General features: G+C 38.2%; 4 protein-coding genes across 7 annotated transcripts; 1 reads left to right on the forward strand and 3 right to left on the reverse strand.

Moving 5' to 3' along the window:
- Window positions 1–8,636: 8,636 nt before the first annotated feature.
- On the reverse strand, window positions 8,637–54,334 carry RAD54B (RAD54 homolog B). Of its 3 annotated transcripts, none has more exons than XM_026690832.2 (15): window positions 54,253–54,334; window positions 52,112–52,245; window positions 50,811–50,985; window positions 24,674–24,856; window positions 22,074–22,346; window positions 20,446–20,608; window positions 18,340–18,565; window positions 16,543–16,750; window positions 15,343–15,482; window positions 14,258–14,548; window positions 13,498–13,670; window positions 11,846–12,107; window positions 11,320–11,386; window positions 10,976–11,176; window positions 8,637–9,331 (listed from the first exon to the last, which is right to left on the reverse strand). In XM_026690832.2, the coding sequence occupies exons 2-15, from the start codon at window positions 52,235–52,237 to the stop codon at window positions 9,150–9,152; spliced, it is 2,670 nt and encodes an 889-aa protein (XP_026546617.2). In that variant the 5' UTR covers window positions 52,238–52,245; window positions 54,253–54,334; the 3' UTR covers window positions 8,637–9,149. The 3 variants fall into 3 exon arrangements, with proteins under 3 accessions (XP_026546617.2, XP_087818134.1, XP_087818135.1); XM_087962008.1 differs by having other exon boundaries at window positions 10,976–11,167; window positions 54,253–54,324; XM_087962009.1 differs by lacking the exon at window positions 50,811–50,985 and having other exon boundaries at window positions 54,253–54,323.
- FSBP (fibrinogen silencer binding protein) lies at window positions 40,130–45,888 on the reverse strand. The gene is made up of 2 exons (XM_026690842.2): window positions 44,840–45,888; window positions 40,130–41,039 (listed from the first exon to the last, which is right to left on the reverse strand). The coding sequence occupies exons 1-2, from the start codon at window positions 45,208–45,210 to the stop codon at window positions 40,511–40,513; spliced, it is 900 nt and encodes a 299-aa protein (XP_026546627.1). The 5' UTR covers window positions 45,211–45,888; the 3' UTR covers window positions 40,130–40,510.
- Window positions 54,335–55,186: 852 nt separating the features above from the next.
- LOC113428286 (E3 ubiquitin-protein ligase NRDP1-like) lies at window positions 55,187–66,339 on the forward strand. Its single transcript, XM_026690849.2, has 6 exons — window positions 55,187–55,285; window positions 60,705–60,929; window positions 61,860–61,999; window positions 62,568–62,730; window positions 63,115–63,235; window positions 64,357–66,339. The coding sequence occupies exons 2-6, from the start codon at window positions 60,724–60,726 to the stop codon at window positions 64,588–64,590; spliced, it is 864 nt and encodes a 287-aa protein (XP_026546634.1). The 5' UTR covers window positions 55,187–55,285; window positions 60,705–60,723; the 3' UTR covers window positions 64,591–66,339.
- A 3,980-nt stretch (window positions 66,340–70,319) lies between these two features.
- Window positions 70,320–106,459, reverse strand: VIRMA (vir like m6A methyltransferase associated). Of its 2 annotated transcripts, none has more exons than XM_087962015.1 (24): window positions 104,167–106,459; window positions 99,698–99,813; window positions 98,511–98,597; window positions 98,072–98,120; window positions 96,991–97,159; window positions 96,543–96,665; window positions 95,778–96,089; window positions 93,048–94,197; window positions 90,778–91,269; window positions 89,412–89,566; window positions 87,280–87,362; window positions 86,258–86,351; window positions 85,449–85,993; window positions 84,695–84,930; window positions 83,604–83,856; window positions 78,895–79,112; window positions 77,844–77,976; window positions 76,463–76,615; window positions 75,480–75,640; window positions 74,951–75,047; window positions 73,916–74,082; window positions 72,271–72,602; window positions 71,682–71,825; window positions 70,320–70,659 (listed from the first exon to the last, which is right to left on the reverse strand). In XM_087962015.1, exons 6-24 carry the CDS (start codon window positions 96,553–96,555, stop codon window positions 70,502–70,504), a joined length of 4,896 nt encoding a protein of 1,631 aa, XP_087818141.1. In that variant the 5' UTR covers window positions 96,556–96,665; window positions 96,991–97,159; window positions 98,072–98,120; window positions 98,511–98,597; window positions 99,698–99,813; window positions 104,167–106,459; the 3' UTR covers window positions 70,320–70,501. The 2 variants fall into 2 exon arrangements, with proteins under 2 accessions (XP_087818141.1, XP_026546597.1); XM_026690812.2 differs by lacking the exon at window positions 104,167–106,459 and adding an exon at window positions 103,635–103,769.
- Between the last annotated feature and the right edge of the window lie 2,630 nt (window positions 106,460–109,089).

Consider the following 109,089-nt stretch of genomic DNA (forward strand, 5'->3'; position numbering starts at 1 on the left):
TGAATTATCTTCTCTTGTTTTTAGCATGGCCAAAGCTATCATTAGGAATTGAGGCAATCACATCAAAGTGCAAATGTTATCACTCCATTCAAACTGCCTACTTGTTTTCCTTCATCTTTTATTTCAAATGTAACTATTCTCTCTGATTGTTTAGCACTCAAGGCGGGGAAAGCCAAGTGCACAAAAGGAGGCCAAAGTATTTTGACAGCAGCAATTCACCTTCCTTTTCTGGAAGTGTCTGGGGAACTCCAGCTACAGATTTACTGTAGTCTGCAGAATAGGCTCACACTGGCTGCTATCTTGACAGAATGTTTGTTTCAATAATCCCACAAACTGTAAATATTAGACAGTTGCCATTGCTGGATAGAAAAACAAGATGAAACATGACCTAGTTTAAAATTCAAATACTCCTTTTGAATCAGTAATAAGTTTTCAGGAAGATTTTTGTGATCCTGACCAGGCAAGTCATAAAACACGAACTCCGTTGTGGTCATTATCCATGAATAACTCAGCCATCTTATTTGTATCTCAGAGCTTTATTGTAGGAAGTTCCATTCAGAGGTATATTGAACAATGGACCTGAAAGTATGTCTAATTCAGTTTCAAATGGAGATCTCTCAACTTTTAAATGTTTTTATCCATTTTGATTCTGAATGAGCCATTATTCTTTGACAGAAAAGTAAAAGTATAAAAGATATCGCTGTATCACTGAATTATTAAGAAGAAACCTCTGGGTCAGACTAAAAGATTATAGTCTGCAGTTTTCTCAGTTAAGCACCCTTCAAAAGGGTTATGCAACAATTGTCAGCCAACTGCACTTTGGGGAAACAATTGAAGAAAATGAGTTTTGCTCAGTTTCCTGCTTTCATCATGGTCAGATATTTTAGGCAAGCCCTCAGTGAGAAATACAGAGCAAGACCTGACTTCTATTGCAGAACTTGACTTTCCAAGATAAGTGGCTGCTGAGCATGGATTTTCTATAAAATTAGCAGTCTTCCAAGAGGCAACTTCTAATTGATCAAGTTTGATCACAAACAATCTAAGCAGGGTTAGATCTGATGAGAACTTTGATGGGAGGTTGCTAGGAAGTCCCAAGTTATCAGGAGTGGAACTCAATTTGTGGGAATCCTAGGAGTCTTGATAAATAATCAATAGTAGAACTGACTTCCAAGAATTTAGATAGAGAACCTCAATCTTTCCTCTTTTTTTTTCAAATAACTGTATTAATACAATTAATAAATACAAACTACAAAAATGCAAATTCTCATCAAATTCTTGCTGCATGGTTGAAAAAACATTTAAAATCAAATTTACGCCCATTATTTTTTAAGGTGAACAATTAATTTCCCCAAAGGGCCAGATGAGAAACTGGGAACTATTGTAGAAGGCTACTAGCCTAACTTTGGGGCTACATATGGCCCAGATTCAAAGTTCCCACAGTTGCTCTCCTGCAGTCACATGACTGAACATCAGGCACTCAGCAACTGGGCTGACAGCTGTTTACATGTTCTGCAGTCACATAACCATGTTTTACAATGTTTTTGCAAAACCACCATTTACTTCTTGTTTTGAGAAAAAGACTGCCATATTCACTTAGCGAGTGCCACAAAAAAGATTGCTTTAGATCACAAAAAAGGTCATTTTGGGGGGCAGATTAATGGACAGCCTGCATTGCAATTATAAGTCAAGGACTGCCTGTACTTCCCAGTCTAGCCTAGATTTTCTGAGGATTTCCCATTCACATGCTAACCAGCATTTTAAGAGCAACGAAAGTTAGATAACTCTGATTGCGATGTAAAACTTTCTTGTAGGTGATTAGTTTTTATATGACTCCACATATACCAGCATACTCATATTTGTTTTCATTGTCTCTGGGTAACTAAAGGCAGCTCCAGTTTTTTCTTAACAGCAAGAAGGATTTCGGCGTGGAATTCCCCATGTAATTATAGTAGATACCAAGCACAGAGCACTATTACCTAATGCATAAAATATGAATAGCATTACTTAGCCAAGAGGAGCTATTCTCTTTGTTAGCATTCAAAAGGTCACATGAGTGTACATGTGAATCATTCAAACTAGTGTATATTTGAGTATCCAATAGGATATTCACATTAATTTTGAGTTCCTGAGTTTCCAAGAGTTGAAAGGAATGTTGATTCATTAGAATCAGGAAAGCAATATGCATCCACAGAGTTGCATATATTGCCTTGGAAATTACCTCTTTTTTATTATTATTATTATTACCTCTGGCTATAACTGGGAAAGGGTCAACCTGAATTCTTGCTCTTTTGAGGTATGTAACACACTAATCTGAAGTCAACATTCTAAACTAGGTTTAAAAGAATGAGTAAGGAAATCCCACCTCTTCCAATGTGCCTAACTCAGCTGATGCTGGTTGTTCATTCCTGAATTAGGTGCTCTTCCATACAAGTTCTTAGGAACACTTAATCTAGTACAGACAACTTAGTTGGCTACAAAAAGACAGATGGCTATGGTAATTAGCTGCCTCCTGATAGCAGGAGAATTAGCTTTGGTTACTAAACAATAAATTCCCTTGTTTCCAAATGCGGGGCTTAGGTGGCGGCCGCGGAGTGGGGTTTTAAAACACTTCCGGGGGGGGGGGGGGGGGGGGGGGACGTCATTTTCCAATATGGGGGGGGGGGGGGGGGGGGGGGGGTTTTTTGGGGGGGTTTTTTTTTGGGGTGGTTGGGGGGGGGGGGGCAGGGGGGGGGTCTTTTTTGCTTTTTTACCAAAAAGATGGGGGCCAGCGAGGAGCTGTAACTTGCTTTAGGTCCCGGGGGGGTTGGGGACCCCGCCTTAGTATTTTTCTTGCATTTTTTGACCACTTGCAACAAGTAAACCAATTAAACAAGTAAAATTGACCAATTAAACAAGTAAAATTGCTTTTGATTAGGGGTCATAACTGGCAAATGAATGGAACAGGAGATATATGCAATGTAGATATATACATAGTCTTCCTTCCACTGATCAGCAAGCATAGGTTTTTTAAACAAGCTAACTCCTAATGTTCAAAGTTTCATTTTCTTGTCCTGCATAGAAACTGCTAAAAGAAATCATGTTATATCCGTTATTGCTAAGCGATGATGATGATGTTATCCATTCAGTCATGCACAACACCTGGTGATTCTGTGGACCAGTCTCCCCACCTCTTCCAATCTTGCACTACTTCTTTGAGTTGTTTTATACTCTGGCTAGTGTCAGCTTTGATGGTGTCAAGTCAACATGTTTTTTGGCAGCCTGGTTTTCCTTTACTGTTAACTCTTCCAAACATAATTGCTTTCTCCAGTGAATTCTCCCACATGACATGGCCAAAATAAGTGATACATACAGTCATTTTGCGATTGGCTAAGCATTGCTTGGTGTGTGTGTGTGTGTGTGTGCGCGCACACACACACACACACACAAAAGGCAGCCTGAAGGATAAATGCTCTAGAAATAATGTTAAGTTGAAGGTAAGATAGAGTCCTATAAAGCTGGGAGGAAAGAAGGGACCACTACAAATCAATTTGTTCAAGAAAATTTAAGAGGCACAAGTTCATAAAAAGAGTGTAAAGATTTCTACTTTTAGAATCATAGAATAACAGAGTTGGAAGGGACCTTGGAGGTCTTCTAGTCCAACCCCCTGCTTAGGCAGGAAACCAGACAAATGGTTATCCGACATCTTTTTTAAAACTTCCAGTGCTGGAACATTCACAACTTCTGGAGGCAAGCTGATCCACTGATTAATTGTTCTGTCAGGAAATTTCTCCTTAGTTCTAGGTTGCTTCTGTCCTTGATTAGTTTCCACCCGTTGCTTCTTGTCCTGCCCTCAGGTGCTTTGGAGAATAGCTTGACTCCCTCTTCTTTGTGGCAGCCCCTGAGATATTGGAACACTGCTATCACGTCACCCCATAGTCCTTCTTTTCGTTAGACTAGACATACCCAGTTCCTGCAACCGTTTTTCATGTTTTAGCCTCCAGTCCCCTAATCATCTTTGTTGCTCTTCTCTGCACTCTTTCTAGAGTCTCAACATCTTTTTTACATTGTGGCGACCAAAACTGAATGCAGTATTCCAAGTGTGGCCTTACCAAGGCATTATAACGCAGTATTAACACTTCTTTATGTAAGGGACCCTCAAATGTCAGGCAGCACTCTTAAACCAGACCGCTGTGTTATATAACACATATGGGGAGGCATGTGAGTTTAGGCATAACAGTAAATACAAATATGAATCTGCATAGTATGCCAAGTCCCCAAGTTAAGGAAAATAGAACATTAAAGTGTGAATTCCCTGTTTGTTACACACATACACACACTTTTCTCCTGGAATCTCCTATACCAGGGATCTTCAAACTTGACAGCTTTAAGACTTGTGGACTTCAACCCCAAGAATCCCTCCTCCAGTCATGTTAGCTCAGGAATTCTGGGAGTTGAAGTCCACAAGTCTTAAACTTGCCAAGTTTGAAGGCCTTTGCCCTATATGCTATAGAATTTAGTCCACCACAAACCCAAATAAGCCCATGGTTAAGCGAGATATCAAATGACTATGACCTCTAGTTTTACTGTCACCTTCTCCATTGACTCTGCTAGCCACAAGCCAATTGCAAAGCACACAAACAACAATCTTGTGATTTCAGCATGCTGCAATGATTGTGAACAACTGCCAATTGCAACATGCCCATGTTGATCATATGATTGTGGGGATGCTGGGATGGGTGAAAGTGCAAAGAACAGGCTATAAAATAACTTTTTCTAGTGCTGTCTCGGCTTCACTAAATGTGGAGATTGGTAAGCAAGGTCTACTTGTACTGCATTCACTGATTTTTTTTCTCAGTTTATTCTAATCTGCATGGTGTTTGTCCTTTATTTTGTTTTCCTAAAGAACAGCCCTTTGAGACAGGATGAGAGTGGCTGGCTCAAATTAACCCATCAGCTCCAGGCTCAAATAAAACCTGAACCTGTTTTCTTCAACACCACATTGGCTTTCCTTTCTTTCTATGCTGCTTTCTCTTGTTCTTTCTCTTCCCAAAAACGGTTTGTTTGTTTTTTGTAAATGGCCAGCAATCCTGGTTATTTCAGGATCAGGAGTTGGATTGAAACAAAGATTAAATTCAAAATGGCAGGTTGTCAATTTTCAGCAATTGTGGCTGCAAAAATCATTAAAAAAAAACAATCCATAACCTACCTATAGCCTCCAGGTGTGAAGGGTGGGATTGGGAAGAGAAACAAAATTGACTTGTTACATGCGGTCTCTTAGCTAATTTAATTTTTAAATAGCAGAGAATAGAGACATTTAGAACTTGGCTTCTTTAATCCACAAACTTGTAAAGTATACGCTCTGCTGCTGCCATCTGCAGGTCACTTTAGGGGAAAGGATTACATTTTTTCAGACTTTTTGACAGGGTAATCTTATAAATTTGTATTACAACAGAGGTGGTATTCAGCAGGTTCTGACCAGTTCTGGAGAACTGGTAGCAGAAATTTTTAGTTCGGGAAACCGGCAAATACCACCTCTGACTGGAGATTTTACAGTATCCTTCCCCTGCCACGCCCACCAAGCCACACCCAAAGAACCAGTAGTAAAAAAAATTTGAATCCCACCACTGATTACAACCATGTATGAGTGTGAGAAAAGTTACTTTTTCTAAAGTTCCTCTAGAAGAAAAGCGGTTAGTCTATGGTTGCAAAAATAAACAGGAATCATTTTATCAGATGAATAGGACTAAACTGATGTCTTGGAAAAATGAGGTTTTAAAAGCATGCTTGAGCCAGCAGTTGTTGAATTCACAGGCTCATATACAGTACAGCAAAAGGATTTGGGCATTCTCAGGTTTCAACAAACACAATAGATTTTTAATTTCTTACAATGTTAATTGATGAGGTGCTTGTCAACTGTAATATTTCAATTGGACTCATTGAGTCCAATTTACCAATTGGGTTTAGATGGGTAACTATAGAAATTAAATAAATAATAACCAACCAATCAACCTGGATTGGAAACATCCTGGATTTGCCCCAATTTTAAACAGTTAGCCATTTCTTGCATCTGATTAAGGGAGCTGTAGTTCACTAAAGTATATGTTTTTAATTTTAAAAATGTGTGTTTTTTTTCTGAATAAGAGAAACAGAGACAAATGAATAGTTTGAATTATGGAAATATTTCATTCCCTAAAATCTAGGTGCAGTCAGTTATGAACGTGGTGAAATGTTTCACCAGGACATTGCCACAATGGATAAAAAATATTATCATAGCAGCTGGAAACCATCAATGCTGGCTGACTAGTGTTGGAAACTGATGAGATGCATCGGACATTGAGTATAAAGGAAAATCCGCAGCAAGACTTCTGGCCATGCTGAACTCATGCAACATGTCAAAAGCATTATGCATTAGTTATTAAGTTAATTTCATGTTTTTCAAGATTCCTGTGTGATACAGTCATTGTGAAATTATATTTGTGTTCAGTTTGAAGGAGTCTATCATAATCATAAAAAAAAATAACCAAGCAAAAAAAAAATTGGAATTTTTTTTGCTGACCAATGTTTCCAATAGGGTCCAATTTTCAAAGTTTTATCTTACTAATTTTTTCCACAGGAAAGGTTCTTAAAATTCCAAAATCTTATTTCGAATTTATCTGGAACTTTAGTTCATTTGTAACTTTTGAAACTAAACATTTTAATCAACCTTTTTCTGCTTATTAAAAAAAAAGAGTAAGCCCTCAAACGTGTTAAGACTTATTTTGCTAAGGCTTGAAGGAAACTCACCCAGTATGGTAAAACCTCAGTACAAAGATTCCTAACAGCCGAATAGCAGTTAACAAGCAATTTCCCATAGTGACTAGAAAAGAAAGTATGCAAATTTAGTATCCTGGGCAAACTGATCAAGAGTGGATGAGATTTAGATGCATATTACAAATATTTTACCTGTTATTTGTTACTCTTGTGTTTTTTACATAACAAAATATGCTACAAGGGAATAATGTGATATACTCACACGCCTGTTTTCAGGAGGACATACTCTCAAGTAAGCCTATGAAAGATTATAAAGTAATCCAAGAATACAGTCTCTGATGTAAATATCTATTTCCCACACCCAAAACTATGGTCTGTTTGCCCAGAGTTTAATAAATAAATGACAATTAACTGGATCCACCCAACAAATTAAACTGTAATTATTTTTATTGTATGCCTCCCAGAGTCAGATCTGTGAGCTGGGTGGCGACAGACATTTGATTAAATAAATAAAATAATGCATGGATATAGAAAACAGTTGGATTCACCAAACAAACCACATTATGTTTTAGCTGACTGCATGAACTCCAATCCAAGTTTTTATTAGCTGAATGGTACATTTGAACGAATTAAATCTCTTAGTTTTAAATAGAATACTTTGAAGCAAGTGTACTTTTATGGCATGATTGATTAAGCCACAAACAATATTCATTATATTCATTATATTTTATTGCACATAGTCTACTTGCAGTCACCACTGGCTTATATAACTTAATCCAATTAAGAAGGTTAGATAAACTGGAGAAGCACTGTTTGTACAAACTGGTCAAGTATCACTTGAAAGACTATTTGTTCTTTTTAATATTATTAGTAGCATAAACACAGTTTGAATATGTAGCTAAAAGCATTGAGTTGGGAAAAGTATGACTGTCCACTGTTGTCCTGCTTTATGAAACTGCTCATAGAAAAATAGCCACCTGATCATGACTGCCTGAAAATAGATCTCCCAGCTGCAATATTCTAAGCTAGGATTGAGAATAATAAAGAGATTTCCCAGAAAATCTCCACAAGGACTTCAACAACTTTTGATTTACATTCCCAAGTGACTGTAGAAAACATTTGAGGATGGAAAATATTTGTGGATATCTTGCTGATGTAAATTGCCTGAAATTTTGAAAGTTTTGCATCCTATAAATAAGCCTGTTATGATAGCTACCATTGCAGCAACCTTTGGACAGAAATAAATACTTAAAGGGAAATCCCCACATTCTTAACAAATACAGAAGTGGACCTGTGCAGGAGGCCTTTCAGAGTAGATTTGTAACCTTCCCCTTACCTAATCATACTTTGCCAATCTCCACATATTCAGTTGTTTGAACAGATTTATTTTATCAAGGATAAAATAAGGATATTAAATAGAAAAACAGAACGTCATAAATCAGAGAGAACTAGCATTTTGGGAGATGTCCAAGAACCTTCAAACAATCCTTTCCTGTAAACGCCACCCAGCCCTGCATTTTGACGGTTTCAGCATAGATTGAACGGAGTCACTGTATTTAAAAAGGTAACATTGTAAAGTCAAAGCCATAGAGCAGAAATGCTTGAATGTGTAAATCGCTTTTCAAAAGAGGTTAGCTTTCTGCAGGCCAAACATCTGTTATTTTTAACTGAGCAACAGCCTTCTTCCTAATGAATTTAACAGAAGCAGAACTGAGAAGCTAAGATCAAGAAATGAAATATATAGCTTCAACTGTGTCTAGAGGCCATGACTAAGCATTGGGCAATTAAACCAATGGATGGAAATGACGCATTATTCATTCTAGAAAAAATGCTAATGAAGGAATAAATAAAGAGAAAAACCATGCCACTAATTATGTACATCAAACAAGTTATTCATGGAACACATATGACAGGAAAACATTTCTTTATTATCTGATGAAATCTCAGTTGCTAAAGGGACACAGGCAAATATGTTTCTTCCCCGAGGAAGAAAATCCTGCTTTCCCACTATTTAGAAATTGTAATTATCTCATAACTATATAATGCAATATATCTTCTTTGACACACTAATTCTGAGAACAAATCCAGGCTTATTTATCAATGGAGAGAAATAACCACAATTAGGAGAAAGCCGTGTCTCTGTTTGTTCTTATCATCAGTTGAAGAAAACATCTTGGATGGGTTAGACTGAAGTATACTATATTGTGAAATTGTTAGAGTGATGTGACACTGTGAGAAAAAGGGGTAGCAAAGAAATCCCCCCGCCAGTTTATTTTAAGGATTAAAAGAATAATACAGTGTCAACCTTGATATATGCTCTTTATCCTCAGTAATCCTATTATTAATAATAGTGCTGCTGCTGCTGTTAAAAATGATAATACCCTAATGAATACAAGCTCACTGCAACTAAGAACTTGCTCTCAACTTGTTATATTTTGGAAAATGAATGTAAGGTTGTCTTTTATCCTGTCAAGGAAGGGATCAGGGAGATTTTCGTGATCCACACAAAAGTGTTTCCATTGCATCAGCTGTGACATAGTCAGAGACTTTTTGACTTTCACACCACTTTGGCTCCTCTGGTCATCTTGGATCACAGGACAACCTAAGAAAAATAACAGGAAGAAATCATAAGCTGATGAGTAATATTCAACAATACTTGAACATTCTGAAATAAAGATGTTTATGGCTATAAAAATACCTTGATTTGAACTCCAGGTACTCCAGATAACAGAGTTGGAAGAAACCTTGGAAGTCTTCCAGTCCAACCACCTGCTCAGGCAGGAAACCCTATACCTGTGATGGTGAACCTGTGACACACAGAGCTGCGAGCTGCAGGCATACTTACCTCATTGCGCATGTGCGCGCCTCATAGCTGATTTTCAGCTGGTTTGAGGCCTTTTTCGGCCTCCCAAAGGCTTGAGGAAGGCTTCTGCAGGCTTCTGCAAGCTTTGTATGCTGAAAACTAGCCGCATTTTGTCACTTCCGGTATTTTCAGAAAAACAGGAAGTGATGAAACGGGGCTAGTTTTGGGCCTACAAAGCTTGCAGAAGCCTGCAGAAGCCTTCCTCAAACCTTTGGGAGGCCAAAAATGGCCTCAAACTGGCTGAAAATCAGCTGTGAGGGGCAGTGAAGGTAAGGGGGGGTGGGGGGGGTTGGGGGGATTGTGCGCATATGCGTAGGGGGCGTGGAAGAGCACACATTGCCTTGTGGGTACTGGCACGCGAGCGCCAGCGCGCACACAATTTTTGGCACAGGAGCCCAAAAAGGTTAGCCACCACTGCCCTATACCATCTCAGACAAGTGACTGTCCAGTCTTCTTAAAAAATTCCAGTGTTGGAGCACCCATAATTTCTGGAGGCATTTCCACTGATGCCTGAGACAAACAGCAAACTACGGCTAAGAAGCGACCCTGCTGGATTAGTCTCCTCTAACCTGACATACTGTTTCCCAGAGTAGTTAACAAAAGATAACCATCCTCTTCCTCTCCCATTTTATCTCCCTGCAACTGTATCAACTGACCACTGTAGTGTATCTAGTAGATAGACATCAGACAGTTCTGATCGATTATTTTTCACAGCTTTGTTAATCCCCCTTTGAAACAGAGAGTTCTCACTGTTTTCCAGCTCTAAAACTCAAGATTGCATGATGAATAACAGTGGCAACATTTTCTATATTTGGGGGGCTCAGTAATCATTAAGATAGACATTGGCACCTGAAAACTGGTTTTGAAAGTGCAGTTGCTGGCTGTAACATGGCTACTGACTCTTATTTTGTCTTGACAACTGGCTGCCATTATGTTTGGTACAACAAATTCATCATTTTCCAAACTACAATATGAAGAAATATTTTCTTTTGCCTGACCTGAATCTGTACCTGTAATTATAACCAAGTTAAATATTTGCACAGAATGACATAGGTTTCAATTCTCCATAAAAGAAACAACACATTTAACATCATAAAATTGCTCACCAAATCCACTAATGTTAGCTTCTGCACCAGGGTTGCCTGCAAGGAGGGTGGGAGGTCAAAAATGGCAAGGGGGCAGCCACAACCATGCAATCAAAGTTCCCCCCCTTTTTTTATATGCATCGCAGCTTTGACTGCAGAGTTGTGGCCATCATCAGCAAACTTTTTTTGACCCTTCTGAAAGCAATCATTTTGCAATTTAAAAGGGGGGAGGGGGTACAGTTAACAATAAAACTATCCCATATATGAAATAAGGCAGGAGCCACTCAGAAAAGTTCACCTTGATTATCTTTCTTTCCCATGCAGTTACACTCCAGCAAATCATGGGTCACACAATTGGAATCTTCATGCAATGTAAAGAGGTTTCTAAGTTCTTCAACAGAAAAACGGATATGCTCAGATGCCTTAGAAAAGTCTACAACTGCTCCAGAGAGAGCTTGCTTGCTGATTTGTCTTTGATAGATTTTCTCCTCTATTGTGCCTGCATTAAAGAAAGCAGACATTCATTCACTCCCTGAAAATAATGACCAGAGATAGGTAAGAAGCCAACATTCAAGAACAGTCAAAACTATTGATACTAGCCAATGGGATGGGGGGGAGCATTACAACTATGATATTGCAGACCTGTAGTGAGTAGTCTGTAAATATGAACTGTGTGCCTCTGTCCATCTCTCCACACTCTGGCCATTGCCTACAAGAGAAAATGAGTCAATATAAATGATGGATAAGACCTTCCAGTTAATATGCTTGGCAATGTTATTTAACTATGCTGCTTATTTAATTTTGTTTCTAAAAATGGGGCTACAACCATGCTCCTGTTTTACTATGAGTGAGTTCATGAGGAAACAAATAAAAAAAAATTGCAATTTTTTGACTGACTAATTATATGGCATCAGGTCAATGTTGAACCACGCAGATGGTCTTCCATGACAATGTGTCAAAAACATTGACAAAAGTTTGACTGACTAAACAAAACGTTGAGCATCCTGTATGCAATTTTTTCTAAGAAGGCAACCCTTGCCATTTCACTCACATTGGCTTTTAATAAATAGTCACTTATTTAAACGGATTTAAATCATTAAAAGGACTTCAGTTAGTTCTGATTGATGCTAATAGCTCTGCAGTTCCAATATTAAAGAATGTAACAAACCTGAATATCAGTTGCTGGATTCCAGTCAATATCATACAGGATTAAATGAGATGCTCCAACAAGGTTCAAACCTACACCACCAGCCTTTGAACTTAATAGAAAGATGAAGGCTGGGCAAAATTTACTATTGAAACTGTCAACAATCTGTTGTCTCTGGGAGACAGGGGTGCTGCCATCAAGTCTAGTATAGGGATATCCACGTTGTTGGCATACTTCTTGTAATATATTTAACGTCTGTGTATAATTAGATACCACAACGACTCTGTAAGCATGGAATATAGAAAACTGGTTATTATAAATTCCATCTATGTTGATGGAACAAAATTATTCTAATACTAGTTTTGTTTGCATCTTATAATACAATAAACAAAATTTTCAGTTCTCTGATAGGAACTACCAAGTGAATTATGGGCTTTAATTTATAGTGTACATGTCAATTATTATCAAAGAGATTGTACTAAGAGGAAAATGTACCATGTACATTTTGCATACTTGCTATTTATTCATATGAAGGACTTCAAGCAGAGAAGATATCAGTAAACCAAGAATGCAATATAGAATGGTGCAATATAGCAATAGTGTCTTAGTTAAATGATAGGCTAAGGTTATTAGAAGGCCAGTGGGAAATCATATATTTGGGCAGAAATCAAGTCCCACCACAAGGAAATAGGCAGAGTCCTGAAAAGATAACACAGTTATAACACAAGTCTGTTGTGGTAATCATGAAGCAGGGAGGACATTTCTGCTTTTGTTTCTATAAGGAAGAGTATATGTTCCACCAGGAAGCATATGTGAAACCAACCTTTATTTGATCTTATATGAGATTAGGCCAGAAAAAAGAAATTGTGTTTTAGAGAAAGAATTTGTTGGGAAATGCCATGGATAGTTATTAAAAGGAAGCTAGCTTATATTTAGATATGGAATGGCACATTTTCAGCTACCTCTCACTGATCCACCTACAATGTTTGTTGAAGTTATTAAGCACAGACAAACATAATACCGGTATGTTTGTATTTCATATCTCTATGCTTGGTTTATTATTAATGAATTGTCGATGGCTATATTTTAGACTCTGCTTCTCTGCCATCAGCTCTCCAACATCAAAATAGCATGTTATCAAGAATGTAGGAAAATATTAGCAAGAAAATATTGGATTTTCTCCTGGGATGGATTTAGAATAAATGTATAAACCATCGACAAGCAACAATCAGATAAAAATGTAGAGAATTTGAAACTAATGAAAAAAGTTCATTCATGTTCCCTGAACAAAAATCTAAAAAGAGATATGAGAATTTACTTCAGTCTTCTGAAGAGATCAGAGTTAAATGGAAGAGCAATGACTACCAAGTTCCATAGCACTAGCTAATACAATAGCTAAGAAATAAATTAGAAGCCATGATGTTTCTTGTCTATGGAGATTCTCAGTCATCCAGGTCATGGTTGTCTCAAAGGTGCTTTTTCAAGAGGCAACTGGACTTACTGGTTTTTCTTTGAAGACATTTAGCTTCTCATCCAAGAAGCTTTTTCGGCTCTGAAAGAAAAAGTTCTTGAAAAAGCACCTTTGGGACATTGTCTCTTGTTTAGAAAAAAGAACTAAACTATAAGATTCAAACACACTCAAACTGTACTTTCGATTTAAATAACCTTCCTACCTTTCTGAAGGTCCACGTTCATGAATTGCTGCCAGCATCTGCGTTAGCACCTTCAACTTTCCTGAATCACTCTCAGAGAAATTTGTCTGAGCACTTTCTTGAGAAAAAACATCATGTAAACCACCATAAAGATTTGTTTGATCTTGGTTCTCACGAGACTCAGATTCTTTCTTCTATGGAGAAGACAATTTTGGAAAAGTATTTGACTGTTTTAGTGACATTCCAACTAAAGCCATATCCACACTTTCTGCTTGTTCCCATTGTCATGACAACTACCCACTATTTCCTGAATGCAAAAGTGGACAACACTGTCCTCCACCTGCACTGAAACTATTGCAAATGTGTCTCCTGACTGTTTGGAAATTTCACTTCTAAAGTTGGCTTTTCCATTCTGATGCATCTTAAGCCCGTCCAAACAGTCACCATCTTTCATTCAAATCCAATGATATCCCCAGCTTTGATCAATTTTAGATTATGGATTTTTAATGCTGTAAGTCATCTAGAGTTGCTATGTATGAACTGGGCAGCCATATACATTTGTTTAATAAATAAAATCTTTGATTACTGTATTGATTGAAAACCATGTATGACGTTTTCATGAATCCGTTATTGTCTCCCAAGTCCTTCTGGAAGGAGCTGGTTAGAGAAAGCAATGCACATTTTCAATCAAATCAAAATCTGTAATGATTGCGGATTTAAATGCCCAGCAAACAATTCTAAGAATCTAGAAACATATTGAAACATAATTCAATATGCACACCTGTATTGCTTTCAAGAGAAGGTAGGGATGGTTACAAAGTTTTTTCAAAGCCCCAATGCATATTAAATGTGGGCTATTCTCCAAACTTCCTTGTAGGCAAGATCTCACAATCTGAGAGTTCAAAAGAGTTCTATAAAGAGCAAGCTGCAACACTGTTGGACGACAGAAAAGTATGCTCTCCTTTTTGGGGGGCAGGAATTTGTTGATGACCTCTTGGGTTCTTCTTAGAATGAAGAGTCCTGTTAGATGCATCAGCTCTGCTGCCCTTTTCTCACCTAATTCAATGTCTTCCTAGAAAATAAAATAGAATATCAAATTAGTTCATGGGAATAAATTTCCTGCCATGGCCTTCTATTCATTTTTGTTTACATAAAAAGGTCTCTTCCTTCACAAAAGCTTCCTTAGTCTAGAACCCTGACCATGACCCTCCTCAATGAATCCCAATGAATTAAATAAAGATTTTATGCCTAGAATATTTGGAATAGGATTGCAGTCTAAATTTACTCTTCTTAAATTTTATATTTCCCTTGCTTCTCAGATTTGCTTTAAACAATTTTGAAATAAACTCATAAATGTCTTAATCTGATTTATTTTAAAATTTTAACCTGATTTCCTAAGCAACCAAGGCAGCTTAGAACAATAAAACTAAACACAAAATAAAAAAAACTTGATAATAAAATCTATACAGTTATTAAAATTAATATAATTAAAGCCAATTAACACCTTAAATAAGCTTAGTGAAATAAATATTTTTGCCATTTTCCAATATACTGAGAGGGTAAGGTTAAACACTTTTCCTTGGAAAGGACACTTCATAACTTGGAAGTGATAGATTAAAAGGTTCAGTTCCCTGTACTACATGATAAGATTTTGTTAGCAGAGAACTTTCTCTTCCTGTTTCTAGTATATCTTCAATAGTTACTCTTTGGGACAGTAGTTATACAATACATAAATTTAAATATAAGGTATGTATTGCCACTCATAACAATACATTACTTATCCCTCCAATAATAAAGAAACCTTATGTCTCTAAATTTTATGCAATCAGTAAAAAGTCACAAATTCCAACTGTTGTGATAACAGACCTCAGCTGCTGAAGGTTCTCGTGATCTAAGAATAGGCTCCTCATATACCTTTCTGTATGCAGATAAAGGACCAAGTATTCCAGGATTTACATATTCTATTAAAGCATAAAACTCTTGAAGATCATTTTGTACTGGAGTACCTTGGGCGACAAAATGTAATTTGGTAAATAATACAAGAGAGCCAATTTTGTGTAGTGGTTATGACACCAGATTAGAAACTGGGAGGTTGTGGATGCTAGTCCGGCCTTAGGCACAAAACCAGCTAGGGCCATTCATACTGTTTCAACCCTAAGAAGCAGGGAAGGGCAAACCACTTTGGGATTCTTGCTAAAGGGACTACTCCAGGCAGTCTCCAAGTGTCAAGACTGACTTGAAGACACAAATACACACACACACACACACACACACACACACACACACACACACCCTTCCCTAATTAGATTTTTATTCACTTTTTTAACACGCCCATATAAGGGAACAACAAATTTAATTTTTTTTTATTGTAGGTTGAACAATGTTGAATTTATATTTTACCAAAAAGAAATAAAGGGAGATTGGTATACATCTATTTTAGCTCTCATCAGCTAGCCATACCCTTTCTGGGATTCAAACCCGTGTTACTTGCATATTAGGTAGATGTATTAACCTCTAAGCCATGGGCTGTCCTAGCTTTGTAGGCTATACCAGGGGAAAGATTAAGTGTTTTTTTTCCCAGTGAAACTGATCTATCAGGGCAAATTGGTCTACCCAAATATGGGACAGAGCATACTGCTTCCGCAAATAGCCTGGGTTCAAATCCCAGAAAGGGTATGGCTAGCTGATGAGAGCTAAATAGCTTGAAATAGATCTATACTATTATTTCGTTGTCGGTAAAATATAAATTCAACACAACAAGTAGTTCGTCATGAAAGCAACTGCCTGCGAAGGCTCCTGAATTGGGGCTGAAAGGTAAAAGTGGAAACGATATGTTCAGTCCCATATTTGGGTAGACCTGATGGACCAGTTTCACTGGAAAAAAAAACACTGTAGGTTGAACAATATTTTCAATGATACTTACTGAAATACTCACCTCAACCTTATATTCATATACCCAAGAATACAACCCATTTTCAGATATACTCCTGAGAAGGTTTTGCTTTCTACCTATATTTTTTTTGTATTCCCCAAAAGCTTGTGGTGAGTGAATAATGATATGCATACCAGTAAGAATAATTCTTCTTTCGCAGGAGAGGCTGAGAAGAGCAGCGGTTGTCTTAATAGAACTGTTTTTCAAACGATGTCCTTCATCACAGATGACAAGGCTGAATTCTGTCTTCTGAATTTGGTCCACAGACCGTAGCAACATCTCATAACTAAGGATCAGGACTGAATAAAGGGGGGAATTGATGAATTCTTCCACTTTGTGATCCTGAACAATGTAAAGAGAATTGAAAGTTATGTGGGAATGGTAAAGCTGGAATTATAAATAAAAGTGAATCTATGTCTAAGTGTATGTCTTACTTATATAACTACATGTATTTAATTATTCTGAATTAATTTATGAACAGTCATTGACACTAAGGGGGGATGACTAACTTAGTTTAAATTACGCACAATTATTTTTCTCCTGTATGCTTCCAATTATTAATTTTTAATCCAATATCCAACTGAGAGACACCATTAATTTTCCTGGTTTCCTGTTCACTTTCCAACCAATGTTAACCACCTTCTAATAACAATTGGACATTTTAGTACATATAATATGTCTATGCCACTGCTTTCAGGAAGAAATGAAAGAGGGAAAATGTCTATACTGAAAGGCTACTTTTTAATCATAAGTACTGAAAATAAACAGTTGAGTTGCAAGCCTGCAGCATCCATTCATTTGACTGCAACTTCATACAATGAGTTTAAGGTCTTAACCACAGTTTGTTATGGCTACTCATATGTTAAGTTTTTAGGTTGACAAACTGTATTAAGCCCAAATAAGTAAGATACATTCTAGCTCAGTGCTTCATGTGAGCCCAGAAACTGGATGAAGAGAAGGAATGTGAAGTTACATTTAGATTAAATTGTTCCACAGAGTGAAATAAGAAAAAAAGATGCTCATGTCAATGAAATTAAATCAAAAGAGTTCTATAAATGAGGGTGAACTTCATCTAAACATTTGGGAGTATCTAACATAATTATTCCCAGTTTTCCCAGTTGCAATGTATGACTGTGAAAGTTGGACCATAAGGAAGGGTGAGGGCCAAAGAATTGAGGCCTTCGACTCCTGCGAGTCCCTTGGACTGCAAGGTGATCAAACCGATCAATTCTAGAGGAGATCAACCCTGACTTCTCTTTAGAAGCCCAGATCCTGAAGATGAAACTCAAATACCCTGTTTCCCCAACAATACGGCCTCCCCCAATAGGAAGTCCCAGCATGTTTTATAGGCATGAAATGAAATTAAGCCCCCCCCCCAAATTAAGGCCTATATTAAAACATGCGAAATGGGGAGGAAATGGCGGGGGGCTTGCCGTTAGGAAGTACTTTTGTTGCACACCCGGATATGATGCTGCCTGCATTGACCCCAATACAAAGTGCCCCACCAATGCCGAGGTCAACATCCAAGCCGTCGCTGCCCGCCCCCCCCGAAGATGCAGGGGGGGGGGGAATTAAGTCACCCCTGAAAAGACGGCCTAGCCATTTTTTCGGGGCTCAAAAAAAAATAAGACCCAGCCTTATTATATGAGAAACACGGTACTTTGGTCACCTAATGAGAAGGAAGGACTCACTGGAGAAGAGCCTAATGCTGTGAAAAATTGAGGGCAAAAGAAGAAGGGATGACAGAGAATGAGGTGGATGGATGGAGTCATTGAAGCAGTAGGCATGAGCTTAAATGGAATTCAGAGGATGGTAGAGGACAGGAATACCTGGAGGACCATTGTCCATGGGGTAACAAAGGGTCAGACACAATTCACGACTAACAACAACAACATAATTACTAGGGATAGGAGTGTAATTCTTTGGTTCACCTGATCAACTAAGAACACTTTGATTCTCTCATTTCCCAACCATTTCTGAAATTCCTTTCCCCAGTTCTTCACCAGACTTCCAGGAGTTACTATCAAGGCTCGTTTTATTACAGGCTTGCATCCATAAGGCCCTTGGCGCAGGAGTGTCCAGATGAGTGAAATACACTGCAGTGTTTTTCCTAAACCCATTTCGTCTGCAAGGATGGCGCCAAACCTATTGCTCACTCTAAGACACAGACAGCAAGGAAAAAGAAAGTGATTACTGTATAAAGTAATTTCAAGAAAGCCTTTGCCATTTTAATGGAACATTTTAGGCATCCTTATTGTTTGGCAATGTAGCAAAAAAAGTATTTATGGATTAGTCTTTTCATTTAATTGATTTAGTTTTATTTATTCCAACATGTCCATACAAAATAATATGGTGAACAATATTGCTAATTATTTCTCTGAAGGGAGAATTTTCCAGGGAAGAAGCAGTTGCATTATTCATAAATAGATCCTTCCTTCAACAAAAGGTCTCAATATAATTCAACAAAAGATCTGCCTGTGCTTCACTGAATTGTTGCTTGTATTCTCTGATTTCTAAAGATTTATTTGAAGTAGACTTCAAAACCATCCATTTCTGTAATATTTTTAAAGCTTTTGTAATATGCAGGGATGGAGGTGGGAGAGACAATTATCTCTGTCAAAATCACAGGTTTAAAAATATTATAATTATAGAATTTGGAGCTTTCAACCAAACTAGGCAACAAGTAATTTTTCTCCAGCCTAGATCTTCTTAATTTCTACCCAAGAGAGCGAAAAAGCCCTTGTGGAAAAGCTTTAGCAAGGCTGCATGAATAAGATGGGTTTTTTTTAAAAAAAAATACTTCTTCAAGTCAAGACCAACTTCTGGTAACCATATGGACAAGATCTCACAGTTTTGTTGGCAACAATGAGGAAACAATTTGCCACTGCCTTCTCCTACAAGGTTGTTTGGCTCTTCCCGTTACAACTCACACATTTCCTGTTAGTGTGTCATTCTAATATTAACCATGTCTAAGCTCACTTAGCTTGTTTTAGGTCAGCCAAAGTTAGCTAAGCATGACTCCTTGGCTCCACCTTGTCTATGTGACTTAATCATTCAGAGGGTATTTTAATTTTAAAAAATAGTACATTTGGATGCTGTAAAACAAAATATCAGTTTCCAAGATCATTTTTATATCCAACAATGATAGTGTTCCCCATGGCTGCCATGTTGTAAATTGTTCCAGTACTCATTTTGTGACATTACCCACAAGATTATGTGGAAATGCCAAATGTGACCACCTGCTCAGAAAGATGACTTATCAGCTGTTGAAAGAGGCAAAATCTTGTGTTTTTGATAAGTCAAGCAGACCAAAGCTGACAGGTACACGTTGAAGCAATGTTTTCCCTTCATTGTATTTAACTGTATTGTTTATCTTTGTTTTTGTTATTGAGTTTTCTTGTTTGGGAAGGACAATGTGAAGATTGTATATAACCCGAGAAACCACAATAGCTCTTATAAATATGCTATAGGTATCTCTCTCTCTCTCTCTCTCTCTCTCTCTCTCCTCCCCCAACCCTTTCTTTCTCTTTCTTGCTTTTGCATTTTCCATGGTTGATATCCTGCATAATTTTTTGAGGAATAAGGAACATCTAGAACATATTTTGTACAAATGCTGTTTTCCAGCATTATGGATGGATGGATGGATGGATGGATGGATGGATGGATGGATGGAAGGAAGGAAGGAAGGAAGGAAGGAAGGAAGGAAGGAAGGAAGGAAGGAAGGAAGGAAGGAAGGAAAGTTTTTTTCTCACACTTCCATCATTGCTAGAAGTTTGTTCTTTTTGTAACTGTCGCCACCTCTGCCTAGCTTCCCCATAGTCATCTCCCTGGATCTCTAAAGGCTAAAACTCTATCAATAGGATCTTCACAGAAATGTTGCTGAAAATCGTACCTAGATGGACATATCTTTCTCTCCTCAGCTTTAGCACTTGAGATTTTTACAATATTCCAATGGCAAATGCATCAACTTTTCCCAAAATGTACCAACATTCTGAAAGACTGAGAAATTGAGAACCAAGAAAACATCATCTTCTTACCTCATTCCCATCACACATTCATAAAGAAATAGAATTCCTTCTCGCTGATGTGGGCGAAGATGGCTTGTTATGTAAGGGTCTACAACCACATCCACAACAGGCAAATGTGACTTGTTAAACAAGCGCTGGTGACTTGGGCCCGGATATGGCATAACTAAGGAATCTTAAATTTCAAACATAGGTGGTATCAGTGCAAAAGGATTAGTTTAAAGCAAAAGCAACCAGTTTTCTAAGTGAAAGACCAAAAATAACTATTTGCCAAATTCAAACCAAAACATGCAAATAATCCTACCCTTTTAATCCTCAAATTGACATAGTTAATACACAATTATCAGTCTCATATAAACAGCCTTATCTAAGATGTTTAATATTAAACAAAGAGGAAAAACTTTGATATTTGTTCAAAAAATTAATAAAATCAACAAAATGACACTTTGCTTCACTGGGTTATATTTCAACCTTACTTAATTTCCCAAATAATCCAACTTTTAGGAATGTATCAAAACATTTTGAGTCCCGTTTTAGGCATGAAAGTCAGCTGGGTGACTTTGGGCTGGATACTTTCTCTCAGCCAATTCACCTCACAGGGTTATTGTGTGGAAAATAGGAGGGAGAAGAAGAATTAGATATGTAGTTACTTAATACAGTAAAAAAGGCAAGATAAAAATCAAATAAATAAATAAACTTGAAATAGGCTACTAAGACCTGATTTTAAATGGGTAGAAGTTTGAGTAAAGTTGGAAAAATAAAGAAATCTTTCTGGTTGTTCTGACCATAGAAAGGTCATTCTTAGGTTGAAACAGGATGTCCCCAAATGTCCCTATATTTATATTGACTCTTCCATTCAGTTAAAAGAAATATCGCAGATACACAGATATCTTACATATGTAGGTTGAAGACCCTGAAAGTGTTGTTGTTCCAAGATCCATTATACTGAATAAATAGTTCAACAAACTACTGTACTCTGGCCTGGGTTCTCAAATGTTTGCTTTGATCCCATCTTCCAGTAGCTAAACATGCTACTTTAAAATAATTATGGGGTAATCTTAGGCCTTATAGCATGATCTGAGAAACAACCTAAAACAAAACTGAGTTCATAACTGACTAAGAATAATACTTGTTTGAAGAAGGAACTGTATTTTCCATCATTCTTGATCACTGGCATAGTGTCTGGAATTTATATCTGGAGAATAATAAGTTGCCTACTCATGAGCAATTGGCAAGTTTCTTAACTTTGCTGCAAATGAGATGGCAATATCTCCAATCTATCAGGGGAGGAATATCCTCTATTTGTTCAGTTTACATATGATTTCTGTTTTCAGATACATTATTTTTCACTCCATCTAGATGTCACCATATCCACAGTGCTTAGTTTTGTTTTATACTGAGATTCTGAGAATGAGAGAAAAAAGTTCGATTTTGGTTATCCAATTCACCTATTTAATTAATTTGGCCTTCCCCAAGTTAATTTCCTCTTTATATGTTGAGACAATGACTGGAGTGAATTCCAATATAAGTGCGACAGTTAGAGGGAGTCTGAATTTGATTTGGATTACTAATTCACTTTCTTTAGAAGGGGATAGAACAGAGATAGACAGATTAACATAAACTCAAAAAGAAATTCTTACTTGGAGCGAACGGATCATGACGTGGTTTACAGTTAGACCAATTTTCTTTAGTATTGGCTTTGGAAACATTTTTGAAAGGGTTACAAAACCATCTTGCAGAAGCAACTGGGGAATTCCAAATTTCTTCTGTGGCCTCCAGACCAGACAGAAAACACTTGCCACTTTTAAAGTCCTCTTCCAATATCACACCCATCACTTCAATTTCTTTGCTTCCAATCATCAGACTTTGACCTTCAGTGAGATTGTCTAAGACTTTGAACTGATATCCAGTGCCTAAAAGAAATTATAAAGGTTATGTAGAGGTATACGGATATAAATAAATAAAGAATACATTTGGTCAAGTGAATCTTACCGTTTTAAGAAAAAAGACATTATGGCCATACTGTGCAAGAAATAAAGCCAATTCTTTTGACTAAAAAGCTGAATACTGATATTTGACACATTGTCTTTAAAGAAAAAATATATTAAACAGCTCTATACGTTTTTGAAAAACATCAAGAACATCCTCAACATAGCTTCTTTATTTTTATGGTGCAGTATCACTTTAAAAGAAGGTAAACGTTAGCTCCATTTGATGCCAAAACACCCACTGTTCCAAAATACAGACTGCATGCTAGAAGCTTTCCAGAGACCTGATACTCATGAAGGCTGGGGGAAAAAAAACAATTTCTAACCCAAAATTCACAAACACATTCCTGAAAATATCTTACACCCTCATTTACTTCACTAAATGAATTCCTAACTTATCCAATCCTATTAGGCATTGGGAACAAAAAAGCTTGATTAACAAGTTAATGAGTAATGCATGAAAGCTAGCCCTTGTTGCTAAGCAATATAGTGCAGAAAATGGTTGATTTCTCTCATATTTATAATTGTGTTAGCAGCACCAATTATTATTTTTCTGAAAACAAAGAACTCTATAATACTTTAGAGACAAACACATTTATGTAAATAGTTGTGGGGTCTGGATCATTGTTTTTTATTGCATAAGCATATAAGTTTTGATTGAAATGTCAGAGATTGTCCTTTATTTGGTAATGATTTGCTACCGAAAAATACTTTGTACAGCTGCCTCCCACTCACCACCCTCCTAGAATAATAATGCTATTCAGCTATAATTGATTTGGATACTGTTGACTCCTAGTAAGTTGGTCTGAGAGAGTGACTGGCCCAAGGTCAACCAAATGGCTTTCATGGCTAAGGTGGAACTAGAACAAATAGTCTCTGGCTTTCTAGCCTGATGCTTTAACAACTAGACCAAACTGGCTCTGCGCGCATGCACACACAGACACACAAAAGGTGTCAACTAAGAATTGAACTTACTACATCTGATAAAGTGGAATAGATAAAAGATTATATCAAAAGACTGGTGCTATAAAGAAATGGCTTCAAGGTATGCCTTCTTGCATATTTTTCTGTACTTCATTGTGGAGGAGGTAAATCATTAAAAAAATGTTTAACTATATAAATCATTTGCAGTTGCACTGAACACATGCAGTCTAGTTTTTCCTTCCTCTGAACTGGGATTAACTTGCAAATATATAAATGTAGGGAAGTGTGTTGTGGATATGCAGATATTAAATTCCATTATTTATCAGAAACATTCTTAAAAGGGTAGTAGTAAGAAAAATATAACTAGAGTGAAACAGAGTTTGCATATGCAAGGAAGAGAGAAAGACAAGTGACAGAGTAATATTCCGAATATGGAATAACATTCTGAATATGGGAATTTTCAGGGAATGTCTAGTAGTAGGGCAATATTTTGGACTTGATTCAGAAGACGTGTTTCAGGAGTGGTGGTTCATAATAATACTTTCCAAACATTCCTTTTATTGGGAGATTTCCATTTATTCTTCCTTTTGAGAGGATAATAAATATACTCTATTCATACACAAGGAATTTCAGAGTACACTAAGAGCATTTTTCATTCACTGCTATTTAAACCTGTCAGCTGAATTTGCCATTTCAATCCCTAAGCTTGAATTCCAACCCATTTATGCAAAGATCTAATCACTGCAATTTTTCCTCTCCTTTGACCATTCCAACTCCATTCTGGCAATTGCCAAATGTGTTGCAATACTATTTCCACAACCCCAGCTAGACAATAGCTATAATAGTTGAAAATGATAATAATTGAGGTTGAAGTCTAACACTTCTAGAGCAGGGGTGTCAAACTGGTGGCCCACAGGCCAGATGCAGGTCACGTCCACGCTAGCTCCTCGAATGGGAAAACATCACGAAATGTCACTTGATGGCAACATGACATTCCAGGTTTGACACCAGTGCTCTAGTCTAGAAGATACAAATCTGGCCTCACTCACAAGTTAGCCATGACAAAACTATCTCTGAACACACAAGTTTCAATTAGCTGACATGGCTATGTAATATTCCTTCATAAATTCACAAAATCTTAAGCACTGGGAGGACCATTTAGACCTCTGGATTCCTGGGCTTTTCACCTCCTTTTATATAACCCTACCTTCCTTCAAGGTGTGGCCTCCAGTCATCAAATTTAGTATCCTTTTCTTCCTTTGGTAAAAGTTACATAACAATATTTCTTCCAACAAACACCTGAATAATTATTTCCATTTCACTCTTACCTCTTCCAATGTTTTTGCCTTCCATATCCTTGAGCATCACAGACTTTCCTTTCACTATAAGAACAGCATCACCTTCCCACTTCTTGTGCTTTTTCTTTGAGGCTTTGCACCACACAACACTGAAATATTTGGCAAGGCAGACGGGCTCCTCTGGGTGTCCTGCTTTTTCTATTGCTGCTGGATCTGTAAGAATGAAGACACACAGGAGGTCTCTGAATTGCAGGGTGCACCCAGGTATGCAAACTCGTGTGGCTTGTGTGTGAGCCTGATGATGGCAGAGAAGATTCTGCTGAAATGTGTGTGAGCCTGATGATGGCAGATGAGATTCTGCTGAAACGTCGCTACAACTTTAAAAGCACAACTATAAAGACATGGGAAAATACCCGAACAAAGCTGAATACCATATATATAAATACCCGTGACAACATAAGAAAACAAACAAATACACACACAAACACACACACACACACACACACAAACCTATTTCTGTACATACATGTAAGAGCTGGGAGAGGAGAAAGAGATAGCCAATGTATGTATAGCAGAATGCCTATATAGAGCACTGTCTGGATTGTACTTCAAAACATTTGAAGAGTACTGTACTATGTTGTGAGCTCCTGCCAAAAGCAAGGTGCTTTGACAGAGAGGCAAAAGATACTTCTGAATGGAAAGGTACATAATGGCAGAGAAAAGGATCAGCTTTGTCAGGGACAAAGACCAGGCAATGTGCTCCCAAAATGTGACCTTGTGTGCAGTGCAGTCTACTCAAAATATTCCAATGTTTGTTTATTTAAATATTTGTTTTACTGTAGTACTCAACCTGATAAGCAGATCACAAAAACATTGGTTCCTGCCATCTACTCATGAGGAGCCACTGTCAGGAGTATATGTAGGCAATCTCATGATCTCTCCTTTCTCCGGAGAGGTTTTGCCAGCACAAATTCCACATCCAGCTGTTGATGTCAGCCATAAAGTTGCCTCTGTTTCTTCAGGGATATCTTTAGTTCACCATGTCCTCAAAGGTTGTCATCAAGAATTGTTAGGTATAACATTGATACCAAATATGGTTTGGGTGAATAAATATATAAAACTTAGATATCATGGTTTAAGTGCTTATCACTTTAAGCACAATGCAGCAGGCAATTAGCCGATTAAGGGTGCGGTTAGAAGTTACAATATAAGGAAGCATTAGAAGCTGGAAAGGTTACTGTCTGTCTGTAACTGTGTGCTGCTGCGACTAACTGAGATTACTGACTGTGAGTGCCTGTGACTGAACTGTTATTGTTTGCTACTGTTTGCTGATTACTGCGTAATTCTACTGAATATCCAGCGTTTGTTTCTCTGGAGAGTGAAACCGGAGGAGGAGAAGATATCTTTATCGGCTGATAAAGATATTGCAAGGACTCTTAACTTGGACTATACTAGTGAGTCTTACTGGATGGAAATACTGTGAATGAATTAATGGACTGAATGACAATGCTTAAACTCTAACTGGATTAAAAACTATTTAAACTACAAACAGTGTTTGTGTTCAGTGTGTGTATACTCTGGGGCCCTTCCGCTCTCCTTTGGTTGCCTGGCTTGACTACTGCTGCAATACTCTTCTAGGGTTAATTCCCAAACCCTAACATTGGTTATGGGCCCAGCAGCATAGTCTAACTAACCAGGATATAGCAGAGAGAGTTGGTGTGAGTTGCACATTACTGTAAAAACAAACTGTTTTAATTAGTTTAAAATAGTTAAAATATCTGAAGAGTAATGGCACAAGTAAATTTGTCACAACTGTCCATGATATCCAGGCTGGATGGAACAAACTATGTTTCATGGTCAATGAAATGTAGTTTACTTCTACGCAGAGAAGGTTTGTGGGACATTATAGCAAACCCACCAGATGTGAGTAGCTGGGATCCTGCTAATGATGATGATAACGAAAAGTTACAAGACTTTAAACTGAAGAATGAGCAGGCTTTATGCATCATAGGACTGACTCTCTGTGATCAGCAGCTTGTCCATATTCGTGGAGAAGAAAATGCTGCAAACTGCTGGGAGAACCTCAAGAAGATTTATGTTCGGGACAGTGTAGGAGCACATATAAATCTTACACGGAAGCTTTTTCAACGCATCTTCAGAGGAATGGAGATATGTTAGTTCATTTAAACTGTATGAAGAGCATTTTTCAAGATTTGCAAGAAAAAGAGCTTATATTTAATGAACTGCAACAAGTCTACATAATATTATCTTCATTAGATCAAAGCTATGATGACTATGTGACTTCGTTAGAGGTATTGCCAAAAGAAAGCCTCTCATTAACCGAGATTACAGGCAGGCTATTAGAAGAAGCCAGAAGAAGGCGTGAGCGTGACGAGCTGAGAGAAGATAAGAAAGAAGAGAAATTATCTTCAAAGCTTGAAAGAAACCAGCAAAGCAAAGTAAAGCACCTGGAAGGAGAGAATTTATCTTCAACGGCATACACAATTAAAAAGTGTTTTAATTGTGGAGGCAGAGGACATTTGGCAAGATTCTGCAAAAAGAGAAAAAGCCAGAATGTAAAAAGCCAAAGAAAGCATTTGAACTAGCCACGTTTAGCAACTCTGATGTGAAGAATAATCTATGGGTGGTTGACAGTGGCGCATCCCACTGCATCACAAGAGATAAGACAAAATTTATAAAAATGTCTACAAGTTCTCAACATATATCACTTGCCAATGGCTGGAACCTGAAAGCGAAAGGTCAAGGTTTTGCACGTTGTCCGTACATAAACCAGGATATAAAAATGTTGTATGTACCGCAACTAAAGTTTAATTTGCTTTCAGTAAGGGTATTAGATAAATTAGGTTATGTAATTACTTTTAAAGATAATAATTGCATAATTGAAAAAGATAACAAAAGGGTAACTGCAGCTTTAAATGGAACATTATATGTCTTAGATAATAGTAAGAAAGGGAGGTACAAACTGTATTTAATAATATAAAGCCTCATGAAGAATGTATCCATTTATTGCATAGGCGTTTGGGGCATGTAAATTTTAAAATGCTAAAACGTACAGTTGAGTTATCTGAAGGAATAAGGTTAAAACCTTGTGATAAATATTTGCGTTGTAATGTTTGCTGTGAAGATAAGAGCAAGGTATTGCCTGCAAATAGGCTAAATGGTTTCAAAACAAAAGAACCTTTAGAAGTAGTATTTGCAGACATCATAGGTCCAAAGAAACCCAGTATGGGGGTGCTAGATATATACTGAGCATTATGGACCATTATTCTAGATATGGGTTTTGCTATTTAATGAAAAGCAAAACTGAAACATATCAACATTTTTTCAATTGGCTTAGGTTTGCTGAAAGAAAGTCTAAACGACAATTAATAACCCTGGTGACAGATAATGGTACGGAATTTATTAATAACAAATTCCAGAACAGACTTAAGGTAGCTGGAATAGAGCATAAGAAGTCTGCTCCATACAGGCCAGAACATAATGCTTTTATTGAAAGAAGAGGCCAAACACTACAGGCAATGGTTAGAACAATGTTAAATGATTCTGGGTTACCTGATTCTTTGTGGGGGAGGCTACAATGTGTGCTAATAACATATTGAACAACGTTGTTAATACAACAAACAGGTGAAATACCATTTACCAGATGGCATGGCAGGAAACCTGATCTAAGTTACCTGCACACATTTGGTGCACCAGCATGGGTGCATATTCCTGCACAACTCAGAAAAAAAGGGCAACATAGAGCTAAAAGATTTTTCTTCGTTGGTTATCAGGCAAACCATAGGGCATATAGATTTTGGGAGAAAGGCACATCTAAAGTGTTATGTAGTGATAGTGCCCAATTTCTAGAACATGAAGGATGGGAGAAATTAGAACAGGATGCCAATAAAGATGTAATTATTGAATCCTATAGAAATCCCATTAGTTATCCCTGTAATTTTAAAAATAAAGTAAAGAGACAAATACAGGATGAAATAGTGCCCATAAAGGAAGAAACAGATTCAATAGCTGAACAGGATGAGAAAGATGAACAGGTAGTAGTTCAACAAAGTCCTCCTGTAAGCCCTGTAATTCCCAGAAGAACTACACGTGTATCTAGACCGCCTGATAGGTACCAGGCTAACACAGTGTGCCAGATTAATGAAGTTCCTAATTCTGTAGAAGAAATTAAAAAGTATCCTAATAAGGAAAAAGAAAAATGGTATGCAGCAATGAATAAGGAACTGAATTCATTAAGTGATATGAAGGTGTATGAAAATGCCAAATTACCTGTAGGAAAGAAATCCATTGGCTGCAAATGGATATTTAAAGTAAAAATAGATAAAGATGGTAATTTAATCCATAAGGCAAGGTTAGTAGCCCAAGGTTTTAGGCAGAATGCTAATGACTACGATGAGGTGTTTGCACCTAGTCTTAAGGCAGCAACCTTGAGAGCAGCTTTAGTGTGGGCAGCTAGTAAAAACTATATAGTTAACCATCTAGATGTGGAAACTGCTTACTTGCACGCCCCATTAAAACATATTATTTATATGAAAAAACCTGTTGGTATTAAAAGTGAAAATAAGGATAATAATGATTGTTGGTTGTTAAAAGAAAAGCCTCTATGGTCTAAAACAATCAGGCTATGAATGGAACCAGTATATTGTAAAGGAACTAGACAATATAGGATTTAAAGCTGGTTTAGCCGATCCATGTCTGTTTAAAAGGGAGACAAATGGGAAAGTATCATTATTATTACTATTCACAGATGACATTGCATTGATAACTGAAACTAATGATGAAGCAAATAAAATAATAACATCATTAGGAAAGAGAATAAAGATCAAGCAATTAGGGGAGATAAAGAAGTATCTCGGTTTGAATATAAAGAAAACACGGAAAGGTTTTAAGATATCTCAGGAAGATAAGATAAGCAAATTGCTAAAAGATTACAAGATGGAGCTTTGTAAGCCGGCTAAGACTCCAATGAGTCAGGAGTTTAGCAACACTGATGTACAAAGCCCTGAGTTTGATAAGGTGATTTATCAATCTTTAATTGGTAGTTTGAGTTATATTAGTAATTGGTCTAGACCAGATATTTCGTACTGCGTGAATCAGTTGGCTAGATTCAATTCTGCACCATGTGAAAGACACTGGATTGCAGCTAAGAGGATATTAAGATATCTTAAAAAGACAATGAATTATTCATTGTATTTAGAACCAAAGGGTGATTTAATTCTGAGTGCTTATGCAGATGCTAGTTTTGCATCAGAAAGAGACACTAGAAAGTCGACTTCAGGAACAGCCATAATGCTGGGTAAGACATTAATAGGCTGGAAGTCAATAAGACAACAGCATATACGTTTGTCTACTATGGAGGCAGAATTCTCCTGTTTATCATTGTTATGTACAGAATTAATAATGTATAAACAAATGTTAATTGATATAGGTATAACTGTAGATTATCCTATAATTATACATGTAGATAATCAGGCAGCAATTCAAATGGCCACAAATATTGGAGTAAAAACAAGGAGCAAGCATACAGATCTAAGATACCTAAACGTGAGACAATCTGTAAGAAGTAAGATGATTCAGCTAGAGTACTGTATGTCGGAGGACAATTTAGCTGATAATTTTACTAAAGCCCAAGGTGCCAGTAAGCACCAGGAGAGTTGTGAAAATATGGGATAAGATTGTAAAGGTATTATATATTTATTTCACCCAAAAGGGGAGTATGTTAGGTATAACATTGATACCAAATATGGTTTGGGTGAATAAATATATAAAACTTAGATATCATGGTTTAAGTGCTTATCACTTTAAGCACAATGCAGCAGGCAATTAGCCGATTAAGGGTGCGGTTAGAAGTTACAATATAAGGAAGCATTAGAAGCTGGAAAGGTTACTGTCTGCCTGTAACTGTGTGCTGCTGCGACTAACTGAGATTACTGACTGTGAGTGCCTGTGACTGAACTGTTATTGTTTGCTACTGTTTGCTGATTACTGCGTAATTCTACTGAATATCCAGCGTTTGTTTCTCTGGAGAGTGAAACCGGAGGAGGAGAAGATATCTTTATCGGCTGATAAAGATATTGCAAGGACTCTTAACTTGGACTATACTAGTGAGTCTTACTGGATGGAAATACTGTGAATGAATTAATGGACTGAATGACAATGCTTAAACTCTAACTGGATTAAAAACTATTTAAACTACAAACAGTGTTTGTGTTCAGTGTGTGTATACTCTGGGGCCCTTCCGCTCTCCTTTGGTTGCCTGGCTTGACTACTGCTGCAATACTCTTCTAGGGGTTAATTCCCAAACCCTAACAAGAATGACATTTTTTTTCCCCTGATGTCTTTATTTTTCAGCTCCAATTTCCATTAAAGCCTTTCTAATCAAGTTCCCCATAGGACATTTTCCTGTGAAGTACGGTATATCCTTCTTGTGCCAGCAAACCAAATCTCTTTCATCAACACTGTATGATAGCCAATTATTCATATTCATATTTTCAATCCATTTATATGGAGTAGAAGGAATAGCAATCCCACATTAACCCAAAGGTGGGATTGTTATTTATTGTTTAATATCCATGGCGATATCATTGCAAACTGTTTTTATAGCATTTTTCCCAAAATGGGAAAAAGGAATTAGCACAAAGGAACAACTAGGAATGACCTTGATAAGTCTTGAAAAGTATTCAATCACACCCCCAATCCTTATTTTTGTCAAAGATTTTTTTTTTATGATTGTATGCCTTATGATGAATTGCTTCCTTCTTTCCATGATCTAACAAAACTTCATTATATTTCACTGTTCTAATCCTTTGTTTGCCCCCAGCTGAAAAATAGGCTGGATTTTTCGTAGGCAGGAACAGAAAAATGCCACAAGCATTGCAGGTCACAGCTGCAAACTTCTATCCATCTATCTTCATTTTTTTTAATGTTCCACCAGTAATTTTTTAAATTGTTTATTTTTCCCTTCTCAGGCTTTCAGCTAAAACTATCAATTTAAAAGGAAAGATGGCTAGAAAAATCTCACTTAAACTCCCAAGCTAAATTGCACTGAAAAACTCCTATTTGTTCTTACTGCTTGCCACAATGCTGCCCAGGCTTTTCATGAAACATGGGCAGCAAAGTCATTGGTATGTTTGTCTGGTTATCACGATCCTATGTTATAATTTATAATTTAGTATGGGTTTTTGGTTTGTTTTATTGTATCTCTCTTTGGGATTTAATAGGAAGGCTAGAAAATCTATATTAAATAATCCTCCAGTTTGACTCTTTGCACCAGACAGCAGATTTTTTTTTTCTTCTGAACATTTCAAAAAGAAGTTGAACTGACAGCTGCAACTTAGGAACAAGCCTTGTGTATAACCTATTATCATAAAATGGACACTATAATTTGATTTCTTGCTTATCAGCTTTCCTTTCACAGTCTTAAGCACAGATAAGTTCCCAAAGCAATTCATGGGGATTTTGGCAGGCAATGAGAATCACGCTGCTGAGTTAAACCCTGTATGTATTTTTCAGGCATTTTCTGAACATTATATATACATTGTTATGAGAATAAGAAAAGACAAACATGGGAGGCAAACAAAAATTGCAGAGGCAGCTCAAGCTGGATTTTCCTTTTCTTTTCAAGCAACTGCTCATTTAAGAAGGAGCCTAATAATGTAGATTTTTAATTGCTATCTTCACTGTTTATTGTGATTCTATTACTGCATTTTATAACAAATGGTAAACCACCTTAGAAAGATCTGTACTACATGTGTAATGACAAGGCATAAAATAGCTTTCTTTTGTTTTTATAATTCAGATGTGTGTTTTTCCAAATCCAAAGAAATGACTAAAAGTTTAACTTAGTTGCACCACAACACAATTCATAAATAGGCTGTCAACAGTAATCAGGAAAAACCACTATTATGAATAATTATTAGTATTTAATTTTAGCGTGCTGCTGGCAACCTGTTTTACATCAAGCTCATTGCCCAAATTGATTTATCATTTATAGCAAATACATTTTCTTGTTCATCACAAAGAAAATAATTTCTAGGAGACGCCCCAAAACACACACCACACCAGACATCTCTGCTATAGATCTAAAACAGGCAATGCAACAATAAGCTATTTAGATTACTGAAATATGGTTGCTTAAAATTCATGAGCGTTAGAAAGATTTGACCCTTGTTATGCATTACACAGGAATGATTATTTTTAGACAGGCTGATGACATTCTTGAAAGGAAAAGATGTAATCCTTTCAAGCCATGTTATATAAACCCAATTTACATAAATGCAATCTATTCAATAATTCAAGCAGGACAAAAACACGAGAGATCAAATTTAATAGGGACTATGTAACTCTAGTTATACGTATTAAATACATACATGTATTATGTCCCAGCAGAGAGACTTATGATCATGATTACTTCAGTGCATTTTAACAGAGGCATCTCTGTTGAGGTAATTCCCCGTTAGGAGAATGAGCACATACAGGGAGACGTATTTGAGAGTAGTGTTTGAATAATACACACACAGCACACAGATACACTGTACAGTAAATGTAGGTTTTTACTTCCAGAAAGGTTTAAGCAAAGTCCAAAATAGGCAGTCCAAAGTCATTCACAGGTAAAATCAGTCAGTTTTCAATCCAGGGATAATCCAATAACAAAGTCCAGTGTCAAAAACAGTTCAGTATCAGACTTTCATCAAATCCAAGAATATCAGTCAATTAGAAGAATGGAGGAATGGCAACTCTCTCCAACCAGAAGTAACAGAGAGACTGAGACTAAGACTAAGACAACCCAGGTTTCTGGCTCCATCTTATGGCCCTTTGAGAAAACACACCCAACTACAGTTTTGCATTTTCTTAAAGAAAAAGTATTAAAATGTTTATCCTGGTTTATATATTTTCAACCCAAATAGCTGTTAGGTGACTTATATTCCGAACAATCTCCAAAGTAAATGAAACAGTATATATACAAATGTTACTTAACTATTTAACATGCAACTTGCTTAAATATCATGCGTTAAAGTAAGGTTATTATTTATTTACTACACCTATAGATGGTATAACTCCATCCCACAACTGGAAAAGTCCATCCCACTGCTGTCCACATGAATTCATTCTTTTGATTTTAATTGCAGAAATAGTTCAATAATTTGAAGGGAAGCCTGGAGAGAGACACATAGATATTGGAGTTTTCTTTTCTGACAAAAATTGCTATGGGCTGTTGTGATGTGATGTTAGCTTGGTTAAAAAGGGGGGGAGGGGCATTTTGATAGAGGGCTGAAATGTATGAAATGATTTTCCAGAGGTATTGTAAAGAATTTTTCTTCTGGCTTTCTGAAATGAGTAACAGCTATTTCACATTAGGAAAGCTGTGGATAGTCACTGACATTGGGAGTTATGAGACGAGTTATTAGATAAGTCAAACTCTGGGCTAGCAGCAGTTTATGACATTTTAAACTTTGATATTCTTATGTTATATACTGTAGATTCATGAACAGCTACAGTTGGGCATGAGTGCAAGGGGGGCAAAACACAAATATTTCAAATTTATATATGTGTGTACCCTAAAGGATTTAAGAGTTTGTAAGAGAACAAGGCTATACTTGCATACAGGTTTTGTTTATGCTTCCAACTGAAACAAAACTGACCGTTCTAAAATGTTTAAAATCTGTATAGCAGCTTTTCACAAAACCAGAAAAACTAAGTGTTCTAAACTTTCCAGATTGGGTGATGATAATTCCCACCAATCCAATGGACTGCCCCCTAGGTTGACCAAGGGTGATAGGAATTGCAGCCCACTAGAACTGGAAGATCAAATAGGGGGAAAGATGACCTATAATAGCTTGGTACTTTTTCCATTCCTTTTTAACATCTACATGAGATCACTGTATGGGATCATCCACTGCCATGGGATGAAGTACCATCAGTACATTGATGATATTCAAGTCTATAATTCCATCACAGGTGACACAATGATAATGTCAGTTTTCTCAGGGTGCCTGGAGACTGTGGGAATCTGGATGGTGGATGGCTGAGCCCTGGTAAAACCAAGTGACTTTGAGTCGTGGAGCTCTAAGTTCTGGGACTTTAACAACTTTAATTTTAGATGGGGTTGCACTACCCAAACAGACCTGATACACAACCTGGGGTGTTTTCCTGGACTCACAACTCTTGCTTGATGAGTAGGTGGCAGTCATGGTTAGGAGAGCATTTGTGCAACTTCATGTTATGCATCAGTTGAGCCTTTCCTGGGTCGGGAGTCCCTATGCTCAGTCAGTCAAACCCTGGTCATCTCACAGTTGGACTTTTGCAATATGGTCTACATGGGGCTATCCTTGTAGAGTATCCAGAACTTCAGCTGGTGCAGAATGCAGCTGCTCAAAGAGTTCTTGGGACCCCTAGGGTGACCCACATTATGCTGCTGTTCTGCAAACAGCACTAAGTGCTAAATTGCTTCCAGATACAATTCAAGATGTTGGTTATCATTTTTAAAACCGTTCATGGCACTGGTTTAGAGTATCCGAGGAACTGGCTCATCCCTGGCCTTGGTCCAGGATATCTGAGGAACTGGCTCATCTCAATGGGGACTACCCCACCCTATCCACGCTGGCAGAAAAAGCAAGCTGTGGACCTCCCATTTAGTTTATCGATTTTGAATTGATTTTTCAATGTATAGATTTTATTAAGCTTTTATATAATATTTTATTTAGATGATTATAAGCTTCCCAGCGTCACCTCAATGAGATGGGTGGCATACAAGTTTATAAATATATACATGCATACTGTAGATGCAAATATACATACATACATACATACATACATACATACATACATACATACATACATACATACATGTTTTAACCAGTCCTTTTCCCTGAGGCTCATGTGCATCTTCAGAGCAGACATTTGAGGCTGGATGCTCATTTGGAAAGTTGTGAATATTGTATGCCTGTTCTCGCAACATGGCAGCTCTAGGAGGAACAGCTAGATACCAGCAACCAGTTGCCAAAAGACAATGTGATGAGTTGTATACCTTTGAATAAATGTGCCAGTTATGAAAGAGGAACAGGTCAACCAATGTTGAAGATGATCCTCAGCTATGAAAGCTCAGAAGGTGACTTTGGGTTAGTTGCCTCCTCAGCTGAATCTGCCTTACACTTTGTTTTGCTTACAGCAAAACGGAGGGAGGATTGTTGTGTTTGAGGCCCTACAGAAAAGTCACAGTGTAAGTCTCATGAATAGTAGATGGATGGATGAAAATATTTTATCTCTTCTTTCAGGTTAAAAATCTGGGGAGGAACTCTGGGGGGTCACAGGTATTTTGCCGGGATGGGAAGAAGGCCCAAGGCCTATTGGGGCACAATAGGACAGTATGGAAGGGAAATGGGTGGGGGGGAACATCTCTGCAGTCAGATGTAAGCCCTGCTGATTGACAAGCGCCCAAACTTCATTCACGTGACTTTAAGGGTACTGCAGCGGCCATAACTTTGAGCACAGGGTGTAAGTCCCTTTGTTCAGTACTGTTGTAATTTCAAACAGTCACTTAAGGAACGTTAGTAAGTCAAGAACTACCTGTACTCAACCAAACAGAAAATCAATTATCTCTACCAAATATTCTGTTACTTTGTGGCAACAACATCATGTATTAGCAACAAAATGGCTGAGAGAAAAACAGCAGAGGCCTTCTACCAGTTGTAAGAAACTATAAGATAACTCAGTCTAGTCCAGTGTTTCTCAACCATGACAACTTTAAGATGTGTGAACTTCAAAGCAATCCCCTAAAATAATCATTCAGGCTTCCTGTAAACTGGTTATAGTCCAGATGTACTGGACTATAAATTCCCATAATTCTTAGGCAGTAGTATTCTAATACTGGATATTGGAAGTATCCAACATGAGAAAGGGAGATATTGGCTAGAGTAGGATACAATACGTCATCATGGACTGCCCATCACATACAATATAATTCTGTCTTTCTTAAATGCCTCAGTCATTTTAACTTTCAAATGCATGCCAAGAAGTAGTTTATGTAATACAGCTGTGATGACCCATAGTCTCTCAAAATAACCCAAAACCCAAAACATATATTAAAGTCCGGTAAGGCCTTCAACTTAACTTCAGTGTTTAATTAGGCACAGTTTAAAGTCACAAAAGTAAATGAGGCAAACAGAAAACCAAAACAAACCGCATTGATGAGAGTTCCAAAGCAAGCCAAGATAAGTAACCATAAACTCCAGGAAAATAACCGAGAAAAGTCCATGGGAAGAACGCCAGCAAAGATAAACCTCTTTCAAGGTGAACACTAAATTGACTCCTGCAAATTCTAACTGAGCAGTTGCAAACTTATATACATAGCTCCCACCTGCGAGCCACGAGGAGGATCATGGTAATCTCCTCTTGAGTAGACCTCGCTTTTCCCTGATCCTCTCCTCCCTGCGTGACCTAGGATGGATGGGGGATGGGCCTAGATCCTCCTCTGACTACTCAGCTGGCCTCTGCCCTTCCCCAGCCTCCTCCACCACCTCTGGAGCCACACTCCCACTCCCTGTTGGCTGTTCCTCCTCTTCCTCAGAGTCAGTCTCCACCAAGGGCATGACAACAGCTGTACTGTGCAGCAGGCTGCAAAAAACATGAGAAGCATGAGTGTGGCAGCTGTTTGTAACATTTTTAAACAACTATGTCCATAACAATTCTGGGGAAAGAAGCAGCTGCTTTAAGATACTGTAGGCAGATGCTACATCCTCAATCAGAAGCAATTTTTGAAGATAAAATTCAAATACATTCATAATCAAGTACATACACATTCAGTAACACACTTGTATCATGTTTTATTAAACATTTTTTAATTCTTAGTCAGTTCTCTGAGTTTCATTACCTACATCACTAGAACAGCAACAACCAGGGACAAATAGGAAGTATCACCAAATATTGTACAGGGTAAAGAATAATTAAGATTAAAAGGCTGAAAAATGCAGAACAATATTAATGGAAATTAAAAAATAATGCTATGGAAGTGGTACCTTCAACAGAATGAATCAATGTGACAAACAGAAAATAAAAGTAATATAAATATTTAGGATGAATTAAAGTGAGAAAATATCGGAAGCATCAATTTAGGGATCAGTGAAGGAATGAAAATGGTATATTGAAGGGTAGAATTGAAATTAGTGATAGAAATGTTAGCGCTCAAGAAAAAAACGTATGAAAAGGAAAGTATAGATCCTGTAACATTGTGATTCAGTTGATACAATTGGAGAATATAAAGTATGGAAGTAAGAAAAATGTGATATTCCCTGGACGGTTTAGTGTATTTATAGATAAATCTACTATATAAAAAAAACTAGATAATCCATTATCCATTCAATTTCAGAGATATTCCCTTAAAAAAAGAAACAGAATGACCAGAGAGGCAATACAGCAGTAGGAGTGACTTCAGACTTTCTGCTGGCTTCCCCATTGACTTTCCTTGTAGGAAGCTGTCAGGGAGCATTGGAAATGGCAATTACATGGCCATAGCCTAGTGGTCTCCAACCTTTCCTGCTTGGTGGCCCAGCACAGGGGGCAGGGAGGAGGTAGAGGATGGTTCTGTGTGAATGGCAGGTGTGTGCGCAAGCACTTGCCGCTCATGTAAGTGGAGCTTTGCGCATGAGCGCAAGCACCTAGTTTAAAACAGGCCGCAGCCTGGGGTTTCAGAACCCCTGTTGTAGATGACCACTGTGGTGCAACAGTACTGAAGCAGCCACAACCTTTGCCTAATTTCAATTCAACAGGAGTCATGGATCCCAGATTTTGGGTGCATTCTGTAAGATAGTCCATTTGAGTTACATTAATTCAAATATAGTTGCCTTATGATGTACTGTTTGGCCCAATTGAAGGCTAGAAACAATCCAACAAGGTTTTAGCGATATAGTTTTGTGGCGAACTGATTGGAAAGATAAATATAGCTGAAGTTTTTATGGAAGTGATGTTGTGTTAGCTATGTGATATGCCATGAAAGTTATATGGATTGTATGATGCAATGAGTACTTTGGATCTGAAATTTAACATTGCAAAGATTAAGCTAGCTTAGCTTAGAGAAATAGAAATGGAATGAATACTTACTATCTATAAGTGGAAAAAATTGATCTAATGAGTACTATGTGGAACATTTGTCAAAGGAAGCAAAAATGACTAGTTATAAAAGTATGCTTCTAACTCCTTTGTTACATGAAAAAGAGAGTTGGGTATGTCAGGAGAAACAGAAAGATTGAATTCAGTAGGCAAGGGGGAAGTAAATGGAGAAAAACAATTGCTACAATGTGAATTGAGAAAGAACATCAATACTATTCTGATGGCTGGTCACACACAGAGAATGAATTAAGGTCAAATTGTGGAAAAAATGCATGAAGGAAGAGTGAACGAATTGAAAGAGTAAGAATGAGAAAGCCATTAGAGGGAATCAATGAGATCTTCAGTAAGACAAGGACAAGAAATTCAAGAAACAAAGGCAAGGTGTAAGCAATGGATGAGCATGGGAAAAACAAAGGAAGTTTTCAAATACCAAGAGATAAGGAGAGGAACAGTGAACAGAGCTGGAATAATATTTACTTTTCTTTTGCTTGTTCATTGCATTTAATTTCTTTGTTGTTTACTATTCCTTTTCTCCACTTTGCATTATGTTGTTTACCATAGAAGGGAATAGCATGAGTGTGTGTCTGCGTGTGTGTGTGCAATATGATTTCATTGCAAGTAGCCAAAACAATAAAATTAATCTGAAAGAAAACTACTAATATCATCAAGCCTGGGGAAAAATCAGTTTTGCTGATGATTTCAGAAAGAAAGGCGGTTTCGAACAAAAGAAAGCAATGGACAATAATGATTAAATATGCTAAGTGAGTACAGAATTGTAATTATCTGTTGGGTTGAAAAATGGTAAGCTGTGTGCAACAAAATGGAAAAGATGGAGTTCTGGATGAATCGATTACCGACTTAAAAAAAATTAATGGAATACTCTATTTTATCCCTGGAGTGTCATTATAGACATAGATAGATAGATAGATAGATAGATAGATAGATAGATAGATAGATAGATAGATAGATAGATAGATAGATAGATAAAGATAAGATATAAATCAACCCTGAAAATACTGAGTGCTGTCTAGATATAAAAAGATTAATATAACATTCTTTAACTTGCCCCTCTGGACTCCCATGATTCTTAACTAGACTGCAGAATGTTTGATAAAAACAAGAAGAAAGTGTCAAAGGTATTGTTTTTATTCTGAACTGTTTACTGACTTCAGAATACTCTAAAATATTGTAGAATATATAAAATATACTCTAAAATATTGTAGAATTGTATTTCAACAGTTCAGTTCAATATGAAAATGCACACTACTGTAAATGTTCCTATCCATTCTTTTCCTGATAGCATAAAGCCATACTAAAATACTAGTTACCATTGTCTTATAAAAGAAGGAAAAATGAGCAGTCTTTTTCTCCACTTTGCATATATTTATTTACCCACAAATAAATATTTTAAACGGATATTTAAAAATTGTTCCCAGGAAAAAATGAAATAAAAAATTAAACATAATTTTTTACAATAGCTTCATAAATCAACATTGGCTTTTACTAACAGTATTAATCAAAAAGGATTATTTTTTTTAAGTCTTAGATGAGGTTTTCCTTGAGACTTGAAATTTGGGAAAACCAGTGGAAAATGTCTTTTGATTTCTTGCAAACATAAATGAAATTAAAAAAAACAAAACCATCAATTCTTTTGTCCTCCCACTTCCAATCCATCCAAATAAAGTAACTTTTCTAATCAAACACAGAATAAGCACGGTTTTATGCAGAAGAATTGCTTTATATTCAAAGACTGTTGAATTCAGGAAGATCACGACGTAATCGTATTGCCTTTAGTTTTTCTACTTTAATTTTTGCTCTCAAAAGCTCTTCTTCCAGCTGCTGTCTCCTTTTCAACCCATCCCTTTTTTCTTGGATATAGAGGCCAATTTTCCTTTGATTTTCCAAAATTATGTGATGTTCTTCTTTTAGCATTTGCAACATTTGTGGATCATACCCTCCACATGCTGGCCTAAATCGTTCTCCGCTTTCGAGCCTAAAAAACTCATCTCGCCTGGGTATAGGCGACGGAGATAGCATTCTTATATCCACAGAAGACAGAGAAGTTGATGGAGATCTTTCCATGACATGGACCATATGTTGCTGATCTCTTTGTTCCAAGTTATCCTGTGTTTGCAATTCAAGTATTAGTGAAGGTGGTGGCTTCACATCCTCTTCTTCTGGATCCAGTTCCAGTGTGATGGCAGCAGGATGGGGCTCCGACATTAGCTGAGGAGAACTTGTAGTAGCAACTATTTCTTTTACCAGGGTAGCACTAAAACAGAATAATATTTTAGACATTAGAATCTTCTCTAGCCACAAAAGATTGTGGACACAAAACAGCATTAATTGACATTACTGGGTCCATAAAAGCTAAATAGCCAAACATGGTTAGTGATTGAGTAAAAGACTACTTGGAAATTCCAAGACTATAGGCTAGACTGAAAAACTTTTCACGAGAAGGCAATGGCAAATACTACTGTAACTTACTTTTTTTTTTTTTTACTAAGAAAACTACATAAAGGTGTCTATATAATCACCAAGAATCAAGCTCAAATCAAGGGAGCTGAATGTTTTTAATCAACCTCTGAGCTATTGTACTTTGATAAAAGGAGAATCATCACAACTGTTTATGTGCATACTGTATATGCTGCCAGGAGAGACAATAGAAAAAGAGAGTAGGTAATAACATGGAGCAATTAAATCATGAATACTTCTTGTTTGTATAATTCTCTTCTCAAGATGGCTTTCTTCCCTGAGTATTCTTTTTGCTGAAAACATGGGCAAGAAGTCTATGGCTTTTCGGAAGCTGCAGAATTACAGCTCCCAGCAGGCAGAGGTAGTATGGCCCACAGTGAAGGATGCTGCAAGTTGTAGTTCATCAAGTTCTGGAGGGCCACAGGTTAGTTCCTTCTGTCTTAAAAGTATTTATTTCCATATCTGCAAAGCACATATCCTCCAAAATTGCTTACTAGTCAGAAGGATCTTGAATATCATTAACCAGAGCAAGTCCACATGGGTTACTGTTATTTGGACTTGTTTCAATCTTCCCTTCTCTCAAAGCTGTGACCTCTGCAGAGGACTTCAGGGAATGTCAGGGAGTGCTGCTCACCTGGAGCTGGACTGAGAAGAGCATTTAGAAAGCTGAGCAGCTTTCAAGTATCTTCTAATCTAGCAGTACGTCAGTGAATGACCTTGCTCTTCCCAGAAGATAGTGAAAGGAAAGAAGACAGGAAAACCACCTTCTCACCATATAGTAGCTTAAGAAACATTGAACATAGCAGCAGTGAAAAACTTGAATACACTGGGATGGGTGGCATTATATTTCCAGTCCCTTTCCTTCCCATGTTTCAGGGGATTATTCTTCATTAAAGACAAAATAAGAATATAAAGTTTTCCAGGGAATTAACATATCTATTTTAAATGAAAAACACTAGGAAGAAAAAATAAATAAAATGCTTTTAAAAATACTTTTGGTCACTGGTAAATTTTGGAAGAGTTATACATGGAGCCCTTAAGCCATACCATGGTCATGCACCATTTATTCGAAATAAAAGCAATTTTGGTATAATCTTAATTTAATCTATGATATTTTCATTTTCTGTCATTGCTGTTTCGTTCAAACTCCTTCCTTTGAAATATCTGTTTCAAAATAAATTATTGAATAATTGATTATTCAACAATCTTCCATTATTATTGAATGGCAAATCATAGTTGTTCGTTCAGCTAGATCATATATTGCAAGTGTACTCAATTCCTCTGCAGAAAGATTACTCTAAGCTTCCTAACATTAAAGTAAGGAATATTGATCAACATCATTTTCTTGGAAGCAAGCTGCAATAATTTTATCAGAATTTGCATGTATAAGTGCACGTCAGGACATTCAAAATGAAAAGATCCAAGCTGAGGTTTCAGATCACAGCAAATCAGCAACTGTGAGCAATGGAGCATTAGTCATATGACCTTGTGTAGTGGACAACCCACGGAGAAAAACTGGAGTTACATCTAATTAAGGATGAAAATAGCTAATATCCAATTGAACCACTAATATTCATCAGTAAACATGGCCAAGCAAAGTAAAATATCTTGGATTTTAAAAAGTGCAACTTCCATACAATTTTCAACTGGGAAAAGGATATGTCCCCTTTTTTACTTGCATGGCAAGCTCATTTCCTGATTTTTTGTAAATAAGTATGGTATCTGGCAATGCACAAATTATGGCTGTAAAGAGATAAACCAAACTGGCTAAGAAGGCAAAAGCTTTGTGGCTAGCTATCTCTTTAATTCTCTCTTAAACAAAAATCGTTTGCATTTCCCCCTTATTTTAAAGATCTACATGGAGGGATAATAGACAAATTTATTTTATTGAAATTTATCCCCACAAAACATATTTAGGACGATACTCATTTCTAATGGTTAATATTCCAGATAAATTTTTCTGTAACACTAGACTGCTGCAATAATCATCTATACTGCATTTCAAAATAATGTTTAAGCAATTGATCGGGTGGGGGGGGGGTTTGGAAAAGGTTAGATGCTACACAGCTTCTAAGCAAGATTACTATACAACAATGGTACTCTAGCCATTAATACTCAAGCTCAAATCTGTTACCAAGATCCTATTTACTCTACTGGTTCAATAAGTAACATATTTCAATCAAAGTGATGTTTGGCCCAATCAATTTTAAACATATTAGCCTGAATAATCATTATGAATGTTTCATATCTCAGGGATACTGCTGCTTTTTTTTTTTTTTTTTTAAGACTACTGTCCCTGTTGAATTTAATGCACTTTTTGTTTATAAGTGCTGGACTGCAAAACACCATTTCGGAAGGAGTATTAGGTAAGTTAGCCATCCTAAGTTATATAAAAAGCTGGGATAAAAATGAAATAAAAATAATCATGTTATTATGTCATACATCATATCATGTAAGCATAGCTGATACAAAATTCTTCCATGAAAAGAACCTGTTATTGACATATCTTTATTTGACATGCATCTTCCGTGGAAGTCATTTAGAGAACAGTACTGTTTAACGTAACCAGAGGCAGGGCGGTAAACGGAGGCAGGGAAAATCAAAGGCTGACTAGCGTGCCCATACTTGCCAGGCTCTCTAGACATTCCATGTAAGATTATTTTATTTGTTTACCACAATAAATGACATACATTTAAAGAGTAGCAATAGGAGCCAAGAAAAGAAATCTTGCTTTTTCTTAATGTTTTTTTTTTACTATCTAAGGGTACAGGGTAGACATGGGAAGCTTGCAACACAGAAAAGGGTAAAATCAAAGCCCTGCAAGAAAGGTCAAACACAGCTTGCCTGTTCTGTGTCTGGCTCAAATCTAGACGCACTTCAATTTGATTAACCACAAAAGAATCTGCCCTAAAAATAAAAGGTTTTGTGCAGCTGCAGCATCCTTATGTGCCTGGACCTGAGCCTTGCAAACCTGTGCACGTTCTTTTTCTAAGTTTAATTGCAACTTTATCTTTATTCTGCCTTCACACAAGGCTAAAAATGGTTTTGAAATCCACTTTGTATTTTTAAAAGGCAGAGGTCGAATATCAGGTAAAATCATCTAAAAAGTCCAAGTGCAGTTTAAAATGTATTCTGCTCAGGGAGATTAACATAATCCTTGTCTGGGCATATGCAGGAATGAGCTCCTTTGTTCTCCAACTCGACTTTATGTAGATTTTATCCAAAACAGGCAACAGCTTCTGTGTGCAGGCAGATGCTTGCAGTACCGTACTACCTTAAATGTAGAACAGCCCTTCGCTTGGTCAATGTTTGAATGCTATGCCTATTAAAAGGGGAGGGGTAAAAGTTGGAGCTCCTATTTCACTTGGATTTTTTCTTAACCCTCACTTGCCAGGGGTCTGACAATAAGATCCTTGAAATACAGCTGCAAGCTAAACTGCCCAATCAATCCCTGTTTTTGCAAATTCGAAAGGCTGCTTTGAAAAGCCGACTTGGATTGCAGCATTCTTAGTTTTTCTAAGCTAAATCGTTTAGCTCAAACAAGGGCTGGAAGATGCTCAAGTTGGCAAACCAAGCCCAGCATAAAAGGAAACTTACCATGGCAGATTATTCCTTTCTCTCAAACACACAGTGGAAATCTGAGGGATCATTTCCACAACTTTCTTAGTCGGTTCAGAGATGTAGCCTTTGTAGTCACAGAGGGTCTCCTTTTGCTGTAAAAGTTCTTGCTTGGCATATTCCTTGAGCCTTTTGTATAGTGTGCGCAGGCCTTGGGCAGTGCGAGGAGGGCGGTCAACTCCAATGGCATTGTAGTTATCAGCTATGATGTCCCAGCATTTGTTTTTTTCCACTATGACTGAATGTTTGTTGGTGTGTTCCTCGAGAATATTAACATATGGCTTGACAAGTTTCAGCAAATCAAGCTTTTCAGACAAAGTGAAATTCGAGGATCTGGCCTTCCCAACCATCGTCCTCTCCAGCCTGAAGAATAAGCAGTTCCTGAAACCACCACACAGATCCTAGCTCTTCTCAGCTCTTTTTCACAAACAGAAGAAAGATCAGGCTTAACTAGGCTTGTCTCATTTAGGCCCACGCCTACAGGGGAGGGTTTATTAAAATTCCTTCAGCTTAAGCTGACGCAGGTTCCTGAAATCTGGTTAAGCCAAGCCTGACCTACATAAGGCTTCAGACTGAAGGAGAAGAGAAGGGGAGGGTAGCGCACACGCACAGAGACTTTTGTGCCAAAACAAACCCCTACATTTAAACAGGATTGAAAACATAAAGGTTTAAAGATTAGCACGTTACCCTGCCAAATATTATCCAATTCATCCTGAGTTTAGAGCTTACACACATACATCTCTTTTGCTGATAGGAGAAAAAAAGAAAAAAGAACTGCACAGAAGACTGGATTTATTCATGCTCAATAAAAGAACAACTTTTTTATGAGGAAGGGGAGGCATTTATTGGTTATTAAGCTGTACCACCTCTGCAAAAAAGGAGAAAGAGGGAAAACAACAGCAAGCAAGACGCCTGGATTTAGAGGAGGAGGCGTGTGTGGAGATCCCAAACAGAGCCCCCAGATCACGGTTCTGTTCCCCAGCGGCTCTTCCCTCAGGCTCCATTTGCATAATGCTAGTCCTGCTGTCAATCAAGAATTGCAGATTGCCTAGCTAGTTAGGTTTCACTCAGGGTCGGGCTTCGCAGCAAAGCTAAGCTTCCCCAGCACTTTGCAGTGTGGCTTTGGCTTTATGCGCGCACACACTTTTTAAAGAGGCAGATGCTTAACAGAGCAGGGAGAGGAAGAGCGGAAATGGGGTCCCCTCCTTACAGCTGCAGTTGTAAGTGTGCAACTCGTTACAGTCATCCATCACATGGCAGGGAACACACATCTCCAGAGGTGCATCTTAAGGACAATCTTCAGTCGCAATTCTGGTTGCCCTTCTAATGACCTTCAAATGAGCTAGGCTAAAAAAGAGCCATCGTATCCAAGCAGGAAGGAGCTAAGATTGATGCAAGTTGCTGCGCAGACATGAGGGATGCTAGCTTGGGAAACCCTGCCATAATTCTCTCGTGATAAGAAATTCAATCATTCTGTCAACTTACCAGCTTGTCATGTAACAAGAGCAGTGTTAAGAATTCATCAATTTATTATCACATAACCATCACTGATCACAGTTCTACCTTATGTATGGAGCACAGTCCTGAGGAGCATTATGCTTACACCTCACTTCAAACTATTTTTGTATCCCTTCAGGGATGTAGGAATCAAATTAAGCCTCAGGTCCATCTTTACTTTTATCTTCAAATCACAAAATATTCCCTGCTTTTTAGGGAAGTTATATAAAGACAAGAACAAGACACTCTGATGGCCTTAAAAACAGGCACCCATTCCAGGTCATTAAAGTCATTACCGCCTGGCTTACTCTACCTAATTGGCTGTTGTAACAAACAGACAAGAGTCATAACTATAAGAGAAACATTCACTGGGTCTCACACAACGTAAGTCATGGTTTGTTTAATCATAGTTAACGAAGTCATGGCTGGCTTGATTCAGTTAAAGTAATCAATATTTTATATTATAATATTGATTATAATATTACAATATTCAAATATTTATATTATTTTATTTTTATTTTCAAGTTCCTGGTCAAATGATTATATCCATACAACTTACAATATTGTGTGAAAACCAAATATGTTATAGCTTAATTGAGGTGGAACATAAAATCTTCCTGTGTATAATGGAATACAATTAAATTGCCTGCCTCTTCTCAGAGTTTCTTTTTAAGACTTCATGATCAAACACAAGTCCCATGGCAATTAACATGAAATAACATTTTTTCCCATAACAGATTTGAGAAACAGTCCTGGAAAAGTCAGAAATCTGTTCACTGAAAGATAGATTATCCAAATATAGGTTTTAGAATAATTATCTTACTGCACTATTAAGCATTATCGATAATGCTTTTTTTCTTTTCTTTTTTTTAATTTAAGGACTATAAATAGAAAGTATTTCTTGGAATGCTATAGCTTGAATCAAGATCTAAAAATCTCTAACCCACCATAAGTTTAGATGTAGTTTTATTTATATCAAGGGTGAATAATCCATACCGAGATTTAAAAAAACATTAATAGCCACAGTCATCTTTATGGAAAGATCTTCCCTTCATTTTATCATTATATTATTTCTCTTTTATAATGAATATTATTTTACTTAAATTTAAGCAAATGAACGCAGAATCTTAAAAGACAGCGAAACACAATTCTGAAAATGTGCACAAAAATTTAATAACTAGATATTTTGGACAAGCTGCAGCTGTAAAGAGAGCAGCCCATTTCCCACTCATTCATGTTCTGGCTCTGTTGAGCATGTGCTTCTTTAAAAATATTAGAAAAACTATGTATTAATTTATTATTATTCATGGTTAGCAATTACACATATATTTACATTTTACTAGAGTCCACTATCATGTTGCATAACACAGCACTTATCAGCAACTCTTTAAAACTGCTATATCTTCTCCTAGAAACATGAAGCTGCCTTCCACAACTGCAGCACAAGTCTAGGAAAATATGCAACCGTTTTAGAGAACTATATCAAATTATATATTCATGCTGTACATTAACATATTTCTGAAATATAATTAGAAACATTGAAAATAAAATTCAAGTCCATCTTATCCAATGACATTAATCTATTAGACTAAGACAAAGTCAGATGATCAAATGAGAAGAAGCAAAGGAATGAGATTTAAATTGTTGAACTCCTTAGAGGAAAAGTAGAATATAATTGTACTAAATAAAACCTGGACCAGTTTATATTGTCATCTTATGTCACTGATGTACTGAAATTATATCATATCACATCATGATACAAGTCCTAAACTGTTTTGAAGAAAGGTAAAATGGAATGAATGGCATATGAATGACAATAAACAAAGTATGCCTGTTAGGATATTCCATTCTTACCATTTTTATTATTGAAGTACCTTTTATACTGTATACAAAGTTTACATTATGGTACTTATTGTTAGCTCCAACCAGACTATTTATATTATTATTGTTGTTTGTTGTTGTTTTAGCTTTCTAAGATAAGATTGAGTAGTGTTTATCAGAATGAAACAAGTTGAATTCAATGTAAGATTTCATAGGTAAGACTTGCCACCAAAAAGTGATTGACAAATACTGACATTTAAAGAACAAAATCACAAAAGCAAATTTGAAATTCTGCAGAGGAACACAACTCAAAGTTTGATGGATTATCACTTCATAAACAAAGAACCAAGCTGTTGAAAACATGCCCGTGGTCAGGAGCACCTGTGAGATGTGGCAACACAGCCAGATTCACTAGACTAGTATTGTTTCAAGCTCCCTGACTGCATTGGTGGTGATTCCAATGAACAGAAATATTAAAACAAAGGAAATCAGCAAAAATTATCTCACCAATCAAATGTCTCCTTTAAAGGATAACTTCTCAAAAGCAATTCTTACAGCAAACACAGAAGATAGAACAATTCTGAATGGACAGTGCAATCAGCAAGTCAGGAAGAATCCATTTTATATTTAGGAAAAAGCACCCATGCTATCATGAAATAATACAAAGTAGAAAATATTTCCTCTGTATCATAGATATTGGAGGAAAATAATCTTATTTTTTTCAATCAGTGTCTCTTTTCCTCCTCCAAAATAAAGGTCTTAGAAGTTTTGCTTCTTGTCTATAAAAAAGTACAATGTAGAGTTCCCCAAATTTAACATTTACCCTAGCAGTGCAGCCTCTAATGCATACACAAAACCCTGTACATTAAATGCTTGAAGAATTCTTTAATAGTATGAAGAACTGGGATGTATGAAATGTTTTACAATCCAGACAACACAAAGCACATCCATTCCTAAGTAAATCTGATTGTTTTTAATCAACTGAAATCCCTTCAGTGTAGAACACAATTAGGGGTTATTAAACTAAGAATATTCACCACAAATGCTTCAATTAAGGCTCACCAACATCATACAGACATTGTCAACTACCTGCAGGCAATCACAAATTCAGTGTAATCATCGGCAGACATAAAGTATATTTGCATACTGTATGTCTTTAGGCTTTTATTTAGATAACATGAAAGTAATGCTTACTGAAAAGGGATGGAGAGTGTTATCCAGAACATTCAATTGTCAAGTCGTTCAGATCCTGAATATCTGAGCTGGCTTAAGTGACTGAAGGCTCCCAGCATTCAGCAAACTAAATGCCTGAGTTTGAAAAGTAGCTCTTATTTTATATTTCTAATAAATAAATCCATCACAGGGGAAATCTGAGCTGCAGTCTAATGATAAAAAGACATTCCTGGAAGAATTCTACGAAACAAAATTAATACTAAGGAAGAAACATCCACTTGGGGCACTTGAAAAGTATTTTAAAAGTGAATGAATCTTGACATATAACTAGCTGTAGGTTGTTCCAGCTTTATAGCTAGCTTTCAGGTTTATAGTTAGTTTTCCAGGATGTTGCTAGGTTGCCCAGTCTTAGCTGAACAAGAACCTTAGAAAATTCCTTGTTCTCCTTCCCGTATGCATCATGATGATAGGCCAACAATCAAATGGAGGCTGCAACAGAATCCAAGTCACTGATGTAAGTAATTATTCAGCATCAAATCTTCTTTTGCAATGGGAAATACTATCACTTGGTTATAATATGAATTGAGCATTCTCTATTACAGCACTGTTTTTGACCCATTATATATATTGATACATATTCTTTTTCCTGCCCTTCCTCATCTATATTGTAGACTCTATTTTTTCCTTTGACAATAAGGCAAACATGTCCTCTATACTAGCGGCCCCCAACCTTTTGGGCATCAGTTCCATGGAGAGGTTTTTCCACAGACTGGAGGGGGCGTGGTTTTGCATGCTGCTTGCATCCCATGGATGAGGCTTCACTTGTTTGTGCAGACTGGTTGCTGACATGCTGCAGACCGATGCCAGTCCACAGACCAGGGGTTGGGAAACCCCTGCTCTATACTTGTTTTCTTATCTTTTCAATAGGCCAGATCCACAAAAGCACTTGATGTTTCCTTTCCCTAAATGGCCAAGATCTTGCACATAAAATGAAAAAAAAATGGATGGCTTTGCAAAGGAGAAGCATTCTGGTCATCTCATAATGGCGCTTGAGGCCAGAACATTTTGCTGATGTTTTTAATACAAAGATTGCATTTATCACTATAACAATACTCTAACAATTCTTACCATCTCCCAAATTACTGATATCTCTAGTAACCCATGTTCTGTTTCAGTAGCAACCATTCTTGTTTCCTCAGTAAATCTGGATGCATCTGGTACTTGCAGTAAGAAAATATTGATATATACAACCCCATATACTGCATATGTAATTTTATCCCTCAGTCCTGCTGATATTTTAGAGACAGCAACTATTTGTTTGTATATAAGTATAACACAAGTAAACTTACCTTATCCTGAAGAGCTGTCCTGAAGCCAAAGTTACTCAGTTTCTACAGCTTTCCTTCAGAAAATATTTCAAAAACTATTCTGCTTTACATTAAAGCATGCATATTCCTACCTACTGTTGTTTTGCACAGTGATTTCCTTCCAGTTTTCAAATGCCCAATCACCATATTCTTGTTTTCACAGGGCAATTCTTCTTCCTTAGATTTTACAGTTACAGAAGAATGAAAGCCAGAAGTTGTAGAACAAATGTTTACAGAAGTTGAGCTACATAACTGTCTCTCGCACACCTACAAGACAGAATATATATCTATTATGGAATATTCATGCAACAACTTTAAAATAAATGTCTCTTTCCTGCCTGAAGACTGAAATATCAAAGCCATGTCCTTTAAGAGTACATCCTCAAAGGGAAGAGAACGCCATATGAAGATACACCAATCTAAATAAATATAAATATAGGAAGATCTCTGGAAACAGTTCTTGACACTGATCAGATGAACAGCAAATCCAAATTAACAGATCTTATTTGCAGTTCCTCAGATGGCTCAGTTGTGATATAAAGAATTAGTTCAATAAACAAAAAAGAAGAGACTCTCTTGAGCTGAAGACAGTTCCCTGTGACACATGAACTAATACATGCAAGTTTTAGGCAGCAATATGGAGTGCAACACAAGAAACAAGATCTAGAGTTCTATTCAGGTGTCTAATTTCAATGGCTGATCAATTTATATCTGGGAAATCTGGACAAAATCATTAGTTTATGATTTATTACTTCCTAAGTACTTCTCTTTTTTGTACATTTCCCATTTTATTTATCTCCCTAAAAGAATCATTAGGTGAGAAGTCTGCACAGCAAAAAAAAAAAAAAATAGAAGTTATGCCTCCAAATTCTGGACAGCAAGTCATATCGAAGGGGATGAAGCTAGGACCCATTTTTATACTCTTCCACAATGCATCCTGGTTAAATAGAGAAACAGAATGTCTGAGGAATGGGTAAGAATGCAAATGAATTCATGATTGAGGAAGTACCATAGGATTGGGTAATTTGTACATCTGCCCTTTGAAAGAGTATATGAACTGAATTGGTTTTTGCTAAGTAATTAGCTAATTCTTTTTTGCTGAATACCGTATTGGAGTTTTGTTGCCTAAACTCCAAATACAAGGGCAAATTTCTGACAGGTCAGGGATATTTCAGAGATGGCTAACTGTGGTGACTAGGCAATATATGTAAGCTGTATGATGATTTACACAACCTCCACACCAAACAAACTATATAATAAAAAGATACGCATGCTCCTGATATCTAATGTTCAGTGTGGATGAACATTTTTTGTATGAAGGAGAATTTAAGTTTCAATTAGTTGTTCATATAAGTAATGTTAATGTCTTTGTGGTCTTCTCTTTTAATATTACCTCATCTGTTTTAATTTCTGGATCTACATATTCAGATGTTTTCTGCAGGATTTTTCCTGGAGGTATAAATCTTGGCTTTTTGGCTGAATGACCCAACAATTGACTTGGAGCTGCTGATCGTCTCATTTTTGGCTCTGTTGATTTGAAAAAAAATAGCAATCAGGTAGTGTGGAGCAAATTCAGTCTTTGAAGGCTACTCTAAGAACCCAACTACCACTTACAATCCAGGAACCTAATTCAGAAATCAGAATGGCAGCATTCCTGACACAGCACCATTCAGGTTCTACCTATGTCTCTAAAAGAAGAAAGTTCACCACTTCCTGAAACAGATTCTTACCCAAATACACCTCATTAAGCTGATTCTAAGAGTAACCAAGTGTAGACAAATCTCTTTATATAATCATTATTATTATTACCTTTATTGTCAGAGTACAAGAAGTGTACAATGAGATTGGCTGAGCCTCCCTTCGTGCCCCACCCCCAACTCAACTCACAGTGAGGACAGAAGTCCCGAACCCAGTCCCAATCTTATTGCACCATGTGACCTTGTTGCACAACGCACCGGCCCCACAAGTCTATCATACTATGTTGACATGAAGTTATTTTCTGTTCAGAAGTCTGACAGCCCACGGGTAGAAGTTATGCTCTTCAGCCTGTTGGTGCAGCTGGCTATGTTTCTATCGATGATAGGAGAGTGAAGAAGTGCTGACCGGGGTGTGAGTCGTCCCTGAGAATTTTCCTCACTCTTCTAAGGCAGCGAGCCCTAGCGAGGTCATATAGTGGTATCAGGGAACAGCTCACGATGTTTTGTGCTGTGCTCACCATTCTCTGTAATGTCTTTCTATCCGCACTTGTCAAGCCAGCATATCACACTGTAATGCAATATGAGAGGACGCTTTCTATTGTGGACCGGTAAAAGGAGGTCATCAGTCGTTGTTCCACTTTATTCTTTCGCAAGACCCTAAGGAAATGGAGTCTCTGTTGGGCCTTTCTGGCCACCTGGGTTGTGTTGATGTTCCAGGTAAGATCTTCGCTGAGGTAGACTCCCAGGAATTTGATATAGTCATCTAGCTATATTACATCTAGACATTAAAGTAAAAAGCTGAGGAATTACAAAATATCACTCCCCTTACTCCTCCTCTAGTGACTAGGTTATATTTTCTGAGGTAAGTGTTGAGGAAGAAAGGACTTTTTCTCAGATGCTATAGGAATTATTCCAAGGAAATAATGTCAAGAGCTAGGTTGATGTGGGTTATTTTTTTCATCGTATGGTTTGATTTCTGCATTCAATATGCTTATTGCCAATTTCATTACAGTCATCACTGTTAACCACTCTTGACATGTGCATCCTGCAAGATTGAGGTGAAAATGCTGCAATAAAATGTGCATTACAATAAAACTCGATTGCAGAAAATACGACTTCAGCAACACCTGGAACGCTTACCTGCCCTACCCAACTCCGTTGTTACAGTTTCAACCCCTCACAGCTTCAACCTCAAACTATCTACCATGGATCTCACCCCATTCCTAAGAGATCCTTGAAGGGGGCATGCATAAGCGCACCAGTGTGCCTACTGTCCCCATCTTACTGTCCCCATTTATCTGTATTTACTTCCTTTGTTCATGTTTATGTTCATATCTATACTTGTTATCTTGTACATGTTTGACAAACAAGCAAACAAACAAATAAACAAAATGTCTTATAGCGGCACCATTAACCTGGCATTTATTTGAAAAAAGCTCGGTCCAATATGCTTTCTTAACAATGCTGTTTTTTAACAATAATACGCCTCTGGGTACGAGCAATCATGATTATGCCACCAGAGCAACATTTTCCAATGCCCACTACCTGCTTTTTGTAAGACTCTGTTCAATAAAAAAAAAAAAGTTGATGTCCTCATTCATTATTTTAATGTTATGAAATATGAAACTGCCTCAATAAGATAGATCAAAGAACCAAAGGCTTCTGAGAACATGCAGGTTGCTTTTCAGAAATACAAATAGGAAAAAGGAATCCAAACTGATACTAACGCACAGAATATCCAAAATCACCAAATCACCGAGGACGAAAGACCTACAGTAGCTCCTTTATCCCTAACGATGCCCGCTTCCTATCACCCACAAAGCAAAGCCAGACTTACATAGCAGTTTAATCGCCCCGCCATACGACTTACGCTTTTCCTTTCCACAACTACGTAGTCACTTGTTCAACAGCGCATGCGTATACAGCGTGTACAGTCTCCGTTCTGTATTTCTCCCCGCTCTTTCTCGGCCTATTACGCATGCGCACAATCTCGGCTTGTTATTTGCCGGCCTAGCATGATTCCGCCACTAGGGCAACGGAATCTGTATTGCGCATGCTCTGTTATCGCCCATACTTTTTCTGTCAATCATTGAGCACACTGTCATAATAATGTCACTTATTTATAATGTCCTTATTTACTTTCATAGAAATTGCTGCAGCTATGGAGAGAGAGAGAGAGAGAGAGAGAGAGAGAGAGAGAATAAACGTTTTCATTTACATAAAAATATAGAGCTATGCATTTGAAGAGAGCATTAAGAGGGGAAACTTCTTGGTATCTTTTCATTATTCATTCTCTTGAACGGATTTCAAGGCATGTCTATCATCAGGCTTCAGCAAGTCTTTTTAGAATTAAATTTTAATTTCATGTCTTTTCCACTTCCCACTCCCACCCCCGTGTGGATGTCTGTTTTGAGACCCGCGTTCGGGTATCCACGTTCATAAAGCTTAAAAGTGAATGGATTTAGGCTGTTCATCGACTCATAACCTAGCTTACCTCACAGGCTGGTTGCTATAAGAACAAAATGAAGAGGGACACACTTCCACCCCTCACCCAACCCCCCACCCCGCCACCATCTACGCCCTTCTGGAAAATAAATGGAGAATTAAAGAAAACGACCTAGAATGCTGTAGTGCCGCGCGGGGCTCTCAAAAATCTGATTCAAAGTTAGCCTGCTATTTTTGCGAAGAGAAACTCGGAAATCAACTGTCTGCGCGACTCTAATCTTGGCACTCTATGTTCTGGTGTATCTGGACCAATTAGATGCGGCATATATAGAGGCCGGTAGAATCTTGGTCGGCGGTTTTCTTGCTGGCTGCGGAGCAAGTGATATAGACGTTGTAGACTCAGGAGTTGGACCAGGCTTGAAGGGGTGAGACGCGGAACAGATGGGGCGGACCGGGGTGGGGGGAAGCAGCCTTGCCCAGGGAAGCAGCCTTGCCCAGGGAGGTTGACTTTATGCATAGGGGAATTCCTGGAAAATATGGCTTTAAAAAAACCCAATATACAGTATGTATCAGGAGTCCTCAAACTTGGCAACTTTAAGACTTGTGGACTTTAACTCCCAGAATTCCTCAGCATAGCATAGCTGGCTGAGGAATTCTGGGAGTTAAAGTCCACAAGTCTTAAAGTTGCCAAGTTTGGAGGCCTCTGGTATATATAGTAAAAGGAAAAAGCAAATTTGCAAAAGTTGAGTGGACATCTTGGTGGGTGGCAAATATAAATGAGTTTTACCATTGAACAGGCACAGGCCTGCTTACAACAGTTCACTTAGTGATGGTTCAAAGTTACAACTTCATTGAAAGAAAAAGTGACTTATGACAGATGTTCACACTTAATGACCATGGTCAATGTGATCAAAATTTGGATGCTGGGCAACTGGCTAGCCAGATTTACTTAACCATCCTGTTACTAATTTAACAACTATGGTGATTCACTTAATTGTGGCAGGAAAGGTCCTAAAATGGTGCAAAATTCACTGTCTCACTTAGCAACAGAGGTGTTGGGCTCAGTTGTGTTCATAAGTTGACCAACTGTATTAAGCTTTCATGCCTTAAATTAGTGTTTTTCAAATTTGGTCACTTTAAGATGGGTGGAGTTCAAATTTCCTTCTGGGGTGAGCACAAAATTAAATAAATTGCCCCAGATAGCCCCATGCAGTGGTGTGTGTGGGGCTCTATTGCAGCCAAATCCATCAGAGCAGGGGTCTCCAACCTTGGCCACTTTAAGCCGGGTGGACTTCAACTCCCAGAATTCCCCAGCCAACATATGCCAGAATTCCCTAGCTGGTTGGGGAATTCTGGGAGTTGAAGTCTGCCAGGCTTAAAGTGGCCAAGGTTGGATACCCCTGCATCAGAGGCCTGTGTTGCTCTTTTAAGATCAGTAATATCATGAAACATTATTTTAAGCCAGATTGCATTTTCATGGCTATGTTCTTGAAAATTTCTTTTGGTATGTTTTTCTTTTTCATCAATGAATACAAAATGGTTAGCTGAGGGTTATATTTCTGCATTTAGTTCAGTGGCACCTAATCCATAAAAGCATGTAACATGCACCAATGTTTCATTTTTAATGACACGGATTTTAGATATTTTCTGTAACTATAAATACTGAACTTTTCAGAGACAGACTAACTCCAGCAGTTCCTTTGCTTTTGGTTCCATTTTTCACTTCATTTTTCCTATTCCCAAAGCCTTACAATTGTGTTAAGAACTCCCAATATTCCAGCCAGTGTTTCTGTCTGAACTGAAATTGTAGCCACCAAACAGCTGGAGGTTATAAGATTCAGATAAGCTGCATTATTTTCTGTGGTGCGGTTTGTATAGAGCAGGGGTGTCAAACTCATTTTTCCATGGTGGCGTCACATGACATACCACAACTTTTTTCCCCTTCGCTAAACCCGGGCATGGGTGTGGCCAGCATGTGACGTATCTGGACCATGGGCCATGAGTTTGATAGCCCTGGTATAGAGCTTGTGTTTGCTAACGGAAATAAGATACCACCTGAAAAAGAAGATTGCAGCCCATGGTATATGCCACTCTAACCTTTCTAGCTTGTGGCTGTTATGACATTTCATGGTCAAGGCAAGGCAGGCCTGTAGAGAGTCCTTTATTGTCCTCAAGAAGTGTTCAACAAAAGGTCCTGCAATGACCTTTTGTAAGACTCCACCCCACATTGGAGGGGGTGGCCATCCTAGGTCCTCCAAACAATCCATATATTGCCAGGAAAGTTCACAAGGCAAAGTCTAGACATAAGACAAATGTCAGTCCTCAGGACAATGGCAAGGTACAAAGCAAAGGCAGTTCTGAAGGTAAAGTCCACAGGACTAGGGTACTGAACCAAAAGGCAGTCCTCAAAGCAAGGCAGAAAGGTAGGAGTCAAAGCCAGGGAAGTGTAACCCAAAACAAACATTTGTTCCTGGCAAAGAATAACCCCCCATGGCTTAAGTTACTCTGTCCCAGGTGTTCCTTGTGAGGAGTGGGGCAACCTCCTCCCGAGTAGCCTTGCAGCCCTTCTCTGGGCTTGCCTACTTCCACTCTCCTTGCCCTTGGATCAGTAGATGAGGCAGCTGTTCCTCATCAGAGGAAATCTGCTGCCTGTCATCACCAAGGACTGTCAGCAGCTGGTCCTCCCCTGTGTTTGTGCAGGCAGGCAGCTCTCTGTCTGGTTGACCTGAGGGGCTGGGACAGCATCCTCAGCCCCTGCCTCTCCAAACATGCCACAGGAGATGTGCCATCCCTGTTGGATGGTCTCAGTTCCTCCTCCTCCTAACCAGGCTCCGAAGGGGCCATGACAGTTGCTATGTCCCAGCTGCCCCCAAATGTGCCATTAACAAAGATGCTATTAATAAATCTTCTGCATGGCCTCAACTGTGCTTTTATGTCAATATCTTTGTCGGCAGTAAATAGAAAATGGGGGGGGACCAAGATATGATGAAGCAGCTGCTGAAATCTCCAACTTTTATATTTGTTTAGGATAAACCAAATTAGAAACATTCCGAAACATTGCCTATTATAGGGTTTCATTGAGAGATATTTTCCCTGTAATCTTAATCTTTGCAACCCAAAACCCATTTTACATTCCAGATTGTCTTTTACAGCTGCCCACCACAACAAAATACTGTATAATCCGTGTTAGGAATATAAATCACCTAACAGGTATTTGGGTTAGAAATATATAAACCAGGATAAACATTTTAGTACTATATCTTTAAGGGAATGCAAGAGCATGCAATTGGGTGTGGTTTCTCAAACAGCCATAAGATGGAGCCAGAAACCTGGGTTGTTTAGTCTGAGTCTCAGAAGAGAGTGTGTCTGAGTGTGTATCTCTGTTTCCTTCTGTTGGAAAGTATTGCTGTTGCTCCATTTCTTCTAATTGACTGATATTACTGGATTTAATGTAAGTCTGATACTGAACTGTTTTTGACACTGGAATTTGATATTTGGATTATCCCTGGATTGAAAAACTGACTGATTTTACCTGTGAATGACTTTGGACTGCTTATTTTGGACTTTGCTTAAACCTTTCTGGAAGTAAAAACCTACATTTACTGTACAGTATATCTGTGTGCTGTATGTGTATTATTCAAACACTACTCTCAGATATGTCTCCCTGTATGCTCTGATTCTCCTAACGGGGAATTACCTCAACAATCCGGTTCCCCCCACCAGTTTTTAGAGAATTACCCTGATGATGGAAGGAGAGGCAAACAGTTTTAAGCTCCACATATTATTTTCAGTGAGCAAACATATCTTAGACATTAGAACATAGTATAGATGTCTATGTCATTGTACTAATGTCTACGCTGCAGTGCCAGCCTCTTGGATGTGGTTTTCTTGGTCTTGAAGGAGGCAGTGATGTGCCCTTTCCTGAAGAGATCATCATTAAATCCAATAGTCATAGACAATTATTGCCCATCCTCCAACCTTCCCTCTTTAGAGAAGATGGTGGAGAAGGTAGTGAGGCCTCAGGTCAAACACCCCTAGAGGAAGTGGATTCTCTGAATCCATTCCAGTAGGAATAGTATGGAGACTACATTAGTTACTCCTATCTCCTCTGTGGCAGAGCCAGAATAGGTTATGGCCATGCTTGTGTTCCTTGATCTTTCAGTGTCTTTCATTAATATCCACTATGGTGTCCTTTGGTCAGCAGCAAACATTAGGGGTGGGTGGCTCTGTAATGATGGGTTTGTTTCTTTGTCATTGGTTACAGTTGGAGTTGATGAATGTGAATGGTCTTTCTCTTGTGAGATGCTACAGGTTTCTACGCTTTCTTACCTTCTGTTTAATATCTACATGGGACTGCTGGGTGAAATTATCCATTGGTTTGGGATCAAGTATCAGTATGAGCATCAGCTGATTATACCCATTGGTACATCTTGACTCCATGCCAGTCAAGTAATGCCACCAAAGTCCTAGCCCAGGGCTTAAAGACTGTGTAGGTGTCTGGATTGGGAGGAACAAATTTAGGCTCATACCTGACAAAGCAATTAACCCTCGGTTGGGCGGCACTTTCTCATTTGAGACTTGTGCACAATATGGGGTTCTCTTGGGCTCTCAGCTTCTACTCAATGAGCAAGGGCTAGCTGTGACCAAGAAGGCCTTTGCAGGGTACATTTGGTGCACCAGGTATGTCCTTTCCTGGACTGAAAGGCTCTTCAGATAGTCAGTCACTCATGCCCTGATCACTTCACAATTGGATTCTTGTAATTACTTCTATATGAGATTACCCTGGAGATCATCTGCAATGATGAAGCTACAGCTGGTCCTGAATGCAGCTGCACAGACAGGAGTGGTACATTATGCTCATGTAAACTCTGTGAGCCTCCAAGTGCAATTGCTGGTTAGCTTCCAAGTGCAATTCCAAATGCTGGTTATTAACTTTAAAGCCCTTCATGGCAGGAGGCCTGGTTATCTCATGGACTGTTTTGTTTCCATTTATTTCTGCCCGTCCTGTAGAATTAATCAGTATGGGTGTCCTCTAGATCCTGTTTATTAATTAAACAATGTAGTTCCTGCCCTCTGGAACTATATCTCTCTAGAGATTTATGCAGCTCTCACCCTTTTGACATTCTATAAATTATTCAAAACTCATTTGTTCTCCCAGACTTTGGCTTAGGGGGTTTTGTATCCCTTTCTAATTAGTTTACTTTCAGTGTTTGTTCTTCTGGTCAGTTGTAACATCTTTTTTATATATATTGTCTCCTTTCTTTCTAAGCAGCTCAGAGTTATTGAAGAGGTGGGCAGCCATGAAATGTAAATAAATACATACTGTGTATCTCTTACTCCTCTATTCTTCCTAGACCAAAGGTGGGCACATGGGTCAATGACATATGGCTCCCCATCTCATTGATTGAGATTGGATCATTAGATCATATATATAATATATATTTTTGCTTTAAGACAGGTGGGAAGATGAGACAGTTCCCTCCTTCCAGCAATGTCGTTTCAGTGTTTTTCAAATTATTTATGTAATTCACTTTATCATATTCTATTTTTTAGCCATGCTGTTTGCTTAAGTACATATCACAATGTTTGAGAAGTTTAGTCAAGGCCTTGAAGAGATTTGCAGGTTCTATATGATAGATATGAAGGATAAAAGTATCTTTTACCTTTGAATCTACTAGGCATCTTTTTGGTATGTGAGACTTGTTTAAAACTTGCCAGTTGGGTCAGTCGCTTTATAAAGGTGCAAAGCTGATGTCCCTAAGAGAAAGCCTTGATTTGCAAAAGCAGTGTAAGAAGTTACTCTCCTCTGCCCAAGGGTCATGCTGTATTTCATTCTCATATTAGGTTAGCCGGGTTTGAGAAAATGGGCTATGACATGGAGCGCTTTGTTGGTTATGTCAATGAAGGCCTGATCTGTTGCATTTGCCGAGATGTACTCCAAGATCCTCTGCAAGCTCCTTGCGAACATGCCTTCTGCACTTCCTGCATCCATGGATGGCTCATTCATCACAACAGTTGCCCAGAGGATCGCCAGTTCCTTGATTTGTCTGTCCTTCGACCGCTTTACAGGTATGGGGCCGCTCACCACAACTCCTAGTCCTGATCTGGCATTAGCCGCTACATCGGGCAGGGATTCAGTTTGTGCCATTTTTGCAGCCACTTCTCATAAAATGGGATTGTGAAAGTGATTTTAAAGCTATCCTTGAAAAGGCTTTCTGAGTCAGTTCACTTGAGAAATAGATTTTGGGGCAGACATTCGTAAGCTAGGGTTCGAAGTTATGACAGACACCCCCCTCCCCCAACAAGGTACTTACAACTCAATTTCAAAGTTGCAATGTGTACACACACACACACGCACACCATTATCACGTGATCATATTTGGGTCCTTGGCAACCAACTTGCAGCCAATTGCAGTCTACCATGGTCACATGACCACGATTTTTATAGTCTTTTTCCAGTTTTCAGCATTTACTTCTGGATTCTGACAAAAAAACTCCCATTGGATAAAATGGATTCACTTAACACCCACTGCCAAAAGGTCCTAATATTGGATTCAATGTTTAATGACTGCAAAAAACTTACAAGTGAAATTCCAGGCTCAATTGTGCCCTTAAGTTGTGGACTATCTATAATATATCTGCAAAAAAATGTCTTCTGTTTAGCAAATGTATAAAGTATCAACAACCAAGATAAATGCAGGGGAGATGTGTAAATCTGTATTGTGTATAATGAGTTTGGCCTCTTTTTAATAGTTAACAAATATTCAAAATGGCATGTAATGGACACATAGATAATGAGGGTTACCTGTATTGGGAAAGATTGCATAATCCTTTTTCAATTTTTTCCCCTGGTTTATTTTCCCTGGTCAGTGGTTATTCAACCAGAAAAAGGTTGTGCTTTCTTTTAAAAAAATATTATTTTTCCATGTTTCTCAAAGAAAAATTTGATAGAAAACTTTTTTTAAATGGTACTGCAAGAATGATAATTTCTTAATGTAGGTACATGAGGAATGATCTTAATCGACTTCAGCTTTACTGCACAAACAGAGGACGTGGCTGTGAAATAGTGTGCTCACTAGAATCCATTGACAGTCATGAATGCGATTGTGAATACACCCCAATACCCTGTCCAAATAATGGTAGGTAAAAGGCAGAGATGTTTTATGTAGTGATGGTAAACCCCATTTTTAATACCTACATTGAAGAATGTGGGCCTTGAGTGACCTTTCTTGAGTTCTAGTTTTTCTCTTTTCTGTGCAATTTAATTTGTTTCCACCTTGCTGAAGAACTCACGGATTCATAGAATCCATGAAGAGCTGACATCGGCTTTCATGAAACTAGAAAGCAACTGATGTTTCTTCCCATTTGTTATTGTTTGGGAGACAAACTGCTTCTCCATGTGTTAGATTAGAAATGACTAACGAGGACCTTTCCTCACATTATGGGATCACAGAAGCTCTCATTCTTGAATATTGGCCATATTGGGTGGGACTCTTAAAAGTCCCAACTACTTCTAGAAGCTGTAAGTTTCCTAAATGTGCTAAGATATGCTGAAGAACAGGAAAACGGAACACCTTTTTCACTATCACTCAAAATTTTCTCTGGGTGAGAACACCTTGGTAAAGAAATAATTTCTCTTATTAACAATACAGTATTGGAGATAAAATGGCTTCTTCTGTTTATACCCACCTTCTGTTTTTCACTCAGCTTGTCCAGTCCATGTTGAACGTCGTAATTTATATAATCATGTGGTAGTGTGTGAATTTCGGACTCGTGAATGCCCCAATGGCTGTGGATATGTCATTCTCGGTCCTGAAGATGCCCAGCATAACTGTGTGGCAGAACTGAGAACTGAACTAGAGCTACTCAGGTAAAGTTTGTACCCTCTTGCTTGAGAGTCAGCTGTAACAAGCTCTAGTTTCTAATTTAATCATTATATTAGTATCACAGTAATAGTCATTAACTTATTGCCAAAGATTAAAAAAAAATACTGGTTCTAGAAAATCTGTAATGTTTTGTTTAGCATCTATCATCTCTGCTAATCCTGGAAACAATTTCACTTATCAAGGGGGAATTAGACAGTTACTTAAAGTTGTACATAGCATGAAGAAATTTGACAGGCTGATAAAACTGTCTAATGGTTTGTTCTTGTTTTTTCACATTTGAAGTACTGTCAAAATTAGCTAAGAGGTTATTTCAAACTGAGGTAAAGTTATCAGTCTTATTAAAAGAGAATACGCTTCCTTTTTTAAAGATCTGACATGATCTGCCAAATGGAAGATGGAAAACAGGAGATGCAGTCTCGTTTAGATTCTCAAAGGAGACACATGGTGAAAAGAGAGAGTCTTTTGCAAAAAGACATTGAGGAACTTAAGGTAACTGCATTGTCTTTTGCCGCTAGTAACATAAACTGTTTTTAGTGAATTGGTGCTTATTGCTTTACTCTATGCTGAGATCCAACCATGAAATAACTCTTTGGATTTATGAATTCTCTCCAAAGGAAACTTGGAAAATACTTATTGAAGCCTACCCACCCACCCACCCCCAAAAAAGAAATATCAAGCTGTCTCCAAATTGCTGTAAAAGTCACCTTGCCATGGCTCATTGATCTGACGAGAGCAATGTTCATTATGTAGTATGGCATGCTCGTTATTTTTATTAATTTTTAGTTATTTGTTATGCTAGCTGCCATGGCTTCCAAGACCATCTGGAAGCTTCAGCTGGTCCAGAATGCAGTGGCACAGGTAGTTAGAGGTGCAGCCCGCTATGCCCAAATGACATTGCTACTCTGCAGGCTGTAGGCAACAGTCCTCAAAGTTCTGCCCATTGCAGTACCCCCAGAGTCACATGATCAGAATCCAGGCACTTAGATGTCTGGCACATGATTATGATGTTGCAAAAGACAAAGTCAATAGGGAAACCAACAGGAAAGATCACAGCTTGCCCCTGTTGCTGCTTCTCCTTAGGAGGCCACAGAGATTTTGTATTCCACAGCATCCGCCTGCACTCTGTGGACTAACCCACAATCCCCAGCATCTGCCCACGGCACCCCCCTGCAGTACTATCGTCTCCAGCAGCACCCCCACATTCCCTTGCACTCCCATCTCTTCTGGTATAAGCAACTTGTGTGTCCTGCAGTTACAGTGACAGCCAGTGCGCTAAGTGATGCAGTCAGTTGATATTGCTCTTTACAATCATATCACTTAGCAATGGCAATCATTGTCCCAATTACCATCATAACCCAAGGACTGCCTGCAAAGAAAACCTAGCCTCTGCTGAGCTTCATCAGGTAAGACAGTTCAGATAATTAATGAAGAGAATAAAATAACTTGGCTACTACCATTCATCTTTACTACTCTTTCGTATTTGATGCCTGGATAAAATTGTGGAAACAGTTCTTAAGAACGTCACATTGCTGTATTTACTGGACAGGGAAGATGATGCCTGTGTGAAAGAAAATGCAACATTTGCCATTAACTCTTTCAATGCTTTTTAGAGTCAAATGTCCAGGATGATGACTAACATGCAGGCTCTGATGGCAGTAGAAAGACAGCACCACCAAGAGTTGGAGCAGGCACAACGTGAAAAACATGAATTGCTGGAATTAATAAAGAACTTCCCAAAAGACAGCCTCCCTCCAAGAAATAAAAGCAAGAAAGCAATACATTCCCCGCCTCTATCACGACAGGATAGTATGAAACTAAAGACATGGGAGGCAACAGCCATATAAAACTAAAAGTTAAAACCAGGTTTGCTGAACTTTGAACTACCATATTTTTCACTCCATAAGACACACTTTTTTTTTTCCTCCCTAAAAGTGGGTGGAAATGTCTGTGCATCTTATGTAGCAAATATCACAGCTGCGCCACGGCAGCGGGATCCTTTTACAGTGAACCCCGCCGGAGTGCAGGAGTCAATAGGCAGAGCTGGCACATGAGAGGACACCTATCTGCCTCCTGCCCCCACCACACTGCTGCTCCATATCCAGTGCTCCATAGGCACAGTGAGAGGGCACTCCAGATTCATATTTTTTTCCTTCGTTTCCTCCTTGAAACCTAGGTGCGTCTTATGCTCCAATGGGTCTTATGGAGCGAAAAATATGGTCATTTCAGAGGGCAAAATTATTAAGTTACCTTATTCCAAATATATATATATGTTCTACTCACTTATAGGCCTTATTTTCCTTGAGATCTTTTCAAATCTCATTGAGTTTGGGAAGAATCATGTTTAAAAGAGATCATCTTCAAGTGTTAACCATTTCAGTAGTCAATCTTAGGAATTTAAAAAGCTAGGAATGATTTAAAAACCTTTTTTTACGTGTTCCATTATATTTTTTTCCTCAAATGAGTAACTTCTTTCTGCTATTCAGAACAGGGTATTTAAAAAAAAAAACTTACACATGAAGATTAAGAGCCACAGGACCTTAGTTTTAATGTGAAAATTATAGGAATAAAGATTTTAGCAAAAAAAACCACATCCTTTCTTCAGTAGTTGATATTCTAAACTATGCAAGATAAATGATTGGATCCTGATCCTGATTTCTACTTTACCTCAGTGTTTTTCAGGTAATTTGTAAATCTCCAAAGTAGTCTTACTTACCATCCTATAGGTAGAAGACAAAATAATAACAAAATTAAGCTTGTTTTAGTCTTAAAAAAATTATAGTTGACATGTAAAGAGAGGATTTTACAGTGCCTTTATAACCCTGGCCCTTATCTTAGATATGGAATGCTACTGTAGAAATGCAATATAGTTAACACGATTTGTAAGTTGATCTTACAGTCCAACCTACCTCATATGATGGCTTCAAGAATAAAACTGAAAGTGGAAATGCTACATACTTCACTGGAGATCCACAATAAAAGTAAGATATCACCCTAATCAAAAAATAAGTTGACACCAAACCTATTTATGTTAATGAGCATTTCAAGCATTTCTGCCATTAGATTATCGTTTTTCAGTATTAAAATAGTTCAAGAAATTTGTAACGTTTCTAATATTACAAATACACAGCAACTAGAAAATCAATATTACAAATACTCAGCTACTAGAAAAAGTATTTCCAATAACTAATAAAGCTAATATTTTTGCACATATGATGCAAAATGGGATTTTTGGAATCAAGGACTGTTTAATATAAAAGTGTCAATCTGTTAAAAAAACTCATAAAGGAATTTACTCTTTGGGAAAGTGAGACTGGACAAAAAGAAATTAAGAAGACAAATGTGATCATCTATGCCCAGGGATCTCCAACTGTGGCAACTTGAACACTTGTGGACTTCAGTTCCCAGAATTCCCCAGGCAGCAAAGCTTCTGGGAGTTGAAGTCCACATGTCTTCCAAGTTGCCAAGATGGGAGACCCCCGATCTATGCAGTGTGGTTAATGCTTGTTGAAAAAAGTGTAGAAGAGGTCTGATTGTAGACTGCTAAAATGTGTGTCTATATGTATCTTTCTTTGAAATAAACACTTCATATCTAATATTTTTATTCCCTGTGCCTGTTCTGAAAGTGCAATGCTGTTGGGGTTAATTTTATTGCCATTTTGCTGCAACAAATAAAGAGGAGTTCATTGTGTCTGGGCTAGTTGAAGTAGCCAAACAAAACTTTTTTGTTACACTGATCCTTCACCCCCTTGGACTAAAAAGAAATTTGACTGTTGTATTCATGGTGCTGTTAATACTGATAAAAGTTTGATGGAAGTAAAACAACTGAAACTATGTTAACCCAAGTCACAAATGGTACATATGAAACCAAACTATTTCATGACTTAACATGTGAACGAATTAGATAAAAGTACTAAAGCTCGAATTCTGCCCGATATGCTCTTCAAAAAAAAAAACCTCAGTAGTGATACTATGGCATGCAGCATGAATTTCATGGCCAGGCTGGTTGCTTTCCTGCTTGTCTGAGATATTAAGAGCACAACTACACTATATCATCCCAGGAGCAAATGATTTGCTCTGGCTGCTAACCAGGACTATTTTGGGGCAGATGGAGGTGGCATTCATATAGGCCAAACCTAGTATATATATTGATTTTGGGGGCTTAAATCCTGGAAGAAAACCCTTGTTCTCAGCTGCTGTGGGGACATACTGCAGATCTCAGCTGTTAAATGAGGGGGAGAGAGATTTGAATCTGTTGCTTGAGAGGCAGGAAATGGCTTTGGAGAAGCTGTGCAGGAAGTTGTTGGCTATTGCTGTTCAAATGCTGATCCATTGGAATGTGCATTTTCCGTTTCTGGCCCAGAGGATGAAGATGTTGGCTGGAGGCTTCCCTGGGAGAAGTGAAAACTCAAACAGGGACATGCTTCACTCGAAACTCAAGGGAGACCCTGGAACCTCCAGGGAAGGCAGAAAATCCAAAGGGAGGCACGCAACCCCAGCATATACACAGAGGAATGAATGGCTGACGAGATCCAAAAACAGCATGAAAAAAAAATCACAATCAAAAATAACTCTTACTTGTTCCCTTTCTGTCTAATGGAACACTTGAGGTGCAAGAAACAGGAGAAAAAAAGAAGTAGGTACCGTAGGTAAACAAAAGAGTGGGTGATTCTTACCAAATAGCCCTGGGAAAGAAGTAGAAAAACTCAGGGCCTGAAAAAGTATGTACGCTGCTGTAAATGGTTCCATTTTCCCCACAAATTTCTTAAATTTATCTTCACATACTAAAACTTCAACACCAGTTTCTGTCTCAGCGAAGCAAATGTCCATAAAGACACACTCTCAGTAACTATCATTGATACAATATAACCAGTTGAAATTTGGAAGGATGGGATTTTGGTTAAGTTATATTAAATAACAGGCCTACTCGGTCATTGAGAAAACCAAAATGGAGACACAGGACCCTATCTCAATGCCTGCCTCAAGTTCTTGGTGGATGGGGAAGATCAGAAGAGCAGCTGTAGGTCAGGTAGTCCTTGACCTACAATGACAACTGAGTCTGGGATTGCTGGCACCAAGCAATGTGGCTCTGAAGTGTGACTGGCAGTCCTGGCTGCCATCATTAAATAAATGCCCTGATCTTTAGGCAACTTCTTTCCAGCATGAGCCAGGGAGGGTATCCAAGATTGTGGAGGAGTGTCAGAGAAGAGATTGTGCACAAGGGCCTCAGAGCCATTTGGATTTTCAGGCTCAAAGTCAAAAGGTTTTTGAATCCTTTTCACTTTGGGACTGAAAATCTTCCGTGGCAGAAAATCCTGCTTGGATTTTGGCATCAGACAACCTCCAGAGACCAGAATTAATCTTCTCAGCAAGTGCAGTTGCAGTTTCACTTAGTTTCACATACTTCACTTAACAAACAAGTTCCAAGTTCCAACTAGTTACTAAATTGAGGGCTACATGTATAGCTGTAGTTCTATCCCAACATCAGGAACCCTGATTGTTGGTTCCAATACTCAGTGAACCACTGTAATGTAACTTTGTCAAAAGCAGAAGCTGTAATATCACTTCAGATAAACCCTCTCCCCAGGGTTGTTGGGCCATCAACATACACCTGTCTCTTCTTCATCTTCGGCTTTTTAAATACCTGGAAAGCACTGATTGTTTTACAAAAAAAGATAGGACACGTGGCATTTACAAGTTGCCTAAACTTTCTATAATACGCTGCTCAAAAAAAGGGAACACAAAAACAAGACATCCTAGATGTGAATGAATGAAATATTCTTATTAAATACTTTGTTCATTACATAGTTGAATGTGCTGACAACAAAATCACACAAAAATTATCAATGGAAATCAAATTTAGCAACCCATGGAGGTCTGGATTTGGAGTTACACTCAAAATTAAAGTGGAAAAAAACACTACAGGATGATCCAACTTTGGTGTAATGTCCTTAAAACAAGTCAAAATGAGGCTCAGTAGTGTGTGTGGCCTCCACATGCCTGTATGACCTCCCTACAACACCTGGGCATGCTCCTGATGAGGTGGCGGATGGTCTCCTGAGGGATCTCCTCCCACACCTGGACTAAAGCATCCCCCAACTCCTGGACAGTCTGTGGTGCAATGTGGTGTGGGTGGATGGAGTGAGACATGATGTCCCAGATGTGCTCAATTGGATTCAGGTCTGGGGAACGGGTGGGCCAGTTCATAGTATCAATGCCTCCGTCTTGCAGGAACTGCTGACACACACCAGCCACGTGAGGTCTAGCATTGTCTTGCATTAGGAGGAACCCAGGGCCAACCGCACCAGCATATAGTCTCACAAGGGGTCTGAGGATCTCATCTCGGTACCTAATGGCAGTCAGGCTACCTCTGGCGAGCACATGGAAGGCTGTGTGGCCTCCTAAAGAAATGCCACTCCACACCATTACTGACCCACTGCCAAACCGGTCATGCTGGAGGATGTTGCAGGCAGCAGAACGTTCTCCACGGCGTCTCCAGACCCTGTCACGTCTGTCACATGTGCTCAGTGTGAACCTGCTTTCATCTGTGAAGGGCTCCAGTGGGGAATTTGCCAATCTTGGTGTTCTCTGGCAAATGCCAAACATCCTGCATGGTGTTGGGCTGTAAGCACAACCCCCACCTGTGGACGTCAGGCCCTCATTACCAGCCTCATGGAGTCTGTTTTGACCGTTTGAGAAGCCACATGCACATTTGTGGCCCGCTGGAGGTCATTTTGCAGGACTCTGGCAGTGCTCCTCCTGTCCCTCCTTGCACAAAGGCGGAGGTAGCGGTCCTGATGCTGGGTTGTTGCCCTCCTACAGCCTCCTCCACATCTCCTGATGTACTGGCCTGTCTCCTGGTAGCGCCCCCATGCTCTGGACACTACGCTGACAAACACAGCAACCCTTTTTGCCACAGCTCGCATTGATGTGCCATCCTGGATGAGCTGCATTACCTGAGCCACTTGTGTGGGTTGTAGACTCCGTCTCATGCTACCACTAGAGTGAAAGCACCGCCAGCATTCAAAAGTGACCAAACCATCAGCCAGAAAGCATAGGAACTGAGAAGTGGTCTGTGGTCACCACCTGCAGAACCACTCCTTTATTGGGGATGTCTTGCTAACTGCCTATGCTTTCTACCTGTTGTCTATTCCATTTGCACAACAGCATGTGAAATTGATTGTCAATCAGTGTTGCTACCTAAATGGACAGTTTGATTTCACAGAAGTGTGATTGACTTGGAGTTACATTGTGTTGTTTAAGTGTTCCCTTTATTTTTTTGAGCAGTGTATATCTTTCTTCTGAAATGGCTTCATCTAAAAATGATCTTGCAACATGCAGAGTTGTTTGATGAATGGTAGCTTTAGAAGTTGATCAAATAAAAATAAGGCAACAGCTGGAGCTTTATGAAAGTGCTTGACACATCCAGTTATCTCAGAGCACCAAAAGGTGTTCTTCATTCATTACCTAGTAGAGGTAGTCTTAATGGTATCTTGGGTGAAAGCAAACCTACTGCAAAAAAAAAAAAAGTTATTTCTGGCACATTGCCATGTCATGCCCCAAACACAGGCAAATATAACACACACAAAAAAGACAGTTTTATTGAAATCTCTGGTCTTGTATGAAACAAAATTGAATCCCTAAAAAAAATAATATCTTGCTGCCCTCAGGTACCAGAAAGCACTGGTCCTCGAATATATTTAAGTATTTCACCATCATCTTGAAATGTTCAGAGTCAGAATGTTCTCAGAGATCCGTTTATCGAGTAAAGGAACGAACGTGACGTCCTCTTCCACTGCTTCCGCTAACAAACTTTCCTCTTGAACCACCACTACCACTGCTGTTGGTACTTGCCCAAGATGGTGTAATTCCACCACGACCTCTGGATGCACGATCACGGGGGCTTGGCCGGTAGCCTTAAACAAATGGAAAGGTCATTGGCAACAGAACCTATGCATTTCTAGTAGGATCTGCAACTTATGCATTATAATCTTCTTACTGAAGCCCCTTCAGATAGCCAAATTAAAGCTTCTAAGAATACAGTTCAAAGAATGAAGATAATATATAAGAGACCGGGAGCGGGGGGGGGAATTAAGATTGGAATTTAGTGAGGCTAAAATCAAAACTTGCTACCAAGGATAAATAACTGACTGAAAATGTGTAAAATGTGAGAATTACCAAGACTGAAAAAGATACACTAACTCTGATACTGTCTAATACATATCTCCAACTTCCGTTTGAATTAATTTAAAGCTATGTAATTTAACAAATACCTGTAATAGGTAAAACATGCAAGTTGTTATGAGGATAAGTTTTAAAGTTCTTAGCAAGGAACTCATGTCATTAACTTTTGATGGGTGTCAGTCCAAGAAAATCTGCCGTCATGTTTTTTAGGATTTTTTTATTGTGGTTTTTTTAAAAAGTATATTAAGTTATCTAAGGTGTCTTGGCAGGGTTAATCAATAAAATAAAGCTCAAAAATTGAAGAGAACACAAAATTGTCCATGTCATTTTCTTGGCAGCAAAACACAACTTCCCACTGTCATCTTCTGGGGTGATTTTTTCCCCCCCTTGATTACGGCCCTGGTTTTTACCATTGTCCTTTCGCTCAGGTAGTAGCCAAGTTCAAACTTGCACTGAGATCAACCAAAGCTGGCAAGATGCCAAACCTGCTGTGACATAATGTAGTGAAAACAAAAAGTAACTTGGGGTTCTTTCTCAAACAATTGTTCCATAGGGTTTGTGTCCTGTCTGTTATACAATATGCTGCCTGGAAGGGGTACCTTCTGTTTTCTGTGATGATTACCTTTGCACTCAATGGTGGTTTGGTGATTTCACCCTTGTTTTGTAAGGCATATTGACAGCTCCATGCAAAGAAGAATTAGATACAAAATGTGTAAATGAATTAATTATACTATGGAGGAAAACAATTCCTTACCCGCAGAACTTAAAGGCCTCAGAGGGGGAAGTGGGCCTCTGCTGAAATTGCTCTGTCCGCCTCGACTTTCACTGTAAGTTCCTCGGGGGGAGCTTTGGGCACTCCAGCTTGATCCCCTGGCTCCTTCACGACGACTGTAATTTCCTAAATGAAACGTGCAATTTAAGCCAAATGCATATTGCTCTTATTTTAGTTTAGATTTAACAACATCTCAGTTTAACAACACGATAATTTAAAATATTGACAAAAGTAATAACAGTGTGGGAAGCGAGCAATGTTAAACTCTGATTTATTTTGCAATACCCTATTTGTTTATAAATTTCTACAGCACTCACCTCGCCTAAATGAATTACTTATAAATTATGTATAAATTTTACTCATTTTAAAATAGGAATAGTAGCAGAGAGGACAGGAGAAGGAACGTGGGGGAAAAAAACCCTGTAGATTCAGCTTCTTTTTACTTGCAAAAATAAATAACATAGCAGCACGACAATGAATTTCACTTTAAGGAATATGTGAGATAACCTATTGTCAACTTGCCTTTCTAAGAGCTCAAAGTTTTCAAGTTCAAGTGAACCATATAACTTACCTTTCGAAGCAGGTGGTGTGAAGAATCTGTTTTGGCTGTGAAAGGCTCCCCGCCCTCCACGGTTCCCTGAGAAGCCACCACGGGAAGAAATTTTCTGTGAAACTTTAGGTGGCCTCTTGGGAGGAGGGATCCCATCCGGCGGAACCACCTCTTTGCTCTCTGCAGCTACAAAGTCATCCACATGCATGGAGGGCGGCCTGCTGGTGTTCTGTTTCCTCTGACGGAAGATGTCATGGGGGCGGATGCCTTGGCCAAAGGCTCCCCTCCCTCTTCCTCTAGGGGGAGGTACAATATGAGCCCTCTTGGCAGGTTCAATGTATTCCGACTTTCCACTGTAGAAATGCAAAAGAGAGGGAGAATTTTTACAAATTCTTCACAAGTCGGCTAAAATCACATCAAACTTTTCTTGTTATTTTGTAGTCACTTTTCTGAATATTTCTCAGAATTGAACTATGTTGACATTGCTAGTTCAAGCAAGCGTTTCCCTATCGGTTAAGTACAAACAGTATTACTATAACTCATTGATATATTCTATGGAATATACGAAATCTCAGATTTAAATCTAAAAGGGGTTTAAAGAATCTTCTCTCAACAATCTGTCATATTCTTATTTCATTCTAGCACATGTATCTGTTAACATCTTAGAAAGAGAAGTGCATCTTCCATTGGAGCCCACTATACCTTCTTTGTGACAAAATAATCCAGACTGAAGCTCACCCACATTGGTTAGTTGCATCATTTTCAGCAACTCTTACTTTTTTGCTTGTTTTGTTTTGTTTCCCAAACTACGAAACTGGACATTTCTGGGCTCAATTTTTCTAAAACATGTTATATAAAATACATGGAATTTGAATGATTTAGCATAGGCCACGTAAACTATTAGGCTTATGAGAGGTTTGCTGCAACAATGCAAACAATGTGCTGAATAGTTTCTTTGTGAACACAGTTCAGTTAATCTCATTATATCATGGTCTCAAAATTACAATTTTAGTGCAATTTTGAGTGCAGTGAAGTAATAAAAATCCATCTTTAGGTATACGTATTGCATGTATATAATTAGACATACAGGTAGTGCTTGCTTAATGACTACAATTGGGGCAGAAACTTCTAGCGAAATATCACATGATTGTGATGGACTTATGACCTCACTTCCACTGAGGTTGTTAAGTGAATTAGCCCCAGTTTATGCAAGATATCATGTGACCATAACTTTTGCAATTTTATTGCTGGCTTCTCTTTTGACTCTGCTTGTCAGAAGCCAGCATGTGACTACTGAGATACGTTGACAGTTGTAAATGCAAGGACCAATTGTAAAGTTACCTTTTTTAGCATCTTAAACCACTGCTAAACAAGTCAGTCATTAAGTGAAATCTATCTGTACATGTACAGAGCCAGTTTGATGTACTGATTAAAGGCATCAGGCTAGAAACCAGGAGACTGTACGTTCTGGTCCTGGCTTTTAGGAATGAAGCCAACTGAATGATCTTGAGGCAGTCATTCTCCTTCAATCCTAGGAAGTAGGCAATGACAAACCACTTCTGAAATCTTGTCAAGAAATCTGCAGGGGCTTGTCAGACAGTTGCCATGAGTCAACAATGACTTGAAGGCACACACACAAACGTGCAAAATCAAGACCACTAGTTACCTAGAAGTTATAAATGTCTCATGCTTGTGTTTTCCAAGTTTAAAGCCTTTTGTGGTTTTGGTCCGACCAGGAGAGGAAGGCTCTGTCACAAATGACCTCTCCAACTCTGCTTGCAGATCAAAGTCACTACATCCTTTTTCTGACAGTTCAATTAAGTCAACTTTCACCTAAAAGAATGAGAAAATGTTCCACTTTGTATATACATAAACATATTAATATTCAATATAATTAGAATGGAAAATATGCTACACTAAAAATAGAAAAGGAAGAAGACTTAGTAGAGTGGCAAGGTGAATCAAAATCTCCTGATCAGCCTATTCCTTTAGAAACTATACTATAGTAACATGCAGATTAGATGGAAATTATCTGCAGATATAATTCCTCCAGAATTATTAGTTAACAGCTTGCGGAATGTGAATTAAAGGCATTCTTTAAAATAAAAGCTTTTAATTTACTTCATTTATTAAACTCAAGGCACTTCAAATTCAAAACACTTTGCAGAATGTACCATTCACTAGCACTGACTGGACAGATTTACAAACCTGATCCTTGACCACAAGAATTTAGAAAAAAACAGTATCAACTGAGAGGCATAGGACTTCAAATTTAATAGAGTCACAAATTGTAGCAAATCTCTGTAGATAAGTTCCTCTTCATCAGCTTTATCAAATCAAAGGGATTTTTGCAAAGTAATACAGGAATCAACTATTAGTATCATCTCTGTCCCCAGGCTGACCAAATATGTAAAATAATATGCCTAGGGACAAAAGTAGAAAAAGGTCACATGTACTAAAAATTATATTTATTGTAATCAAAGAAGATATTTATGGCATCTATAAATTGTTTTTCAAACCAAAGGGAATTTCGAAAAAGATGCTGAAATATATAATTCAAGATGAGGAAGAGGATGTTCATATGAAAAACCGAATATAAAATTATACTGGATAATCCCAAATGCTAACAAGCTTAACATAGAAGTTAAGTCATTACAGTATTACTCTCGGAGTTGAAATATATTACTTTTTAATTATTTACCATGTCAAGGTCAGTTTCAATTTCTTCAGCTTGGAATGGTGAGAACCACATAGACTTCAACTGGTCATCCATCACATCTGCCAAGATGTACATAGTCCTGCAAAGTAAAACACAGCTTTCATTAGTAGTCAATATTTGTTAAGTTGACGCTACTAAATTCATTGAAACTTTTCATCTCATTCCTCAAACTACATATTTACTAAACCTTGTTCTAAGCCCAAATTATAATTACCCTGCCAAAAAACTTCTTGTAGCCCACACTATTACATCTTTATGAAGATCTGTTCTTAACTGAAGACAAAAGAGTAGTCCATAACCAACAAAACTATTGTCATTTTACAGAGAAATTAAATTAATAATTTTAGTAGAATAAATATAGTATTAAGAATTATACAACAGCACTTAAGAATTTCTATTGTGCTCCACAATGCCCTTGAAAATAAACTCATTTATTTCAATGTGATCCAAATATACCAATTCCAAATATTATACTTCTCTTGTCCATGCAAATGTCTTCTTGTTATTTTACCTATTATTAAATAGATGTTGGAGAGATTCTGGAGCAGGCAAAATTGGTTCCGCATCTTGATCACTTAGAGGACAAGCCTCTCCAGCAGATTCCAACATCTGCCTAAGTCCAACAACATTATCCAGTAACGATTCCAAGGTCTCTTCTTCCTTAGAACACTCCTAGATAAGAAAATCTACAGTCATCAATCATATAAAATCTAGCATTCTGGACAGTTAACAAGATATAGAGAGAGAGCGTTTCACCAGAATATGTTTATTTTGGATTCCCATTAGAGATGATGTACTACAAAACAACACACTTAGGTTATGTAAGATCAAAAGGATGTGTAGACAACAAGACCAAGTAACCATGAAGACTGATAAATGCAGGCAGAGAATTATGTGAAAAGCTAAATGAATGCAGAATGGCAACCATGATCAAGAAAATCAGAATGACTGTATTATCATCCAAAAATGTGATAAGATTAATTTTATATTTCTCTCATTAGCTACAATAACTAGTCAGTCTGAATAATGTGCATATAATACAGGCAGTTCATTTAAAGACTGTTCAAAGTTACAACATCACTGAAAAAAGTGACTTATGACCATTTTTCACACTTATGGCCGCTGCAGCATCCCCATGCTCACATGATCAAAATTCAGATGCCTGGCAACTGACTCATATTTATGACAGTTGCAGTGTCCTGGGGCCATGTGATCACCTTTTCCGACCTTCTGACAAGCAAAGTCAATGGGTAAACTAGATTCACTTAGCAGTCATGTAACTAACTTAATAACTGCCATGATTCACTTAACAACTGTGGCAAGAAAGGTCACAAAATGGGGCAAAACTCACTTAACAAATGTCTCGCTTAACAACATGAACTTTGGGCTCAATTGTGGTCATAAGTCAAGGACTGTCTATATCCAATCTTAGTACTGTATAGATTTGCACTTATATTAAATAAATATATTATTTTTTAGTGAAAGGTACATTACCAAAACCAGTTTCTCCAGTTCAAGGAGCAGGTTTTCAGGAGTCTCTTCTTTGGTTTGCAACTGATATTTTAATTCTGCAGTGCTAAGACCCAGTGTTCTGGTGGGATGACTTCCATCTACTTCCACAAGACTCCCATCATCCCCACAACATCCCTGAAGAACATGAAGAAATATCTAAATGAAGTACTGCAAGATGTATAAAAAGCCATGTTATATGCAACATAACGTTGCCAATGAAGGACATATAAAATAAACAAACTTTCAACCGAATCTCCAAGCTAAACAACAACATAATCTCCAGGGTAAACAAACATAAGAATCTTTGTAACAGTTGTAAAATATAGCTTTGGGTACACTTGTTTTCATCAAAAAGAATGTACTAATTTGTTACAGAAATGGCTAAGATATATATTAAGCAAGCAAAAGTAAAAAGTTGAATCTGTAATCTTATTATTTCTAACTTACTGCTCTGAAGAGTCAGACGTTAATGCTTATCTTTTTTCCTCTTTATCCTACACTTCTCTGTCCTCCTTTTACCATTCCCCATTTTCCCACTATTTTCATTTTCATTTTCTTTTTTATAATTTGGTAAATTTAATAAAAAATATATTTAAAATAAAGAAGTATACACTCATTCTGTCCTTTAAGACAAATCTCCTTTCAATACTAAATAGATCAATATGAGACGTCTTTCATTTTCAATAGCCATGTGGAAACATGCTTACAGAATACACATCAAAGGAATTTTGCAAAATGCTTTTTTATACTTGTAGATCCATCATATGAAACTCTTTCACAAAACCATCTTAAATGTTGATTCTGTGTTCATACATAATTGTTCTTAGAACTTTTTATTTCTCTATAATCATATTAATAGGTAGCATTTTCAACATTCTGAGAATAGTCGTTTGAATTACTTGATGAATAAATTTATTTATTAAGCAACTCTGGGTGGTTCACAAAGTAAGAAAAAATAACAATTGAACAATATAACAATACAGTAACAGTAAAGGCAAATTAATAAAACAATGGCAAAACCAACAAGCAACAACAAAAACATGCAAACATTACTCAAGAGAAGTTTCAACTACCCTACTCAAAAGCCTGGACACATTTCCTTATTGAAAACCATCTGATATTCCTATCATTTTATGTTTTATTATTTCTTTGATGAAGTTATTGTAGAGATTCTTTTTTTAAAAAATTAGGAGATGCACCTTGCATATTTTAGCAACAGAAAAGCAATTTCTTTAACGAAATAGCCTTAAAATCAACACTAACAAACTAAACTGATACTTTGTTTAGAAAGTATTTAGATAGCATTGCTAAATTGCAATACAATGGTAACATTGCTGAAAAATGTAAGCTTGTATTTACTTACCAAAGGATCAGAATTTAGTATCTGTCTCATAAAATCCAGAAAGGAAGAGGCCAGTTCTCCTGTGTCTTTACTGAAGCTGCTCACTATTCTCTTCAGTACTGTTTGCAGAGCCCCACAATGTTTTGCCAGAGAACTAAGGTTATTTAAAAAAAAGAAATATTTTACTTTACCTACTGAATTTAATGTAGCACATAAGTGATCAAGAGACTAAGAAGCAGCTAGTTCATGTCTTCATAAAGGAGTGAATATTGCTAGATAAATGTGAAATAATTTCATTATACTTAATATTCTTAGGTGCAGCACAACTCACAGACTGCTACAATACTTTAAGATTAGTCAGCCAGTTACAATATCTAAACCACAAAAAAAAAAACATTTTAATTGCAGAACTGATAAACAGAATTGTCATCTAGGAGGCAATTCTTCTTATTCCTTCATTTGCACAAGAGGAGGTCTCTTCTAAAATAATTGCCATAGCAATAGCCAAAACAGCCTCTAATACCCTCTAAAAGACTGGTTGCAATTCTTATTGTTGAGGAATGTTCTTAACTCATTTCCATGAAGCACGACATCATTGGAGCCAACCCACAACCTTTCCATATTAACTATTACAAATGGGTTCATCCACCACCATGGCCCAATGCATGGGAGAAAAGAAGACAGCAGGACGCAGAATACTTTATTCTCTTTATAAATCTGCAAACTGATGCAAATGGGATGACATCACTGAACAAAGCACATAGAGTTTTATAGTCCCAATTATCACCTCTGGGACAGAACTTATATATCAAGTTCTTCCAAGATCAACTTTCAGAATTTCAGTGAGGAATTTTACTTGAATACTCATCTTAAAATTTAATTGTAAGAAACAGGACATAAACAGCATTGAAGGATACAAAGCTCGCTTTAGGAAGCTAATTTTTCAGCCACTGATTTTCACTGCAACTTTTTCTGGTGTTGAACTGATATGACTAATTTCCACTGAAAATGAATGGGAATTACACAAAATTTACAGGTACTTTTAGAAACGTTTGAAATGGGGAAATTATACCTTTTCAAATGATAGAATCCATAATTGTGCTCTGTAAGGAACATCATTGTCCTGATACAAGTCAGCAAGCAGGTATAGCTGCTTTCGGCATTAATAACTGTTTCTATCAGGCAATCACAGATGGAAGCCATGAGTTCCTTGCCTGGTAATGAATTGGAAAGCTGCTCCAATTCAGAAAGAGTGCTTTCTGAGGAACTGGGCAAAATCAGGGCAATGTCCTGTAAAAAAAAACACCACAATGCGTTACTGAAAGGCAGGGGCATATTTTTATACCGTATTTATCGGCGTATAACACGCACAGGCGTATAACACGCATCTTCATTTTAAGAGGAAATTTCAGGAAAGCGCCCGTTTCACCCCCACTCCCACCCCACCCCGCGCGCTTCAATCCACAGTGTCCCATTCTGCCTGCCTGCCTGCCTGCCTTAGTTTCTGGTTGTTTGGGAGCAGCTTCGGCTGAGAATAATAACTATTCGCCTCTTTTACTCAGCGAAGCTGTTCCGATTCAACCATTAACGAAGGCAGGCAGGCAGGCAGAACGGAGCACTGCGGGCGGGCGGGCGGGCGGGTGGGGGGGGAGAAACGGGCGCTTCAGGAAGCTGCAGGCGACAGGAAAAGCCCCCCGCTTCTTTGAAGCAGTTTCTTCCTGTGCTGGTGGAGGAGCGAGAGAGCGACTGAGAGAGCTGACCCAGAGAGAAGGACAGGCTTCGGTTGCTTCCTCCCTCCCCTTCTTTCATTTGTGTCCTTGATCCCCGATCCCAGCAGCATTCACCGAAGGCTTCTTAACATTATATCGGCGTATAACACGCATACATCATTTGCCCCCTATTTTCAGGGGGAAAAAAGTGCGTGTTATACGCCGATAAATACGGTAATTATGGCAATGCAAGCAATAGTTGGGACTCAAAGAGCTAATATAGAATGTTCAGGAAGAATGCCTTTTCTCTTTTTCGCATAACAGACCAATGTATTACAAACAATATCTGAAACTCCCTACAAGTCGTAATGCTATTGGCATAGAAAGCAGATTTACTGCTCATAATAATTGACTAATAGGTAACTCTTTTAGGTCAGTAGGCATGTTGGGGATTTTGAGAGTGTGTTGTATACATTCTTACAAAATGGCAACAAAGTGGAAACTGCATCACAAAATGCCAATTTTGTAACATTTGGAAATAAAGAAGTTTGCTTTTCTCAGCAGATGAACATGCTTTCAACATGCTGGACTCAACTACCTATCATTCTTACTTTCAAAGAATGAAATTTATAGTTTTGGGTACTTGGAACATCTAGTGTTGGAAGTCTGACATGTATCAACATAAGTATCCGTAAGCATAATGATCTCTTGGGACTCAGTTGTCAATTGCTGCATTATTTCCAATGCAAAGTTTTCTAAAGAGGAAGTCTTTTGAATCTTAACTAGTGAACTTAAGCATGTCTACTATATTCGATATTAGAGACTTTTTTCTAAGGGAATACTCATTTAGAATTATTATTTGCACAGAAACAGCAACTGAGATTTAATTCAGGAAGCTCAGCAAAACTAAGTCATTTAAAACTAAAATATCACTAGAATATGAGAGAGAGAATGAGAGATGAAGAAGAGGAGGAACAGCTGGGTCTAGTGCCTGATGCATGGATGCGCAGAAGGCAGAGGAGAGGAGAACAGTGGAAATCCATGGGCCGATCCTTGGGAAGGAAGAGCCACTGCTGCTAGCGAAGACCCACCCCTAGCTCTGGGTATAAAGCAGGGGTCGCCAACCTTTTGGACTGACGGTGGCTTGCTGATGTTGGTGGGAAAGTCAGTCCCATATTCCAGAGGTGCAATAGTCACAGGACTGGCCCTTTGGTCATCCCGGAGCAGCTGCTCTTTTATCCGGGTGCACCGGCCTGCCATGGACTGGAGGAGCTGTTCCAGGATGACCAAAGGGCCAGTCTTGTGACTATTGCAGCTCTGGAATATGGGACCGACTTTCCCACCAATGCCAGCAAGCCACCCTGGGGCGATTTCCCTCCCCCGCCGTTGGTCTTACCTTCCAGTTTCAGCTCATGAGGCTCTACTCAAGGTAAGGTTTGCGCTCGGCCGAAGGGTGGGGGCCAGTGGGTGGGTGGGCCATGTGGGCGACACAGCCTTGTGTTCCTGCGCAGCCTGGATTAACTGCTTTGGGAGGGGGACATTTCTCTGCGGACCACCAAAAATTTTTCGCGGACCACCAGTGGTCCCCGGCCCACTGGTTGGTGACCACTGGTATAAAGGGCAGGGGGCAGAGATGAATAGATGTGACAGACAACTACTCATCTCCCTGGCAGGTGGACTTGTTAGCCTGCGGTAAGAGATAAACTTTTTGCCAGGGATGCTGGCGCTCCTAATAAAGGAATCTTTGAGTTAACTTCAGAGGGTTTGTCGTGTTTGGGGAGCTGGTTCAGAAGAAATTCATTCTGTTGATTCTGTTCAAGTGATAAATTACATGGGGGGAAATAATCTGAAGAAATGTCAGCATTTAATTTTGGGGAAGTTTCCAAGGAAGGAAATCACAAAAAACAAAAACAAACCCAGAATGTAAACACGCATAGGTTGGTTGTACTACCATAGTACAGCAGACAAGATTTTGAATCTGTTCTGATATACAGCACAACTGTTTCCAAGAAAAAGAATGTCTTTGGAAGTAGTCCTAATGACAAGAATTGGCGACCAACAACTCCATCACTAAACAAGACAAAATGTAACCCCAAAAGACTTATGACCTTACTTCCACCGCAATTATTAAACAAATAACCTCTAGTCATTAAATAAGACATCACATGACCATAAATTTGATTTTGCTGCTGGTTTCTCCATTGATTCTGTTTGTTGGCTGTGAAGCACACAAATTGTGATTACATGAGCACAGGATGCTGCAATGGTCATAAACGCGAGGACCAGTCATAAAGTTATACACTGCTCAAAAAAATAAAGGGAACACTTAAACAACACAATGTAACTCTAAGTCAATCACACTTCTGTGAAATCAAACTGTCCACTTAGGTAGCAACACTGATTGACAATCAATTTCACATGCTGTTGTGGAAATGGAATAGACAACAGGTGGAAAGCATAGGCAGTTAGCAAGACATCCCCAATAAAGGAGTGGTTCTGCAGATGGTGACCACAGACCCCTTCTCAGTTCCTATGCTTTCTGGCTGATGGTTTGGTCACTTTTGAATGCTGGCGGTGCTTTCACTCTAGTGGTAGCATGAGACAGAGTCTACAACCCACACAAGTGGCTCAGGTAGTGCAGCTCATCCAGGATGGCACATCTATGCGAGCTGTGGCAAAAAGGGTTGCTGTGTCTGTCAGCGTAGCGTCCAGAGCATGGAGGCGCTACCAGGAGACAGGCCAGTACATCAGGAGACGTGGAGGAGGCCGTAGGAGGGTAACAATCCAGCATCAGGACCGCTACCTCCGCCTTTGTGCAAGGAGGGACAGGAGCACTGCCAGAGCCCTGCAAAATGACCTCCAGCAGGCCACCAATGTGCATGTGGCTGCTCAAACGGTCAGAAACAGACTCCATGAGGGTGGTATGAGGGCCTGTTGTCCACAGGTGGGGGTTGTGCTTACAGCCCAACACCATGCAGGATGTTTGGCATTTGCCAGAGAACACCAAGATTGGCAAATTCGCCACTGGCACCCTGTGCTCTTCAGATGAAAATAGGTTCACACTGAGCACATGACAGACGTGACAGGGTCTGGAGACTCCATGGAGAACGTTCTGCTGCCTGCAACATCCTCCAGCATGAGCGGTTTGGCAGTGGGTCAGTAATGGTGTGGAGTGGCATTTCTTTAGTGGGCCGCAAAGCCCTCCATGTGCTCGCCAGAGGTAGCCTGAGTTAGGTAACGAGATGAGATCCTCAGACCCCTTGTGAGACCATATGCTGGTGTGGTTGGCCCTGGGTTCCTCCTAATGCACGACAATGCTAGACCTCATGTGGCTGGAGTGTGTCAGCAGTTCCTGCAAAACAAAGGCACTGATGCTATGGACTGGCCCACCCATTCCCCAGACATGAATCCAATTGAGCACATCTGGGACATCATGTCTCGCTCCATCCACCAACGCCACATTGCACCACAGACTGTCCAGGAGTTGGGGGATGCTTTAGTCCAGGTGTGGGAGGAGATCCCTCAGGAGACCATCCACCACCTCATCAGGAGCATGCCCAGGTGTTGTAGGGAGGTCATACAGGCACGTGGAGGCCACACACACTACTGAGCTTCATTTTGACTTGTTTTAAGGACATTACACCAAAGTTGGATCAGTCTGTAGTGTTTTTTTCCACTTTAATTTTGAGTGTGACTCCAAATCCAGACCTCCATGGGTTGCTAAATTTGATTTCCATTGATAATTTTTGTGTGATTCTGTTGTCAGCACATTCAACTATGTAATGAACAAAGTATTTAATAAGAATATTTCATTCATTCAGATCTAGGAGGTCTTATTTTTGTGTTCCCTTTATTTTTTGAGCAGTGTTTTTTTACAGCCCTGTAATAACTTCTGTGGTCGCTAAACAGGGCAATGGTTTAGCAAGGACTACCTATAGTCCATTCTTCCACAGACTACCAATGCATAACAGTACATTCATGTATCTAACTCTATGAAGACGTAACCATGGGAACATGTAAAGAACAAAGAAAATTACATTACATTCTTCTTTAAATTTTCCATTTTAAATACCTGGTCACAGAAGGACTGCAAAATAGAAGCTAAGTACTCTGCACACTGCTGATGAATTATGTTTTCCCCTGGAGTTTGCATCAAAGACAAAAGTTCTAGGAAAACTTCAGTATATTTTTCATCGCCTTTAGCAGTTCCATTAATCAGGTGCAAAATAGCCAATTTACAAGCTTTGTGAGAAGCCAGAGCATCAAATAAAGCAAGCAAGCGGGTTGTCTGAACAGTGTATTGTTTCTCCTTATCTTCTGGGTTGCTGAAATGAGGACAAATTTCTTTTATTAGGATGATAGCACACTCGGTAGAAATGCAAACAAAGACAAACATGCAAGTTTGAATATTCCCATTCATTCACACACACACACACAATGTTCATTCTTGAACAACTGTTAAACTTCCACCTATTGGAAAGTTACTGGGATTACTTGTGACATTGGAAATATTGTTAGTGGTATTTAAGTGACTTTAATGAAAAGCAAATATTCAGGAAATAGAATTAATTTTTGGAGGTTGTTTCTTTTTCCTGTTTCACTCACTTCTCTATACTAGTCCACTAATTTGTTGTTCTAGGATTGAAATGAAACAAAACAAAATATGTTTTGGTGTGCAACTCCCTAATATCTGACACACTATTCAAAGATCAAAACTGCTTCTTGCCACATCCCCAGCCCACAATACAAATTGGTGCTTACAGAATGTCTGGCTGGACAATCACATGACTGAAGCAACAGAAGGCATAGAATCCAAAGCAATTGCTTATGGAGATTCTCAGTCATCAAGGTCTTGGTAGTTCCAAAGATACTTCTTCTCATCCAAGAAGCCTCTTCACTTCTCACTTCTGGAAGAAGCTTCTTGGATGAGAAGCAAAATGTCCTCAAGGAAAAACAAAGAAAGTTCAGTTTAAAAAAAATTGGTCCAAAGCAAATGACTAAGAACATAGCCCATACAGGACCTTTTAAATCTACATTCAATTGTGAGAAGGCAAAATTGTGACCAATGGAGATCAACTTTTCTACTTTTGACAAATAACTAGAAAAATTATTAAACAATAGTCATCTTGTTTAGGCAATATTAAACAAAATATTGAAATGTACCTTTGCAGATCTTCTACAAGTAGATCTAAGACAGTTCTCATAATAAGGAGAGCCGTTGGTGAGGCCAAGTCACACAACTGTACACAAATGCGCCTTAGCATATGCTGAATAGGCTGGCAAGTGGAGCCAGAAAAGGATCGTACTATTTCTTGCAATAATTTTGCCTGGACATGAAGATGCATGCTCCAAAGTTTTCTAGTATTGAGAGCTACTGATAGATCATGTGGTTCAATAACCTATGGAAAACAAAATAATCCTCTCAAATGCATAATAATCATACATTTGCAGTATGCTGTGCTACTCTCTACTCTGGAATGTTATAGAAAATGTATATGAATGGAATGAGGAGTTCCAAGAAAAATTGCCAAGGAGAGTACGTCAATTGGAATTCATACTCAAAATTATTCACACAAAACAGCCCTGTAGAGCTGCGGTCACCAACCGGTGGTCCACGAGAAAATTTTGGTGGTCCACAGAAAAATTATTTGCATTTTTTATATTGCACTAAATACTGTCCTTTTTAAAAAATTCATATTAGTGGTCCACGGGATTTAAAATTATGAATTTAGTGGTCCCTGAGGTCTGAAAGTTTGGTGACCCTTGCTATATTGCTTCCACATAAATGGAAACAAGTTTACACATCCGGGTGTGGCATACAAATATTAATAAAAGTAAAATTCATAAATATGTTTCATAGCTCCTCAACTTTCAGATCAGTTGATTTTTAAAATCATTTTAAATAGTTTTTATTTACCTGAGTGGTCTGCATAGGCAGAGGAAGAGGCAGTAGTTCTGAAAGCAATATGAGGCCAGAGAAAAATCCTTCTGGGATTCTTAGAACAGAAGTAAGAACCTCTTTGAGCATTAGCGACCAAGTATTATTGGCTAGAGTTTCTTCGGAGATAGTTAACTTCTCATTAACGCCTTGGGTGAAAGTCAACAAGATGTCAACAATATCATTCTGGATTTTCTGTTCATCACTGTCCAAACGCCCAGAGAGGGTTATAGAACATAAAAGCATGTGTAAAGAAATAAGTGCTGAAGGAACACGCATATCTTTAAATTCAAAGGATCCTCCCCGTAGCAATTCAGTTAACATGGTCTTCAAAAGTGTGAGAGTACATCGGGCCATGGAGATTGTAGTGACTCTGTGAAGAGTTGTTCCCATGTTGACATGGAGTCTCCAGGGCTGAATAAGAATGCTGTTTAGTTTTTGCAGAACTCTGATAAATGTGTCCATTCCTTCAGAAGAGAAGAGCTGAATAACTGCAAGGTTCCATTTAAGGTCCTTCTGCTGACCTTTATAAATGATAGGAGAAATAAAAAGAAGAAAAATCTTTATATTTTATTTTTGACTTTATAATTAATAGAAATTGGATGCAATGATTCTGTTGGTGACCAAAGGTAAATATTTTAACATATTTTTTTCACTCAACAGAATAATCTGAGAATCACTCCAGAGTTTATATGATCAGTATGCAAAGAACAATATATTTTAAAATGTTTGTGTGATTTAATACAATACATTCTAGTGAATGAGAACTAAGAAGTTAAAGATTGTACCTTCAACAGGAGGTGGAGGACATGCAATATGACACAAGACACGAAGTGCTGTAGGAAGACCAACTCCTTCCTGAGTCATCAAGCTATCAATGTTCTTTCAAATAAAGAAGTAGATAATGATTAAAAATATTCAAAAGGGATATATCTGATTTAACAGACAAACACTGCTTCTGCACAAACAATGGAGAGATCCATTTAATTTTTGTACGTAACCAAAACAGAAACGCAAAAGCCACAGTTCTCCATATTGCCTAATACTATAGATTTTAGGATTTGAAGTTCACTTATATAGAAAGCACAGAGATATGGAAAGCCTGGCTTATGTAACTTCAACAGTCTAGCAATGGATTTGGTTCAAGATCTGATCCTTCCTTATTGTGCAATACATCCAGCTTCGTTTTTAAAAGAGAACAATTTGTATGTATGTGTTCTGTAAGCTTACCATTCCAATATTTAGAATATTTGGATACCAAACTAAATGTTAGCATGTATTTATTGTTTCATGAATATTTAAGTAAAACTGTAAATAGAATAAAGGATGGGAGGACCAATTTAGATTCCATAAAGGAGAATATTTGTAGCTCAGTGTTGACATGAGGGACCGATCTAGCAACCCAAAGTGAACAGTAATCACAGGATTGCCGATCCATTTTTTCCCTTCACAAAACATTTTACTCAGTGTTGACATGAGGGACCCGATCTAGCAACCCAAAGTGAACAGTAATCACAGGATTGCCAATCCATTTTTTTCCCTTCACAAAACATTTTAATTGATCAGCATGTCTATTTTCAACATAATCTGAACTAAATTTAACTTCAAAATACATTTATTCAAAAAGATGAGCAGTTTGCTATTCTAAGGTAATATATATATATTTTTACTCTTTATTTATTAAATTTATATGCCATTCATCTTGCTGTCCAAGGATGGCAATGAAAACCATGTAAAAACTACAAAATTTGTTACATAGTACAGTAAAAACACACTTACCCATATGCTTTTACTTATTTATTTTACTGACCTGTTTAATATATTCAATGAGATTTGGGATACAATTAATTTCGAATCGGATTGTTTTCAATGGCTCCAACCATTTATTAAGTTCTAAAAACAAACAAAATCACTTGATGAATGTTACATGAGGCATTCAAGAAAATGTAAAAATAATTAGAGCAGCAGGCCTTTTGGTTCTAAAACTGATTGAATCTTAAACAATGGGAACAGACTTTGTCACATATGCACACTAGGAACACAATACTCATTTTTAACCAAAAGTCTAAGAACCTTTTATACAATTTTATAATTCAGTTTGAATATTCTCCACTATTTTTCCTTACAACTCCTTATTTACGATAATAATAATAAATAATATAGTAAAATAATAATAATAAATATAGTAAAATAAAGAATAATATAGTAAAAGTATATGTTGCCCAACTCCCAGCTTTGGATATTTAACAGTAGTTAAAAACATTTGGAAAAAAACCCACAAAAAACAGTACCAGACAAAAGAACAAAAGTGGTAAAGAAAACAAACCTCCGGCCCAAAGGGAACAAAAAGAAAGGGATGTCAGATGTTCTCCCAAAGGCCTGGGCAAGGTCTTTAAGTTCATATACAGTACAAAGGAACATATAAAGAGCACTATTAAAGAAATGTTTGGCTTGTTTATCATAAGTAAAGGCTGGTTAATCTGACTGGCCAGAAGAAAGCCATCTTGAGAGAGCATCTGTTGTGGTATTTGCTTCCTGATTTGTCCATATCAAAAGGCTGGCACTTTCTCCCAGGGTCCATGCACTGAGCCTTTATGCTCTGCTTGCATATAAATCAGATGCCATTTCTAAGAATGCAGCCTTGGAACCTGTGAACCTGCCTAGCAGCCCAAATGTGACTTCCAAGATTGGCTGGTTATATTGCCCGATATCACAGATGCCAATATGGATTACAAGCACCACTACTTTCTGAGTACTATTTACAACTTATCTAGATTACAGATAACATCCATTACCTTCGCACTAGGAAGATCTATTTTTCACATCACAAATTCCAAACATTGAATGATCCATAACAAAAGCCCTGTCCCTCTCATAGAATATTTTTAGGACTAAAGCATATTGGTTCCATCATCCAAGAACTGAATCCCAAATTTGAAAAGATCTCCTTTATCATTGCAATCATATCCTCCTTCCCCAAGCTTCTCATTCTTCCTGACAAGAAATCGCCATTGTTCTGGGTAGAAGGACCAGACTTTATACATCTAAACATCTCTAGTTCAGCCAGTTTGCATTCAAAAGATTGGACCTTTTCCTTGATAAACAGGACTGTCAGCACACACTCCCAGTTTATTCCCAACAGATGTCTCCCCTATACTTAACATGTAAAGTTTTAGAGCAAAATAATAAAACAGTAATATTGTTTTTTCTATCTAGATGAATTTCACAGCAAAAAGAAAAAATTATTCTATACAACTCCGAGACTTCTTATTCATATTGTATTCAAAAGCATCTTTCCATCAATGAAATATCAGACACTTAAATTACATCAACCACCAACATAGATGATTAATGAAATACAGCTACAGAAACAGAACAGAACTACAAGTTAAAATCATTAATACAAATAAAATTAAGATTTTAAATATTATACTTTAAAGGAAACAAAATGACTGGAAGTACATGGATGAAAGAAATCAGATGTATCTATCAGGATTGTCCTTTCCACTCAATAGCAAACTTACACACTTTTGACAGCACTTTTGATATTAAAACACATTAAATCTATAATGTTGGGGAACAGCAAGTGATAACTATTCAAGGGACAAAAATCCCAATACTGTTTGGGAATGTAGAATGTAGGATCAGCCCACTTCATTTTAAAAATGTACAGGAATAAGTGATGTGGAAACAAGAGTTGATTTAAAGAATCTAACTGATTCATCATTATAGAATATCAGTCTAAATATTTCTTTCAATTTATTTTATGGCATCTCTCCATGAGTAGTATATTATACAAACCAGGGAATTTTTTCTGTTTAAAAACAACTTTATAAGATAAAGATCTTTCAATGATCATACAATAGCAATAGTGAAACAGAATATCAGAAGTATTTCTCCTACATCATTTAAAACATTGTCCAACAATAACAAACACTGTACCTTGTAACTTTGTATTATTTTCATCTGCTTTGCAAAGCTTCAGCAGGGGTGCTGAGTACTGCTCAAGCATCTGGACATCACTTGAAGACTGTACCACCAGTAGAACAAGGATGCAGGCATAATTGTAGGCAACCGACTTTTTGGATTTGGAATCACTGAAATGCAAGTTTTAAAAAAAAACCCTACAACTTACTAATTTGCTTCATATTACTTCATTTCATGTTTTAGTCTGCATACTAAGCATAAAACTCAGAGATTAAGTTTCCATTACTAGCTTCCCAGAGATTTAGTGGACACACAGAACTCACAGAAGAAGAAAAGGCAGCTGTGCAAGAGGATTCTCACCTGCCCAGCACAGGATTCCATCTTATATTAAACACAGGAGACCAATATAGTTATCATTAAAGTTGAAAGAGATTTTACCAAGCCATCCTATTCTTTCATACTCCTTCTACTTTTAATACTCATTACAGTGCAAATAGAGAACAGTACTTAAAAACAAGCAATAATCTTGAATTAATAAATTAACTCAGTTGAGTTTCTATGATCCTGTTACAGATAGTCCTCACGCCATGACTACAATTTGAATCAGAATTGCTGTTACTAAGCAATATGCTTATAAGCCATATCATATGATAGCCCTGCTTAGTGACTACATCCCAGGCAATCCCGGGTGATGTCATCACTCCAGTTGCACAGGGTCATTAGGAAGAAAGCAGGAATCCCAGGTAAGGTGCATGGGGTGGGGGAGGCAGTGGAGGCTGTGCGGGAAGAGAATGTTGCAGTATGGCTCAAGCTGAGGAAGATTGGGGGGAAAGGTGCCAGGTGTGTAAGAGCACAAAGATGTGGGAAAAGAGGGTTTAGTGTGCATGCAAGAGAAGGGCGAAATGACAGCACAGCATATAAAATCTGGGAATGGAGGAGACTTACCCAAGCAACTTGTGTCCTTTCCTAATGCCTTTCCCATTGCAAGGGAAACCTTCATGGAAGCTCACAAATGGCGATTATGTGACCATGGGACGCAGTTTTAAGTGCAAACTGTTTGCCAAGTGCTCAAATTTAGTTCACATGACCGCAGGAGTGTTGCAATGACCAGACCTCTTGAGGACCAGTCTTAAGTCCCTTTGTTCAGCACCATCACAACTTTGAATGGTCGCTGAAGGAATGGCCATAACTTGAAGACTATCTGTACAGGAGCCCTCAGAGACATCACTTAACGTATTATAACATTTCGTGATGAGGCCAGTCACACTCTCTCTGCCCAACCCACCTCATCTATGGAACGAGTAGAAAACAGCAGCATTGTGTACATTTTCTTGAGCTGCCCAAAACGAAGACAGATATAAATCTAATAATAAACCATTACCCTAATGCTTCTTTGGAATAGAACTCCATTAAAGTAATAAGGCTCTGGAGATTCTTCTCAAGGCTGAAGACATGGGCAACAGCAGCTCTTCCTACGGGGTTGAATGTGATCAAGTAAAGATTATGAAGTGTTCCCAGGAGATCCGAATGGTCAGTTTCATCAGTGGCTGTGCAACGCTGGAAGTGGCTGAATAGTTCTGAAATGCACTGCAGCGTCTGGGTCGAATGAAGAAGCCATAAGGGAAATGCTTCATCGCCTGCCCCATCGGTTTGCAGGCCTTCTTCTTGATCGGGATCCGAAAATTGACAAAATGCTCGGACCAGCAAATTAGTGGCTTCGTATTCAGAGAGGAAAAAAAGGAGACCTTTCTGTGACTGTGCTAAAAACCTCAGAATATCTCTGACAGACTGAAGCACTCCAGGGTGCACATTTGTTATTGGATTGGACAACAGCAATGTGACAGACTCCAAAAAACTGTGGTTGTGAAGATACCTGAAGAAATGAAAAGAGAAGAATACTACAAATAATAATAAATAAATAGGAATAACATCTATCCACTACATTTTCCCATAAGATAGCTAAACTGCAACACTGTACAATTCTATATTTGTACTACAAGGCACCCTTGTGGTTTGGAACAGAGAACAAATCCTAGAAATACAAAGTGGGATTAATTAATATCACATTAATTAATATCACATTAATTAATATCACCAAAATTACATGCAGAACTGATATCCATCTTCACTGGAGAAAGTAATGATGTCTGGAAGAGTTAGATATAAAAGGAAAGCAGGCCGTCAGAGAACATGGTGGCTGGATACCATTAAAGCTGACACCAGCCAGAGCACAGAACTTAAAAGAAGTAGTGCAAGATCGGAAGATTAGGAGAGATTTGACCCATATAATTGCCAAGAGTCAGACCCAACTGAATGGATAACGGCATCATCATGATATTAATCTGAGCCTGAATTTAATTTCAATAGATCTATACCTGTTTTATATTTTTGCATTAAAAAACATAAAAACATTATTTCAAATTTTTATTGATTGCTATATATTCATTCCATCCAAGAAATCAAGACTATTTGTTAAAATTAATTAATAATTTTTCAAATCAGATGACCTCAAATGTACCTACAAACTTAAATTAATGAAACAGATGGCTAATTATTACTATTTTTATCAACATAAGCAGAAAGCACTACCATTGGTAACAAGGAGATTACAACGATTTTCAAGGGCTACAAATTGGAAATATTGTAGGATATTCAGGGTGTAGATCAGTGGTCCCCAACCTTTTTACGCCGCGGCCCGGTATCCCCAACCTTTTTATGGTGCGGCCCGGTACCGGCATTAGCTGGGCGCCGCCATCTTTTTGATGAAAAAGTGCTTCCGGTGAGCTTTCTACCGGAAAAGCTCACGGAGCGCTGGCGCCGCCATCTTTTTGATGAAAAAGTGCTTCTGGTGAGCTTTCTACCGGAAAAGCTCACGGAAGCACTTTTCATCAAAAGATGGCGGCCAATGCAATCCAGCGGCCGGTAGGACTTGTTCCACGGACCGGTGCCGCCATGGACGCGGACGTGGTTGGGGACCCCTGGTGTAGATTATGCACAATCTTCTCTTTAAAATTGTGAAGAACTCAGAATAGCAACTGGTTAGCAAGTATTAAGAACTTGCAAATTACCTATAAGTACTACCTAGTCTTCAATTTTAAGTAAACATTTGAGTAACTCAAATCTTTTTAATTTAAATGGGGAAAGTGAACTGACTTATTAATGAAAATGAGAAGAAACAAAAATGGAAATGAAAGTAGTAAAGAAATTAAAGTATTTCTTGTTAAATCAACAATATTTATTAAATAACGGACATGCATTATAAGGACATATTAAAAGGGGGGGGGAGAACTGGTGATCCTCTGGAACAGGGGTCTCCAACCTTGGCAACTTTAAGACTTGTGGACTTCAACTCCCAGAATTCCTCAGCCAACTTTGCAGAGTTGAAGTCCACAAGCTTTGCTGTCTGAGGAATTCTGGGAGTTGAAGTCCACAAGTCTTAAAGTTGCCAAGATTGGAGACCCCTGCTCTGGAACATGTAAGTAGACATTCCCAAACTGGGTCACGTTTCAACTCCAATTAGCCCAAATTTGGCTTTTAAATATGCTGTGCAGTAACAGTGCAAGTCTGATGAACATATCTTGAAGGTACCAACTAGAAAAAACAGAATAGGCATAACTAAAGCCATCTACCAAAATAAAAAAATATACATACCTGAACAGAACTGGAAAAGGATCATCTCTTTCTGGAGGCCCTGTAATACGTGCTGTTGTTGGAAAAGATTTCACAGGTGGCTGCACCATGGTGTGCGGGGCTGTCTCCATCAAATGCAAAATTTCATCTAAAATGTTAATGAGTTTTTCCATTTCTCCTTCATTCATAGTGGAGGACTCCAAAATATTGTCCATATCCATTGGAGCATCTACATCATTATCATATTCCTGGTTGCCTCTTTCAGGTCCAGCATCTGGATCCTGCTCAGACTCAGAATGATTTGGAAGGGGGGGAGAATTTTCTGCTAGCTGGTCACCAATTTTTTTGACCTCGGACAGAATCTCGTAGAAGTGACATTTCTGTAAAATGGCAGAACCTGCAGTGACCACCCTCACAGTCTGGTCCAGCAGAATAAGTTCCAACAGCCTCTGATAGCCGCTTTTTTCATTGGCCTCCAAACTATTCCTCAAAAAAGCCTCCATCCCTTCAGTCATGCTAATAACACTATCCAAAGCTTTGAAAGCATTGAGTTTAAGGGAAGAGGATACATGATCTGCAAAGAGCAACTCAAATAAAGAATCAATTACTCCCCCTTGCAAGAGTGCTTCTATTCCTCGAGTTCCACATTCTGCCAGCGAAGAGACAAGTTTTGTCCCAGCTTTCAGCTGACGGACGTTCAACGCAATCGGTTGTCTCAAGGCTACTTGAAGATTTAAAGACTGCATTGTCCAGTCAATCAACTGGCTTAGGTAATCCTGGCTTGTATCCTTTAATTGCAAGTAACTTAGTCCTTTTACCACTAAACTGGGTATTTCTTCCAAAGCTGTGACCCACTTTGCACCTCTCTCCTCCTGATATAATTCAAGGACCTCAGTCAATTTAACAGAACTCTCTATTGCCCCACTGTTTTCCTTCTCTAGATCTTGATCTCTCATCTTGGCAACTTCCACCTCAAAAGTGGTCTTGTAGGGGCAACTGAAATATAAAAGAGGTCCAAGCTCCCTATCAAAAGGATCATAGGTTACAGGTGGCACTCTGGCCAAATCTTCAGCAGTGTATTCAATGTCAAAACTTGGATATTTAAACGTCTCTCGTTCCAAGTCAGCAATTCCATCTTCATCACTTGAAATCTGTTCATAACCATCATCTCCTGAAACAAACATTTAAAATATCCTTGTTAAAGTTAAAACTCATGTTTTAACTGTTGACTAGATAAAATAACATATTGGCTCCCACTTTGTGTGCCCTTCTACAAATACATACCCCATTGAAGCAATAAATAATGTATTGTCAGTCAAAGTATACATTAAGAACACAAGGTGATAAAATGCTACATAATAATCTTCTCACATCTAAGATTCTTGTGTTTTTCATTCCAAAAGTTTCTATAAATTTCAATCATATGGACCTCTAAAAAGGTGCATGTACCACAAAAAAATGACTGCCAAGTAAACAAGACCAAGGTCAAGCTTCAAGTATTCAAAGAGAAAACAAAAAGAAATACTTTGGCTAGCAATGGTTTCTCACTTTTATAAAAGCTGATGCAACTAACTCAAAATAGAACATAGATGCTCAAATATACATTAACATGTAAAGAAAAATTCCAGGTGTCTTTGCAAAAAATATTTGAATGTACTGGCCTACAATCCCAACAGCCTTCCCAAAGATTGCAAACCATCTTTATTGTAGCCACACTGAAAAGGTTATTAAGACACAATGAACAGCTCCTTTACTTTCTGGCCCTTGTTCAGATGGAATGCCTATGTTTAGAGCTTTTCGGCTCCTACTGTATCTTTAACAGGACAGGAGGAGAAAATATAACATATAAGAAAATATGTATTTAAAAAGAATGCAGAAATATTGCTGCTCTGAGAACATCTAATTACTAAATGTCAGAACAAGGACTAAATAGTCCTAACAGAATGACACTAACTAAAGCACTTGCTACTGGGTGGAGTAAGGAAGAGCATCAGTACAGCAAATATATATACTGCAATCTAAGCTTTGGAAAAATTAAATATATTTTCAAAGGAAACACTAATTTAGGGCTCATCAAAAGCTCACATAATGACTGAATTATTGCAAATTATTGATTTGATTATATATCCAATTATTCCCTTTTCACTTACAAATGTTGGCAGGCTCTCTTGTAAAAATGAATATTTTTTTCACCCTTTTCCAAAAATTAACAGTTAAATCTTCCTTTCTAAAATTATGTGTTTTCAAAATTGGTTCTTAAATACCATACTCTCAACTTGCAGGTAAATCAATGATTGCCTGTTAACATCAAGCAAGGATTCAATTGTATGCATTGCAGAATGCAAAACACTATGTTAAGAAACCAAATATATTTTTGTGCATCGTGTATTTGGTTCCCTAATTCAGACATCAAAGTAGTGAAGTTATTTTAGAAAGATCCAAAGCTTTTCCTCTCAGATATGACAATAATGAGAACAGAATTTTCTCCTGGCTACCTGATACAGGCATTGGCTCCTCTTCTTCATCAACATCAGGTGGAGGGAGGCCAGGTGGGGTTCTTGGTCCTCTAGGTTGGCCATCATAGACTAAGCAAAACAGAATTTTCATACACTGCCAACATTGGTTCAACTACAGTGTTCTTTCAACAGGGTCAGATCAGATATTTATCTGCGAGTCAATGCATATTATCAAGCAAGGACAACATAATCCATGCATGCAAGAATCAACCCTGGTAGCTTTGAATTTGCCTACCTTCACCTTCTTCCTCTTCATCCTCTTCTTCCTCTTCTTCCTCATCCTCATCGTCATCCTCATCTTCATCCTCATCATCATCCTCTTCATCATCCTGAATGCTATCTACCGTTTGACCATCATCATCCTCTTCCTCATCCTCTTCCTCGTCAACATCCACACCTTCTTCATCATCATCCATTTCTTCTGCTTGTTCTTCTTCCACTTCTGCCTCATCAGAATATGGACCTTCTTGATGAATGGAAGTCCGATCAGGAGAAATGGGCTCAAAATAATCTCTGTGATCAACATCATCATCTTTTTCTCCAGCAACTGAAAATAATGACATTAATAGCAAGAAAACAAATAGAATGCTTGAGGTTTCAATACTGAAAAGTTACTTACAAATGAAAGTTAAGTAACAAAGATATATGATTTTAAAGTTATATTGAAATATACTATTGACCCATCAGATACCGCACCACCAGATTCAGTTTTACATAATATGGATGTAAGGATGTGAAGATTTTAAAAAATGAATGGCAATTCTTTATTAACGGAGCCATGTATTGTAAATTATAAAGTACCGTATGTGGGAAGGAAAATTCTTAACCCAATGCAGGATGCAAAACACTCTGTCAAAAAACCAAATATATTTTTGTGTATTGTATATTTGGTTCTATAATTTAGACATCAAAACATATATTAGTGAAGTTATCTTAGAAAAATCCAAAGCTTTTCCTCTCAGATGTGACAATAATGAGAACAGAATTTCCTTTTGGCTACCTGATACAGGCATTGGCTCATCTTCATCATCATCAGGAGGAGGGGGGCCAGGTGGGGTTCTTGGTCCTCTAGGTTGAGGCCGGGGAGGGCTGCCATTGAACTGTTCCTCTTTCTCTCCATCAGCTGTAAAAGATGTTTGAGCCAAAAGAAAGTTGTGTATTTTTTAAATCGCACTGTATGATAAACAAAGGCCAAACTGTTTTTGCAATTCCCTTCAGTCTTCAAAGCAGTGAAAATGGACTGCCAAGAGTGGGATGGGAGAAATAAAATTTAAATTGATAAGAAAACAAAACCCCGTGTCTGGTATCAACAACATCCCTTAGGGGTTTAAATTGGGAAGATAATTATTTGGAAAACATTCTGAGACTTGTGCTGTACTGATACTCATACTCATGAGCTGACAGAATGAATTCTATTGAAAATAGTATTGAAAAACACAATTGCTCACCTAATTTTGGAGTTCTTTTCAAAGCTTGTTGTTGCTGAGGAGGTGGTGGTGGTGGTGGTGGAGGAGGAGGAGAGTCTCTATCATGGCCCACCACTCTATCAACAGAGCCATATATTGCCAGTGTTAAGCAATTATACCAGCCTCTTAAAACTAAGCCATCAGTGTTTACCTGCATTATTTAAAATAAAAAACACAGAATTTAAAACATGACTTTCTGCTTTTGAATTAACAGTATCAATTTCATCAGTTCTGTTTTATGCGTGTTGCTTGTTAAACAGTACTTCAGCTTTGAAAATCCTATATTTCCAAATTCTACAACAGTTCTGAAATATATGCTTTTTATTTCAAATGCTTTCAGTTCCCATTACCAGGATCTGTCTAAAAACATGAAGTCCATTTTTGCTAGGAACATCTGTCTATTAAACTAAGTATCACAAAATGCTATGACAAAGAATGAAATTTGGGAAAATATCTTTGGCTCCCTTCTGAATGATTGTAGTATAATGACATTCAACAATGCCATAAAGTACAGGGAAATCACAAATCATCATTACACACAGCATTTCCTAAAGTTTTCAATTTGGTAACCAATTGCATCAAACCGCCACCCAGTTATATCTCTGATGACTGCCATATCTAAAGAAATACAAAACAAAATCTCAACTCATAAGATCTAAGGCATTGTGTAAACAAATTTATGTATATATTTGTGTGTGTATATACACACACACAAACCAATACCTAAGCTATTCCATATCCTAGAAAGGTTTCCAATGAAAAAATTAAGTTTCAGGAAGGCGCATGTGGTAGAACAATTTTTTTCTGATAATAATACTCCAAAGGTTCAACAGTTTTAATTATTCTGAATTACACTTGGAAACCAACTAGCAATGAGAAATGTTTATAATCATTTCCTCTTAGTAACCCTTCAGCATCCATTGAACCAATTGATGATTCTGAGAAGACTTTGATGAAATACACTGAAAGCAACCCAGTCTCTGAAGATTACCTCTGCCAAAAAGGGTTTTTTAAAAGTTATATTAACTAACAAGAAAGACATCACAATTTACATAATAATTACCTTTGCGTTGGGCCTGAAAATTATTGAAGAGTTTTCATCATACTCCAGGCTATTAAGCAGAAAATCAGATATTAGGTAATAAACATGCATATCTTACTAGCTAATCTTACAATAAGACCTTCTTACAACCTATGCTTTTAGAATTAGGCTGACAACTATATATCTTTGTATTTAAAAGGCAGAATACAGGAACTCTCTACATGCATTTTATTCATTTTCTGTAAACTGTGTATCCCAATGTTATGCAATAGTACAGTTGGACAAATTTGACAATGTGATAGCCGAGAAGACCACACAAATTAATGGTTACAGGAAATGGTAATTATGTGTATCCCAATTCCTTCTCAAGAAAAAAGTGACAAGTTTGTTTTTTCTATTCCATAATTTTATAGTTTCAAGTAAAGTACATTCAGTGTTTTATGAAGTTCTTAGTACTTACCTTCCTAGCCTGTCAAATACAGGTGCACTTGGTTTGCTGACATTGTTGAAAAACAGGTCTAACTGAAATGTATGAGGAGATGTCTCACTGGGAACAAATTAAAAGTGGAAAAAATATTTTTATCAAAATCTGGTTAATGAGCAAGGCAAGCCTTAAAAGACTGCTAATCAATCTGCAGGAAGATAAAGAGTTCCCAACTGTTAAAAATAGTCAATATTTACATTATTAAGATCTTATTTCATATATTTTGTAAAATACAGTCCATATTTTTCTCAAATATTCTTATGAGCAGAATGTCAGTTGCAGGTACATTTTCTATATATAATATAGATAAAAGTACCAATACTTTTATTTTTAAATTAAAGCTTCTAATAAAATCTAACAAAATCCACAAAATATAGAAAAAAATGTTTTTTCACAATTTCTATGACATTTGGCAATGTGTGATACTATTCTTTAATCTCACGTACTTCACTAGCTTTCTGGTTAATCTTAAGCACATGTATATCTACATAAAATCCTGAAGTATTAAAATGTCTTTGCAATATACTTTACATTGAATCACTTGAAAGTGAGATGGCCAGCATATAAATTAAATAAAGCAAATATTGAATGCAACTGTCAATTATCCTCTTTTCCAACTAGAGAAAGTTGCTTTTGAAAGGAGTGTAAGCCAAGATCTCAGAAACAAACATCTATTGCTTCCTCTTTTTCCATCTTGAGTCATGATTTGTAATATCTGAATTGGGCAAAACAAGAATTGACATTATCCAGAACTGACTCCACCAACTATGGCTGGCAAATCCAGCTCAAAATATTATTTTCTCAGCAATTCTTTTACTTTTTTTAAATCAGCATTTCATAAATCCTGCCATTACTTATTCAAAAGTAATTTTTCAAAATTAAAAAATTATAAGAGCTATAGTTCTTGTCTCAATTAATACATAAAGCCTTTTCAAAGTTCTTTTATATTTTTGGTTTCTTAAAGCAGAAGTATATTCCATTATATAGTGCTGGTTGGACCCAGGAAATCTCAGGTTCAAATCTATTGCAAATTTAGGCACATACTTTCACTCTCTGATTCAGTACCCATTTTACAGTTAACGTCTTTTCTCATAAGAATAAGAGAAGCACAAATGATGTAGAAAACAGTGCTGGACAATCTCTTATATCATTTTCTTGCTTACCCATAAGCTCTACTTTCAGGTAAGTTAGAGTGAGCTCTTATTCCTGGAGGAATCACACGCACTTCGTTGATGTAAACTACACATGGAAAGCGAACCACATCTACATTACTGCTTTGCTAGGGAAAAAAAATGAACAACATTCATGAATTCTGAAGTGCAAAGTATCTTGTTTTGTTTCATGAGCACTCAAATCTGTCAAAATATGCATTTTCACACAAATGCAAAATATGCATTTCACTCAATCCAGACATTGCCTAAAAGTAGCAAGTAACAACTATAACCATCCATTCTTCCTGACATGTCCAGATGTAACATGCCTTTTGCAACAGACAATACCATTAAAAACCACCTGCAGAATTCATTTTAATTTGGCTTTTGTCATTTTAACGGGGACCAATTTTTTATGATAAATACTGTAACCCTATGTACAATATTGTATGTCTGGACACTTAATAAACTTGGACATTTGGCTCACCATTAGTTTTTACTTGTTTTCTTATGCAGACATGTCCTAAACTAGCATGGACTGAATTTGTGATATTGTGAAATTGTAACATAATATGTGGGTGGCCTTGCAAAACTTGGGCATGAGATGTTGTCTAGGATCTCTTAACAGTCAGATCAGAAAACTGAGAAGGATTCTCTGTAATGAATCAGGAATTTAAAAATGGTGGTGGGAAATTTGTACTTTCAGGCTTTCAAGATTCCTTTCAATAAAGTATAATTACTTAATCTAGTCATGCTTCCTAGTCATGGTTTACCTGGAAGGGCTGACAGGAATATTGACAAATACTTGTAGGAAGATCAAATAACACTATGTTTAATTAAAATTAATCTTAGCCATCAAATTTCAATGGACCTTTTAGGGACAGACTGATATAGCATTAATAACCCTGATGAGATGCAGAGGCAGATGATTTGCAGGAAAGGTCCAGGAATTGGTTTGAAGAGGCCAAACAGACTAGAAATAAAGATCTGAAAAACATTTGCAGAGTGACAAGTGAAGAAAAAAAAAGTTGCAGAAAATAGATTTAATATTTAGCAAAAATGTGGAAAAAATAATTATTCATAAGAACTACTAACACAATCTAACAGTATTTTACTTAAAATGTTACTGCTCAGCCTGCAGAAACTTAAAACCACCTAATTTAAATAATTAAATCAAATAATTAAATTAAGTTGGAGAAAACTCCTAAGGATATCATGGACAGCCAAGAAAACCAACTACAGATCATTGAACACATTAATCCAGGGATCTCACTTAAGGCATAAATCGAGAGGGGCAGATCTAAGATGGCAATAATGCAGCAGCTTCTCTGAATTCCATATGATAGTTTATTTGTAGTAAACAGTCAAAATGATCAAGCTCAAATTATAATAGTTCAGAACATTATGTTAAGATGCAGCTCTCTAGAAAAGGCTAATGTTGGGAAAGGTGACAGGAAAAATAAGACCAGGATGACCAAGGTGGATGGTCTAAGTCAGGGCTCTCCAACTTTGGCAACTTTAAGACTTGCAGTGGCAATGAGTGAACTATTGAGAGACTTGAAAGAACAGATAGGGCTACATAAATAGACGTATTTCTTAGCATACATTCACAGGACTGCAGTTAATAGAAACTGAACCTAACTTGTGAATATCTTTTCTTTACAGGATATGTGACTGGTTTTATCTGATGTTCAGCACAGAAGTTCAACTCCAATAATTTGTCTGCAAATTATTTTAACATTAAAGAGATAATTCTTAAAAAAAAAAAAAACACCCCAACTTCTTATAGTTTTAAACACTGCTTTTAAATTCGACACAATCTAAGAACTTTTATGAAAAGGTGCATAAAGAGAAACATCTAAACATTATAAAATCTTCCTGAGTGCAGCTCATCCAGGATGGCACATCAATGTGAGCTGTGGCAAGAAGGTTCGCTGTGTCTGTCAGTGTAGTGTCCAGAGCATGGAGGCGCTACCAGGAGACAGGCCAGTACATCAGGAGACGTGGAGGAGGCCGTAGGAGGGCAACAACCCAGCATCAGGACCGCTACCTCTGCCTTTGTGCAAGGAGGGACAGGAGGAGCACTGCCAGAGCCCTGCAAAATGACCTCCAGCGGGCCACAAATGTGCATGCGGCTTCTCAGTCAGAAACAGACTCCATGAGGCTGGTAATGAGGGCCTGACTTCCACAGGTGGGGGTTGTGCTTACAGCCCAACACCGTGCAGGACGTTTGGCATTTGCCAGAGAACACCAAGATTGGCAAATTCCCCACTGGAGCCCTGTGCTCTTCACAGATGAAAGCAGGTTCACGCTGAGCACATGTGACATGAGTGACAGGGTCTGGAGACGCCATGGAGAACGTTCTGCTGCCTGCAACATCCTCCAGCATGACCAGTTTGGCAGTGGGTCAGTAATAGTGTGGGGTGGCATTTCTTTAGGGGGCCGCACAGCTCTCCATGTGCTCGCCAGAGGTAGCCTGACTGCCATTAGGTACCGAGATGAGATCCTCAGACCCCTTGTGAGACCATATGCTGGTGTGGTTCCTCCTAATGCAACACAATGCTAGACCTCATGTGGCTGGAGTCTGTCAGCAGTTCCTGCAAGATGAAGGCATTGATGCTATGGACTGGCCCGCCTGTTCCCCAGACTTGAATCCAATTGAGCAAACCTGGTACATCATGTCTCGCTCCATCCACCAACGCCATGTTGCACCACAGACTGTCCAGGAGTTGGGGGATGCTTTAGTCCAGGTGTGGGAGGAGATCCCTCAGGAGACCATCCACCACCTCATCAGGAGCATGCCCAGGTGTTGTAGGGAGGTCATACAGGCACGTGGAGGCCACACACACTACTGAGCCTCATTTTGACTTGTTTTAAGGACATTACATCAAAGTTGGATCAGCCTGTAATGTTTTTTTCCACTTTAATTTTGAGTGTAACTCCAAATCCAGACCTCCATGGGTTGCTAAATTTGATTTCCATTAATAATTTTTTGTATGATTTTGTTGTCAGCACATTCAACTATGTAATGAACAAAGTATTTAATAAGAATATTTCATTCATTCAGATCTAGGATGTCTTATTTTTGTGTTCCCTTTATTTTTTGAGCAGTGTATATTCTCCTGATATATTTTTACTACAGTACCCAGAATAATTTAAGCACCTAACATTGGGCAAAAGGTTCCTTTTACCTATCTCCTAACAGAAGAAAACAGTGTGTTAAATTAAGTTTTTATATCAAAAGAACAGAACTATGAAGTTGAATGCATGTATATAATCCACACTAATTTCACATAAAGCAGTATACCACCTGCACTTCAATATCTTAGAAATCAAATAGCACACAAATATGATTTTATGCAGAGAAATTTATATCCAAATATATTTATTTTTGCTTATTGTCTATACAGTGTTTCGGTGAATCCCATGATTTCTTTTACCTTTATGATAAATTTTAAAAAGCTACGTGTTTCTAAATGTTGACTAACACATGACGATTTTATTGCTGTCCTTATTTAACTGGATTACCCATATACAGGCATTTCTCCCTTCAAAACTTTACCAGGGGAGAGATAGGAACAGGAATTACATCGCTATGAACTACAATCAGGACGCACATATTTGGGTTGAAAGATATATATTGGGGGGCGGGGGGAGGTTGGTTATACCAGAACAGCAAAAAATTGAAATATCCATCATATCTATACACGGCCGCACACCTACCACCTATCTCAACCACATCGACTTATTTTAAAAAAACCACCCTATCACTACCGTTACGGGAAGCCGATTTCCTTTGCGGAGGCTGCAGAAGGAGTCTGAAATTAAGACTCATTAATTGCCGCCCGATAATGAACATCTTCTCTCAGAACCCAATTCCATCCTAACTGAAAGGCGAGGGGGTCGGGGAGGGGAAACGGGATGGAGAGACCCACATTGCCTCCGTTACCTCAGTGCTCTGGTGTTTGAAAGTATCCAAAAAAAGCAGCTCCGTTGTTGCATCCGCCGCCATCTTGCGTCGGCGGAAGCGCCGAACTTTCGATGACAAGCACTTCCGGGGCAAAAAAGGGGGGTTGGCACGTGGTTTGCATAGTTAGTTGCGTTTGTACAAAAAGCCAAACAAACCACCCACGACCGAAGATTAAAAATCAGGAAGGCGGGATTTTTTTTTTAAATTTTTTATAGGCGCCATATGCTAACAGCACCTCTTCTACAACCTCTGGAGGTCGACCGCGAACGGACGGGTCGACCAGGTTGTCAAAACCGCCGTACAAGTCCCTTATTTAGGAATAGTATTGTTTGCCTAGGATTGGTTCGGCGTGTGAATCTCGCTTTAAGTTTGTTTTTAGTAAACCTGCAACGAGTGGGGGTTAATTTTATAAGGCAGGCGCATTTGAAAATAAGCAGCCCATATAACGAAATGACTTCTGAGATATCCGACGCCCGGCTCGGGGTGCCTTCATTCAGGTATATATATATACCTAACTGTCCAAATGAGCAGGGAGGCCGGTTCATGATGAATAAACGAGCATCGAACTGAGAAAAGCGTTTAAATCCACAGAAGGAAGCATCCACAGATGTCACCTTTGCTGACTACCACATTTTATAAAAAGACACCCAAGTTCCACTCCGTATCGGATGGGGTGAGCCGTAGCTCACGAACGTGGCTATCTTTTTAATAAAAATGTATTCGGAAACGATGCTAATTTCTTGATTTTTTTCCCTATCATTAACATGACTCTCTGAAGTTCACTGATGTTGAAAATAAACCTCAGGCACTGGGCTTAGTCGAAACTGATCTATGAATGTCACCGCTGGTCCGTATCCTTCAGGGATTCTGACTGGTGCCGTGTTTCTGTCCCCTGAGCACTTAACAGCCGGTATAACATCCCGAATACGATATATTATTACAGATATATTCCACGTAAAGTCCGGAAAGTAATTTAGATACCAGGAGTTTTAATGCCAGCGGTAACATCTACATAGTAAATAAGGAAAAATACATCAGCTTGCAAAAGTTGGTGATCCGATAGGCTTCTTTCAGGAGTTCATTTAGAGACGAGTTTTGACAACTGTATTCTCTGCAGAAATGCGCAGTCTCTCACTACAGTACAGTAAAGGATCTGTTCTGATTTACTGTATTTCATCTTAATCGAGTCTTATCTAAGTTAACACCTCCAAATGTCCTGTAAAGCACTCCACATACACAGAAAAGTTTCTAAACTCTTAGAACTCAATAAAAAAGGGGGTAATTTTGTAAGCCAAGTCACTTGGAATGCCTCAGAAAGAAAAAAATGAAGAAAAAATATAACACATAAAAAGTATTTCTGCATTTAGATTTTCCCATTCTGCCCTCATGCACAGCTAAGCAGATGTGTGTGTGGGGGGGTGTTTTTTACTAGAACCAGGAAACTTTGTAAACAAAACCACAAAAAAGTTGCCAAACCGAACAGCCAGCAAAATGCTGATAGAAAAATCGACCGCCTAGACCTGATATCAAAGCCTTAGACTTAGCCATCAAAATGCTTCTGAATACAGATGGTTCCTAGAAATTTCGAACCCCGAGTTCTGTCCTTAAACACAAAATGCAAACGAGCTATCTCCTATGCTACTTCTTTTTCAACCTGGTACTTTCCAGATGTTGGACTAACTCTCAAAATCCTTAGCTGGGCTAGTGGTTGTATGGGTGAAAGATTCGGCAGTTGAAGTCCGGCGGATACTGGAGGGCAACAGGCTGGGGAAGCATTGTCTAATAATTCATTGTGATAATACCTAATGCTAAAAAGAAAAAGAAAGCAAACCGGATAGACATAAATCCTCATTAACGTCCAGAAATCTACACAAATCTTCTGCGATCCCCTTTTTTTACTGTTTTGTAGACTTTCCCGCAATGTGGGCAACGCACTTAAGACTCTTACGGAACAGCCCTGTTATCTACCTATCCGTTCCTTTACGTTACTCCCGGAGAAGACGTAGCGTCGGGAGTAGCAGCAACCCGTGGAGAGGCGAGCTGCTGCGCAGGCTCCAGAAGCGCGATTGAAAAGATTTGGATCGCTTTCATGAATGGCAGGCAGAGACCATCGGCAGGGAAGAGCTGCTGCTTTCACCCCCCGAGGAGGGCGGAGCAAGCGAGAGTCTCCGCCTCTTCCAAAGCAAGAGGCCCTGGGACGATTGGTCGCTTCCTGCAACGATTTGCTCTGCAAGGAAGCGGTGGTTGGTGTGGGGCTTCATGCCTCCGAAACTTGCAGGATCGCCTAATCCTGCAGCGACGCTGCCATTCAGCCACCTGTTTTCGGCTGCCCCAGTTTCTGTCCCGGGTGGAGGTCCATCTTGCCAGGGAGACGCTGGACAAAAGGAGCAGATAATTGTGGGTGGCTTGGTGTGACCTGGTTTGAGAGGTGGACCGGCGGAATGCCTTCTCCCTCCTTGGATAAAATCGGGGGCGGGGAGGGTGAGTGAATGAAAGAAGAGCTCCTCAACCCAACGTTGATGGCGGAACCCTTTAAAACAAAAACAAAAAAACGATTAATTCCATCAATCTGGAGCTTCGGCGCAGATGTTGCATTGCAGCCAAACGAAAACCTCAACCAAACGGACTTGCTTGGAAGGCAGCCCTTCCCCCAAGCTGGAGTCCAATTCCCATCATCCTCACCAGCCTCTCCCAACTGCTGGAGAAGATCAAAGAGCAAAGTGGCGGGCTGGTTGGACAAAGGCTGGTCCTCCCTCCGGCGCTTCCCCCTCTGGAATCTGCATTCGCCAGCGCCTGCCTTGTTCACCTGAGCGAAGGGGAGGGCGGCGCCTTGACTGAAGAAAGCGAAGACAAATCAGAACCTACCGCGCGAAGATGCGCCCTTCAGAGGCTGACACTGCTTTCCCTGGTTGGGCTGGTTCTTCGGTGGCTTCTAGGATGCTTTCTCCACCAACTCGCGCGCTTGCCAGGCTCTCCCCTTGCCCGCCAAGTTGAACGCTATCCCAAAAGGCCGAGCTGGCGGCCGTCCCGCTTCTTGGCTGAATTTTGAGTTAGCCAGCCGATTTGGAGGGAATCGGATGTTCTTTTGGTAATTCAGTGTCTTGCTAGAGTTCAACTAACTGGGTTTAACACTACTGCCTTCACTGTTGCTCCGCTGTCTTTCAACTTTGTCACGCGATCCTATTTTAAAAATTTTATTTCAAAAATAAGGTGGAAGGGGGCGCAAATGGAGTTATCTGGAAAAAACCTGGGCTGCATATTAGGATAAACAGAGGACCATCAATTAACTGGAATACAGCTCACTGGAAAGCAAATTAATCACCTGCCATATTTACACAATACATATGATTAATGTGGTTAGCTATTAGTTGATTCAGTGAATCAACTAGATTTGGAAGACTGCAGGTACTTAACATTCAATTCATAGTTGCTCAGGAGGGAGACCTGCTGAGTTGAATGGCACTTGTACCTTAAGAAGAATGAGTTTTAAAAGCAAATGTCATGTGTGTTTATTCCAAACTAAGGCCTACTAGATTCACTGGAACTTGTGTATCAAATCTGCAGTTTGATAAATCTACTAGATACAGGGCTATTGCCGCACTGTACATACAATGGCCATCTATTCCACTCCTCAATTCTAAATGCCTTGGGCAGCTACTATAGCTGTTTTATTCCAACTTGTGCCCCTCCCTTTCAAGTTAACCATCCTTTATCTACTCTACTAGTTTTTGGATTGCAACATTGAAAGTTTGCAAAGGGCAGCACACACTCTAGCTGCTTTTACTGCAGCAGACTAAGATAACATCTTAAAATATCTAAAATTGAATGGATTCAAGTACCTGAAAATAGCTCAAGCCCTCTAGCATTTCTACAGAAATATATTTTGACCCCTAAGCAAGATGACTGTGGTATCAGCAATAGTTTAATGTTATGTGCATTTAAACAGAGCTTATTTCTACTTGGGATTACTGGCAGCATTTTAATAAAGTTGGCACAAACTTACTCTAGTCATATTTCAGTATAACAAATTTCTATATTTAGAGATAAATTGCACTAATGATATAGGTGCAATTAATCTCAAGTATCCATAAGCTTGGATTGTTGACAGCTCAATTTTTCTATATTTTTCTAATACGGATATAGTAACTCTTATCAGGATTATTCATCCATTGCTGCTTAACCAACCAATTTAACACCTCAAAATTTGTTGAACTTCAAGCCAGAGTTGGCTCCTGACACATGCAGCTTTCCCTGCAGTTTTCTTAGCAACTTTTTGGAAGTAGTTTGCCATTGCCTCATTCCTAGAGCTGAGACCGGTCTAATTTCACTCCATTTGGCTTTATGCCTAAGGTAAGACTACCACTCATAATTCATGGCTTTTTAGCCTTGTGCCTTAACTACTACACCAAATTGGCTCTCATAATTTTTTTAAAAAATTAAAATTGTAAGAACTGAAATCCAACATAAAGAGCCCCAGGTTGAGACAGCATTATATTCCATGTTCTTCTGGAGTTCCTCAATCTTGATTTGACATACACAGTCTTTGTAACAGTTGGCATGTTTGTTTGGGTGTAAAATTGGATTTTAAAAACTCAGTTTCAAGTAGCTAAGTTTAGAAGTACAGCCCTATAAATGCCTCATTAATTATAACTAGTTTTGGGGAATTGCCCACACCCTATTCAATTTATTTCTGCCATGATTCCACATTTTATCAGTGTCTTATTTATAAAATAAGTCATCCTTATGATTTGTGTGGCTCTGTGTCCCACCCTTACGTCATTCAGCAAATTTTTGAAGATCCTGTTGTGCTCCTAGACCTCATGACAATGGTGGAACCCCATTTTTGTTTGGTTTTATTTGCATTGTATATAATACAGTATGTAGAAAGTCAGTTTGGTATAGTGATTAAGACATCAGGTTAAAAATGGGGAGAACATGAGCTCCAGTCCTGCTGCCTTAGGCATGAAGCCTGCTGTATAATCTTGGGCCAGTCACTCTCTCTCAGCCCTAGGAAGCAGGCAATGGCAATCCACTTCTGAAATCTTGCCAAGAAAACTGCAGGGTCCAGAGTTAGTTAGTGCTAACTTGAAAGGACAAAAAACACCCCCCCCCCCCAAAAAAAAACCCAGTCTATGTTGTGCTTCTGGTCCCTTGTATTTTTCTTTTAATGAGTTGGTTTTAAGTTGTAAGCTGTCCAGTTGAGCAGCCTATACATTTAATAAAAAGAAAATACCCAAATAGGAACCAAGACTTTTCACCATAATGCATTTGTTAATAACTTCTACATCTTTAATACTTCTACCATGTTGCATGTATGAATGGCCTTTCCAGTGAGATTTTCAAAGCTTATAACTTTCTCTTTTAATATCCTTTGAAAATCATAATTTCCAACTAAGCAAGACACTTATGTACAGTACCTGTTTGCAGCATCATG

Source organism: Notechis scutatus, chromosome 3 (assembly GCF_049901735.1).
Source record: "Notechis scutatus isolate UNSWTSFEM ecotype Mainland chromosome 3, rNotScu1.2, whole genome shotgun sequence".
In the NCBI taxonomy this organism is placed as follows: domain Eukaryota; kingdom Metazoa; phylum Chordata; class Lepidosauria; order Squamata; family Elapidae; genus Notechis; species Notechis scutatus.

What these genes read in the sequence shown, in the direction of transcription:
- LOC113428286 (XM_026690849.2), top strand. Translation starts at nt 60,724, where the DNA reads ATGGGCTATGACATGGAGCGCTTTGTTGGTTATGTCAATGAAGGCCTG. An exon ending in AATACCCTGTCCAAATAATG is followed by an intron (nt 62,000 to 62,567) that starts GTAGGTAAAAGG and finishes TTTTTCACTCAG; the next exon opens with CTTGTCCAGTCCATGTTGAA. An exon ending in ACTGAACTAGAGCTACTCAG is followed by an intron (nt 62,731 to 63,114) that starts GTAAAGTTTGTA and finishes CCTTTTTTAAAG; the next exon opens with ATCTGACATGATCTGCCAAA.
- VIRMA (XM_026690812.2), bottom strand. Translation starts at nt 103,697, where the DNA reads ATGGCGGCGGATGCAACAACGGAGCTGCTTTTTTTGGATACTTTCAAA. An exon ending in TCCTCCACCTCCTGTTGAAG is followed by an intron (nt 85,994 to 86,257) that starts GTACAATCTTTA and finishes TCATTTATAAAG; the next exon opens with GTCAGCAGAAGGACCTTAAA. An exon ending in GAGGCCTTTAAGTTCTGCGG is followed by an intron (nt 70,660 to 71,681) that starts GTAAGGAATTGT and finishes CATTTGTTTAAG; the next exon opens with GCTACCGGCCAAGCCCCCGT.
- RAD54B (XM_026690832.2), bottom strand. Translation starts at nt 52,237, where the DNA reads ATGAGACGATCAGCAGCTCCAAGTCAATTGTTGGGTCATTCAGCCAAA. An exon ending in AGGCAAAAACATTGGAAGAG is followed by an intron (nt 22,347 to 24,673) that starts GTAAGAGTGAAA and finishes AATTTCTTTTAG; the next exon opens with GCACTGGATATCAGTTCAAA. An exon ending in GAGAACCTTCAGCAGCTGAG is followed by an intron (nt 14,549 to 15,342) that starts GTCTGTTATCAC and finishes TTTATTTTCTAG; the next exon opens with GAAGACATTGAATTAGGTGA.
- FSBP (XM_026690842.2), bottom strand. Translation starts at nt 45,210, where the DNA reads ATGGTTGGGAAGGCCAGATCCTCGAATTTCACTTTGTCTGAAAAGCTT. An exon ending in GAAAGGAATAATCTGCCATG is followed by an intron (nt 41,040 to 44,839) that starts GTAAGTTTCCTT and finishes ATTCTGTTTTAG; the next exon opens with TGCTACCCTGGTAAAAGAAA.